General features: G+C 43.0%; 4 protein-coding genes and 1 pseudogene across 9 annotated transcripts; 4 read left to right on the top strand and 1 right to left on the bottom strand.

Annotated features, from left to right (window-relative positions):
* Positions 1–31391: 31391 nt before the first annotated feature.
* LOC136398142 (dual specificity mitogen-activated protein kinase kinase 1-like) lies at positions 31392–32989 on the top strand. Its single transcript, XM_066372540.1, is given in 4 exon segments — positions 31392–31430; positions 31904–32544; positions 32546–32889; positions 32892–32989. Coding segments are annotated over 4 exon segments (1122 nt in total).
* A 15326-nt stretch (positions 32990–48315) lies between these two features.
* On the top strand, positions 48316–58904 carry LOC136397200 (vascular non-inflammatory molecule 3-like). The gene is given in 8 exon segments (XM_066371767.1): positions 48316–48528; positions 48640–48770; positions 52932–53124; positions 54356–54647; positions 55939–56108; positions 56110–56313; positions 57433–57606; positions 58286–58904. Coding segments are annotated over 8 exon segments (1587 nt in total). The 3' UTR covers positions 58496–58904.
* A 14157-nt stretch (positions 58905–73061) lies between these two features.
* Positions 73062–105617, top strand: LOC136398799 (pantetheinase-like). Of its 3 annotated transcripts, XM_066373205.1 has the most exons (10): positions 76483–76615; positions 77299–77526; positions 79760–79890; positions 92613–92805; positions 93604–93895; positions 94361–94719; positions 101862–102032; positions 103760–103894; positions 104356–104412; positions 105408–105617. In XM_066373205.1, exons 2-9 carry the CDS (start codon positions 77314–77316, stop codon positions 104380–104382), a joined length of 1521 nt encoding a protein of 506 aa, XP_066229302.1. In that variant the 5' UTR covers positions 76483–76615; positions 77299–77313; the 3' UTR covers positions 104383–104412; positions 105408–105617. The 3 variants fall into 3 exon arrangements, with proteins under 3 accessions (XP_066229301.1, XP_066229302.1, XP_066229300.1); XM_066373204.1 differs by lacking the exons at positions 76483–76615; positions 104356–104412 and adding an exon at positions 73062–73376; XM_066373203.1 differs by lacking the exon at positions 104356–104412.
* On the top strand, positions 86522–86622 carry LOC136401996 (U6 spliceosomal RNA; annotated as a pseudogene).
* Positions 98181–122160, bottom strand: LOC136398801 (pantetheinase-like). 4 transcript variants are annotated; one of them, XM_066373207.1, is made up of 4 exons: positions 122028–122160; positions 121119–121346; positions 118533–118663; positions 98181–98452 (listed from the first exon to the last, which is right to left on the bottom strand). In XM_066373207.1, exons 1-4 carry the CDS (start codon positions 122058–122060, stop codon positions 98377–98379), a joined length of 468 nt encoding a protein of 155 aa, XP_066229304.1. In that variant the 5' UTR covers positions 122061–122160; the 3' UTR covers positions 98181–98376. The 4 variants fall into 4 exon arrangements, with proteins under 4 accessions (XP_066229304.1, XP_066229303.1, XP_066229306.1 ...); XM_066373206.1 differs by lacking the exon at positions 98181–98452 and adding an exon at positions 105876–107829; XM_066373209.1 differs by lacking the exon at positions 98181–98452 and adding an exon at positions 111580–111619.
* Positions 122161–144179: the final 22019 nt, after the last annotated feature.

The raw sequence follows: 144179 nt of genomic DNA, 5'->3' as shown, positions 1-144179 counted from the left end.
GCACCATCCAAACACCTTCTCAAGCGACTCACTGAAGGGGTGGAGTCAGTGAGCAGCAGAGCATGGCTGTAGTAAGTCCTGAGCCAAGGGGTGGGTCCTCACACAGCTGATCCTCCATGATGATTGCACTCAGTCTTTGCAACTGACTTGCCTGGAAATAAATCACTCCTATTGATGTTCCAACAGCAATTAAGGCCCAACTACAACAGGGAGGTGTACACAGCCCACATGGAGAGTGAAGGGTCACGGGAGGAATCAGGGGCAAGGTAGGGGTGCACCTGGAGTGCCCAGCTCCAGTGAGCAGGGAGGTTGTGCCCAGGGACTCTACAGGAAAGAGAAGAGAAAGAGCAGAAAATGGGAAATCCATTTGAAAAAATTATAAAAATTTCTTTGGCACAATACTTTTTAGATATAGATATTGGAGACCTGTTTTGAAATACATACTATATATAGCAAAAGAAAAAAAACACAATCCTATATTTTATAATTATATAGACAATATATACATAAATATATATATTATATATATTTATATATATTTACAATGATATATTGGTCTGTTTGGCTAACAGCATATAGCACAAGTGATGTCACTTCCAAGATTAGGTTATAGGAGGCTGCAGCTTCCATCTTAAGCTACCTCTCTCTATATCTATCTATCTATCTATCTATCTATCTATCTATCTATCTATCTATCTATCTATCCATCTATTGTGAAAAGGTGCTGAAGAATTGCAAAAATTGTTAACATTAGTATTTTAAAAGGAAGAGTCAGGCCCCCTTACCCCTCCTCTCTGAAAAAAAACCTCCCAGAGAAAGAGATTAAAGAGGCAAAAGTTAGTCAGTAACTAATCATAGTTCTCTGAAAGGACTGAGGCCACTACTTGTTAGACAGCAAAGAAGGTAAAACTTATATGAAAACTTCCTCTTCCTCATCCTTAAGAGCCTTTAGGGAACAATGTTTATATATCTTAACTTAAAATTCCTACACTGATTCTAACTCTTCCTCCCCTCCTGGAGTCCTGAGAGTGACTATACCTCTAGACAAAGGGATCACGAGCCCACTCCCCTTGCTTGAAAAACCTGCATTCTGTAACATTTTATACGCTTTCTAATAATCATCCCTTTTGAAATTCTTTGTATGTATAAAACTTGTAAACTAAAGCAAGTGGGAACTAGCTTATTAGGTTTCCTAATAAACTGGCCCCAACACTTTTAGCAAAGGTAATTTCATTTAGCTTCTCTCCCTATCCTAAGCTTACATTTCGTTGTAGTGACAGGGATGGGGGTAGACACTAGAAGATTTGGGAATGTCTTTGCTGGGTATGTAAAACATTTAGCACTACTGTGTTATCTTGTGGTCTTGATATGTGGGAATCCTGTTTCCTTTTAATAGATCCTATAGCTAAATGTTGTAAGCTTGTTAGTAGTATAATTGACTGTTGTATCATGCTCCTCTTCCTTACCCACCCCACCCAGTACTTGATTTTGTATAAAAGAAGGTTCAGAACTGTAAGAGGGCCTACATGATTTGGGACCATGCCCCAGGTAGCTAGCTAGCTGGCTAATAACTGCTCAAACTTCTTCTGTAACCTGTCTGGTGTCTCTATGTGACCTGCAGATTGCAGTACTTTATAACACTATCATCATCTATCATCTTTATATCTAACACTATGACCCTCTCCAGCTCTATCTCATCACTTCCTCTAGAAGACAGCTGCTTTTTTGCAAAAACTTTCAGGAAGGCTACGGAGAGGATCAAGTTGTAAGGAACAGAAGCCTTCAACCAGCTTGCAGCAAGGCACTGAGCCTGCCCACAACACTGAGAGAGCTTAGAATCAGAGTCTCCAGGCCTGGAGCCTTGAGATGACTGTAGTCCTGGTGTCAGGTGACTTACAGCTTGAAGAAAAATCTTAAGCCGGAAAACCCAGCTCAACTATCAGGGGCTGGCTTTCAGAAACTGGGTAATGTAGTGTTTGTGGTTTAAAGCTGTTAGATTTGGGAGTAATTTGTTATGTCACATTTGTCAATATTGAACCAAAAAGAAGCATTCCGTGTTGCTTGAAGCATTTAATATTTTACGTCGTAGCTAATACATTAGCATGTTGTATGCTTTAAATTAAAATTGTATGATGATATTGAGGCTTGCCATTGATGATTCCTGTTCCTCAATATATAAATAACTTTATTTTCTAATAGTCTTTTGGAAAACATCAGTCAATGTCACCCAAACGCCTAAGACAAATTTTATGTAAGTTTTTAGTGCATGAAACAGTATTTTTTAGGAAAAGTTTTAGCCACAAAAGTGTTTATTTCAAATGAGGCATGGCTGGCCTCATCTGGATCACTGCTGCAAGTGCCTTGATCTCTTTTGCAGAAAGTCGTGTCTTGTGCAGTGCAAGGTTGATATGAGGCTGTGGTACAGTTTAATAGATCTAAATCCCGTAATACAAATGTCATGCTGTTAATAGTAACACTATTTTCAACATTGAGTAGTCTTTTTTTTAAAAAAAAAAAATATATGTCTTATGCTATTTGAAATACATTATTTAGATGATATGCAGTGGTACTGCTGTGTATATTGTGACCCTTGGGCAATGCTATTTAAAAAAGTTAGACCCTTAACTCAAAGTCAACAGCTGACCCTAAACCCACTGTTTTAAGAAAGATATAAATAAGGAACTCTACACAGATCGTAAGGGACAGTACTCCCTCTGATTCACACTCAGAGCTGTCACCTGTACTTCAATTCATTACAGAACAAAAACAAAAACGAAATAGCATCAAGTCTCAAAAAAAAACAGTACTTAACTCAATTGCAAAATTGCTTGCATCACATTTTATTTCCTCAGTGGTTTTTGCACACACATATTTAATTTAACCAAATAATTCAAGCACAGTTTTATTGGTAGCATAACAGCAGCAGGTGTCAGCCTGGACCTCAGTTCAGTGATCTCAGTACTTGAATTCAGAGCCAACACTCACACAATAATAGAAAATTTATTTAAAAAGTCACAGAGGTAGAAGTGAGTTATAGAAGGAACGGGTTCAGAAAATAGGTTACAGGGACAAAAGAAGGACCTTAGAAGCGTAGGGCAAAGAGCGAGGCACCATTGGGTAGGGAAAGGCACAGACCAGCCATGCTGGGCCCCCCATCTTAAGAGTTTTCATCCCCTCTCTAAAGGCAGGGATCTTAGGGGAAGGGCCAAGGGAGAATCTCAATAGAGTATTCATCAGCTGGTCCAGGTGGGTCATTTCAGGGTTATGGTCTTCACCGATTGGTCAGTGCCAGTGCAGGGGGTCATTATTACTGCAGCTACTCTTGATCTCAACCATGGCCTCGCCCTGCCTAGCCTTGCTGCTTTTCTGGACCTAGAGCTGAGACCAGAACTGAGGTCTAGAAGTTATCTCTAGTTTGATCCAAGGTTTTCCTTCTAAGATTATTTGATGCAGGTCAGAACCTCATGTCCTGAGTGATTAATGCTAAAGTAAGTGGTCGTGGAAGGGCTTGAATGGGAGTTTCATGCTACCAGTCTGGCTTCTTATTCCTCCTCCAAGGGAGTCTACTGCATGACTAGCAATTAAAATTTTGGAGTGGGTGGCTCTAAACCACACAACCGGGGATATAAAAGGTCAGGGGGATTTAAACTGCATGACCAGTGGTATGCTAGGGGAGGAAATGTCACCCTGGGGCAAGGCCTTATTTTTCCAGTATTGCCTGAGAAAACCAGGGCGCTAGGCATCTAGGACGTTTTGTCCTGGTGACTTTCTGTACCTGGCCATTGTCCTTGCTCTGCCCATGCCTGTCTAACTGCCTGTCATAGTTTGATTTGGCTTTGGTTTAGGGTAATGCACTTGAGTAAGTAGATCTTTAGTTTCTAAAGAATTTAATGTCAGAGTTTAGTTTCTTTAAAAACTATCCACTTCACCTTAAAATTTCCTTGTGGTTCTGGAGGGAGTCAATAGGCTCTGGTTTTTACTTATTTGGCTTTCACTTGTCTTTTTTTCTGAAATGTTCTCTTCCAATTTCCCCAGTTACAGTTCACTATATTCTAAAACCACACCCTCAGCTTAGCTTTCTCTCAGTCTCACTATCCACTGTTTTTCACTGAGATAGCATTTATTGATTTCATATTGTGTTCTGCACTAGGTACTTGGACATTGGTCTATGTGGGGTTTTTTGCTATATTTGCCACTCTGTGACAACATTTGCCCTTGTGATATGACTTATTCCAGTAAACTCTGTGCTATATGCAGAAGCTTACTCTGCAAGTATTAGAGCCTTTATTTTCTACTTTTTCTTATCTGCATTCTGACCTATCCTCCTGACTCTGATCATTCATCTATATAGTGATTCCCAAAGCTATTCTTTGTGTTTTGACATCTTCCTTAAGTTCTATTCCCATTCTAACTCCATTCTGTTCATCTCCCCTGCATATTCTATAGAATATGTGTTACTGGTGGAAATGGAGGGCCATTCCCCAGGGCCAATGCTCCACCATCCGGCCCTGGGACCAGTGCTCAGCCACCCAGCCCCAGGGCAAACACTTCACCATCCAGCCCCAGGGCCAATGCTCCACCATTGGACCACAGGATCAGTGCTCAGCCACCCAGCCCCAGGGCAAACACTTCACCATCCAACCCCAGGGCCAATGCTCCACCCTCCGACCCCAGGATAAGTGCTCAGCCACCTGGACTTAGTATCAGTGCTCAGCCACCCAGCCCGAGGGAAAACACTTCACCATCCAATCCCAGGTCCAATGCTCCACCATCCGACCCCCGGATCATTGCTGAGCCACCCAGCCCCAGGGAAAACATTTCAACATCCAGCCCCAGGGCCAATGCTCCACACTCCGACCCCAGGATCAGTGCTCAGCCACCCAGCCCCAGGGCAAACACTTCACCATCCAATCCCAGGGCCAATGCTCCACCATCCAACCCCAGGATCAGTGCTCAGCCACCCAGCCCCAGGGCAAACACTTCACCATCCAATCCCAGGGCCAATGCTCCACCCTCCAACCCCAGAATCAGTGCTCAGCCTCCTGGACTTAGTATCAGTGCTCAGCCACCCAGTCCGAGGGAAAACACTTCACCATCCAATTCCAGGGCCAATGCTTCACCATCCGACCCCCGGAGAAGTGCTCAGCCACCCAGCCCGACGGAAAAAACTTCACCATCAAATCCCAGGGCAAATGCTCCACCATCCAACCCCCGGATCAGTGCTCAGCCACCCAGCCCCAGGGAAAACATTTCACCATCAAGCCCCAGGGCCAATGCTCCACCCTCCGACCCCAGGATCACTGCTCAGCCACCCAGCCCCAGGGCAAACACTTCACCTTCAAGCCCCAGGGCCAATGCTCCACCATCGGACCCCAGGATCAGTGCTCAGCCATCCAGCCCCAGGGCAAATACTTCACCATCCATTCCCAGGGCCAATGATCCACCCTCCGACCCCAGGATCAGTGCTCAGCCACCTGGACTTAGTATCAGTACTCAGCCACCCAGCCCGAGGGAAAACACTTCACCATCTAATCCTAGGGCCAATGCTCCATCATCCGACCCCCGCAGAAGTGCTCAGCCACCCAGCCCCAGGGAAAACACTTCACCATCCAACCCCAGGGCCAATGCTCCACCCTCCGACCCCAGGATCAGTGCTCAACCACCTGGACTTAGTATCAGTGCTCCGCCACCCAGCCCGAGGGAAAACACTTCACCATCCAATCCCAGGGCAAATGCTCCACCATCCGACCCCTGGATCAGTGCTAGCCACCTAGCCCGAGGGAAAACACTTCACCATCCAATCCCAGGGCCAATGCTTCACCATCCGACCCCCGGATCACTGCTCAGCCACCCAGCCCGAGGTTAAACACTTCACCATCCAATCCCAGGGCCAATGCTCCACCATCCGACCCCCGGATCAGTGCTCAGCCACCCAGCCCCAGGGAAAACACTTCACCATCCAATCCCAGGGCCAATGCTCCACAATCCGACCCCAGGATCAGTGCTCAGCCACTTGAAATTGGTATCAGTGCTCAGCGACCCAGCCCGAGGGAAACTATTTCACCTTCCAGCCCCAGGGCCAATGCTCCACCATCCGACCCCCGGATCAGTGCTCAGCCACCCAGCCCCAGAAAAAACATTTCACCATCCAACACCAGGGCCAATGCTCCACCCTCCGACCCCAGGATCAGTGCTCCGCCACCCAGCCCCAGGGCAAACACTTCACCATCCAAACCAAGGGCCAATGCTCCACTTTCCGACCCCAGGATCAGTGCTCAGCCACCTGGACTTAGTATCAGTGCTCAGCCACCCAGCGCGAGGGAAAAAACTTCACCATCAAATCCCAGGGCAAATGCTCCACCATCCAACCCCCGGATCAGTGCTCAGCCACCCAGCCCCAGGGAAAACACTTCACCTTCAAGCCCCAGGGACAATGCTCCACCATCGGACCCCAGGATCAGTGCTCAGCCACCCAGCCCCAGGGCAAATACTTCACCATCCAAACCCAGGGCCAATGCTCCACCCTCCGACCCCAGGATCAGTACTCAGCCACCTGGACTTAGTATCAGTGCTCAGCCACCCAGCCCGAGGGAAAACACTTCACCATTCAACCCCAGGGCCAATGCTCCACCCTCCGACCCCAGGATCAGTGCTCAGCCACCTGGACTTAGTATCAGTGCTCAGCCACCCAGCCCGAGGGAAAACACTTCACCATCCAATCCCAGGGCCAATGCTCCACCATCCGACCCCCGGATCAGTGCTCAGCCACCCAGCCCCAGGGAAAACATTTCACCATGCATCCCCAGGGCCAATGCTCCACCCTCAGACCCCAGGATCAGTGCTCAGACACCCAGCCCAAGGGCAAACACTTCACCATCCAGCCCCAGGGCCAATGCTCCACCATCGAACCCCAGGATCAGTGCTCAGCCACCCAGCCCCAGGGCAAACACTTTACCATCCAACCCCAGGGCCAATGCTCCACCCTCCGACCCCAGGATCAGTGCTCAGACACCCAGTCCCAGGGCAAACACTTCACCATCCAGCCCCAGGGCCAATGCTCCACCATCGGACCCCAGGATCAGTGCTCAGCCACCCAGCCCCAGGGCAAACACTTCACCATTCAACCCTAGGGCCAATGCTCCACCTTCCGACCCCAGGATCAGTGCTCAGCCACCCAGCCCCAGGGCAAACACTTCACCATCCAGCCCCAGGGCCAATGCTCCACCCTCCGACCCCAGGATCAGTGCTCAGCCACCCAGTCCCAGGGCAAACACTTCACCATTCAACCCTAGGGCCAATGCTCCACCATCCGACCCCGGACCAGTGCTCAGCCACCCAGCCCCAGGGCAAACACTTCACCATCCAGCCCCAGGGCCAATGCTCCACTATCCAACCCCAGGATCAGTGCTCAGCCACCTGTACTTGGTATCAGTGCTCAGCAACCCAGCCCGAGGGAAACCATTTCACCATCCAGCCCCAGGGCCAATGATCCACCATCGGACCCCAGGATCAGTGCTCAGCCACCCAGCCCCAGGGCAAACACTTCACCATCCAACCCCAGGGCCAATGCTCCACCCTCTGACCCCAGGATCAGTGCTCAGCCACCTGGACTTAGTATCAGTGCTCAGCCACCCAGCCCGAGGGAAAACACTTCACCATCCAATCCCAGGGCCAATGCTCCACCATCCGACCCCCGGATCAGTGCTAAGCCACCCAGCCCGAGGGAAAACACTTCACCATCCAATCCCAGGGCCAATGCTCCACCATCCGACCCCCGGATCAGTGCTCAGCCACCCAGCCCCAGGGAAAACATTTCACCATCCAGCCCCAGGGCCAATGCTCCACCCTCCGACCCCAGGATCAGTGCTCAGCCACCCAGCCCCAGGGCGAACACTTCACCATCCAACACCAGGGACAATGCTCCACCCTCCGACCCCAGGATCAGTTCTCAGCCACCTGGACTTAGTATCAGTGCTCAGCCTTCCAGCCCGAGGAAAAACACTTCACCATCCAATCCCAGGGCCAATGCTCTACTATCCAACCCCAGGATCAGTGCTTAGCCACCCAGCCCGAGAGAAAACACTTCACCATCCAATCCCAGGGCCAATGCTCCACCCTCCGACCCCAGGATCAGTGCTCAGCCACGTGGACTTAGTATCAGTGCTCAGCCACCCAGCCCGAGGGAAAACACTTCACCATCCAATCCCAGGGCCAATGCTCCACTATCCGACCCCAGGATCAGTGCTCAGCCACCTGGACTTAGTATCAGTGCTCAGCCACCCAGCCCGAGGGAAAACACTTCACCATCCAATCCCAGGGCCAATGCTCCACTATCCGACCCCCGGATCAGTGCTCAGCCACCCAGCCCAAGGGAAAACACTTCACCATCCAATCCCAGGACCATTGCTCCACCATCCGACCCCAGGATCAGTGCTCAGCCACCCAGCCCGAGGGAAAACACTTCACCATCCAATTCCAGGGCCAATGCTTCACCATCCGACCCCCGGAGAAGTGCTCAGCCACCCAGCCCGACGGAAAAAACTTCACCATCAAATCCCAGGGCAAATGATCCACCATCCAACCCCCGGATCAGTGCTCAGCCACCCAGCCCCAGGGAAAACATTTCACCATCAATCCCCAGGGCCAATGCTCCACCCTCCGACCCCAGGATCACTGCTCAGCCACCCAGCCCCAGGGCAAACACTTCACCTTCAAGCCCCAGGGCCAATGCTCCACCATCGGACCCCAGGATCAGTGCTCAGCCATCCAGCCCCAGGGCAAATACTTCACCATCCATTCCCAGGGCCAATGATCCACCCTCCGACCCCAGGATCAGTGCTCAGACACCTGGACTTAGTATCAGTGCTCAGCCACCCAGCCCGAGGGAAAACACTTCACCATTCAACCCCAGGGCCAATGCTCCACCCTCCGACCCCAGGATCAGTGCTCAGCCACCTGGACTTAGTATCAGTACTCAGCCACCCAGCCCGAGGGAAAACACTTCACCATCTAATCCTAGGGCCAATGCTCCATCATCCGACCCCCGCAGAAGTGCTCAGCCACCCAGCCCCAGGGAAAACACTTCACCATCCAACCCCAGGGCCAATGCTCCACCCTCCGACCCCAGGATCAGTGCTCAGCCACCTGGACTTAGTATCAGTGCTCCGCCACCCAGCCCGAGGGAAAACACTTCACCATCCAATCCCAGGGCAAATGCTCCACCATCCGACCCCTGGATCAGTGCTAGCCACCTAGCCCGAGGGAAAACACTTCACCATCCAATCCCAGGGCCAATGCTTCACCATCCGACCCCCGGATCAGTGCTCAGCCACCCAGCCCGAGGGAAAACACTTCACCATCCAATCCCAGGGCCAATGCTCCACCATCCGACCCCCGGATCAGTGCTCAGCCACCCAGCCCCAGGGAAAACACTTCACCATCCAATCCCAGGGCCAATGCTCCACTATCCGACCCCAGGATCAGTGCTCAGCCACCTGGACTTAGTATCAGTGCTCAGCCACCCAGCCCGAGGGAAAACACTTCACCATCCAATCCCAGGGCCAATGCTCCACTATCCGACCCCAGGATCAGTGCTCAGCCACCTGAAATTGGTATCAGTGCTCAGCAACCCAGCCCGAGGGAAACTATTTCACCTTCCAGCCCCAGGGCCAATGCTCCACCATCCGACCCCCGGATCAGTGCTCAGCCACCCAGCCCCAGGGAAAACATTTCACCATCCAACACCAGGGCCAATGCTCCACCCTCCGACCCCAGGATCAGTGCTCCGCCACCCAGCCCCAGGGCAAACACTTCACCATCCAAACCAAGGGCCAATGCTCCACTTTCCGACCCCAGGATCAGTGCTCAGCCACCTGGACTTAGTATCAGTGCTCAGCCACCCAGCCCGAGGGAAAAAACCTCACCATCAAATCCCAGGGCAAATGCTCCACCATCCAACCCCCGGATCAGTGCTCAGCCACCCAGCCCCAGGGAAAACATTTCACCATGCAACCCCAGGGCCAATGCTCCACCCTCCGACCCCAGGATCACTGCTCAGCCACCCAGCCCCAGGGCAAACACTTCACCTTTAAGCCCCAGGGCCAATGCTCCACCATCGGACCCCAGGATCAGTGCTCAGCCACCCAGCCCCAGGGCAAATACTTCACCATCCAAACCCAGGGCCAATGATCCACCCTCCGACCCCAGGATCAGTGCTCAGCCACCTGGACTTAGTATCAGTGCTCAGCCACCCAGCCCGAGGGAAAACACTTCACCATCCAATCCCAGGGCCAATGCTCCACCATCCGACCCGCGGATCAGTGCTAAGCCACCCAGCCCCAGGGAAAACATTTCACCATGCAACCCCAGGGCCAATGCTCCACCCTCAGACCCCAGGATCAGTGCTCAGACACCCAGCCCAAGGGCAAACACTTCACCATCCAGCCCCAGGGCCAATGCTCCACCATCGAACCCCAGGATCAGTGCTCAGCCACCCAGCCCCAGGGCAAACACTTTACCATCCAACCCCAGGGCCAATGCTCCACCCTCCGACCCCAGGATCAGTGCTCAACCACCTGGACTTAGTATCAGTGCTCAGCCACCCAGCCCCAGGGCAAACACTTCACCATCCAGCCCCAGGGCCAATGCTCCACCCTCCGACCCCAGGATCAGTGCTCAGCCACCCAGTCCCAGGGCAAACACTTCACCATCCAGCCCCAGGGCCAATGCTCCACCATCGGACCCCAGGATCAGTGCTCAGCCACCCAGCCCCAGGGCAAACACTTCACCATCCAGCCCCAGGGCCAATGCTCCACCCTCCGACCCCAGGATCAGTGCTCAGCCACCCAGCCCCAGGGCAAACACTTCACCATTCAACCCTAGGGCCAATGCTCCACCTTCCGACCCCAGGATCAGTGCTCAGCCACCCAGCCCCAGGGAAAACATTTCACCATCAAGCCCCAGGGCCAATGCTCCACCCTCCGACCCCAGGATCACTGCTCAGCCACCCAGCCCCAGGGCAAACACTTCACCTTCAAGCCCCAGGGCCAATGCTCCACCATCGGACCCCAGGATCAGTGCTCAGCCATCCAGCCCCAGGGCAAATACTTCACCATCCATTCCCAGGGCCAATGATCCACCCTCCGACCCCAGGATCAGTGCTCAGACACCTGGACTTAGTATCAGTGCTCAGCCACCCAGCCCGAGGGAAAACACTTCACCATTCAACCCCAGGGCCAATGCTCCACCCTCCGACCCCAGGATCAGTGCTCAGCCACCTGGACTTAGTATCAGTACTCAGCCACCCAGCCCGAGGGAAAACACTTCACCATCTAATCCTAGGGCCAATGCTCCATCATCCGACCCCCGCAGAAGTGCTCAGCCACCCAGCCCCAGGGAAAACACTTCACCATCCAACCCCAGGGCCAATGCTCCACCCTCCGACCCCAGGATCAGTGCTCAACCACCTGGACTTAGTATCAGTGCTCCGCCACCCAGCCCGAGGGAAAACACTTCACCATCCAATCCCAGGGCCAATGCTCCACCATCCGACCCCTGGATCAGTGCTAGCCACCTAGCCCGAGGGAAAACACTTCACCATCCAATCCCAGGGCCAATGCTTCACCATCCGACCCCCGGATCAGTGCTCAGCCACCCAGCCCGAGGTTAAACACTTCACCATCCAATCCCAGGGCCAATGCTCCACCATCCGACCCCCGGATCAGTGCTCAGCCACCCAGCCCCAGGGAAAATATTTCACCATCCAATCCCAGGGCCAATGCTCCACTATCCGACCCCAGGATCAGTGCTCAGCCACCTGGACTTAGTATCAGTGCTCAGCCACCCAGCCCGAGGGAAAACACTTCACCATCCAATCCCAGGGCCAATGCTCCACTATCCGACCCCAGGATCAGTGCTCAGCCACCTGAAATTGGTATCATTGCTCAGCGACCCAGCCCGAGGGAAACTATTTCACCTTCCAGCCCCAGGGCCAATGCTCCACCATCCGACCCCCGGATCAGTGCTCAGCCACCCAGCCCCAGGGAAAACATTTCACCATCCAACACCAGGGCCAATGCTCCACCCTCCGACCCCAGGATCAGTGCTCCGCCACCCAGCCCCAGGGCAAACACTTCACCATCCAAACCAAGGGCCAATGCTCCACTTTCCGACCCCAGGATCAGTGCTCAGCCACCTGGACTTAGTATCAGTGCTCAGCCACCCAGCCCGAGGGAAAAAACCTCACCATCAAATCCCAGGGCAAATGCTCCACCATCCAACCCCCGGATCAGTGCTCAGCCACCCAGCCCCAGGGAAAACATTTCACCATCCAGCCCCAGGGCCAATGCTCCACCCTCCGACCCCAGGATCACTGCTCAGCCACCCAGCCCCAGGGCAAACACTTCACCTTCAAGCCCCAGGGCCAATGCTCCACCCTCCGACCCCAGGATCAGTGCTCAGCCACCTGGACTTAGTATCAGTGCTCAGCCACCCAGCCCGAGGGAAAACACTTCACCATCCAATCCTAGGGCCAATGCTCCACCATCCGACCCCCGGAGAAGTGCTCAGCCACCCAGCCCGAGGGAAAACACTTCACCATCCAATCCCAGGGCCAATGCTCCACCCTCCGACCCCAGGATCAGTGCTCAGCCACCTGGACTTAGTATCAGTGCTCAGCCACCCAGCCCCAGGGCAAACACTTCACCATCCAGCCCCAGGGCCAATGCTCCACCCTCCGACCCCAGGATCAGTGCTCAGACACCCAGCCCCAGGGCAAACACTTCACCATTCAACCCTAGGGCCAATGCTCCACCTTCCGACCCCAGGATCAGTGCTCAGCCACCCAGCCCCAGGGCAAACACTTCACCATCCAGCCCCAGGGCCAATGCTCCACCATCGGACCCCAGGATCAGTGCTCAGCCACCCAGGCCCAGGGCAAACACTTCACCATCCAACCCCAGGGCCAATGCTCCACCCTCTGACCCCAGGATCAGTGCTCAGCCACCTGGACTTAGTATCAGTGCTCAGCCACCCAGCCCGAGGGAAAACACTTCACCATCCAATCCCAGGGCCAATGCTCCACCATCCGACCCCCGGATCAGTGCTCAGCCACCCAGCCCGAGGGAAAACACTTCACCATCCAATCCCAGGGCCAATGCTCCACCATCCGACCCCCGGATCAGTGCTTAGCCACCCAGCCCGAGGGAAAACACTTCACCATCCAATCCCAGGGCCAATGCTCCACCATCCGACCCCCGGATCAGTGCTCAGCCACCCAGCCCCAGGGAAAACATTTCACCATCCAGCCCCAGGGCCAATGCTCCACCCTCCGACCCCAGGATCAGTGCTCAGCCACCCAGCCCCAGGGCAAACACTTCACCATCCAACTCCAGGGCAATGCTCCACCCTCCGACCCCAGGATGAGTGCTCAGCCACCTGGACTTAGTATCAGTGCTCAGCCTTCCAGCCCGAGGGAAAACACTTCACCATCCAATCCCAGGGCCAATGCTCTACTATCCGACCCCAGGATCAGTGCTTAGCCACCCAGCCCGAGGGAAAACACTTCACCATCTAATCCTAGGGCCAATGCTCCACCATCCGACCCCCGGATCAGTGCTCAGCCACCCAGCCCCAGGGAAAACATTTCACCATGCAACCCCAGGGCCAATGCTCCACCCTCAGACCCCAGGATCAGTGCTCAGCCACCCAGCCCCAGGGCAAACACTTCACCATCCAGCCCCAGGGCCAATGCTCCACCCTCCGACCCCAGGATCAGTGCTCAGCCACCTGGACTTAGTATCAGTGCTCAGCCACCCAGCCCGAGGGAAAACACTTCACCATCCAATCCCAGGGCCAATGCTTCACCATCCGACCCCGGATCAGTGCTCAGCCACCCAGCCCGAGGGAAACACTTCACCATCCAATCCCAGGGCCAATGCTCCACCCTCCGACCCCAGGATCAGTGCTCAGCCACGTGGACTTAGTATCAGTGCTCAGCCACCCAGCCCGAGGGAAAACACTTCACCATCCAATCCCAGGGCCAATGCTCCACTATCCGACCCCAGGATCAGTGCTCAGCCACCTGGACTTAGTATCAGTGCTCAGCCACCCAGCCCAAGGGAAAGCACTTCACCATCCAATCCCAGGTTCAATGCTCCACCATCCGACCCCAGGATCAGTGCTCAGCCATCCAGCCCGAGGGAAAACACTTCACCATCCAATCCCAGGGCCAATGCTCCACCCTCCGACCCCCGGATCAGTGCTCAGCCATCCAGCCCCAGGGCAAACACTTCACCATCCAGCCCCAGGGCCAATGCTCCACCATCGGACCCCAGGATCAGTGCTCAGCCACCCAGCCTCAGGGCGAACACTTCACCTTCAAGCCCCAGGGCAATGCTCCACCCTCAGACCCCAGGATCAGTGCTCAGCCACCCAGCCCCAGGGCAAACACTTCACCATCCAGCCCCAGGGCCAATGCTCCACCATCCGACCCCAGGATCAGTGCTCAGCCACCTGGACTTAGTATCAGTGCTCAGCCACCCAGCCCGAGGGAAAACACTTCACCATCCAATCCCAGGGCCAATGCTTCACCATCCGACCCCGGATCAGTGCTCAGCCACCCAGCCCGAGGGCAAACACTTCACCATCCAACCCCAGGGCCAATGCTCCACCCTCCGACCCCAGGATCAGTGCTCAGCCACGTGGACTTAGTATCAGTGCTCAGCCACCTAGTCCTAGTTCCAGCCTTACCCCTCCCACAGCAGCGGGAGTAAAACCCCAGGAAGGACCTCTGAGATGCCTGATGGTGGGACCCCAGCCTCTCCTGGCCATTGCCAGGGCTGGCAGAGGGTAACAAGGTGAGTGTTAAGAGCATTTTTAAAATGCTTTTGTTAGAGGGAGGCCCCTAAAAAAAAAATGCTTTTCCTGTGTCCCAACCAATACAGAGTCATCAGTCAAAAAGAAGCAAGTCAAGCTTGCATGACAAACTTGTTGAGGCCAAGGCAAGATGCGGGTGAGGTCAGTATTTTAAATGTTGGAGTGGGAGGTGCTGTATTCAGAGGGGGACGGGGACCATCCATTCTGCGGGAGGAGAGCCAGAGGCCAGATGCCACCAGCTGCTGACTGCGGGTGAAAGCCGGGCCAGAAAAGCATGCCGTGTGTGCCAGGGAGAGGACGGGTCCTTCTTTTCTACCCTCTACATATTGTAAGATGCAGCAGGCAGGGCGGGGTTTCTTCTTATCACTGAATGACTTGGCTTCTATACTCTTTCTTCTCTGTGGACTTCTATTTGGCTTGGACGATTTGGATTTAGTTAGATTGATTGGACTTTACATACAGATTGTTTTAGATCTTATTCTTCTGTTTTTTTGTTTGTTTGGTTAAGTTGTTTCCATTGGCCCAAGTCACCATGTCTGATGCCTCTTTAGTTATAGTCACCCCTAGGTTCGGTGTGGGAAATTACCTGTTCATTAACACCCTGGGCACTGGGGGGGGGGGGGGGGGCGGTTCGCCACAGTATAGCTGGCCCCGCATGTTCCTACAGGCAGGTAATCGCAGTGAAAATTTTAGGTACAAGGTACACGCATTCAGGGAGGTTGCCTTCCTCAAGGTTTTAAACCATCCATGTAATGAAGCTACTAGAAGTGACTGTCGCCGACTCTGAATTGTTCATCATTACGAGGCATGTCAGCGGTGGGATGTGCTGGACCACAGAGGCCAGAGGACTGAGGCGAGGCGGAAGCGCGGCGCATCTTTGGGCAGCTAGTTTCAGAGCTCCAGTACCGTCACTGGCACGGCGTGATCCACAGGGACCCAAACCAGAGAACGTCCTGGTGATGGGGGGGCTGGATTCCCGACTTGTAGAGGAGACGAACCGCACCGGCTTCCAGGGGAGACGAACCGCATCGGCTTCCAGGGGAGACGAACCGCATTAGCTTCCAACACAGTGAGATACAGAAGGCGCTGAGCGAGCCCTACGATCACGTAATGGAGACAAATCTCCTGTTAGAGACCAGGAGCGGAAGGGGAAGGACTGCCCTGCCCCCAAAAGCACCTGCGCTTGCTGTCTTCCCATCATCCTTCCCTCAGCTCAGTCATGGGGCGGAGGGAGGTGGGCTCTGCCAGCACTCCGGGAGGAGGTGTGTCTGACTCTGGGTCCCGGTCCAACGCTCCAGCATCCGGCCCAACGTTCCTAACCGGCGATCCAGCATCCGGCCCAACGTCTGGGGCCAGCGTTCCACCATCTGACCACGTGGCCAGGGCCAGCGCTCCACCATCCAGCCCCGCCTCCTGGGCCAGCGCTCCACCATCCGGCCCCAGGACCATTGCTCAGCCGCCCAGCCCAGAGCCCATGGACACCAACTGCAGCCCAGCAGTGGGAGTAAAACCCCAGGAAGGGCCTCTGAGATGCGTGATGGTGGGACCCTAGCCTCTCCTGGCCACCGCCAGGTCTGGCAGAGAGTTATGAGGTGAGTGTTAAGAGCATTTTTTAAAATATTTTTGCTGCGTCCAACGATACAGTCATCAGTGAAAAGGAAGCAAGTCAAGCCTGCATGACAAACTTGTTGAGGGCAAGGCAAGATGCGGTGAGGTCAGTAATTTAAACGCTGGAGTGGGAGGTGCTGTACTCTGGGGGGTGGGGGGGACCATCCATCCTGCGGGAGGATAGCCAGAGGCCAGATGCCACCAGCTGCTGACTGCGGGTGAAAGCCGGGCTAGAAATGCACGCCATGTGTGCCAGGGAGAGGACGGGTCCTTCTTTTCCACCTCTACATATTGTAAGATGCAGCAGGCAGGGCGGGTTGTTTCTCATCACTTCATGTGAGTTAAGAACTGTGTGTGTGTTTTTCCCACCTGAATCCTTACCACACCAGTTCCCTGAGCATGAAGAAAAACAAATTAATACATTGTTTTCAAAGGGAAGACTTATCTGTCTCTGTGGGGCTGGTTCATTGGTTCTTACATCACTGATGAGCTGGTCTCTTGCCCTTCTCACTGAGGATCCTGAGGTGTTCCTTCTTTCATCTGTCCCCCTTCCCTGAGATGCCAACAGCATATGGCACAGACCTCTGTGTGACTCTCGTCACTTTGTGTTGTCATTACATGGTTCTCTTCCCTTTCTTGCTCCGATCTTCCATTCCTGAGCAATTTGGGGGCCGGGAGGTTTCTTATTCACATATGAGTATCTCTAGTCATTATCCCAGAGCCAGATCTGGGAAGGTGCTCAGAAAATGATGGACAGGTGAACAGTCAGCCTGGTGACAATATAGTGGGTTGTCCCAAATCAAGACACATTGGAATATATAAGGGGATATGAGTAATGACTATGCTGAGACAACAGCGTAAAGTTGGACTGGGATTTTACTGATCTGTATGGTCATCTTAGTGATCATTGTCAAGCCTTATGAACAAAATTGTGGACTCTAATTCTGGAGACCTTTTAGAACGCACTGGTATTCCATTTGCCTGAGTAGATTTAGACCAATAGTTCCCAATGCATTGGAGACATAATAGCATAGGAAATGTTTGAAACTAGCAGGGTCATCAAGATTAATATAGACTCACGCTTTCATAGTGTAATTCCCTTTTTAAATTCTATTTTACCATTTTTTAATTATTACGAAGAGAAACTCAGTTTGGTGCTAAGTTATGTTTAACTGCCTCACCCTTCTGCTGGTCTTCCTTCTAAAACAAAAAGTAAACAGAGCTCAGGATCAGGACCTACTAATAAGAAATGGTGTTTGGCTGGAATATGCTTTCCTTTTCTCCTTGCAAATTAATTTCATTTTTTATGTGGCATTGTATTATAAAATTTTATTTTTATTGCGTGAGCTGTCAGTATCACAGTAGATACAGTGTTGGACTGGGACACAAGGGACCCTGTTTCAAAACCCAACGTCGCCAGATTGAGCACGGACTCATCTGGTTTGAGCAAGGCTCACCAGCTTGAGCTAAGGTCACTGGCTTGAGCAAGGGGTCAATCGCTCTGCTGTAGCCCTCCCACCCCCATCAAGGCACATATGAGAAAGCAATCACTGAACAACTAAAGAGCTGCAACAAATAACTGATGCTTCTCCCTTCCTGTCTGTCTATCCATCACTCTGACTCGCTCACTGTCTCTGTCAAAAAAAAATTGTTTCTTATGAGATAATATTAATTTTTCCCAGCCAACTGCTTTTTAATGTTATTTTTTGTCTTTAGTTTTACTCTGATATGTTTGTGTTTTTGTTTTGACCAATTTGTATTTATCCTACTTGAGAATAGTGAGAATTCATAATATTATCTCTTAAGGCCTTATCTTAATTCTGGAAAATTCTCAAATATTTAGCCCCTTTTTTCTTTTCTTTCTGGGACTCCAGTGAATTTATATTAGATTTTCTTACCTGTATCTTAACTATCTCTTCCTCTTCTATGTATCTTTTTATTCCTTTGTCTCTCCACGCTTTCTTTTGGATATTTTCTTATACTACTCTCCTGATTCACTCATTCTCTCTTCAGTTGTGTCAAAAATTCTGTTAAATTCATTCACTGAGAACTTAATTGTGATTATTATATTTTCCAGGTCTAAAATTTCTATTTTTAATTTCCTATTCTGTGCCATGATTCTCAATCCTAATTCTTCTTTGTAAAGAATAGTTTTAAAAGTGTATTTCTGATTTAAATTTTTTCCTTCTCTGTTTTTTTTTTTAAGGATTTGGTCACATTGTTCTGTCTCCTTGAGCATCTACTTATTTTGACTAAATGCTTGATACTTTATTTAAAAATTAATAAAAGTAATTTGAGACCTAGATTTGTGCTGCTTTCATCCAAAGAAAATTCAAGTTTATTGCTGGCAGATGGCTTTCAGTGTTAGTGAATCCAAAAGGCTTCTTCCAGTAAAGGCTTCAATCCCTGTAAGGTCAATTTTATTCAACATCTCTTACTACTAAGATAATGTTCTTCTAGTTTCCTACACAATGCCCCAGGAGTTACCAGGTGCTCTGAACTTCAGTGGTACCTGAGCTTTTTTGTATCACTCTAGTTGTGAGAGGGTAGGAATATTCTCTCCAGCTTCGCAGCCTCCCGATCACCTGGAATCACAGGATGTCCCGATGCAAACACCATGAGCACCTTTCAAGGTTTCCAGCTTCTATCTGATCTTGGCTGCATAATTATTCCTTGCTTTATTAGCTCTTTAATAAATTATTTTGTGTTCAACTCTTCTAATCCTCATAGTGCAGTTGGTCCAAATTTCCGAACCTCTATTACCACAAGTTGAACTTCTCTTATATCACGTTCCTATCTCTTGAACACTAAAATGTAAAAGAGAACACCATTCCCCTTTCTCTGTGCCTTCTTTAAAGCTGCTCTACTGCATAGCTTCTCTTTATGGGCAGATCCCTTAGGGGAGGCTACAGCTATCTGCCCTCATCTTCGTTTTTCACTTATCTTTTAATTTTCCATTTCATCACAGTTCAGAAAATGCTATAACTGGAATCAGCAGGAACCACCAAATTCCCAAACCCAACAGACTCATGTTAACCCACAGCTTACTCTCTTTCACATTTAAAATTCTTAAACCCCCCAACCAGAAGATCAGTGTAGTTTTAATTTGTATCTGTTTTCATACTATTGAAGTTGAAATTTCCTCTATATTTTAAGCACTTTATTTTTTCATTATTTCTGTAAACTGTCTATGTTATTGTCCTTTTTTATGAGAGCTATTTTCATATTAAGAATTTTGTTGTTTTTTATATGAAATGCAAATTTTCAGTTTGTCATTTGTGTTTTGACATTTTTTTCATGCAAATGTTTTTCTTTTAATGCAGTAAAATGTGATAATATTTTGGAATTTTGATATTAGAAAAGTCAATTACGGGGTTTCTCATGATTATTTGTGCTAAGCCAGGCTTGGTGGTAAAAGGATTTTGGTCTCAGTGTTCTGTCTCCTGACATTTTTTTTATAGTTTCTTAAAGACTAAAACATAGTATATTTCTTCTCAGTTACCTTAGGTATTGAATCCCCTGGACTTCTGATGCCATTCTCACTAAAATCAGACATATAAAGGGCATTCTTTCCAACTTTATCCTTTATGGGACATAAGGATTCTTTTAGAATTGTTCCAGAATTCAGAGTTGTAGAGCAGGTCAGAACATGATAACTGTCTCATACCTTGCCATCCCATCGCTTGCCCTCTGAGTACTACTACCTCCAAAACAATCAAACTTCAGCCTGTTAGATGACCTTTGAACTAAGTGTATGTAATTCAGCTACTTTGTGCTAGAAAGAACCAGCAACCAGGAGATGTGGAATATTTTCATTCACAAACAAAAGATGATGCAGTCTAGAGTAAAGACAATGGGAATAATAATTTGGAAAATTTTCTTTTATATCCCTATGCTCTCATTTATAACATGATTTTGTTGAGCACTTTTATTTTCCTTAGCTTTCTAAAAGTATCTGTAATAAGAGGGTAAAAATTTCTGTCCCAGGAGGGTGGTTGTAGGTTTGGATTTTTTAAACTCTAAAATGAATTTCCTACCCTCACCCCCACCACCTTCTTTTTTTAACATTTGGCAAAATATTTTATATTCTATCTTTTCCAATGCCATTGAGGTATTGTATCTTATAAAGAAAAGAGTCTACATGTATAAAAGAGAACTGAAAATACACTGTGTCTGTAAAGTCATGGTGTACTTTGACTGGTCACAGGAAAGCAACAAAAGACGATATAAATGTGAAATCTGCACCAAATAAAAGGAAAACCCTCCCAGCTTCTGTAGGATATGTGGCACATGTGCACATGTGCAGATGATGATGTAACACCGTGTATACAGCGGAGCAACCCAGGCATGGCCATGCCAGTAGAGATTGGACGGTACAGAGGAAAGTTCAGTGTGTTCTGTGGCTTGCTAAATTTGAATCCATGACCAAAGTGCAACATGAATATCGGCGTGTTTATACTGAAGCGCCACCACATAGTAATAACAGAACTCGGTGGGATAAACAGTTGAAGGAAACCGGCAGTTTGGTGGAGAAACCCCGTTCTGGTAGGCCATCAGTCAGTGACGAGTCTGTAGAGGCTATACGGGATAGCTACCTAAGGAGCCCTAAAAAATCTGCGTGAGCCCACATCGAACTGCACTGAATAGGTATGAAACCGGGAGAGTTTTCCTTTTATTTGGTGCAGATTTCACATTTCGATCGTCTTTTGTTGCTTTCCTGTGACCGGTCAAAAGTGCACCATGACTTTATGGACACACTGTATAATAATGATACAGATACAAAATTATTATATATTGATAAATGGGTTGGAGAAATTGAATGCTTCAAATAACTCATAATGTACGAAGCTTGAGAACCATGAGGAAACAAACACTGGTTATATCTGGTATATAACTGAATCTGGGGAGTGCCCAAGTCATATGGTATTTACTTAACACAGGAAAGTTCAGGGTTAAGAAAACAGTCATTCTTTCAGTGGGAGGATAAGATACTGGAAGGAAGAAGAAATGATCAATTATTTACTAAAATTAGTGAAAGAGAAGAAATAATTGACAAGGCAGCACACAGGAGAAGTGACAATCTGGTTCTCTCTCCCTCTCTTTCCCCATTCTCTCCCTCTTCCCCTCCTGCAGCCAAATGGCTTGATTGGTTTGAGCATTGGCCTCAGGCAGTAAAGATAGCTTAGTTTATTCAAGCATTGGCCCCAAATAGTGGTTACCATGTGGATCCCTCTCGGGGTGCATGTGGCAGTCTGTCTCTCCATCTTCACTCCTCTCACTTAAACAATCAAACAAACAAACTTCATAGAGAATTCACAGCAGAAATACCATGTAACTCTCTGGTTAATGTTGTAAAGTGACCCGCAAGTTCCAAGGAGACACCAGAATACCAGAATTTGAGAGGAGTTTATTCAAATCAAGCTGCTGGGGCAAAACAAATACCAAATCAGCTGCCATGAGGAGCAAGAATCTCGAGTTTTTGTAAGCAAAAACCACAGCCTTTCAGAAGCTATCACATAGAAGAAAGAACTTGCAATTAACTTTACAGGTTACATGTCTGGGCTTAGTACATTCTGTGGTTTTCAGCTCAGTCTGCAAGTTTACATAGAAACCTAAATATTCCCAGTGGGGTTACAGAAAGTCAGGAGGGGAGGATTCCAGAAAGTCATACAGAATACAAGAAATGGCATTTACTTCTGCTAACAGTTTTTACAATTTCTGGGCACCTTGTCACATAATGAACCTCAAAACAAACACAACAAAGCTGGAGAAGGCACAAAGACACAACATTGAAAAGATAAAATATATCACTGAATGCAGATTAATAATTTAGGATCTTCCTTATGAAAAGATTAGGACTAAGCAACCATGGAGATAAATATCCTTAAAAACACTGATAAAATAAACATGTATTTCTCCAATTTATCCCAAAGTATTAGAACTATGCACTGTCTTGAACTTAAAAAAGTAATTTTAGGACAAATCTTTACATATTGGCTCAATATGAAAAGTATCTCCACTTAATCAGAAAATACACATTCACAAGAGTGTGGAATAATAAGTTAACAACCCAAAATTACTGTGCTGTGGTGGAGTTTCAGGAAAATTCTTAGAAATCATTTTTTTAAATGAAATTCTGTTAAAGTAAGAAAACACTGTAGAACGAATCTCTCAAACACTATGGAAACAAACTGTCTTTTTCAGTCTTTAAGTAAAATACACATTCAAGAGCTGTCTTTTTTTATTAATTTAATTATTTTATTTCATATAACATATAAATCATTTTTACAAAGGACTGCTCTGGATTTGTTAATGATTTCAATTCTAATCATTCCTATATATATATTTTTTGATTAAAAATTTTAATTTATTGAGTTGGCTAGTTTCAAGTGTCCCACTCAAGAGCTTGCTGACTTTTGAATAATTCATTTGCCAACTATTGTTATGTGACACATAGGTGTATCCATGACAGAGTACAAGTTGCCCTCAGTGTTGCCATGGACATGTAAGTTACCAGTTAACTGCCAACATTGCCAGAAAATTGGTAGAAAGACTATCTAATTTTATTGACTCATCAGTCCCCATGCCATGTACCTCAGTAAACAAGGGTCTAACTTTCAGATTTATAGGCTGAGCATTAGAGCCCACAAAATGTATTTGTTAAAAACTGACACAATTGTATTATTCAAATATATATTTGGCCAGGGAAGCAAAATGGTTGTTTCTCTTGTGTGCCCTAACCGGAATTGAACCCAGGATATCTACACGCCAGGCTGATGCTCTATGCATGAGTAGGCTGGCCAGGGCCTAGAAATCCTTTAGTATCAAAAAATTGTTCTAATTTACCCAAGATCTACAAGCAAGACCACTAATGTCTAGCTTCCCTGTGTTGTAGCAATTTCTTAAAGTTTTTCCTGTGGAATAACTAGCATTGGGATTGGCCTGTATCTATATTTGAATTTCAGCTACACATGAAGGATTGAGTACATTTCATTTCCACTGTTCTTTTCTGAAATTCTATAAAATGATAGTGAAACAATTTAGAGAGGTTCATAAGAATAAAGTGAACCACAGAAGGAATGACAGTGACCAGTTCTGGCAGCTGGAGGGAAGGTCAGAGCACAAGACAAGGTCCTTGTAGAGGAAAGGAGCAGCGAGCTGGCTTAGACCTCAGAACTCCAGACACTCTCACAAATGAAGAGGCATCACGGGGGTGCAATTGGGTTTGATACAGAAGGATCATTAAATACTTTAAGTAACTGTTAAAAAAATCACAGATTCTGTTCTCCGGCCCAACAGAGGATTTAAAGATTAAATCAAAGAAACTCTATAGGACCCCAGGCAAACTGAGCAACTGAAGGATTAAGTGAATGTCTCTACACTGAACAAGAAGATGCCTGGGGCCCTTCTCCCATTGGTCTCCAACAACATTAGCCAACACTGCATATCTTCCAGACAAGAGATTCAAGTGTTGTCTCTGAAGCAAGTGATTGGCACCATTGTATTTGGAGAAATGACCTACAATAATCACCAGAATGGCATCCCTCAAAGAGCCAGGTCAAAGAATCCTACAGTGAAGACCATCAGTCAGGAGCCTGTGTCTCTGTGACAAACATGCACACAAACTGGCACAGAGCTCCCGATCAGCTTTCCAGTGCCTCCTTCTCTAAAACACAATTAAAAACTCCTTTCAATTACTGTTTACAGTCAATATTATTTTGTGTTAGTTCCCAATGTACAGCATAGTGGTTAGACAATCAGATATTTTACAAAGTGATCCCCTAATATGTCCAGTATCCACCCTCTGCCTGACATAGTTATTAAACTCTTATTGACTCCATGTCCTCACTCTGAAGGTGTGAACAGATGAGTAAGGAGCGTCAGGCACTTCGGAAACACATCCGCTGGGATGCATATCAAAACCAAGCAGGAAGGCAGGAATAAATATCTTTTTATCCAGAGGTTTTGGAGTGTTTGCACAAATGTACATGAACCAGCCTCATCATCACTTTTCTCCACAGACATGGTTCTTTAAGTGACATGGAAGTTGACTTACATGGCCTATTCAAGGTCACCTGAGAAGTCCTTTGTGTAATCTGGAAATGGATATTCAAAGTGTAAAAATACCTCGTAGCCTCACTGCAGGTCCGAATTCACTGCATCCTTTGGCAAGTGCTGGAGGGAACGGTCATCTTCAATGCTCACAGAGAGGCTCTAATCAGCTGGCCGTCCCTCAGCCTCTGCAAGTGTGCACAGGCCTGCAAACCCAGGCTTCAGCCCTGCTCTTTCCTAGCGTATCTGCCCCAAAAGCTGAGTGAGGACAGAACGGGGATGTGTGTTAAGATTTCTTCTGAATTACTTTAATTAAAGAAATAGGTGGCTGTATTTTCTCTTCTTCTTCCAAACTCTTCTATTAATCCCAAGAACAAATATTTATTCAGGACTTACTGTGTTGCCACTCACTGTGCCAGACAATGGGAACACGATGTCATGAACTCATTGTTCCGCTGCATTGTGCCATTGATTGCTTCTCATACGTGCCCTGACTGGGCCTGAACCAGTGCCACAAAGTGAGAGCTGGCAACCTTGGGATGGACGATTCCAAGCTTGAACTGGCAACCAACCCCTCATTGGAACTGAATGATGTCCTTGGGCTGGAACAACTGTCCTCACTGCCCCACAGGCGAGGGCCAGACTTTTCACTTTTACTCATTTTATTTAACTTCTTGCATCTTAGATTTTATTTCTGATAAAGTCAGTATCAATCTTTACTATCCCACATAAACAGAAAGCTCTTTTGGCATCCTTTTATTTATTTTCTTCATTAAAAGGATCATGAGGTGCAAAAGGGAGAAAAACACTGTGGTTTATCCTGAGCCATGCTGGTCCATGATTGTCCCTGACCTCATGAGACATCGTTGTGATGGAATTACAAACTAACCTGTGTAAGACCCAGGCTGGACTGAGGATATTGTCTGTTATGGCCCAGGAAGCGTTACAGTGACCTGAGGTTTTAGACGTGGTTGTATTAAACTTTGGATTTCTATTGTGACTCGGACTATTCTCTTTGGACTTTGGTTTTTAGACTTTGACTTGGTTAAACTGGATTTTTGACTTGACTTCTATACTAGGACTATTCTCTTTGGACTCTGACTTGGCTTGGACAACTTGGATTCGACGTATGGATTGTTTTAGAACTTACCCCTTTGTGTTTTTATTTGTTTAGTTAAGTTGTATCCATTCTTTAGACCAAGTCACCATGGCTGATGACTCTTTAGTATAGTCACCCCTAGGTGGAAGAGGTGCAGCGTGGGAAATTACCCTGGCCACAGGGGCTTCGCCACTGTATAGCTGGCCCGGCATGTCCCTACAGGCATGTTTGTTGCAGGGAAAATTTGAGGTACAAGGTACTGCCCTCACGCATTCAGAGAGATTGACTTCCTCAAGGTTTTAAACTATCCATGTAATGAAGCTACTAGAAGTGACTGTCGCCGACTCTGAATTGTTCATCATTACGAGGCATGTCAGCGGCGGAATGTGCTGGACGACTTAGACGACAGAGGCCAGAGAACGGAGGCGGAAGCGCGGCGCATCTTTGGGCAGCTCATTTCAGCGCTCCAGTACCGTCACTGGCACGGTGTGATCCACAGGGACCCAAAACCAGAGAACGTCCTGGTGGATGAAGATGGGAAAGTGAAGGTAACAGACTTTGGGTTAGTGAGGGAGGTGAAAGGGGAAGAACTGACAGCTTACTGTGGGACTGTGTGCTACATGGCGCCCGAGATGCTGCTTGACCGAAGTGATGAGGGCCGGAAACTGGATGTCTGGATCCTCGGTGTTATATTGTACCAGATGGCGAGGGGACAGCTGCCATTTATAGGTGAAGATTTAAACAAAATGAAGAAAGAAATTATAACCAGGGAGTTAGCAATACCGACTTTCCTATCAGAGGAATGTGAAGCCTTGTTAAAAATTCAATCGCTCTCAACCCCAAAGATAGGTCAGCAGCCCTCCACGAGCTGGGTAAATACTCAAAAAGACTACATAAAGACATATGGTGATGTGCCCCCCGGGGGGGGGGGGTGGCCTGGATCCCCAACTTGTACAGGAGATGAACCGCATTGGCTTCCAGAGATGAACTACATTGGCTTCCATCGCGGTGAGATACAGAAGGCGCTGAGTGATTAGCCCTATGATCAGGTAATGGGGACATATCTCCTGCTAGAAACCAGGAGCGGAAGAGGAAGGACTGCCCTGCCCCCAAAAGCACCTGCGCTTGCTGTCTTCCCATCATCCTTCCCTCAGCTCAGTTATTGGGGGGAGGGGGGAGGGGGGAGTTGCATTCTGCTAGCACTCTAGGAGGGGGTGTGTCCACTCGTGTCCCAGTCCAGAGCTCCACCACCCGGCCCAGTGTCTGGGGCTGGGTCTCTACCCTTTGGCCCAGCGTCCTGGTACAGCACTCAACCATCCAGCCCCTGGACCAGCGCTCCACCATCCAGCCCCTGCACCAGCGCTCCACCATCCAGCCCCTGGACCAGCGCTCCACCATCCAGCCCCTGGAGCAGCACTCCACCATCCAGCCCCTGCACCAGCACTCAACCATCCAGCCCCTGGACCAGCGCTCCACCATCCAGCCCCTGGACCAGCACTCCACCGTCCAGCCCCTGCACCAGCGCTCCACCATCCAGCCCCTGGACCAGCGCTCCACCATCCAGCCCCTGCACCAGCGCTCCACCGTCCAGCCCCTGCACCAGCGCTCCACCGTCCAGCCCCTGGACCAGCGCTCCACCATCCAGCCCCTGGACCAGCGCTCCACCGTCCAGCCCCTGCACCAGCGCTCCACCATCCAGCCCCTGGACCAGCGCTCCACCATCCAGCCCCTGCACCAGCACTCCACCGTCCAGCCCCTGCACCAGCGCTCCACCGTCCAGCCCCTGCACCAGCACTCCACCATCCAGCCCCTGCACCAGCACTCCACCATCCAGCCCCTGCACCAGCGCTCCACCGTCCAGCCCCTGGACCAGCGCTCCACCGTCCAGCCCCTGGACCAGCCCTCCACCATCCAGCCCCTGGACCAGCGCTCCACCATCCAGCCCCTGGACCAGCACTCCACCGTCCAGCCCCTGCACCAGCGCTCCACCGTCCAGCCCCTGCACCAGCGCTCCACCGTCCAGCCCCTGCACCAGCGCTCCACCGTCCAGCCCCTGGACCAGCGCTCCACCGTCCAGCCCCTGGACCAGCGCTCCACCATCCAGCCCCTGGACCAGCGCTCCACCGTCCAGCCCCTGGACCAGCGCTCCACCGTCCAGCCCCTGCACCAGCGCTCCACCGTCCAGTCTCAGGACCAGTTCTCACTCACTGGGCCCCAGTTCCAGCGCTCAGCCTCTCTGTTTTATGGGGTCACAGAAAAAGCTTTTTAAAGAACACACATCTGGAGAAGATTAAGTTTTCACAATGAAATTTATTCAGGTTCAAATAGGAGGCTGGCTGCCCAATGGTTTCCAGTGTCTCATCTCTGTCTATCTGGCCAAGGAAAAAGTCTAGTCTTGTCTTCATTAAGCCCAGTATAAAGACGAAAGTCTAAATATTCTGTGCCATGGTTTATTTAGCCCATATCAAAGTTCAGTCCAGTCTAAGCACTGCTCAAATCCTGTACTCAGGAGACTGCACAGCTCCCTGGCCACAAGCAGCTGCCAGCCCATCACCTGAGAGCAAACAAGGTGAACGTGCATTCCAGGTGAGAGAAGGCAGAGAGAGAAGGGCCAGATCTCTGTTAGGCTTGAGTTTATATTTTTGTGTCAGGAAAAATTAACATTTTTTAATCCAACCAACCAGTTTCTTTAACATATTCCAGGCTTGCATTGGGTTCTCTCACTAACCAATCAGATTCTTCTAGTTTAGACTGACAGGCTTCTGTAGCCACCATCTTGGCTTCCACTGCTCATGTCTTAAAGACGAAGCATAGAAGCACTTCTCCTCATAGTCTGGGTATGGACTGGTTGTACCCTGGGGATATGGAGAAACCTGTTCTTCATCCCTCCAGGAGAGAGGAAGTATTCATCTCTTTAGTGGGGCAATCTCCTGGGAGTGGAGGTCTGGGATTGTAAATGCTATAGCTTCCTAGTAAATGGAATGCTATAGTTTCCTACTGAAGCAGGATTTCTAGTTCTATTAAACTTTAATGTTCCCAGTACCTTTATTTCCTTTCCCTATCAACATCTAGCTGCCTGCCAACCATTAACAAGAGAATAAATAGTTTAAGACAAAATGAAAAAGGAAGAATAAGTGTCATGGGGCTCAAAGATCTTCAGAAATACAAGTTGTTCTGCCTTCATTGCAAATTTACACCTTCATTCTCTCAGGAAGAAATGCCTAAATGATCAAGAGAATCAGGATTATTCTCAGAAGGTTTTATATTTATAGTTTCTTGAGGTGAATGTCTTTTATTTGTCTCTGCCAGACTTTTCCTCTCTCCTCTTTATTAAAGGGAATTCCTTACATGTAGTTGTGTTTGGAGGTCATTCCTCTTAGCTTCAGGGTGTGTGATAGATTGCCCAGGCTCTGCCAGTCACACTGGACCTAGAAAACAGTGGGCAGTGGTAGCGCCATAGAAAACAGTGTTCTGTGGAGGGAAATGGAAGAAGGAAAGCTACACTGGGCTCAAAGAGAGCCTTCCTAGTGCTTAGAAATAACTTAGAATAATAATACTGCCTTTTTGTGCCTGATATGATGGATAAAACAATATTTATTTGTCCTTTCTTTTACTGATGAATAGTGCGAACATGGTCCAGCCTGTTGCACAGAAATGTTGGGGGAGCCTGGTGCCGTGATGGTCCCAGGCACGTAGCTACATGGGTGTCCTATTCTGAGGATTTGGTTCATTGTCACTAGCTGGACAGTGTGTCACCTCAGAGGCTGAGCCGCAGCTCCACAGAGTCTTCTGGAAAGTTTCCCACTCTTAACACTCTCCTCTTCCCTTTGTTTTCCAGGAGTGGTCGCTGCTTTCTGTAGTTGCTGTGTATTACCTCAGTGTTCTTTTATCCTTCATTCATCAAACACCTGTTTAACCAAATTCTGTTATTAAAGTCTCTTAAAATAATCAGCATGGATTCTGTTTTTTTGGTTGCACATTGCCTAATACACTGGATAAAACAATATTTATTTGTCCTTTCTTTTACTGATGAATATGGCGAACACGGTCCAGCCTGATGCACGGAAATCTTGGGGGAGCCTGGTGCAGTGATGGTCCCAGACACGTAGTGATGAACCTTTCACCCAGCCATCGGTAAGAAAACAGCAGACCCATTGTCTGGCTTTCTCCAACCTGCCATGCTCTTCATTCTATGACAGCAGCTGAAACCATGAATTTTGGGTGCACCTCTATGAGAACACAGGCTTTATGGCCAGTCCTATACTTCCTCTTAGGGGTTCATGTTAGAAGTAACAGGAGGCTGGATTATAGTGGGTCTTGGGGGCATTACAAGAACTTGTCTTTTTATTCTGCATGAAGGAAGTGCCAGGGAAAGATTTTGAGTGGTAATGTAACACAATTAATTTTACATTTTAATAGGGTCCCTCTAAATGCCATTGTGCAAAAGTAGTAATGATACAAAAACCAAGTAGGAGGGTATTACAGTAATCCAGGCTAGGGATGATGCTGGCTTAGACCAGAGTTGAAGGCAAAAGGTCACCTGATTGAACATGTGTAGAGTGAAAGACAAAAATTACACTAAAAATAAGCCAGGGCTTTGGCATTAAAATATAAGCAAACAAACAAAAAAACTGGAAGATTAGACAAGCCATTAACAGATCTGAAAGACTGTAGAGTGTTGGGACAGGAAGGTCTAAAGTCCACTTTGTTGATACTGACTTGATGTGCCTTTATGTACCCAAGTGTGGATTTTGAGTAGACTGTTGTTGGATCCAGGAGTCCAGATTTCAGGAGAGAAGTCTAAGCTAGTGCTATTAATCTATTGTCACAGTCCAGCCATGAAAAGTCTATTATGGGGTCCTCAAATGGGAAAAGGTATGGAATTAAATAAATGATAGAAAATTAAAGATATATATATACAGATGGGTTCAGGAGGATGACACAGCAAACAGTCACTACTGTTCCTAAGCCGATGCAATGGCGGCCCCCAGAAGCACATCCGTCTTTATTCAGGGAATAAATGTGGGCAATTAGCAATTCAGTTGTTTCCAAGACAACTCAAAGACAACCCCCACCATATCATTTAGATCTAACTTTACAGCAATAAGAAACTAGCTTCCAGCCTCTTCCAGAGAACATGGGTGGGACAAGCAAAAATCAGGTATAGCTCTTTGTTAACTGGGCAGGTGAGATGGCTGGTTAGGCCCAGCACCTCTGTCCCCTGGATATCCAGATTGTAAAAACACCCTGTTTATATTTCAGTCCCCAACAATCTATGAGTCACAAATATGTAGATGATATTTAAAGCCATGAATGGATGAAATCACCGATGGAGTGAGCACAGATAGGAAAAGATTTACCATAGTTGGGCTTCAGGACCTACCAATGTTAAGAGTTTAGGGATGATAAGAAGGAACAAAGAAAATGAAAGCGTGCGCGCACACACACACACACACACACACACACATGCACACACACCAAAGCAAATACAACCACTAAGCAGGAAAGATGAAAACTAAGATATTGTGAGGGAAGAAAACACCCCAAGAATGAGATATGTAAAATGCTGTCAGGTTAAGTAAGGTGAGACTGAAAATTGACCAATGAATATAGTCATGTGGAGACCATGGTGACTTTTACAAGGTGGTGACATCATGGAGTCAAAACCCTGATTGGAAGAAAGCAATTAAGACAGAGAGTATACACAACCCTGTGGAAGAGTTTTGCTAAAAAACGGAGCAGACAAATGGGACGGAATATGGAAGAGTATGTCAAACCTAAAGAGATTTTTTTTAAGGTAGGAAATACAACAAGATATTTGTATGCTGATGGTAATAACGCAAAGGACAAAAATAAATTGATGATAAGGATTGGGAGAGAAGAATTTCTAGAATAATGTCTTTGGGGTCTAGTGTGCAAGGACAGAGGTTGGCCTTAGAGGTGCATGAGCAGTCATTATAGGGCAAGGAGGGGAGGCAGAGTTGATACATACAGACACTAGCAGGTGGGCTGATGCTTGGCAGAAACTGTTGAAGTTTCTATTCGGTTGAACAAATAGAGCTGGAGTTCAAGAGAGATGTTTGAGTTAAAGATGGAGACATAGTATTATCAGTTCATAGAAGGTAGTTGAAGGTATGAAGTGGAAGATCCACTACGAGGGGTCTGGGGAGAGACAGTAGATTGAGGAACAAACACCAATACAAACAATGTAGCTATTGACCACATTTAAGAAATCAGAGGAATTCCTGAGTGCTGGTGTGGAACACACAGACCAACCTGGAGGCTTTGCTGAAGAAGCATGAGGAGTTGGAGCTGGACAAGCAGCAGAGGAAGCGCCTTGAGGCCTTCCTTACCCAGAAGCAGAAGGTGGGGGAACTGAAGGATGATGATTTTGAGAAAATAAATGAGCTGGGTGCTGGCAATGATGGAGTGGTGTTCAAAGTCTCCCACAAGCCATCCAGGCTGGTTATGGCCAGAAAACTAATTCACTTGGAGATCAAACCTACAATCCAGAACCAGATCATAAGGGAGCTGCAGGTTCTACATGAGTGTAACTCCCCATACATTGTGGGTTTCTATGGTGCATTCTATAGGGATGGCGAGATCAGCATCTGCATGGAGCACATAGACAGGCGTTCCTTGGATCTAGTTCTGAAGAAAGCTGGAAGAATTCATGAACAAATTTTAGGAAAAGTTAGCATTGCTGTAATAAAAGGCCTGACATATCTGAGAGAGAAGCACAAGATCATGCATAGAGATGTCAAACCTTCCAACATCCTAGTGAACGCCCGTGGGGAAATCAAGCTCTGTGACTTTGGGGTCAGCAGACAGCTCATCGACTCCATGGTCAACTTCGTCGTGGGCATAAGGTCCTACATGTCGCCAGAAAGACTCCAGGGTTCTCATTACTCAGTGGAGCATGGGGCTCTCTCTGGTTGAGATGGCAGTTGGGAGGTATCCCATCCCTCCTCCAGATGCCAAGGAGCTGGAGCTGATGTCTGGGTGCCAGGTGGAGGGAGATATGGCTGAGACACCACCCAGGCCAAGGACCCCTGGAAGGCCCCTCAGCTCTTATGGAATGGACAGCCGACCTCCCATGGCAATTTTTGAGTTGTTGGATTACATAGTCAATGAGCCTCCTCCTAAACAGCCCAGCGGAGTATTCAGGATGGAATTTCAGGATTTTGTGAATAAATGCTTAATAAACAACTCTGCAGAGAGAGCAGATTTGAAGCAACTCATGGTTCATGCTTTTATCAGAGATCCGATGCTGAGGAAGTGGATTTTGCAGGCTGGCTCTGCTCCACCATCGGCCTTAACCAGCCCAGCACACAGACCCATGCGGCTGGTGTCTAAACGTATGGCATGCAGCAAAGAGCGAATCTCCGCCCAGTGGCATGTCACATTGCTTTCATGTCTCTTTCCCATGCCTCTGAGCAGACATGCTTTTCACCTATGTAAAAGGATGAAGAATACAGCATGTGCCAAAATTCTATTCGTGTCATTTTTAATATTACCATCTTTATTCTTTCTATCATTATTCCCCTAAGTGGATTGGCTTTGTGCTTGGGGCTATTTTTGTGTGTCGATGATCAAAACATGTGCAACTATATTACAGTGAATCTTTGGTGACTATGAGTAGTCATCTTACTGAAAATTGCACTGCTCTCCCTTCGCCATGATTGGCTGGTTGCCTATATTTTGAGTATACTTTGATACTTGGTACTTCATTCTTGCCAGGCATACCTTCTTTACCCAAGGAAGGAGCCAGTCTGTCTATTCCGATGATTTGTAGACTTCTGGTTGTATTTCTATATTTATTTTTAAATATACTGTGTGGGGTATTTAGTGGTATATCTCTCTTTAAGTTTGGATTAGTATTTCTAAATGGTGGAATTACTTTGAACGTTACCAGTGTATCATGGCATTAAAATGTATGAGATTTATCTTTCCCCAAATCCAAGTACTGATGCTATTGTAAACAGCAGTGTGTATAGTGCCTAAAAATTATATAAAAATCCTTTTAACCATTTTAATCCAATGTTTAACAAATCTAATCTCTTATTCTAATAAATATACTCTCAAGTTAAAAGAGAAATCAGAGAAGAGCCTGGCCTGTGGTGGCACAGTGAGTAGGGCATTGAATGAGAATGCGAAGGTCTCTAGTTTGAAACCCTAGGTTTGCTTCATCAAGGCACATATGACAAGCAATCAATGAATAACAAAATTGAAGCAACTATGAGTTGATAGTTCACACCCCCCACTCTCTCTGTAAAATCAATTAATAAAATATTTTTTAAAAAGAGAGAAAGAAATCAGAGAAGAGAATAGCAATAAGGATTAGAAAGGTAAGGGGGGACTTGAGTTGGACGGGCAGGAATTGGTGAGGAGTCATTACAGGATCAGAGGAGCAGTAAGCATATTTTAAAAAGAAGAGCTAATAACAGGAAAGATCAAATGGGACCAAGTGGAAGAAAGCTCTGATCCTCTGATTTGATTTGATATATACATGGGAAACATTTTATTTAAGAAGATCAATGGTTAAGGGAGCTTAATGCTTTACAGTATGGATTGAGGGTTAGCATGGGAGCAGCAGGATCGAGAGGCTGATGGAGAGCCTGGATCAGGACCTTGAGGATGGGGATGAAGGAGTTTTACAAAGGATATTGGAAATAAAGACTTGGAGGGCCAATGAAGTCTTTAAATTTTTATTCTTATGGTCCTTCTTCCCTTTAAAATGTGTCCCTTACATGTTTTAAAGCAGAATTGTGTTTATTTTAATACAAAACTTTAGATTCTGAATTTCCCACTCTCACCATAATTTTAAACAACCATTCATGTGCAAAAACCTTATTTGAATAATTTAAATCTACTATCCCTATTCCTTACACACATATGAGGCAAAAGCATTAGTAACTGCATTGGTAATAAAATACTTAATCCAAGATTCTACTGCTTTCAACATAACAAAAAGTTGGTACATTTCCTAGAATTAGGGACTGGGGGAGTAAAGGGGAATTCCTGTGTGTTTCTTTTTGATTCTATTCAGAAAGTCAGAAGATTTAAGACAAGAGTCAATTTCAACCTGAAGTATGAAAAGCAATCCATCTGTCTTACACAGTTTCAGTCTTGGCCTCAGATATTTTTTCTGAAGTGAGTTTGCTTCTGATGTGTATCATTTCAGAACGCAAGAACACATGCAAAGTTACTGGGATGCCTGGGAGAAGGAAGAGCTATTTAGTTAGTGGGGAGAGGTTACTGGAATCAAAGGGTTTTCAATTATTAATCAAACCACACAAAAAAACCAAAACACATTAATCTCTAAAACCTACACCGTTCTCTAAAAGATTAGAAAGGAGCGAGACTAAAAGACTGAGACAAAGAGAGGGAGAAAGAGAGAGGGAGAGACCCAGTAATAATGACTTTAGAATCAGAGACTTCAACCTTTAAATAGAGTTTTACATTTTAAATTATTGTATCTGGACAGCGAGGAAACAAACTCTTTGCCACACGATCAAGAAGTCAAATTCAGGAGTCTTTATTTTAAACCAGCGACCACAAGTAAAAATGAGTAGTAGCAAAAGCATACCTACTGTCAGTATAAATGTTGACCTTCTTTCCCTTGGCCTACCTTAACACCTGGGTGAGAGCAATAAGTTCTGTTGAGCAGAGGTCCTGTGGGGCAAGCCTTGGGTCCAGATGCCCTTATCAAGAGTCACTACAGCTGCTCCAGCATGTCGAACCCCATTCAAGACAAAACTTCTACCATCTGTGAATAGCTAGCTGTTCTACCCCAGCTAAGAGTTTATCAGTGAGGTCCGGCCTTGCAGTTTGAACAGAGCCTAGTACCTCAGAGCAATCATGGAAGGGGATGCAATTATCCTCGTCAGGCATCAGGCTTCCTGGGTGGATGGCCTGCGTCTGGACAAATTTAATGCGAGGCTGACCGATGAGCAGAGCCTGATACTGGGTCTAGCCATTTGGAGAGGTAAGCAATAGGCCTGCGCCATGGCCGTACCATCTTGGGTCTAGACCCCTTTCATGATTCCTTTGTTCTCATGAACAAAGAGCTGAAAAGGCTTTGTAACATCTGGTAAAGCCAGGGTGGGGGCCATAGTGAGGGCCTTTTTGAGCGTTTTGAAAGCTTCTTGTTTCTTATCTGTCCAAATTAATTATTGGGTTCCTGCTATGCAGGAGTACAAAGTCTTGTCTGTCTCTGCAACCTAGGGATCCACAACCTGCAGTATCCAACTGCTCCAAGAAATTCATGTACTTGCCCCATGATGGTGGGGGTTGGGATCCGAAGGATTACCTCTGTATGACTGGAAAAGAGAGTACTCTTTCCCGCCGCATTGTAGTAGCCTACATAGGTTACCTTGAAAGTGCAGAGTTGTGCCTTTTTAGCTGACACGCAGTACCCTAGAGTCTTCAGTGTTTGTAAAAGACCCTCAGTGGCTGTCCAGCAGCTTACCTCCATTTCTGCAGCTAGAAGAAAATCATCTACGTACTGTAGCAGTGTGCAGTCTAGATGTTCCTGGCAGAAGGCAAGCAGATCCTGATGCAGTGCCTCGTCAAAGAGGGTCAGTGAATTCTTGAAACACTGAGGTAATCTGTTCCAGGTTAGTTGTTCCACGATGCCTGCTTCTGTGTCACTCCACTCGAAGGCAAAGGTGGGCTGACTTACAGGGGCTAGAGGAATACTGAAGAAAGCATCCTTTAAATCTAAGACTGTGTAAAATTTCAAGTCTGGCGACAACAGGCTCAAGAGAGTATAGGGGTTAGGCAGAGCAGGGTGAATTGTTTCAACCTGCTTATTTACTTCCCATAAATCCTGGACTGGATGATAGTCCTTGGTAACTGGCTTCCTAACAGGCAGTAAAGGGATATTCCATTGGGACTGGCAAGGAACAAGAATACCAAGTTCTAACAGTCTCTTAATATGAATACTTGCTCCCATGAGAGCGGTCCAAGGGAGGCAGTGAGAACAGACTGAGAAGTTCTAGTGTCAGTGAGGAAGTCTACTGGGTAGCCCCCTACTTGTAAAGTTACCTTGGGCTCCTGGGGGCTAACAAGTATGGAGCCTGGGCCCCATCAGTCCTCCTTTAGATTAAGGAATCTTGAGGTCTGCTGTGACTTTCCTTTTATTTCTGGACAGTCTTTTCTTCAATGTCCTTCTTTACATTAAGCACACTGATTTCTGCTTAACTCAGGGTTTCCTCCTTTTTATTCTGGTGTTCTAAAACAGCTTCAACGACATTAGTCATTTTCTTAGTTTGTTTCTCCTTTAAGGTGCCTCTATTATTGTAAACTTTCTGAGCTATTTCTAATAGTTGGGAAATTACCATCCCGGGGAAGCCTTCTAATTTTTGTAGCTTCCTTCTAATATCTGGAGCTGACTGTGATACAAAGGCTAAGTTGACTGCCCTAGCATTTTCTGGCGCCTCTGAGTCTAGAAGTGTATAGACTCTGTAAGCTTCCTGTAACCTCTATAAGAAAGCTGTGGGGGTCTCCTGAGGACCCTGAATAACTCTGAAACCTTAGACAAATTTGTTGTGGTGAAACCGCAACAAACCGGAACAGGAGCCCAAAACTGATGCAATCAACTCGGGTTTTATTCACTGGCCAGTGGACTGCCCACCATGCCTCTCACAACGAACAAGGATGAGCTCGGGGGGGGGGGGGGAGAGGAGTATTTAAAGGTAAAGACCACAAAGTTACAGTTACTTCAGCATGTTTGTACAATATCTTTGCAAAAGCACACAAGCACACACTGTTCTAAGATAATAAACCGCCTTCTTGCAATATCTGCAGGGCTGATGCACAAGGAACACATTGTGCCTTTGCTAGCAGGATTAGATTTGCTGAGACTCATGACAATTTTCTACTTTAGCTGTAGCTATAAGTTAAATTCGGTCAGGGGTCCTCCCCAGCATGTTCTGGCATGCCAGTACAAAATTCATGAGTTTCTTAGTAGCTCTCCTGTTCCCTGCTAACAGAAACTGGTGAGAAGTATTCAAAGCTTCCCGTTCTGCTGTGGTGTTAGGAACCTACTTAGGCCAGGCAACGGGAAACACCTTCTCTAGGTGGTCTCAGTTATCCTCCTCAGACCCATTCATTCCTAACATAGCAGCTTTTCTCACCTCAGTTTTGATTCTTTCCCTTCCTTCGGAGTAAACAAGGTAAGGAGAAGCTGCTGACAATCGTCCCAAGTGGGATGATATGTGTACAATACAGATTCTAACAGTCCTGTTAGGGCGTGAGGCTTCTCCAAGAAAGGAGGATTCTGAGCCTTCTAATTATACAAGTCACTAAAGGAGAAAGGGACATACACAAGAAAAGGCTCTTTCTTTTCCCCTCCCTCTGCTGTTGGGACTTATCTCAATGGTAAGAGGGATTCTGCTTCCTTTTTCTTTTCTTGCCTCCTAATCTGCCTTGACAGTGGCTCTGGGCTCTCTGATGCAGGTGGATCTGATGGAGGAGGAGGGTATGGAGGAGGTCATTAAGATTCCTCCTCAACAGTCTGTAAGACAGGGACCTTCTTTCCTGATTTTGTGGCTGTTGCTAGTAAAACATGATGACCATACTTGATTATGCATCCTTTCAGCCAGGGAGGGGGATTTTCTACTAGAGTGCTCTACTGATCTATGTAGGGGAACTGGTCTGGGTGACCCCATCGCTGAGTTACTATATTCCATACAGCCCTGGCATCTCTAGGGTCTAAGGATCCCTGCAAGGACCATACTACCCCAAAAGAGGGCCACTCTATTTCACAAAGGGTTCAAAGTTTTCCCTTACTCAGTTTTACACTATAATCATCAGAAAATACAAGTTTGAAATTCTTAAATATACAGTCAAGAGGACTTTGACCCATACTTTGCCCTTCTCATGTTGTTACAAACAATATAGCACAAATGAGCTTCCTAAGATCATGAAAAGGATCAAGAACTGAGGTTTCTGCCAGTTTTCTATAATGTCTCCCTTTGGGTGTACCCTGGAGAACTAAAGGACAAAGAGTTTCATACAAAGTTTGATGTACAAGAAAATGGGATGCCCCATGAGGAGCCACAAACTAGACACTCAGGTACAGGCACCAGAGCTCCTCTTTCACACACTATTCACTCACGGGTTTTTAATGTAGAGACAGAATACCAAAGCATAAGCGAAGAACAAGATCTTTCCAGGAGAAAAATCAGAGAGGGATCCTTGAAAATAAAGGTCCTTCCTCTATCTAGTGAAGAATGCAGAAAGGAGATCCCGAAGAGGGACCAACCAGGAGATGTCCTCTAGGATAGCTTGTAAAAATAAATGAAAGCCACAAAATAAGCAGAGGGTAAACATATGAGAGAGCAAATCCAAATGTGTCCTAGGAAGCCTGAAGTGGGACTTAACTCAGTTCCTGCAAATGCCATAAACTCCAAATTACTCTCCATCAACATCTTGGCCCTGAAGAGTCTATTGTGTGAGTGCAGTCATGTCCGATCCTCAATCACAATAGTTTCAGACCGGCTAGCCACAGACAGGTTACGAATTGAGCAAATTGCAAATTTGCTGTATGTACCTCCAGAGGCTTCCCTGATGACTCCAAATAGGTGAATGGGCATGCTGGTTGTTTACAGCTGACTGTCAGTCAGACAAAAAAAGCTACTAGGGCCCTAGAATGTTTCAGGTGGTGCCTACCCTGCTGGGTTTCCATTCCTGGCAGTCAGACCGAGGAGGCCAGCAGCTGCATTTGAGTGACAAAGACAAATGTGTCCAGAGGACACAGATCTCACTGGGGCCTCCAAATATTGTATCTGGACAGCAAGGAAACAAACTCTTTGCCACATGATGAAGAAGTCAAATTAAGGAGTTTTAATTTTAAGCTGGAAACCACGATTAGACTCACATCCTAAAAAATTCATGGCCCTGAATGTACTCAGGGATTTGCTTTTAAAAGCAAGAAAAAGAAGCAAGGGACAGGAGTGAGCACCTAGCCAAAGCAGTTTTACAGAAATGAAACAGGTTTTCGTAAGCTATGGTTATCTTTGGAACAATCTAGGGAGTGACCATTCAGAGAAGCATTTTACAAAGAGCAGAAGGATTTGTTCGGTTATCTGACTGATCTTTTACAAAGTCTGTTGAGGTAACATCTTGCAAAATATGATCCTGAGGGCTTTACTAAACCTAGATATAGCTGGGAACCCTTCTATGTATGGGTTTATATAGTTCTTAGTTTTTTCTGATTTACTTATTTTACTCCTTACAATGTCATCAAGGTCCATTCATGTTATTGTAAATGATCCGATGTCATCATTTCTTATGGCTGAGTAGTATTCCATAGTGTATATTTACCAAAGCTTTTAATCCACTCGTCCTCTGACCAACACTTGGGTTGTTTTCAGATCTTTGCTATTGTGAACAATGCTGCCATAAACATGGGGGTACATTTCTCCTTTTGGAACAGTTCTATGGTGTTCTTAGGGTATATTCCTAAAAGTGGGATAGCTGAGTCAAAAGGCAGTTTGATTTTCAATTTTTTGAGGAATCTCCATACTGTTTTCCACAGTGGCTGCACCAGTCTGCATTCCCACCAGCAGTGCAGGAGGGTTCCCTTTTCTCCACATTCTCACCAGCACTTATTCTGTGTTGTTTTGTTGATGAGCACCATTCTGACTGGTGTGAGGTGATATCTCATTGTGGTTTTAATTTGCATTTCTCTAATGATGAGTGATGTTGAGCATTTTTTCATATGCCTACTGGCCATCTGTATGTCCTCTTTGGAGAAGTGTCTATTTATTTCTTTTGCCCATTTTTTGATTGGATTGTTTGTCTTCCTGGTGTTGACTTTTCCAAGTTCTTTATAAATTTTGGTTATTAACCCCTTATCAGACGTATTGTCAAATATATTCTCCCGTTGTGTTGTTTGTCTTTTTATTCTGTTTTTATTGTCTTTAGCTGTGCAAAAGATTTTTAGTTTGATATAGTCCCATTTGTCTATCCTGTCTTTTGTTTCACTTGCCCGTGGAGATAAATCAGCAAATATATCACTGTGAGAGATGTTGGAGAGCTTACTGCTTATGTTTTCTTCTAAGATGCTTATGGTTTCATGGCTTAAATTTAAGTATTTTATTCATTTTGAATTTATTTTTGTGAATGGTGTAAGTTGGTGGTCTAGTTTCATTTTTTTGCAGGTAGCTTTCCAATTTTTCCAACACCATTTATTAAAGAGGCTGCCTTTACTCCATTGTATGCCCTTCCCGCCTTTGTCAAATATCAGTTGTCCATAGAGCTGTGGTTTTATTTCTGGGTTCTCTGTTCTGTGCCATTGATCTATATGCCTGTTCTTATGCCAGTACCAGGCTGCTTTGAGTACAATGGCCTTGTAGTATAAGTTGATATCAGGAAGTGTGATACCTCTCACTTTATTCTTCTTTTTTAAGATTTCTGAGGCTATTCGTGTTCTTTTTTGGTTCCATATAAATTTTTGGAATACGTGATCTATATCTTTGAAGTATGTCATTGGTATTTTAATTGATATTGCATTGAATTTATAAATTGCTTTGGGTAATATAGACATTTTAATTTTGTTTATTCTTCCTAACCATGAGCACAGTATATGTTTCCACTTGTTTGTATCTTCCTTGATTTCTTTTATCAATGTTTTATAATTTTCTGAGTACAAATCTTTAGTCTCCTGGGTTAAATTTACTCCTAGGTACTTTATTATTTTGGTTGTAATAGTGAAGAGGATTGCCTCCTTAATTTCTCTTTCTGAATGTTCATTGTTGCTGTATAAAAATGCCTCTGATTTCTGAGTATTAATTTTGTATCCTGCCACCTTGTTGAATTCATTTATCAAGTCCAGTAGTTTTTTGACTAACACTTTCGGGTTTTCTATATACCATATCATATCATCTGCAAATAATAATAGTTTTACTTCTTCTTTTCCAACTTGAATGCATTTTATTTCTTCTTCTTGTCTGATTGCTGTGGCTAGGACTTCCAGGACTATGTTGAATAAGAGTGGTGAAAGGGGGCACCCCTGGCTTGTTTCTGATCTTAAGGGGATTCCTTTTAATTTTTGTGTATTGAGTATGATTTTGGCTGTGGGTTTGTCATAGATGGCTTTTATCATGTTGAGGTATGTTCCCTGTATTCCCACTTTGCTGAGAGTTTTGATAGGAATGGGTGCTGGATTTTATCAAATGCTTTTTCTGCATCTATTGAAATTATCATGTGGTTTTTCTCCTTCCTTTTGTTTATGTGATGAATCACATTGATTGATTTGCGAATATTGTACCAGCCTTGCCTCCCCAGAATAAATCCCACTTGATCATGGTGTATGATATTTTCCATATATTGTTGAATCCGGTTTGCTAATATTTTGTTGAGGATTTTAGCATCTATACTTATCAGAAATATTGGCCTATAATTTTCTTTCTTTGTGTTGTCTTTGCCTGATTTTGGAATTAGAATTATGCTTGCCTCATAAAAGGAGCTTGGAAGTCTTTCTTCCTCTTGAATTTTTTGAAATAGTTTGAGAAGATTAGGAGTTAGTTTTCTTTGAATATTTGGTAGAATTCACTTGTGAAGCCACCAGGCCTAGGAATTTTCTTTGTTCGGAGTTTTTTTATAACTGTTTCAATCTCATTTGGAGTAATTGGTCTGTTTAGGTTTTCTGATTCTTCCAGATTGATTTTTGAAAGATTGTGTGTTTCAAGGAATTTGTCCATTCATCTAGGTTGTCTAGTTTTTTGGCATACAGTTCTTCATAGTATTTTCTTACAATATTTTGTATTTCTGTTGTGTCAGTTGTTATTTCTCCACTCTCATTTCTAATTTTATTTATTTGAGTCCTCTCTTTTTTTTTCTTGGTGAGTCTAGTTAAAGGTTCATCAATCTTGTTTACCTTTTCAAAGAACCAGCTACTAGTTTTATTGATCCTCTGTATTGTTTCTTTAGTCTCTATGTCATTTATTTCCGCTCCGATCTTTTTTTATTTTCTTTTCATTTTTTCGAAGCTGGAAAAAGGGAGGCAGTCAGACAGACTCCAGCATGCGCCTGACTGGGATCCACCTGGCACGCCCACCAGGGGGCAATGCCCTGACCATCTGAGGCATAACTCTGCCCCAATCTGAGCTATTCTAGCACCTGAGGCAGAAGTCACAGAGCCATTCCCAGCGACCGGGCCATCCCTGCTCCAATGGAGCCTCGGCTGCAGGAGGGGAAGGAGAGGGGGAGGGGTGGAGAAGCAGATGGGCGCTTCTCCTGTGTGCCCTGGCTGGGAATCGAACCTGGGACTCCTGCACGCCAGGCCAATGCTCCACCGTTGAGCCAACCGGCCAGGGCCCTGCTCTGATCTTTATTATTTCCTTCCTTCTACTACATTTGGGCTTTAATTGTTCTTCTTTTTCTAGTTGCTTTAGATACAGGCTTAATATGTTTATTTGAGCTTTTTCTAGCTTCTTAAAGTGTGCCTGTAGTGCTGTCAACTTCCCTCTCAGTACTGTTTTTGCTGTGTCCCATAAATTTTGAGTTGTTGTATGCTCATTATCATTCATTTCTAGGAATTTTTTTATGTCTTATTTGATCTCATTCTTAATCCATTCATTATTTAACAACCTGCTATTTGGTCTCCATGTGTTTGAGAATTTTTGAGTTTTTCTGTTGTGGTTGATTTCTAGTTTCATGCCATTGTGATCAGAGAAAGTGCTTGATATGATTTCAATCTTCTTAAATTTGTTAAGAGCACTTTTGTGCCCTAACATGTGGTCTATCCTAGAGAATGTACCATGAGCACTTGAAAAGAATGTATATTCTGTTGCTTTAGGGTGAAAGGTTCTGAAGATATCTATTAAATCGAGTTGATCTAGTGTGTCCTTTAAGTCTGCTTTTCTTTGTTAATTTTCTTTCTTGAGGATCTATCTAGTAATGTTAGTGGGGTATTGAAATCCCCTACTGTTATAGTATTGCTATTGATCTTGCCTTTTATATCCATCAAAGTCTGCTTTATATATTTAGGTGCTCCTATATTAGGTGCGTAGATATTTATAATAGTTATATCTTCCTGTTGGATTGCTCCCTTTATCATTATGTAGTGGCCTTCTTTATCTATTACTATATCCTTTGTTTTAAAGCTCATTTTGTGTGATATAAGTATTGTTACCCCAGCTTTTTTTTCATTTCCATTTGCATGAAATATATTTTTTTTATCCTTTTACCTTCAGTCTATGTGCATCTTTTGTTTTAAGGTGTGTCTCTTGTAGACAGCATATGTATGGGTCCTGGTATCTTATCCATGCAGCTACCCTATGTCTTTTGATTGGATCATTAAATCCATTTACATTTAAGATTATTATTGATATGTAGTTGTTTATTGCCATTTAATTCTTTAAAGCTGTATTCCTCTCTTGCTATATTTTTTTCCCACTTTGATCTATTTACAAGAGGCCCCTTAACATTTTCTGCAGCATTGGTTTGGTTGTAATGAATTCCTTGAGGGTTTTTTTGTTTGTTTGTTTGGGAAGCTTTTTATTTCTCCTTCAATTTTAAATGATAGCCTTGCTGAATAAAGTAGTCTTGGTTGTAGGTTCTTGTTCTGCATTACTTTGAATATTTCTTGCCATTCCCTTCTGGCCTCAAGTGTGTCTGTTGAGAAGTCTAATGTTATCCTTATGGGGGCTCCTTTGTAGGTGATAGCCTTTTTTTCTCTAGCAGCTTTTAATATTTTCTCTTTATCATTTAGCTTTGGTATTTTAATTATTATGTGTCTTGGCGTAGATTTCTTTGGGTTTCTCTTTAATGGAGTTCTCTGTGCTTCTTGAACTTGTGAGAGTTTCTCCTGCATTAATTTAGGGGAGTTTTCAGCTATGATATGATTGAACAAAGTCTCTATCCCTTGGTTTTTCTCTTCTTCTTCAGAAACCCCTATGATGCGGATGTTATTTGTCTTCATGTTGTCACAGAGCTCTCTAAGAGTTTCCTCAGAGTTTTTGAGTCTCTTTTCTTTTTTCTTCTCTGCTTTCATGCCTTCATTCAACTTGTCCTTCAACTTGCTGATTCAATCCCCAGCTCCATCCACCCTGTTTTTCATTCCATCCATTGTGGTCTTCATTTCTGATATTGTATTTGTCATCTCTGACTGATTCTTTTTTACTATTTCAATATCCTTTTTTATACTTACTATTTCTTTACTTAGGTGTTTGTAATGACTATCCATTGTTGTTCTAAGATTCCTAAGCATCCTTGCAATCATTATTCTGAACTTTGCATCTGGAAGTTTGGTTATTTCCATATCACTTAATTCATTTTCTGGAGGTTTTTCTTGTGGTTTCATTTGGATTGCACTTCTCTGTCTTCTCATTATGACTGTGTGTTTGGGTGTTTTGTTTGTAAAGCTGGTTGAGTCTAGGCTTGGTGTTGTCTGCCTCCAGTTTTCTTTTTTTGTTGTTTTGTTTTTTTTTGTTTTTTTGCCTCCAGTTTTCAATTGTGTTATATATAAGTCTTCTTGGGTTGGCATCAGCTATTATTTGTAATCCACTTTTGGATTTGGGCCACTTTGAAATCTTGATTTGTTTGTTTTCTTAACAAGTGATAGTCTTGTCTACTGATCACAGCAGGGGGCTTATTTGAATCTGTATCCGGGAATGACATGGATGTAACCTGAGACTCTGAAGGCCTCTTCTACCAGTTATTCTCACTGGGGGCAGGGTCTTTCCTCAGCTTTAGTAGGGGGAGGTGTATCTCAGATCTCCATGGAGACTTGAGTTACTGTCCCTCCTCCCCACATCTTGTGCTGATTGGAGTTGGAGAGATGTCTGGAAATCTGTGACCCAGAAGCACTTTAGTCTTTTGTTTTGTGGAAGGAACAGCCCCTTCCCCGACTATGGCCGCCTCCAGCACTGGATGAGTCAGCTTCTCAGGTCGTCCCTTGCATTCCTGTGCCCCTCACCGTCTGTCTGTCTGTCTGTCTCTCTCTCCCCCCTTTCTTTTTGGAATAGAAGCTGGCTCTTTCAACACACCTGATTCCCTGGTCGCCAGGAGAGTGGCTGTGAGCAGTATTTTCTGCTCTTTTCCTTTAGCCTCACCCCCCCCCCCGTTCCTGTAAGCAGGGGAGATTCAGGTGCTCCCTACCAAGTTTGTTGTGGCTTCTTCTTTGCTCCTTGGTTTTTGAGATGTTTTTGTAGTCCAGAGTTGGTGTTTCACACTGATTGTTCATAAATTAGTTTGTAATTCAGTTCAGTGGTGTGAGCTGAGAGCCTATTCGTCTGCCTACTCTGCTGCCATCTTCAGGTCCCCTGGGAATTAGTGTTTTAAATATTCAGTATAAAAAAAATATTTATTATCCACCTTAGCTTTCTAAGGTTTCATTTATAGAGAACTTAACCTGGTCCAAAAATGTTAAATAAAAAACTCCCAAAATAAACAATTCATAAATTTTAAGTTGCATGCTATTTTGAGTAACATGATAAAATCTCACACTGTCTCTCTCTCTGTCTTTCTGGAGACATTATTAATCCCTTTGTCCAGCATGTGCATACTATATATATTCCTCACTCATTAGTTACTTAGTAGCCACATAACTTATCAGATCAACTGACAAGGTATTTCAGTGCTTGTGGTCTAGTAACAATTATTTTACCTAATAATAACCCCCAAAGTGCAAAAGTAGTGATGCTGTCAGATATGCTATGGAGAAGCCATGTTGTGCTTGTTATGTATTGTCAGAAAGCCAATAGTAGCTTGATGCTACATCATTCACCTCAATTTGTCTCATCACATAGGCATTTTATCATCTCATATCAGCATTAGAAGAAGAAAGGTGAGTGTAGTACAGTAAAATATTTAGAGAAAGAGAGAGAGACCACATTCATGTAACTTTTATTATAGTACAATAATCATTATAATTGTTCTATTTTATTATTAGTTATTATTGTAAACATTCTACTGTGCTTATCTAAAAATTACACTTTAGGCGTGCATGTATAAGAAAAAAAAACATAGCATACTTAGGAATTGTACTAACCACAGTTTTTAGACATTCACTGGAGGTCTTGGAACATGTCTCCCTGCATAAGGGGAACTACTGTAAACAAGAACTACTGACTCTTTTGGCATCTAAGCGACATAAAAGGAGCTATATTTCAGAGAAAATTCATCTGGTAGCTATATGTAAAATGAACAACTTTGGCTGTATGGGAAATAGGGAGATAAAAAGCAGACATCTGGCCCTAACTGCATATTTCAGTTGGTTAGAGCATTATCCTCATATACCAAGATTGCAGGTTAGTCCTCTGTTCAGGGCACAGACAAGAATCAACCAATGAATGCATAAATAAGTAGAACAACAAACTGATCTCTCTCTCTCCCTCTCCCATCCTCCCAAAATAAATAAGTATATAAAAATTTTAAAGCAGACATCTGTTTTAATATATAACACTACAAAGAAATGTTTAAAAGAAATTTTATGATGAATTGGGTATGGGAGCAGAGGAATAAGAAATGTCAGAAAGGCAGTTTAAATGAATAACAATTCTATCTAATATCTTTTAAATATTTAGCTTTTGGAGGCCTACGGACACCCCTTCCTGAAAATTAACTATTCGGTGATGTACTAGTACAAGTATTTAAGGAAGAGGGCTTCACTTGAAAAATGAGCAGATTTTATCAAGATGAAGAAATGGTATGAACCTGAGCCCAGCTCCAGAGTTTTCTGCTCATGAACTGCACAGCATCAGCTAGGGTCCAGAGAAGCCCCGAGACTCAGCCCAGGGGGCACTCACCGTCATTGACCATGTTATTATCTATCTACATTTTACACTGTGTTCAAATAAAGTTCCACTATTTCAGACTATTATGCAGTCTTTCCAAGAGAGGCTGGCAACTGTGGCTTCTGCTGACATTCTCTTATCGTGCAAAAATTCAGGGCCACTGATCAAGATCCAGTGAGCCTATTCATTAGCGTGTATATAACTGTTCTTCCTTGCCATTTTGCGAGCTCTATTAAAACTGGGACTTGCTTTGTACACTGTTCTGTTTGTCACAATAATGTACATAAGTTTTCAACATAACTGTTGTTATGATGTCAGCCTTCTACAATGGTCCAATATTGACTATATATATATATATATTAATATATATATTATTCATTTCAGAGAGAGAGAGAGGAAAGCAGAGAGAGAGAGAGAGAGAAATTTCAATTTGTTGTTTCACCCACTTACGCATTAATTGGTTTGTTGTTGTATGTGATCTGACTAGGTATCTATCTCCCTACTTTGGTGTATCTGCATGACAATCTAATCGAGTTACCAAGCTAGGGCCCAATGTTGGTCCTATTGATGGAAACACTGAACTACCAGGGAATTATATTCTATTAAAAGGAAAGAGTTCAATAGCCAGTGTGCTTTAGACTGGGTGAACTCATCCAGTTGGCTCCTTAATTCCTCCTTTAGAGTTTGATGGCCCTCTGAACAGTGTCAATAACGGCACTGTATGCTTGAGTCAATCCAATTATGCAATCCTGGCTGTCAGTTTTCTTGCACATCATCCTTTCACAATGATGTGAAATGAATTCTGTGCAGTTGTGTAATGTATTTGTCAGAAAATATACATAACTGGCAGCTGGTAAAGCTTTAACATGCAAGTTTCTCCAGTGATACAAAATATAAGCATCTGAGTTTATCAAAGGGTACTGAATCGCAGCTATGATCACATCACATTTTCCACATTATGTGGCTGTTTTTTCCCTCCTCTTCCTCAGTGTTGGTGCCCTGGACACTTTTATTGCTGCTGTGTATGAGCATGCTGTTATTATACCAAACGAAACTAAAATACCTGTTTCAAAAGAAGAAGCTCTGCTACAGATGAACAAGAATATAAATGCCTTTGAGGAAGCAGTTAAACAGGCAGCCACCCAGGTATTGCCCTTTTCATACTGGCTGGGATATTGTAAAGGAAATTTGAAACTTGATAAAGTGTGAGTGTTCAGAATTTATGAAAAACTTCTTTATTCCCACTTGTTTGGGTAGGGTGCCCATATTATTGTGACCCCAGAAGATGCAATTTACGGCTGGATCTTCACAAGGGACGCCATTTACCCTTATCTAGAGGATATTCCAGACCCAGAAGTGAACTGGACTCCGTGTAAAGACCCTCAGATGTAATGTCATTATCCTTTGACTTTTGAAGAAAACTTCATGATATTGTGAAATACCAATAGCAAATGCAGTAACTTGACTAGTATTCTTGCTTGACACATAGAAAATCTACGACGTTGTGCTTAGATACCTCTCATGCTTCATAATGTGTGCTATCTGGCATGTGATTCCTGTATGGTAAATGACTTGAGATGATAGTGATCCATTGTTTTTTTATTGTAGTTTTCTTTATTGAGTAATATAGTATGTATATGCATAGTTTTTAGAATAGCTGTGCTTAATTGAGTTTCAACAAAGTGAGAAATTTGTGGTATCTAAGACTTATGTTTCCAAATTTAAGTAAGTTGGTTCACCCGTGATCAGATGTCTCCTTTATAAGAATGGTAAAAAGATGAATGAGCTATGTTTTTAAAGAGCTTTGATATTGTTATCACTAGCCATGTATTTAGTATAATGAGTGGAAGCTTCATAAGACTTGAAAAAGTAAGTACTTTTTCTGAGACCACTTTCTACCGCTTCTTAGCTGAGTGATGTGAGGCGGAGAACATACACGTAGACACTTCTGCTTCTTTGTCTGTAAGACATGGATAAGATTTCCTCTCCTATTTCCCTTACAGAGTAGACAAGAGGGTCAAGTGAAGAAACACACATAGAATCTGTACACTTTTCCTGACCTGTGATGGCGCAGTGGATAAAACGTCGACCTGGAAACCTGAGGTCGCCGATTCAAAATAACCTGATGCTTCCTGCTCCTCCCCCTTCTCCCCCTTCTCTCTCTCTCTTTCTCTAAAAGTGAATAACTAAAATCTCAAAAAAAAAAAAGAATCTGTACACTTTTGTGCCCTCTCCAATGTTAGTTACCACTATTACATTTTCAACAGAAGGAACTGGATCTAAACTTCTTTGTTTTCTTGGCCTTTGTGAAATTGTACTTATTATTTATAGCTGTAGGTTAGGTATAACTTTCTTTTAAAAAACTGTATGAAATAGAAAGATTTATGAAATAGATTATTTTAGGCATATTTACTTTTTAAAATAGTGCATGCATAATTCATTGACACAACACTACCAATGCATTAAAAAGTAATTTAACTCATTAATATTAAATTTACATGCATCTGTTTGGAACTATATCTATTGCAGAAAAAGAGGAAGTTAAATAATTTTGACTATTGGAAATTGATAAGAATGCCAGAATGCTGCAATGTAGGAACTCAACTATGTGAGTCAAATCTCGCCCTGAGACCTTCACTTTTGGAAAAATATTCTCTGAGTGTTTTGAAGTCTGTGTTTACAGGCACCATGTAACCATGACTCAATGTTCACTTGACTTGGGGGCTTTTTCCAGAATAGGAAGGATTCATTATTCGCAGTCATTTAGGAGCCTTACACCAAAATACACCTATCTGCCTGAGCTGATAAAACTGACTTTCCCAAGAGAAAAATGTCTGGAAGCCTAATTAGTATCTAACAAATTATTTTTAAGTTTGGAAGATATGTGACTGATGAAACTTTAAAATTATTTTTTTTATTATTAATTGAATTTATTGGGATGACATTGATTCACAAAACCACACAGATTTCAAGGATCTGCACACTGCATCATGATGCGCCCAGGGCCTCAAGCAAAATCCCTTTCTGTCCTCAGTTTTGTTCCCTCTGCCCCCCTCCACCTGGCTCCTACCCCTCCTTTCACTCTGTCTGTAACCACACTTTTTAAAATAGTGCATGCATAATTCATTGAAATGACACTACCAATGCATTAAAAAGTAGTGCACACTATAACCAAACGTTAACCACACTGTAACCAAAAGCGTAACCACACTGTCTATGTGTTGTACATATGTGTTTTTGGCTAATCCCTTCACCTTTCATCCAGTCTTCTCTCCCCTGACAGTTATCTGTCTGTTCCCTGTGTCCATGCTTCTGTTTCTATTTTGTTCATCAGTTTATTTTGTTCATCAGATTTCCACATATAAGTGGGATTATATGGTATTTGTCCTTCTGCAAAAGGTAAGACTGCCTTAATTTTTACGGCCATGTGGTTTTCCATTGTGTAAATATTTCACAGCCTTTATCCACTCATCTACTGATGGGCACTTAGACAAGTTTTCAGCTCTCATTTATGAAAAGAAGAAGTATAGGCCCTGGCTGCCTGGCTCAGTGGTAGAGCGTCAGCCCAGTGTGTGGATGTCCTGGGTTTGATTTCTGGTCAGGGCACACAGGAGAGGTGCTCATCTGCTTCTCCATCCCTCTCTCCACATCCCCTCCTGTAGCCAGCCATGGACTGATTGGGGCAAGTTGACACTAGGCTCTGAGGATGCCTCAATAGCTTCTGTCTCAGGTGTTAAGAAGAGCTTGGTTGCTGCACAATGGAGCAAAGCATTGCACCTAGTAGACTTTCTAGGTAAATCCTGGTCAGGGTGCATGCAGGAGTCTCTTTGTCTCCCCTTCTCTCACTGAATAAAAAAGAAAAAAGAAAAAGAAAAAATACAGTATTTAATATAATGGTAATATTTATTTTTTAAAAATGTTCCCTAGTAATATATCAATATATCCCTAAAAGAGATAATAGAAGGACCATGGATCATTTACCTCATGTTTAAATACTGCCACTTTAGAATACTGACGTGTCTCATGCTTACTTGCACTTTCCTTATGAGGAGCTAATAGGAAATATTTAAGTGTCCTAATTATTTACCCAAGAAAAGAAAAATTAAACAAATTACATAATAATTACACAGGGAGCTAATAGGCAATATTAAAATACCCTAATTATTTACTCAAGAAAAGAAAAATTAAACAAATTACATAATATTTATTTAAAGTCCTAATGAACATAAATGTGGACAACATGCCTTATTTTTTCTGAAAATAAATGATCTAAAACAATAGTTATAAAGCTGTTCTTCCTATTCAAAGGTTAGCTCAGCGTTAATCGCGGAGGGGCTGAGGGACCCTGGGGACAGCCTGAATGAACGCTAAAGCAATGACGTCATCAGTTTCCCGGGCTGTCCTCTTGCAACTGCCAAATCCATAATGCCCATTATTTATTTATTGAATGCCTATTTGGTCCCAGGAATTGGACCTGGTACACTATGCACATGATCTCGTTCAATTTATGTAGGAGGGATAACTATTCCCATTTTAAATATGAGGATAGAAGGAGGCTTTAGGCTCATAACCGGTAATTAGCACGGCTGGAATTTAGCGCAGCCTCTTCCATTGAGCCGTGCTGGCCGGATTTCCTCTGAGCGCCTGAATGTCCCACAACATATTTACATTTTCCAGGGACTAGTGACGCTACTTCTCTGACAGGGTGTTCCAGATGATAAAAACAAATTGTGTCTTATTTTCTGCTGAAATCTCTCCACAACTTTCTTTCACCTTTGTTATATCCACATTATGTTAATATCCACTCTGTTAGTATCCACAGCTCATCTTCAAATTAGAGCCTTCCACATACTTGAAGTCAGCTATCATTCTGCCTATTTCATCATCTCAATCTTTTCCTATTTTCTAGTAAATATCCTAGATATTTAAAGCTAATGTGAATATGGCATTACTTTGAAAAGCAATTTTATAGTCTATTTATGTTAAAGTTTCCCCCAAGGACTCTCTCAGGTAGAATGGAAGCTATTATGTTGCATTGGCCGATGAAGAAACTGAGCCAGAAGAGTCAAGTGCATATTTTTTCCGTGTCTTTTTTTTTCTTATTTTCTTTAAAAAATATATATTTAGTAGATACTACTACATTTTTTTCTTTATAGAAGATGATTTATAGAGGGCCAATTATTTACTGGCTCCTAGTAAGACTATGGCTAGGCTATAGGGAAGGTCCTCTCCACTAGAAGAGACTGTTCAACTTCAAGCCCCTCGTTTGCCTTCCTGGGAATACTTTATAAGAGAAAGTGTGCTTCTCATCTTTCTCTTCCTCCTCCATTGCCTTTGCGCTTCTGTCTTTCACTGCAATCTGGAGTCTGACACAAAAAGTAGCTCAGCTTTCATAAAGATAAAGATTCCATTGCATGGGAGTTATAAAAGTCCTTTGTTGATTTAAATTTTTTCTGTTGTGTAATAAGTAACAGGCAAATAAAGTATCACTTAGAAAGTTCAGAAATCACCAAAATATAGGAGATTTAAAGCAACATCTATTGAATTAGGTTAGGCTATGCTCCAGTGCAAGAAAGACTCAGCTGCCTGGCCAGGGACAACGCTATCTACGTCGTGGCAAATATGGGGGATAAGAAGCCATGCAATGCCAGTGACCCCCAGTGTCCTCCTGATGGCCGTTACCAATACAACACTAATGTGGTGTTTGATTCCGAGGGTAGGTTGGTGGCACGCTACCATAAGGTGAGAATCATTCATGTCTTAGCTAAACTTGCTTCACTTCTTTCATTTGTTTGTGGGAAATATGTGTACTTGTCTGTTGGATGTCGGTGGGAGAACTTTTGCAATGGACACTTTTCTTAATGATTACATTTCAGTTGAAAAAGGATTTGACTTACTTTGGTTTCACATATGGAGTCTGAGTTTAAATCAGTCACAAAATAAGATATAGCAAAATATTAAAACAGTAATAATAGTGTCACAAAGTTTTTAATATTCTCTGAGAAAGGTGAAATGCTCTGTTTTATCCAGGACCTAATACCGGAGTTCGTTTTTAGAGCCAATTTAATAACATTTTGTATTAGCTTTAGATATTCATGACATTATAAACTTTTGCTTTTTGTTGCAATAATAATGAACTCCAACTGAAAGTGGATTAACCACTCTCTAAAAAAAAAATTGAATTTCCTTGCTTGTGTACCTGAAAAAGCAGAAATCATAGAAAGGGTAGGTCTCTTTTCAGAATTAGTCTGTGTCTCAGAGGCTCAAAAAATGTCATCTATCTTTCCAGCTCTCTTAGTCTTTGTTACATATTTGGTTTTTTCCTTTGGGTTAACCATCTTTTTAGAAGCTCCATGGCTGCTCAGCATGAATCCCACATTCTTACAGCAAGAAAACACAGAGGAAGAGTGTATTTTTTCAACTGAGAAATCCTGCAGAAACTTCACTGTGCCTTGACTCTGATTAGGCCACATGCCTTCCTTGAGCTGCTCCCTGCGGGATGAGGGACAGGCTGCTGCACGGGGAGGGTGCAGGAACACAGGGTGCTAACTTACATGAACCTAGAGGTATCATAGGGGGAGCAGGACAACATTCATTGTGTTAACATGCATCAGACTTTGCATGAGTAGTGCTGTTGGTATTTAAGGAGTATAGTGGGAAACACTCTGAAATTTGTCATATTCAAAATTCAACCTATGATTTTAGGACAGAAAGAATCACTTAATAAATATATTTACAGATGTAATCTCGTTGGTGGTTGATTGGTTGGTTGCAGAAAAATGGGTTTTTGATTTCTAATGTCACAGTGAGAAAACTCATAGACAGTGGTATACTTGGTAGAATTTAAACATATTTATGTGTGTGACAATTTTAAATGTGTACATAGTATGCATGAGAGAAACATTTTATGAATCCTGTAACCTCTGTTTGAGTTTTGTTACTGATTTTCTCCTTCTTTGCTTTTTGTTAACAGTACAATCTCTTTGCACTGGAAACTCGTTTTGATTTCCCCAAGGATCCAGAATTTGTGACTCTAAACACTCCTTTCGGGAAGTTCGGCATTTTCACTTGCTTTGACATTTTATTTTACAAGCCGGCTGTGATGCTGGTGGACAAGTTTCAAGTTGACAGCGTTCTCTTCCCCACAGCCTGGTATAACTTGCTGCCCTTCATCTCAGCTGTGCCCTTCCACTCGGCCTGGGCTAGGACCATGAGGGTCAACCTGCTTGCAGCGAATGGCCACAACACCAGCATGCATAGGACAGGTAACTCACACTTGTCATGAACCAAGTGGCAGTGGCAGTCTCAAGAAGTCTACATTGACTTTCAAGCCACATTTTCCTTTAATGATTATTTAATTAACTCTAAAGTCACAAAATTCATAATTACATAGGTTTCTGTACCAATATTCTTTAAATGGAACATTGTCTCTTTGAGTAAAGAAGGGTGTAAACATTATCATTGAAATTTTATCTGAGGGGGAAATTGGAGGTAAAAATAAGTCAAGCCACATAAGGAAAAAAAGCCAGATCTAAAGAACTTTACAGCCAACATCTATTAGTAATATTGAAATAAATCTTGTTGAGGTATCAAAATCACTTTAGACTTGACCAGGTTTTTAGAGTGCATTCTTTATACAGTGTGGAGCAAAAATAGGTTTATAATTGTTCACATGGATAACAATTAATAAATAATAATACAAGAATAAACTCTGTATTGCATACTAAAAACTGTAAACCTACTTTTGTCTCATGCTATAGTTTCTTCACTTAAGGTAATGCAGACTTCCCTCTTGACACCTTTCTTTTTTATTCTTTTTCTTTTTTTATATTTTTCCTGAAGTGAGAAGCAGGGTAGCAGACTCCCGCATGTGTCTGACTGGGATTCACCCAGCATGCCCACCAGGGGGCGATGCTCTGCCCATTTGGGGCATGGCACTGTTGCAACCAGAGCCATTCTAGTGCCTGAGGTGGAGGCCATGGAGCCAACCTCAGTGCCCAGGCCAACTTTGCTCCAATGGTGCCTTGGCTGTGAGAGGGAAAAAGAGAGAGAGAAAAGAGAGTGGGAAGGGTGGAGAAGCAGATAAGTGTTTCTCTTGTGTGCTCTGACCGGGAATCGAACCCAGGACTTTCACATGCCAGGCCGATGCTCTACCATTGAGCCAACCAGCCAGGGCTCCTCTTGACAGCTTTCTTATTCATTGATCCAGAGGAATCTCAAACAAATAAGTTAGATCAGGGAGGAGCTAAAATTATTCTTCGTGTATGGTGAATTTTCCAGTTTGTTTTTAAGTTGATTTATAAAAGGGGGGAAGTACCTTAAGTAAAAAAAAAAAAAAAAAAAAGGAAAGTCATTCAAGTCAAGTAATTTCAGTACAAGCAGAGCCAACAGACTCAAACTGGAACTTATGCCAACATAAAAGCCATCTCCTTACCTATCTTGAAATTTTTTTTGCTTCCATAACTTTTATATTTAATTTCTTATTGGAATGGTTTTATTAGTTTGTCACTATGCAAAATTTGAACCCAAGATTGTGTTTCTTTCTTTTGCTCATAGGGAGTGGAATCTACACACCTCAAGGAATCAAGGCGTATCACTATGACATGGAAACAGAGAGTGGCCAGCTGATGCTCTCAGAGTTGAAGGCCAGGCCTCGGAGTGAACCCACCTACCCTGCACCTGTTGACTGGAGTGCTTATGCCAAAAGTATCAAGCCATTTCTCATCTGAGCAGTCAGAGTTTTCAGAGATAATTACTTTTGACGAGTTCACCTTCATCGAGCTAAAGAGAAATGCAGGAAGTTACACAGTTTGCCAGAAAGACCTGTGTTGTCACTTAACTTACAAGATGTGTGAGAAGCGAACAGATGAGGTGTATGCACTAGGAGTTTTTAATGGACTGCACACTGTAGTTCGTCCATTTTATTTACAGGTAGAAATGCTTTAATTTGTTAGAATGGCTTCTTTATAAATTTTTCTTCTAGGCCACCATTGCATTTTTAAAAAAAGTGTATTAGATTCCGTTAATAGGAATAATGTTACATTTATCACTGAATTTCAGCCCCACCGCTGATAACACTTTATTTGTTCAGTCTTAGTAAGAACAGAATTAGTTCTCTTGGTTGCAAGGTAAAAACATAAGGCAGATTGATTAGTTCTCAACAAAGCGGGTTCAAGTTTTAAAAAGTGCAACTTCCATGCATTCTTTCTTCCTTTCTTTTTTTTTTTTTTTTTTTTTTTTTTGGTCAGGTTACTTTAGAGCAGTGTTTTTCAAAACTGTCAACTGTCAACTAGATCCCAGAGTGACAAATCCATTTTACATCATGACCCAGTGCAGTCAAGATGTGTGACTGAGTTACAAGAGATATTCAATCAAACAAACATTCATGATATAATAATTGCGTGCTGTGCCCTCCTATTTTTAATATTCTAGTTTATTTCATTTTGCTTAATTGAAAAATAGCCTGACGATGCAGGGGTGCAGTGGATAGAGCATCAGCCTGGGATGCAGAGAAACCAGGTTTGAAACCCCGAGGTTACTGGCTTGAGTGTCGATTTATCCAGCTTGAGCATGGGCTCACCAGCTTGAGCTGGCTTAACTGTGGGATCATAGATGTGACCCCATGGTCTCTTATTTGAGCCCAAAAGTTGCTGGCTTGAAGCCCAATGTTACTGGCTTGAGGCCAAGGTCGCTGGCTTGAGCAAGGGGTCACTGGCTCGGCTGGAGTCTCCTGGTCAAGGCACATATGAGAAAGCAATCAATGAACAACTAAGGAGCTGCAACAAAGAATTGATGTTTCTCATCTCTCTCCTTTCCTGTCTGTCTGTCCTTGTCTATCTGTCTCTCTCTCTTGTTAAAAGGGGGGGGGTAATTCTAACCCACTGACACTGAATTGATTTTAGAATTCACTAATAGGTTATGACTTACAATTCAAAAAACTCTGCTTAAGAGGCAACCTAATATACATTTCTCTATTCCTTGAAATTGTGTTTTTTGCTGAGAAAACATTTCCAAGATTTCTAACCACTTTTCCTTTCTTTGCCTACATAGATATGCACATTAGTGAAGTGTCGAACCACTGACCTGAGAACTTGTGGGAAGCCTATAGGGTCAGCTTCTACCAAGTTTGAAGAATTCTCCCTCAGTGGCACATTTGGAATGAGTTATGTTTTCCCACAGCTCATTCTCAGTGGGAGTCAGCTTGCCCCTGAAAGCTATTATGAGGTAGGAGGTTTTCAGGATAATGAATTTCTTTGAACAGATGAGGTAGACGGGCATAATGAAAAATATTTAAAATAATGAGTCAGTGTTGCAATGTTGTGGCTCATATTACCCTAGCAACACTTTAAAGACATGTGGAAGCTATGATATGGAAGACAAGTGTGGTTCTTGACTGCCTGTAAGGTGTAATGGAGAATTTGATGTTCATTTTTCTACATAAGTATGATTTTGAAATCCAAGGCCACTGTAACGTTATGGAGAAATTAAAATAGAAATATTGATTGCAGGTGGTGGCAGGCAACTAATGTTTTCCCTACTTGTATGGTATAGAATATCTAAGTTAAATAGATTAAATAAGGCATCCACAACTTATTTCATGGGTGTGTTATTTTAAGAAGTTATAATAATGATAGTAATACTGAATACTCTCTATAGTGCTTTAAGAGTTAACTCTTTTTTATACATATCTTTTTTAACCCCTGCACAATAGATTTATTTGCTGCATTTTCACCCAATGTCCCTTTGCTATTAGATCTTTGGATCTGAAACATGGGTCTTCTGACACCAAATTCTGTGTGCTTTTGACTATTTTATGCTGCTTTTAGAATGATATTGACAGAGAAGGCCTGTGGGCTGGAAACTGAGCTGTTCACAGGAGTTAATCCCTTGTTTCTTTGATCAGGTTTCGAGAGATGGACGTCTGAAGAGCAGAAGTGGAACTCCTTTGCCGATCTTAGCTATAACCCTGTATGGGAGAATGTATGAGAGGGACCCTCCGCGCTTAAGGCAGGGACCAGGGAAACACAATGCTCCTTTCATCCGCACCCTTTCAGATTTAGCCTCGCAAGGAGAGGGAGAAAAAACAAACAAGCAAACAAACAGAAACCTTTAGTGTCAATAGATGTGTGCACAAATTTTACATCTTTCTACTTGCTCTAGTACATACTCATGTATGGGAGCTTCACTGATCTTTTATGTAGATGCATCTGAGTCTGTGTAAGTATGCATATGTACAGTAGAACATATACTTAAATGGGAGGGGTCACCTAGAAAAATTCTTTTGTGGTAATTGCTCTAATGTATGCAAATGTTTTTCCCATTTGTAAATACATAGGGTGAATACTGAATATACAGGGGTTTGATCTCAGTCATTTAAGAGACAGAAAAGTAAAAAATAAGGGAATCTTTTAAGTAATTTGAACAACTTTTTAACTAACTAAAATTATTCAATTAACTCTTTATTCTACTCTAATGATGTATTTGCATGGAAATCTGATACTTAGAATGAAAGTAAAAAATAAATAATCTCCTTCAGACCATAGCAGTTTCCTTCTGAAATCATTCTATTCTAATACCTATCTAATTGGATTAAGTTTCCTCTAGACTCAGGGATCTATTGCAGACTGTGCTAGACTGAGAACTTCCATAGAAAGTGTCACCATGTCATTTCCCCCCTTGGTCTATAAGCCCTGGTTCCCGAGTCCTTTTTCTGGTTGGTCACCGTTGAACTCAAGAAAGAGACACACATGAGAACAGGGGACTCTTTGGGATACGTGGGACTGATTCAGGCTCATTCTGAGTTTGGAAACAGCCCTTTTTTCATAAAGAGGTGTGACAATTGCTTGCTTTCTTAGGGTTTTCCTAGGTGTTTATTTCCACTTAATTTAATTCACTCTGGTTCTAGGAAGCTGGAGAAGTTCTGGGCAGCAGGAAACGCCCTTGGTCTTTGTTTCTATCATTGTTAGGTCTTTCTCCAGGGACTGTGACACTAGAATCTTAGGATTGTCACTGTGCCCGTGACTTCCTCCTGATGGGCTCGTGCTGACTCCTTCAAGGCATCTTTCCTCTCTCTCCTAGACAGTTGTCTGGAGGCAGCATTAGTTCTGGTGACCTCACCTTCTTCACCACCCCTGATCCTCTGCACCTGGTGTGAGCTAGCCTCTGTCTCCTCTGTTTAGTAGAGGGAACTGCAGAATCACCGAATACAATGGGCATTCTCAGCGTCTACTCACCATAACTCATTGACACAGCTGCCCTTCTGAAAGTGGTTTTGCCCTTTCCCTTGTAATGTCCCACGTTTTCAATTTCTTTGCCTCTCTCCCCTCTCCCCTCAACTCTTATTTCATTTACCATGGTTTATGTTAAAAACGAAATTCCATTTAGCAAATCTGAAAATTAAATTGGTTTTATTAAATTATTCATGAATCTAGTAACAGAAGGGTGCTTTGAGTTATGCAAAATGGAAGTGATTTATAAGCAGAAATTAGGCAGGACAAGGAGGTTATTAGAAAATAAAGAAGGAAGGAAAGAAAGAAACAAACAAAGAGAGAGATAGAGAAAGAATGAAATAAAGAAAGAAAAGAAAGAAAGGAAGGAAAGGAAGGAAGGATGGAAAAGAAGGAAGGAAGGAATACAGCCAGACTATACTGTTTTAACCCAGAACTTCTTTTAGGATGAAGGGGATGCTAATCAGGAAATTTCCAATTAATCTTTAAAGGTCATACTGTTGGGTTAGGTAAACACTGCCATTAAGTTTTAGAGTTTGCACTGAGAGCAAATGACTCTATTTGGGGCCTGTTCTTTCTTTCTTTTAACACTTATAAATCAGGACATCTGCTAGACTCAGTCTTCACAGTTGTATCTTTTTAAAAATCTATGTTCTTTCTTTGAAAACTAAAGCCATTCTAACAGCTTCAACTGGTACTTCTGAGACACCAGAGTATATTGTACTGGTAAGCAAAAATAAATAAATAATAAATTTATGACTTAGTTTAGTCTGCATCAAAATGATTTGAGGTTATATTAAAAACAAAACAAAATAAAAATAATTTTGTTGAGTCCTATGACAAAAAATATATATTCTTATGTTGAGAATGAGAAACTTGCCTTTTTCTAAGATTTTCTGACTATTGTTACTGATGTAGTGTGGGTCAAATAAGTTTGCATATATGATGTATATGTTTGCTTGCTTATAGTTTGCACTGGGCGTGGGGGACAAGCTGTAAGCAGGCAGGGTCATTATAGCCTAAGGCTTAGTTTTAAGACTAAGCCATTCCCACCCTTTTAATACTAAGATCTTTTCAAAACTAAGCTTTTCCTCACACCCTTGACTGTTGCATGATGTGGGGTGGTGCACTCTCATGAGGAACCCCAATGTGCCTTAGATAAGTCACTTTGTGTCACAGACTTCCTTGTTTGTATATTGGATTAAAGGTTTTGATTTGTACACTATAACATGGGGCAGAGGAGCCCATGCTGGAGGAGAACAGAGAAAGGCCACATGGAGGAGAGGAGAGGCAGCCAAGATGGTGGAGTGCTGAAGAAAAAGCCAGTTCAGTTTGTGCAGAGTTTGTGCAGAGAGAAGGAGATGGGGAACAGAGGTAAATAAGGCTGGTGAGGTACAAACTTTTGATTCTAGGAAACTCGGATAAGTCAGTGGGTTTGGGAGCCCTGAATGGAAAGGGAAGTGTTTTCGCACTGTGTGTATTTCTTGCCCACCAGGTACAAGCTAGGATTAAAGCTAATGGCCCACCAGTTCTTGGATCCATTGTTTCATTACCGTCTGTCTGAATCAGATGTGAACCTGCATAGGCCAGGCGGCTGTGATGGTGGCCGTGGCTACTGGCTTTACAGGCAGATTAGTAGGAAGCTAGGAATGTTCCTTAGCAAGTGAAGTGGGGAAACAGACAGCTGAACAAACTGGTTGAGCAATTTACAGCTGGATAATAAACCCAAGGTCTTATCATTCCTAAATGTTGGGCAGATAAAACATATTATGCTCACTTTGTTAAAGATGGTGCTGCCCACATGGAGGCCGTCGCCCTGAGGGCTGTGGGCAGGCAGGATCCTTGTAGCCTGGGGCTTGGTTTTAGGACTAAGTCTTTCCCACTCTTTTTGATGTGGGGTGGTACAATCCAATTATGCCTCAGATAAGTGACTTTGTATCAGAGACTTCCTTATTTTGTATATTGGATTAAAGGTTTTCATTTCTACACTATAAAATGAGAGCAGAACAGGAGCTTGCTCGCTCTTGGTTCCTGAGATTAATATTAGAGGAGAGAGCAGAGAGAAGATCAGAGAAAGCCCACATGGAGGGGACCAGGAGAAGCAGCCAAGATGGTGGAGTGTTGAGTAAGAAGCCAGTTTGTGCAGAGTTTGTGCAGGGAGAAGGAAGGAGATGGGGAACAGAGGTGAATAAGTCTGGTGAGCTAGAAACCTTTGATTCTAGAAAACGCAGTAAGTCAGTAGCTTTGTGAACACTGAATGTGAGTGGGTTTTGGAGCCCTGTGTGTGTTTTTACTTGCCCGTTGGGTGCAAGCTAGGATTAAAGGTGATGTACCATCAGTTCTTGGCTCCGTTGTTTCTTTACCGACTGTCCGAATCAATGCGAACCTGCATGGGTTGGGAAGCTATGATGGTGGCCCTGGTTACTGGTTTTACACTAAACAAGGACACTCAGGAGCATCTAGTTACAAATTCCAGACCTTGTTGGGGCAGACCCACCTTCATCCCCTGATATTCTTTGAAGGTGTAAGTGACCAGAAAATGACCCTAGTCAATCTTTATGCTCATATTTGGTACACTGACATGTTAAAGAACTCAACTGGGAAGCTGGTGAAAATTCTGTTGAGACTCTCCCCTGAGACCTTCCCTGGGATATGTCAACATAAGAAACATGAAAACCTGTAAGAACTTTTTATGAGTTGATTTAAGCCAAACTGATGATGATTGCCAGGAGGTAAAATCTCAGTAGATTGAAAAAAAATGCTCCAGAGAATGAGAGTTTCACCACTTATTTTATACATTACAATCAAAGGGGAAGGCATAGGGGGTTACATGAAATCCATTGATGACACATTAGGGAGGCAGGAGAAGGTAAAGCAGGGAAATCTCTGGAATTGAAGAAAAAGTAAACTCTATAGAGACCCAGGCTTGTTTTACATAGGCAGGTATAGGGTAGTTAACAATTAACATGATAATGATGATGAGGGGATTTGTGGCCATTGTGCTAGAGGTTATGCCCTGAGGGGTCAGGAAAAGAAGATTATTTTTACATTTCAGAGGAATGTTATGTTACTGTTACATTTTTTTAATTGATTTTTTAAAATTTTTATTTATTTATTTATGTATTTATTTATTTTTACAGAGACAGAGAGAGAGTCAGAGTGAGGGATAGACAGGGACAGACAGACAGGAACGGAGAGATGAGAAGCATCAATCATTAGTTTTTCATTGAGCATTGCGACACCTTAATTGTTCATTGATTGCTTTCTCATATGTGCCTTGCCCATGGGCCTTCAGCAGACTGAGCAACCCCTTGCTTGGATCCAAGGTGGTGAATTTCTGCTCAAACCAGATGAGCCCATGCTCAAGCTGGCGACCTCGGGGTCTCAAACCTGGGTCTTCTGCATCCCTGTCTGATGCTCTATCCACTGCGCCACCACCTGGTCAGGCTACTCTTACATTTTTAAAGTATGTTATTGTTGGGCAGATAAAATGTATTATGCTCACTTTGTTAAAGTGGCGCTGCCCACGTGGAGGCCGTTGCCCAGGTGATATTAATGTGTGTCTCTGTGGGCAGGCAGAATCCTTGTAGCCTGGGGCTTGGTTTTGGAATTAAGCCTTTCCCACCCTTTTTGATGTGGGGTGGTACAATCCAATCATGCCTCAGAGAAGTGACTTTGTAGTAGAGACTTCCCTATTTTGTATATTGGATTAGAGGTTGTGAAGCTACACTATAAAATGGGGGCAGAACAGGAGCTTGCGCTCTTGGTTCCTGGGATGATTAGCATGAGAGAGCAGAGGGAGAAGAGCAGAGAGCAGAAAGAGGCCATGTGGCCAGGAGAAGCAGCCAAGATGGCAGAGTATTGAGTGAGAGGCCAGTTTATGCAGTTTGACGCTGGAGAAGGAAGGAGATGGAGAACAGAGGTGAATAAGTCTGGTGAGCTAGAAACCTTTGATTCTAGGAAACTCGGATAAGTCAGTGGCTTTGTGAGCACTGAATGTGAGTGGGTTTTGGAGCCCAGTGTGTGTTTTTACTTGCCCGCCGGGTGCAAGCTAGAATTAAAGAAAATGGCTGTAAAGCCAGTATCCATGGCCAGGGCCACCATCACAGCAGCCCGGCCCATGCAGGTTCGCATTGGGTTCGGACAGTCGGCAAAGAAACAATGGAGCCACAAACTGGTGGGCCATAGTCTTTAATCCCAGCTTGCACCCGGCGGGCAAGTAAAAACATACACTGGGCTCCAAAACCCACTCACATTCAGTGCTCACAAAGCCACTGACTTATCCGAGTTTCCTAGAATCAAAGGTTTCTAGCTCACCAGACTTATTCACCTCTGTTCCCCATCTCCTTCCTTCTCCAGCGTCAAACTGCACAAACTGGCCTCTCACTCAATACTCTGCCATCTTGGCTGCTTCTCCTGGCCACATGGCCTCTTTCTGCTCTCTGCTCTTCTCCCTCTGCTCTCTCATGCTAATCATCCCAGGAACCAAGAGTGCAAGCTCCCGCTCCGTCCCCATTTTATAGTGTAGAAATCCAAACCCTTAATCCAATATACAAAATAGGGAAGTCTCTAATACAAAGTCACTTCTCTGAGGCATGATTGGATTGTACCACCCCACATCAAAAAGGGTAAGAAAGGCTTAATCCCAAAACCAAGCCCCAGGCTACAAGGATTCTGCCTGCCTTTAGCCCACCCCAACACACATTAATATCACCTGGGCGACGGCCTCCTCGTGTTATCTTTAACAAAGTGAGCATAATATATTTTATCTGCCCAACAATGGCCCACCAGTTTTTGGCTCCGTTGTTTCTTTACCGACTGTCCGAATCCAATGAGGACCTGCATGGGCCAGGAGGCTGCTGTGATGGTGGCCCTGGCCTTAGATACGGGCTTTACATTTGGCGTAGTCTGTGGCAGGATTCGATACAGATCGGCAAGGAGCCTTTGAGCGGTGGAGTAGAGGACTGGCTAGTGTTAGGGTTCCCCATGGCTGTCCTTTTGGGGGCCGTAGTCTGGCTGACTTTTACAGCCATGTGTGAGGAAACTGAGAGCTCTGTGGAAGAGGCTGCCCGGGACCTGCAAACCGAGCAGTGGAAGGAGCTGGAGCAAACGCGGGAGAAACAGATGCTGACCCTGTAGCTGGAGGAAGCGCTGGAGGAGGAGGCCGACCAGGTTTGCGAGATTCGCCTGGAAATGGAGCAACTGCTGGAGGAGGATTCACAGGTTCGTGAGTTGCAGATTACCCTGGACATTGTGGAGAGCCAGCAGCGGCAGGAGGCCGGGGTTGAGGCTGAGGCTGAAACCTAGTCCGGAGCTGCAAGGTCTGCGGAGCAGAAGGCGGCAGCAGCCTGGGGCTTGAGCCCCCTGGCAGTGGAGCTGGTGTTTTCAGTTCCTCTTTGGAGGATGAGAATTGGGCTGGAGTTGTGTTGGGCAGATAAAATGTTTTATGCTCACTTTGTTAAAAATGGCATTGCCCACGTGAGGCCGTCGCCCAGGTGATATTAATGTGTGTTGAGAATCCTTGTAGCCTGGGGCTTGGTTTTGGGATTAAGCCTTTCCCACCCTTTTTGATGTGGGGTGGTACAATCCAATCATGCCTCAGAGAAGTGACTTTGTATTAGAGACTTCCCTATTTTGTATATTGGATTAAGAGTTTGGATTTCTACACTATAAAATGGGGATGGAGCGGGAGCTTGCTCTTGGTTCCTGGGATGATTAGCATGAGAGAGCAGAGGGAGCAGAGCAGAGAGCAGAAAGAGGCCATGTGGCCAGGAGAAGCAGCCAAGATGGCGGAGTGCTGAGTGAGATGCCAGTTTGTACAGAGTTTGTATCTGGGATAAGGAAGGAGATGGGGAACTGAGGAGAATAAGTCTGGTGAGCTAGAAACCTTTGATTCCAGGAAACTCGGATAAGTCAGTAGCTTTGTGAGCACTGAATGTGAGTGGGTTTTGGAGCCCAGTGTGTGTTTTTACTTGCCCGCCGGGTACAAGCTAGGATTAAAGGTGATGTCCCACCAGTTTTTGGCTCCATTGTTTCTTTACCAACTGTCCAAATCCAATGCGAACCTGCATGGGCCCGGCTGCTATGATGGTGGCCCTGGCCTTGGCCGCTGGCTTTACAAGTTGTGATTTGCAGTCTCCAGAAGATGGAAGCCCAGCTGGAAGGAGCACCTACTGTGGCCCTGGTAGGTCTGCAATTTGGGGACATAGGGCTGGACGCCATGTGCTCCTCTTTGGGACAGTGTAAGACCTGCCAGGATGGCAGGAATGAGGGGGGTGGCTGACGCCCCATGTGCTTGGACTGATTTCCTGGACTATGACCGGAGTGGGCATTGGCTCCTTTGTTGGATGGACTTACGGATTACAGATTTTGGACAATGTGAAATACCCTGATGGGGGTAGGGGTGGCTTTGCTTGAAGCACTCTCCTGCCCCGGGAAGCTTTTCCCGTAGGCTGAGGACATTTTGCACTTTGGGCAAAGTGCTCACAGACTGGTGAAGTGTACCTCTGTAATTGTTGAAATTGTATAATTTGTGATGTTGTAATTTGTGTAATGTCCTAATTTCCTTGCACAGGGATGCCGGTGGTATAGATTGTGGGTAGTAAAGTGAGCATAGGGGTGGATTGTTGGGCAGATAAAATGTATTATGCTCACTTTGTTAAAGTGGCACTGCCCACATCGAGGCCGTTGCCCAGGTGATATTAATGTGTGTCTCTGTGGGCAGGCAGAATCCTTGTAGCCTGGGGCTTGGTTTTGGGATTAAGCCTTTCCACTCTTTTTGATGTGGGGCGGTACAATACAATCATGCCTCAGAGAAGTGACTTTGTAGTAGAGACTTCCCTATTTTGTATATTGGATTAGAGGTTGTGAAGCTACACTATAAAATGGGGGCAGAACAGGAGCTTGCGCTCTTGGTTCCTGGGATGATTAGCATGAGAGAGCAGAGGGAGAAGAGCAGAGAGCAGAAAGAGGCCATGTGGCCAGGAGAAGCAGCTAAGATGGCGGAGTGCTGAGTGAGAGGCCAGTTTGTGCAGTTTGACACTGGAGAAGGAAGGAGATGGAGAACAGAGGTGAATAAGTCTGGTGAGCTAGAAACCTTTGATTCCAGGAAACTCGGATAAGTCAGTAGCTTTGTGAGCACTGAATATGAGTGGATTTTGGAGCCCAGTGTGTGTTTTTACTTGCCCGCCGGGTGCAAGCTAGGATTAAAGGTGATGTCCCACCAGTTTTTGGCTCCGTTGTTTCTTTACCGACTGTCCGAATCCAATGTGAACCTGCATGGCCCTGGCCCTGGCTTCTGGCTTTACAGTTATCAAGTATGTAATTATAGGTGCAAAAAGACCACAGACAGGCTCAGTGAAGGTAAATATCTGAGAAAGATACCACCCTAGTGTGGTAGACGGTTAGATAGACAAGAGCAGAGCAAGGACAATAGGCTAGGCACAGAGGTCTCCAGGGCAGAAAGCCCCAGTTGCCTAGTGTTGAGCAGACAGAATATATTACTCACTTTGCTAAAGATGGAGCTGCCCACGTGGAAGCCCGTCACCCAAGTGATAATATTAGTTGCCTTTCTTGCTTGGTGTAAGGCCAGGAGCCGCCATCGTGGCCATTCACATGCAGGTTCCCATTGGATTCGGGCAGACGATAAAGAAATGGCGGAGTCAGAGGATTGGGGGCCATCCTATTTATTGGTGTCTCACCAAGACGGGCAAACCACAAAAGAAGACAAGGGAAAAGCAGAAAACCAGCTCTTCCCATGAAGGGCCAGGGATCAGGGAAGCCCCTGCAATTGTGATAGCAGGAACTGTGTGTCCAAGCTCCTGGTCTGTCCCACTTTATAGTGTAGAAAACCAAAATCCCTTAATCCAATATACAAACAAGGAAGTCCCCGATACAAAGTCACTTATCCAAGGCATAAGTGGATTCCTCATGAGAGTGTACCACCCAGATCATACAATCAGTCAAGGGTGTGGGGAAAAGCTTAGTCCCAAAACCAAACCCCAGGCTACAACGACCTGGCCTGCTTATAGCCTGTCCCCCACACCCAATATAAGTCACAAGCGAGCAAACATATATATCATATTTACAAACTTATTTGACCAACACTTGGGATGGGCAAGATTAGGTTAATATGTGTTGGGGGAGGCCTTTTGCGCCAAAAGGTTTTAAAAGGAAGACAGATCACGTTGTTCCGCGGGAAGAGTGATTACATTCTAGGAGGAGCCCATGCTGGAGGAGAACAGAGAAAGGCCACGTGGAAGAGAGGAGAAGCAGCCAAGATGGCGGAGTGCTGAAGGAGAAGCCAGTTTGTGCAGTTTGTGCAAAGAGAAGGAGATAGAGAACAGAGGTGAATGAGGCTGGTGAGCTAGAAACCTTTGATTCCAGGAAGCTTGGATAAGTCAGTGGCTTTGGGAGCCCTGAATGGAAAGAGAAGTGTTTTCCCACGGTGTGTATTTCTTGCCCACTGGGTGCAAACTAGGATTAAAGCTAATGGCCCACCAGTTCTTGGCTCCATTGTTTCATTACATTCCGTCCAAATCAAATGCGAACCTGCATGGGCCAGGCGGCTATGATAGTGGCCTTGGCTACTGGCTTTACACCTAGTGATGGTGTAAAGCCAGCAGGCAGGGCCGGGGCCACTATCACAGCAGCCTTCTGGCCTATGCAGGTTTGCATTGGATTCGGACAGTCGGTAAAGAAACAGCGGAGCCAAAAACTGGTGGGCCATAGCCTTTAATCCTACCTTGCACCCGGCGGGCAAGTAAAAACATACACTGGGCTCCAAAACCCAGTCACACTCAGTGCTCACAAAGCCACTGACTTATCCGAGTTTCCTAGAATCAAAGGTTTCTAGCTCACCAACCTTATTCTCCTCAGTTCCCCATCTCCTTCCTCATCCCAGATACAAACTCTACACAAACTGGCATCTCACTCAGCACTCCGCCATCTTGGCTGCTTTTCCTGGCCTCCTCCACATGGCCTCCTCCTGCTGCTGGCTCTACTCTCTCCGCTCTCTCATGCTAACCTCAGGAACCAAGAGGCAAGTCCCGTTCTGCCTCCATTTTATAGTGTAGAAATCCAAACCCTTAATCCAATATACCTAATAGGGAAGTCTCTTAATACAAAGTCACTTCTCTGAGGCATGATAGGATTGTACCACCTTACACCAAAAAGGGTGGGAAAGGCTTAATCCCAAAACCAAGCCCCAGGCTACAAGGATTCTGCCTGCCTTTAGCCCACCCCAACACACATTAATATCACCTGGGCAACGGCCTCTTTAACAAAGTGAGCATAATACATTTTATCTGCCCAACAGATGGATAAAATGGCCACTCAACCACTATCTTTCTTAAGAACAATGCAAGCCTGAAGGAGCAAGAAGAACTTGCCTACTCAGTAATCCAGCTCAGACCTCCCTTGTAGCTGGATGCTGATAAGAAACAACTGGATTAGGGTGCAGACAATTTTGAGGAACTGTGGTGCCACTCCTAACCACAAACAGAAGTTATCTTGCAGCTGTCTTTGCCCAAGTCCCTTTGACAAATCCATATAATCCCTGTCCCATCCCTCCCTTGGGGCTGACACCCTTTGCTGGTCTCAGCCCACCTGCACCCAGAAGTTTTTAAAATAAATTTCCTTTTGGAACACATTAGCCTTCTGTTTTTGGTTTGGACCTTAGGTTCTTTCAGCTAGCAATTGGCAAACTGGGAAAACAGAACCTCAACCCCAGGTTGACCTTTCATCCCCTGGCATGTAGCAGGCGAGTGAACAGGAGGCCAGAGAACAGCCCTTAAGCTTTAAATTCCAAGAACAATGAGGTTTGACCTACATCAAATAGGACCAGGCCTCAGCTGCATTTCAGCACCAGGTCCAGAAAAGCAGCAAAACCAGACAAGCAACAATATGGCTGATCTCAGGACCAGCTGCTTTAACTAATGATGCCTGCTGACCAATCAGAGGAAGACACAACTCTAAAAGGACACACCTGATGTTGGGCAAATAAGTTTGTAAAATCTGTTTTTTTCTCATTTTGATCACTTTCATTGTTAAAAATGGCCGCTGCCCAGGTGAAAGGGCTAATTACCTTCCTGCTTGGAAGGGGCGTTGTCTTGCTAATGTTTACTGGAAGAGAGATTCTGCCCCCATCACTGAAAGGTGAGGGAGGATTTTTTTTTTTCTCTCCTCCCTGATCCCTTGCCCTCCATGGCCTTTCTTGTGGCTTGCCTGTCTTAGTGAGACACCAATAAACAGAATGGCTCACCATCCTGACTCTGCCATTTCTTTACCATCTGCCCAATATAGTCATCCATGGCGATAGCTCCCTTTTTGGAGCACATCTTTCATCTTTTTCAGCGATAAGCAAGAAGATCTTTGATTTGGACTTTGAGTGTTTTTGGCTTGAAATAAGCCAGAGTGGCACATCTTGGAGTGAGTCATTCTGAACCTCTATACTTACAATACAAACACTGTATCAAGTAGATTCATGCCAATAAAAAAATTGACACAGTGTTCTAGCCATTAAATATTAATATGGACCCAGAGAAGAAACATTCATTTGATATGAACCCCAAGAAAGAACTTATCTGCTGAGATGGACTTCTCATGTTCAACTGAGGGCCCAAATTTTATAAATCGTAAGAGCCCAGCAGTGATTTGCTGGCAGGGGTTCATCATATACCGTAAACCCAGAGGAAACGCAGACTGGATTCCCAGCTTCCCACATATGTTCCACTCATTTACCCAGTTCTAGCACCACTGCAGGGGAACCCTGGCTTCCCCGTTCCATCAGTGAAATGAGCCCTGCCCCATTCAGTCAGAACTGCACATTTTGATAATCTCATTTACATAAAGTAGATCTCACTGAGAACAGGAATTGGAACTTATAAAAGGAGGTCTCCCCTTTGTCTCAATTTATATTGCTACCTGAATCTGTGTCTCCCAGGCTGCAGCTTTTCTTTGTTCAAATAAATGATTTTTATTATCTATTACAATCTAAAATTAATTTCAATTTATGATATTTATGCATATATATTTAGTAACAATAAGGAGGCAGATTTCTAACTTTTAACATACATATAATTGTGACCAACTACAATTCTGACACAACTCTCACGTGTGGGTTTTTTCCTACACCAGCAAGTAATTCTCCAACACCAGCTGGGTGTCCTACAAGTCAACTCAATTTTGACACTATACACCTAGAGATAGCGTCAGATCCCACAGGATAAGAGTTCAGGCCCACAACTTCCCCCTTCTCCCCACTTCAGATGCCAATTTCAAGTCTTAAGTTGTCACCTGTCCTGTGACTGTCTATGGATCAGGTTCCAAAGACCCCATTCTTGGGTCTGATTAATTACTTGAAGAGCTCACAGAATTCAGAAACAGTGTACTCACTTGATCACCAATTCATTTATAAAAAGACATAACTTAGGCCCTGGCTGGGTAGCACAGTTGGTTGGAGCATCATTGGGATGCACCGAGATTCAGGTTCAATTCCTGGTCAGGGCATATCCAAGAATCAACTAATGAACACATAAAATAAGTGAAGCAACAAATTAATGTTTCTTTCTTCTCTCTCTCTAAAAATCAATAATAATAATAATAAGAAGAAGAAGAAGAAGAACTGCAACAGGAACAGCCAATAGAAGAGATGGGCAGGGCAAGGCTTGCAGAGGGGCACCATGGTTCCTTGCCTTCACTGAGTGCACTACCCTCCCAGCCTCTCCATGTGTTCAACAGCTAGAGGCTGTCGGAATGCTGTCTTTACACAGGCCTGGTTCAATAAATCACAGGTCATTGCGAGTTCAAGTCTATCTTCAGCCCTTCTCCCCAACTGGTAGGTCAGGGCAGGACTGAAGTTCCAACCCTCTCAGCACAGGTTTGCCCCCACTGGCAAAGCTCCATTCTTAGTTACTTTACAAAAGCTACTTAATTAACATAACAGACGACACCCTTATGAACCTCTTTGCTTATGAAATTCCAAGGCTTTTAGGAGCTTTGTGGGAGACGAGGACAAAAGGTTTCTTATTAAAAATCACAATATCATCTGACCTGTGGTGGTGCAGTGGATAAATTGTCAGCCTGGAATGCTGAGGTGGCTGGTTCAAAACCCTGGGCTTGCCCAGTCAAGGCACATTAAGAGAAATGAGTTGATGCTTCCCAGTCTTCCCTCCCTCTTTCTCTCTCTCTCCTCTCTCTGAAATCAATAAATTCAATCATTTTTAAAAAAAATCACAATATCACACATACATAAACATGGGTGTGCATACATATACATATACACACATGTATGCAGATGGCTCTTCAGAGTTCACCAGATGTCTTCAAATGCTTTTCTCGTTACATCCTCAAAATCACCTCACGGTGATCAGTATTTGCACTGACCTCCCTGTATCAGCTGGCTCAGCCAGATCAACTGCGGAGATGACTGGTAATGGAAATAAACTATCCAGGGTTGCAGATGGTGGGGGCAAGAATCACTCTACTTCCTTAGAAGCCACTTCTATTAGGTCTTTTGTGTACACTAAGCTAGGAGCTGGGGACCTGGAGAAGTGTAAGAGTCAGTGCACACCCGATTTTGTCCTGTTCTCCCCGCCTTTTGCCCCGTTTCTGATCCCCTCTACATGTTTTGGGCAAGACTCACTGATGAATGAGTGGGTTTTGAAGCCCAGTGTGTGTATTTCTTGCCCGCTGGGTGCAAGCTAGGATTAAAGGTAATGGCCCACCAGTTCGTGGCTCTGTTGTTTCATTTCCATCTCTCCGAATCCAATGAGAACCTTCATGTGCCGGGCGGCTGTGATGCTGGCTGTGGCAACTGGCTTTACATCTATCTTGTAATGAGCCAGTGCCCCTGGGCTGTGACCTTCACAGCTCTTCTCAGTCTTTTTCCTTTCCCCCTTAGTTGAGATAGGAAGGCCAGGAGGTTTAGAGTTGAGGTTTTTCTTTTCTCCAAATTTGTTAGGCTCTGGTTTAATAGTTTGCTTGAAGAGGAGCATTGATAAGGAGAGCAAAAGTTTCAGGGGCTTATTTCTCTTCCTTTTTTAGAAAATGTGAGTCTGAGTTGTTGTTTTTGTTTTCTTTTTTTTGTTTGTTTGTTGGGTTTTTGGAGGGGTTGTTTTATTTTGTTTGTGGTTTTTTTGTTTTTTGTTTTTTTGTCTCAGTTGTTTTCCCAGACAATCTTTTGGGGTTATTAGAGGTAAAACTCATAAAAGTGTGAAAGCCTTTCTAACACTGGAATTCCCCTTAATTCTGTCAAGTGTATCTACAGTGAACCTCTAGCAATTCATCAGTGACAGCTGAAGTGATCATATCAGCGAGAAAGGAAAAGGTGTTCCCTGGAAAGTAACCTCACAGGTGGCTCTGATCATAGATTCCTAACTAGGCAAGTCACGGTGATGAGTCACACCCTATAAAAAGGTTTCTTTAAGCAATGCCTGTCCATTGTTTCTGGGAGTCTAGGTTGCCATACCTTTGAAATGCCTCCTCTCCGACTGGGCTAGTACATGCCAAGTAGGCCACAAGAGAAACCACCCACAAGAGCACCTGATCTCATTAACTAACCTGAAATACCATCCTGCCTTGTTTCTCCCACTTTCATGTCATCTCCACAGACAAAAAGCTGCAGAACTGTCCTTCTCCACGGCACTTGAGATCTTGGTTCCTGGCAGCTGTCATCAGTTTGGCTCAAACTCATAACTATTCTCTACAGGTTTGGACATTGTTTATATCAGCGCCACTACTGGCTCCAACAGTGGACTTCTGCTCCCGGTAAGGCTGTCTCTCCAATTGTCAGGAAGAGGTTTGTGTGTGATCTCAATTTTCTGCCGCATCTAAGAAAAAGTACTGGTTTTCAGTTGTTGAGCCTTTTTCTTGTTGTGAACATGGGAGAGGTGATTTTCAAACTCTTTCTATGTCAGACTGGAACCAATAGGAGCTTCTTAGTTCATATTTTTTAATTAATTATGTCAAACAAGTTGTGGGTCAAATAAGTTTGCAAATATGATGTATATATTTGCTCACTTATAATTTGCATTGGGTGTGGGGGACAGGCTGTAAGCAGGCAGAGTCTATAGCCTAAGGCTTAGTTTTAAGACTAAGCCTTTCCCACCCTTTTAATACTAAGATAGTCTCAACACTAAGCTTTTCCCACATCCTTGACTTTTGCATAAAGTGGGGTGGTGCACTTTTATGAGGAATCCTATTATGCCTCAGATAAGTGACTTTGTATCAGAGACTTCCTTATTTGTATACTGGCTTAAAGGCTTTAATTTCTATACTATAAAATAAGGGAGGCCGGGGGGGCTCTCTCTCTTGGTTTCTGAAATTAGCATTGCAGAGTAGAAGTAGCCAAGATAGTGGAGTGCTGAAGGAGAAGCCAGTTTGTGCAGTTTTTGCAGAGAGAAGGAGATGGGGAACAGAGGTGAATAAGGCTGGTGAGGTAGAAACCTTTGATTCTAGGAATAGTCGGATAAGTCAGTGGCTTTGGGAGCCCTGAATGGAAAGGGTAGTGTTTTCCTACTGTGTGTATTTCTTGCCCGCTGGGTGCAAGCTAGGATTAAAGGTAATTGCTCATCAGTTCTTGGCTCCATTGTTTCATTACCATCTGTTCAAATCAACCTGAACCTGCATGGGCCAGTGGCTGTGGTGGTGGCTGCAGCTACTGGCTTTACACAAGTCATTTAATTAAACTCATTCAATTTTTAACTTTTATATCTGACCTTTCTTTTATTAAGTTTAATGTAACAATTGCATCTCATTGTGAACTTGTGGGTCCCCACGGGCTTGGGAAGGAAACACCAAAGGGCAGTCAGCAAGTAGAGGGAGCTGGTGTTTGCTGTAGACTCCGGAGGGCTGGGCAACCACAGCCTCTTTGTTATTTTGGCAGCCACAGAATTTATATAGTACTGAAGTAAAAAATATCAGACATACCTAGTAGCCAGTTGAACTATAAAAACACCATCCAAGGCAAAACCTAAAACAAAAACAGATGATCAACAATAGTTCTGTAAATATAAAAAATATTATACTTAATTTGCAACTGAAACAAACTTGCCCACTTATTCCATATCAAAATCTATAAGTTTCTTCTCTATTTTCTACTTTGCTCTTTTGAGTCTACCTCCATTTTTCTCTTTAGTTCTTAACTCTTGTTCTCCCTGTCTCTGTTTATACTTCCCTGTTAATCCTATGGTCTGCAGCCTCTAAAATGGTTCCCAAATTTTCTGCCTAAATCACGCCCTGTATAATCCCCGCCTGTCAAGTGTAGGCTGGGCATACTGATTTGCTTTCTTTTGTTTTGTTTTTTAACTTTTATTTATTTATTTATTTTGTGATAGAGACAGAGAGTCAGAGAGAGAGACAGACAGGAGGGAGAGAGATGAGAAGCACCAACTTCTCATTGCGGCTCCTTAGTTGTTCATTGTTGGGCAGATAAAATGTATTATGCTCACTTTGTTAAAGAGGCCGTTGCCCAGGTGATATTAATGTGTGTTGGGGTGGGCTAAAGGCAGGCAGAATCCTTGTAGCCTGGGGCTTGGTTTTGGGATTAAGCCTTTCCTACCCTTTTTGGTGTAAGGTGGTACAATCCTATCATGCCTCAGAGAAGTGACTTTGTATTAGAGACTTCCCTATTATGTATATTGGATTAAGGGTTTGGATTTCTACACTATAAAAGGGAGGCAGAACGGGACTCGGCCTCTTGGTTCCTGAGGTGTTAGCATGAGAGAGCGGAGAGAGTAGAGCCAGCAGCTAAAGGAGGCCACGTGGAGTAGGCCAGGAAAAGCAGCCAAGATGGCGGAGTGCTGAGTGAGATGCCAGTTTGTGTAGAGTTTGTATCTGGGAGAAGGAAGGAGATGGGGAACTGAGGAGAATAAGGTTAGTGAGCTAGAAACCTTTGATTCTAGGAAACTCGGATAATTCAGTGGCTTTGTGAGCACTGAGTGTGACTGGGTTTTGGAGCCCAGTGTGTATTTTTACTTGCCCGCCGGGTGCAAGGTAGGATTAAAGGCTATGGCCCATCAGCTTTTGGCTGCGCTGTTTCTTTACCGACTGTCCGAATCCAATGCGAACCTGCAAGGGCCGGGCTGCTCTGATGCTGGCCCTGGCCGTGGCTCCTGGCTTTACATTCATTGATTGCTTTCTCATATGTGCCTTGACTGGGGGGCCACAGCAGACCGAGTGACCCCCTGCTTGAGCCAGTGACCCTGGGCTCAAGCTTGTGAGCCTTGCTCAAACCAGATGAGCCCACACTCAAGCCGGCGAACTCGGGGTCTGGAACCCGGACCTTCCACATTTCAGCTCAATGCTCTATCTACTGTGCCACCTCCTGGTCAGGCCTGACTTGCTTTTAATGAATAGAATACAACAGAAGTGACTAGGTGACATTTCCCACATTGGATTAACTAACAGACTGTGGCCTGTGTTTTGGGTGGGTTCTTTTTCTCTCTGGCTCTGCAGCCAGAAATCATAATGTAAACTGCCTCATAGCAACACCTGAAGGTAGGAACTCATATCTCCAGGGGACAGCCAATTGGCTCCAGAGGCTTACCATCATCCACGTGAGTGAGTCTCTGGAGCTTAGAAGTGAATCCTCCCTCAGCCAGGCTTAGAGATAACTGCAGCCCAGGCCAACAGCCTGACTGCAGCCTGAGAAAGAGGCACCCAGCTAAGCTGCCCCTAGATTCCTGCCCAGGAAACACGAGATGATATGTGCTTGCTGTCCAAAGCCAGTCCATTTTGAAGTAACTCTTATATAGCAATGACCCTTTTGTATTCCTCTTGGTCCTGGCTACCCCATTTTGAGAAAACTAAAGTGAATAAAGTGTAGCATTTACATATTCATATGATGATAATAATTTCAGAATTGTAAATTTATTTATTCTTCAACTTGTTTACATATACTGCTATGCGCTGAAGTTCTAAAACAAGAATTCTAAGAATTCCTATGTTGAAGACCTAACCACCTGTACTTGAGAATATGACCTTATTTGGAAGTAGGAGAGTTTCAGGCAAAACTAGTTAAGATGAAGCAATTCTGGAATAGGCTGGACCCTAAATTCGATGACTGGAGTTTTATAAACGGACAATTTGAATTCAGACATCAATACAAGGCGCAGACAGCCATCTTCACAGTGAGAAGCCTGAATAATGAATCCTCTGCACAGCCCTTAGGAGTGCAGTACAGAATGTTGTGTAAAACTTGTCTACATTATGTCCAAGACGTAAAATCATAATGTTTTCTTTCTTTTTTTTTTGTTTTATTAAGTGAGAGGAGGGGAGGCAGAGACAGACTCACACTAGTGCCTGACCAAGATCCACCAGGCAAGTCCACCAGGGGGCGATGCTCTGCCCATCTGGAGCCTTGTTCTGTTGCTTGTTGCCCAGCAACTGAGCTTTTCTTTCTGCCTGAGGCAGAGAGCATGGAGCCAACCTCAGCCCCAGAGGAGGAGGAGGGGCAAAGGAGGGGGAGAAAAGCAGATAGTTGCTTCTCCTGTGTGCTCTGACCAGGAATTGAACCCAGCACATACACACGCCTGGCCCACGGTCTACCACTGTGCCAACCGGCCAGGGCTCCGTAATGTCTTCTTAAAGTTGAGAGTTGTAATTTGTTTTTAAAGTACAGAGTTCTGAGAACCACGTGATTTATTGCAGAATCTCTATAAATATCATGGCTTGTTCTGTTTTTCAACAGTCCTTGGACTTCAGCATGACTACTTCTCAGCTGCTGGCTTATGTGGCAATTTCAGTTTTCTGTGTTGTAAAAGTCAGCTCCCAGGACACCTTTATTGCAGCTGTTTACGAGCATGCGGTGATATTGCCTGATGCCACCTTAATATCGGTGCCCCGTGAAGAGGCGTTGGTATTAATGAACAGAAACCTGGATGTTTTGGAGGGAGCGATCACATCAGCAGCAAAACAGGTACCACCTCCTGAGTGTGCTGGCTTCTATGTATAGGATATGTGGGGTCCTAAGAGACAGGGTCACTCTGAGGGTCAATTACATATGTGTCAGAGTATGTAATTATGTATGTGTTAAGGTGCATGATGACGTATATGTGATGGTAGCCAAGAACTTTTATTTTACAGTCCAAGTCCTACCTCCTTCCCCAAATTATTGGAGGAAGGACACTATTAATTCCCTAATGGTGAGACAAAGGAAAGACAAAAACATCTGGCTTATTATTCAAGGGCAGAAGACCTTTGAGGAACTAGCTGTAAATTCAATAACTTTGCTGCACTTTTCTGCTACAGGTGGAGGGTAGAAGATAAATGGGTGGGAAGCCAGATGCTATTTTTAGAGTATTAGTGGCTTTGTTGAATTTTTGTTCTCTTAAGAATGTGCAGATTTCTTTAATGACCTCCAAACAAACTTAAGTTGCAAATTACTTAACAGTCTGTATTTATATATATATGTATATCGTGCTTCATTACAAGTATATGAAATTCATAATATTAATAAATATTTCTACAAGTAGATAGTACATAATACATATAAAATAGATTATATTTTATACTTCATACGTCACACCTCATTTTAATTGGAGATAAAAGTATATATGTCTGTGCCTTACCTGCGGTGACACAGTGGGTAAAGTGTCCACCTGGAATGCTGAGGTCACCCATTTGAAACCCCGGGCGTGCAAGGTCAGGGCACATATGAGAAACAACAACTACAAGTCCTGTTCCTTCCCCACCACCTTTCTCTCTCTCTCTCTCCTCTCTCTGAGATCAATAAAAATGTTTTAAGTATATGTTTTTTATTTAAATTTTTTTCAATTACAGTTTGAATTCAATATTATTTTGTCTTAGTTTCAGGTATACAGCATGGTGACTAGAAAATCATGTATTTTACAGAGTGGTCCCCATCATATTTTAAGTGCCAGCTGGACCCCATACATGTTATTACAATATTATTGACTCTGTTCCCTATGCTATAATTACATCTCCGAGGCTATACTGTAGCTACCAATTTGTAAAGTAAATATATTAGTGTATAGTAAGTCCTTAAGTTAAATGAAAATGAGGAGTTAAGTTTAAATGTGTGGTTTGAATGAATATGGTTTAAATAAGCTACCCATAAATCAGTTATAGACAAGGGATATGTGAAGTGTCATGTAAGTCAAAGATACATACATATAACATGTGTCTATTAATATACATTCTTGGAGATAGAAAAATTAGCTTTCAGGATATTGGACAAACCAGTATGTTCCAAATGTGTTAGGTTTGCTCCCTTGCACTTTGCCTGATTGGTGCATGAGCATGGGGCAGCACCATGTGTGTATAGTCTATGGAAGGCTGTGGGTACTTGCCTTCAGAGTGGCAGATTGCAAATTGCGGATTGCTGCTGTCATTGGGAAGGGCCATTGCTTGCAATTGTTTGCTGGAGAAGGTTTTTTTTTTTGTTCAGCCTGTTTTGCTTCTGGGGGCCTGTGAGTCTCAGGAGCCCTGAGAGTGAGTCCGGATAGTCCAGATAGAGAGGGTCGGGGCTTGGGAGCCCTGAGAGAGACGGAAGCAGTTTTCCTTGCCTGTTTGCTCGTCCGCCATTGCGAGACTCTAATAAATGAAATGGCACACCATTTTCCGGCTCCACAGTTCCTTCACTGTCTGCCCGAATCCAACATGAACCTGCATGGCCACAGCAACGGCCATCGGCCATACACAGGGTGACTCTTCCACCTGAAGGGGCCGTGCGAGCTCAGATTGTACCTCTAGGCTCTCTCCTCCAGTGATGCAGGAATCACATTTGCAGCAGATAAACCAGGGAAGACTGAAACAGAGGAAAAGTGAAACAGAGTTTGAATTGTAAACCAGTCCTACAAGCTCAGGCGCAACAATCGGTCAAAGTTCAGTGGGGGATTCGGGGAAGAGCTGAGTTGATAGTTAACAACTGAAATGGATGCCAAGCTTGTGAGCAGCCTGGAAAGCTGTTCATGTTAGAAAAACATTAAGAAGGATGATGTTAGGGTTGGAGAATGTAAACGGTTGGGCGTATAAAATACGTAATAAAAATATAGAAACCAAAGGAATAAGATTGAATGAAAAACAACCTGAATGGTTTTCCCTCAGCTACTCAGTTCCTCAGGTTCTTTTTCAGGGTTTGAGTGTAGACTTTCTTGGGAAATATTTCAATTAAACTACATTTTTAACAGGGTGCACATATTATTGTGACTCCAGAAGATGGTATTTATGGCTGGAAATTCAATAGGGAGTCTATCTACCCATACCTGGAGGATATCCCAGACCCTCAAGTGGACTGGATCCCTTGTAATCATCCCAACAGGTAAAAAAACGACAACAAATTGTGAAAAATTCCATCATGAACGTAAGTTTACTTTACGGGGAAAATTTTGTAGACAATCATTGCATAAGATCCACTAACAACTTCAAGTTTCAAGATAGTTTCAGTGCTGGGATGTAACATAGTAATCATCAAATTTATTGTGAATTTCCACAAAGGGACTAAATCTGGAGAGATGGTAGAGTAACTTGCTTAGTGTCACAGGATAGCTGGGTAATGGGAGAACCAGATCCAAACTCGAGTCTTCTGACATCTTACTAATGGACAGAAAAATTGTTTCCCTAATGGCTCTGTACTTTGAAAAATATATGAGTAAATAAAAAAATAGAGTCATGTCAGTTTAGAATTTAAAATTTTCCCTTCTCATTCATAAGATAGTTCATGAGGTTTATGTATGTGAAATCCTTAAAACTGAAGCTGATTGTCAACTTAGGAGGAGAGATAGCAGAACTGTGCAGGTGGTTTAAATCAAGTCTAATATAAAGAAACATGAAGTGTTATGAAAGCAGCACTATTACTTTTAATGTAAGCAGGCAATATCTGATGCATCTAAGAGATTAGTATCAGTTAACTCACTTCTTTCCAAATACTAAAATTGTAGGAATTCTTCTTATGGAATTGCTCTTAAAAACACAAAAACTAACTACTGTAACTTCTTATAGAGACTTTCTAATTTTACAAAGTTAAATATTATTTATCTTAATTATCTACTTTATTCATACTTCATTGTATCATAATCGTTTCTCATTTAGTCATTTCCCATGCTAGACTTTCTGTTTCTAAAAGGAGTACTCTGATATCACTCCCATTATGAATTGACTTCACTTGGTTCTTTTTTTTTTTAGACAGTTAAATTTAACGGGGTGACATTGGCCAACCAGAGTACATAGATTTAGAGAGAGCATCTTCCCATCATTTGGACAGTCGACTATGCTGTATACCAATCACCCAAAGTCAAATCATCCTCCGCCACCCTATATTTGTTTCTCTTCATGCCCCTCTACCTCCCCCATCCCCTCCCTCTCCTCGATTCCCCTCCTCCTAGTAACCATTGCACTCTTATCTATGTCCATGAGTCTCAATTTTGTGTCCCACCTAGGTATGGAATTATACAGTGTTTAGCTTTTTCTGATTTACTTATTTCACTCAGTATAATGTCATCAAGGTCCATCCATGTTGTCATAAATGATACTATGTCATCATTTATTATGGCTGAGTAGTATTTCATTGTATATATGTACCACATCTTCTTTATACAACACTCTATTGAAGGGCATTTTGGTTGTTTCCATGTCTTGGCCACTGTGAACAATACTGCTCCTTGCACAAAAATTAATTCAAAATGGATCAAAGACCTAAATATAAGATGTGAAACAATAAATTACATAGAAGAAAACATAGGTACTAAACTAATGGACCTTGGCCATAAAGAGCATTTTATAAATTTGACCCCAAAGGCAAGGGAAGTAAAGGCAAAGATAAATGAATGGGACTACATCAGACTAAGAAGCTTCTGCACAGCAAAAGAAACTGACAACAAAACAAACAGACAGCCAACTAATGGGAGATGATATTTTCAAACAATAGCTCAGATGAGGGCCTAATATCCAAAATATATAAAGAGCTCACAAAACAGCAAGAAACAAGCAAACAATCCAACAAAAAATGGGAAGAGGACATGAACAGACACTTCTTCCAAGAAGAAATACAAATGGCCAACAGATATATGAAAAAATGCTCATCTTCATTAGCTATTAGAGAAATGCAAATCAAAACTACAATGAGATGCCACCTCACACCTGTTAGATGAGCTATTATCAACAAGACAGGTAATATCAAGTGTTGGAGAGGCTGTGGAGAAAAAGGAACCCTCATTCACTGTTGGTGGGAATGTAAAGTAGTACAACCATTATGGAAGAAAGTGTAGTGGCATGTGACAAACATACATGTTTAAGTCATTCAAGGGTTTCATGGTGATATCTAGGGAAAGACTTAAAGAATATGAGGGAGTAGGTCATCTAGGTATCTTGAGAAAAAGTATTCAAGTCAAGGGAATTCAAATACTGAGATCATGTGGTCAGAGCAGTGTCTGGCTAGCATGTCAGGAACAGCAGCACGTTGGTGTGGCTGGAGTGATGTGAAGGAGGGAGAGAGGTGTAGGAGGTGGAAGCGGGTAATTAAGGAGGGCCCACTGCATAAGGATTTAAGGGTCATGATGGTAACTGCTATTTGAATATGAAGGTAGCTATTAAAGAGCTGCTTTGTTTTGTCTTGAAAGAGGTAGGGAGAGAGAGAGAGACAGGAAGCTCCTTTATGTGCCCTGACAGGGAATTGAACCAGCAACCTCCATGCTCTGGGTCGATGCTCCAGAGCTATCCCTTAAGGGATTAACTTTTATTGACTTTTTTTGTTGTTTTTTTGTTTTTTTTCAGATAGAGAGAGAAGGTGAGAGAAAGGAAAGGGGGAAAGGAAGAATTTGTTGTTCCACTCAGTTGTGCATTTTTTGATTGCTTCTTGTGTGTGCCCTGACTGGGTATCAAACCCACAACCTTGTTTTGGGACAATCCTCTTAATTGACTGAGCAATGACATGTTCTGACTTAAGTTTCACTAGGACCTCTTTGGCAGATAATATAGAGAATAGAGTACAGGGATGATTGCTGTGATTTAGTCTGAGAGATGATGGTGTTGAACCAAGATGGTGGAAGTGTGAGTACTGAGAAATGACCAGATTCTCAATAAAATCCAAAGGTAGCTCTGACTGATTTTGCTGAAAGATTAAATGTAGAATGTCAGAGAAAAAGAGGAGTTTAGGTTCATTATTTTTACATCCATACAATCAGATAGCGTGTCTCCTTGAATGTGACTGATATCCCCTGAGTCCATTGCTTTCTTTTCTGTCACCAACCTTTTTTGGTGCCTATATCACCGGTTAACCTGGGTGTTATAGGACCAGACCCTTATCATTTTCCTTTTAATTTTATTTATTTGACATTATACTTCACATGCTTCCAGAAGAATTTGAGATGTTTTTCTTTGTTTGTTTTGTTTTGTTTTTTGGCAAGTGAGAGAAACAGAGACAGACAGGAAGGGTAAGAGATGAGAAGCATCAACTCATTTTAGTTGTAGCTCCTTAGTTGTTCATTGATTGCTTCTCATAAGATTTGAGGTTTCTTCCTAAATCTTACATAATTAAAAAGTAGGACAATTAAGGTATAAAAACACACTGGAAGCCACCTGAATAAGGTAGAGGAAGTAGTTGTTACAAGGCGCTGTGGTAGTGGGCTGATAATTACAATTAAACACGCAGTTCAGTTCTGAGAGTTCCTGGAAGGCTTAAAGAGAGAAAGTTTGGCTCAAAAGTTTTCATTGTCTTGCAGAGGAAAGCTTACAGATTTCCTCAGAGCTAGCCTATGTCCAATAACTTAACTCAAAGATTAATTTATTTATTCAATATTTTTTCACTGACTTTTTCTTATGTACCAGGAATACCACCCTGTGAGTGTGTAGGAGTCTTTGAATAAAGGCCATCCTTTAGTTCAGTAATGTCTGCATCTATAATCAAGATGATCTGACTTAAAGATTAAAGAGTCCATCATTAGTTCCAAAAGTTAAAAAATAAAAAGCTTGCTTAATTAGCTAACTTGTATGAAAAAGCAGTTTGATATTTAGTTGTGTATTACTTGTACAGTTAGTTCCGGGTTTTGGGTGCATCCATGGTTTCTCTGGTAAGATGAAATGATTTGGAAGTGCCCTCGCCATATCTTACACTGGGTGTCGCCCACACTGTGCACTTGGACAGCTCTGCCCAGAATGTCCTTTCCTCGGATGCACACATACATACCAAGCATGGTGGGTTGTGTGGAAGAGTTGAGCAAGTATTTGTTGAATACTTACTTAATGTGCACTTATTATAAGTTAGTGAATGTTTTCTTCAGTAATTAATGATTATTGTTAGCTGGACCAGTGGGGCTGTAGTGGATAAAGCGTTGACCTGGAATGATGAGATTCCAGGTTCAAAACCCCAAAGTTGCCAGCATGACTGCAGGCTCATTCAGCTTGAGTGTGGGCTCACCAGCTTGATTGTGGGATCATCAGCATGACCCCATGGTCACTGGCTTGAGCCCAAGGTCACTGGCTTAAGCAAGGGGTCACTGGCTCTCCTGAAGCCACCTAGTCTAGGCACACATGGGAAGCAAACAATGAACACTAAAATTTCACAACTATAAGTTGATGCTTCTCATCTCTCTCTCTCTTTCTTATCTCTCTCTCTCTCTCTCTCAAACAATAATAATAATTATTATTATTGTTATACCTTGAGATTAAACACTTTGAGATAAGTCTTAGGAAATACATTTTAACTTGACTGTTTCACCTCTTTCTTCTGTTCCCAGTAGCACTAGGGCAGAGATCTCTGCAACATTAAGCATTTGGCAAATATTATAGATTAAATGACAAGCAGGCTGTCCTATGGTGGAGTAATAGATAGAGTGCCAAAACCCTGCGCTTGCCCAGTCAAGGCGCATACAACAAGGAACCAATGAACAGCTAGAGTGAAGCAACTATTTCTCGTCCTGCTCCCACCTTTTCTCTCTGTAAAATCAATAAATAAAATGTATTTAAAGAAAAAGAATAACAAGCAGATTTCAGAATCATATAAGCAAAATTCATTTTTATACTTTATTTACTTTGTAATCTTCACTAAAGTATTTTTCAAATTAATTGAAAGTATTGGGATATTTGGTTCACAACACAATATAGATTTCGAGTAGACAGTTTGACAAAACAGCATCTGCACACCACATTGTGCTCCCTCTGACCCCCAAAGAAGTCTCTTTGTTCTCACCTTCCTTCCGTTTTATTCCAAATCAAGACACAGGATTTAACAAAATATTTTTGGAAGCTTTTCTGGCGATAGTAAACAGTCTGAGAAATGTAGTTTAAATGAAACTATATTAGAATGTATGCTATACAGTATTTTCAAGATTAAAAGAGACAAAAGGCGCGCGCGCACATGCGCGCGCATGTGTGTGTGTGTGTGTGTGTGTGTGTGTGTGTGTGTGTATGATCAGAATTGTTTCAAAAATCCAAAACACCAGCCTTCTATTTCATGTACCTATTCTACCACTTCAGGTAACCTGGCAAGACTTGGGGTAAATATGATATGTTTCAAATGGTTCAATGTGTTGTATTTCTATCTGTGCATTTCAATACCACTGAAGCAAATGAGGGGAAAAAACTATCAAATGACCACTTTTATGTGTGTGTGTGTGTGTATTAAAATAATTTTTTACATGTGCTTTTCCATCTGTCCTGGTCTTTTACAAGGACATGGTTTGTAGATGATTGCTATCATTTTGTACCAATTTACACATTTAAAGGTCTTGATTTGATACTCAAAAGAAGCTTGCATTACTATGGTCAGCAGGTGGCACCACATCTTTATTCATACAACCGTTATCTCAGCTTTCTCAGCTGCTCTTCAACAATCTAGTATTATTACACTGCTCACAAATATTAGGGGATATTTCAAAATAAATATAAAGGAATGAAATATCCCCTAATTTTTGTGAGCAGTATATTTTAGTGTTGTGTCAATACAGAATAAATATGGCTAAATATTACACATTCTGAGGTCTCATTTTTCAAAACTTAATTTTAATTGCTTTCCTGGAACAACTACTGGTAATATGATAAAAATAAAGAAACCAAGCATTAATATTGATAAATGTTCCAGTATTCCCACCTTTCCATCCTGGTTGGCACTGTCCTAGCTCAACTCATGTTTCCTCTTATTTGACCTTATGAAACAGCTTGCTAATGATTTCACTACATTTTTCCTCTAAACTTTCTAGTACATGCTATACTGAGATATCATATTAATATATATATATTTTTGACAGAGAGAGGGATAGATAGGGACAGACATACCGGAAGGGAGAGAGATGAGAAGCATTAATTTTTCATTGTGGCACTTTAGTTGTTCATTGATTGCTCTCCCATATGTGCCTTGACCTGGGGCTACAGCAGACTGAGTAACCCCTTGCTCAAAGCCAGCGACCTTGGGTTCAAGCTGGTGAACTTTGCTCAAACCAAATGAACCTACCCTCAAGTTGGCAAACTCGGGGTCTCAAACTGGGTCCTCTGTGTCCCAGTCCAATGCTCTATCCACTGTACCACTGCCTGGTCAGGCTGTCCTATTAATCTTAAAGAAAATTTATTATCTTACTTCTGTCCTCAAAGCCTTATTAATGGTACCCCTTGTCTATTAAATTGGAACAGGTTTCTTGGGCTCTTGTGCCTAGCTCTATCTCTTATGACCCCAAGTGTATCTTTTTAATCCCCTTTGCTTATTTTTTCCCCTAAAGATTCACTAGTTTCCTAAGTAAGATTTATCTTTTCTTATCTCCAAGGATTTTTCCTTAATACTTTTTTTTTTATTGTGGTAATATACATGTAACATAAAATTTACCATCTTAGCCATATTTGAATGTACAGTCAAGTGGTATTAATTACATTAATAAGTCTGTGTAATCATTATCATCATCCTTCTCCTGAACTCTTTATCTGGCAAAACTCAACTTCTATACCCGTTAAGTAATAATTTCTCTTATGTTTGCTCAGGCAGCACATACTAATATAGAAATAATTCAGAAAAGATTAGCATGACTCCTGCAGAAGGATGATGTAAATTACTGAAACATCCCATATTTTTACTTATGAAAGAGGAGACATTACAACTGATAGAGAAATACAAAGGGTCATAAGAGACTCTTATGAAAAATTATATGTCAACAAATTAGACAGCTTAAAGAAATGGATAAATTTTTATAAAGAGACAACTTACCAAGACAAAATCATGAAGAAATAAAAAATCTGAACAGACCAATAATGAGTAAAGAGATTGAATCAGTAATCAAAACCCTCTCCAAACATTTAAAAAATAATTAATGCCACTCCATATCAAAATCTTACAAAAGTTGAAAGAACTAATTTTTTCAGGCTAGCATTATTCTGATACCAAATTCAAATAAGCATACCACAAGAAAAGAAATCTAATGGTCAATATCCTTGATGAATAAGAAGGAAACATTTTTAACAAAATACTAGCAAACCAAATTCAACAACGTATTCAAAGCTCCATGGACTATTTTTTTTAAACATTTTATTTATTGATTTTACAGAGAGAAGGGAGAAAGGGGAGTGCAATACAAGAAGTATCAACTTATAGTTGCTTCACTTTAGATGTTCACTGATTGCCTGCATACATGCCTTGACTGGGCAAGCCCAGGGTTTTGAACTGGCAACCTCAGCATTCCAGGTCCACGTTCTATCCACTATGTCACCATAGGCCAGGCTGATCACAGACTATTTAACATGGAGTTTATCCCTAGGATGCAATGGTCATTCAACATACACAATAAAAAATATATATCACATTAATAGAATGAAAGATAAAAATTGTATGATCACTTCAATATATGCAGAAAAACACTGAACAAAATTCAGCATCTTTTCATGATAAAAACTCCCAATGAAGTAGGTTAGAAGAAACATAACTCAGCATAATAAAGACTATATAAGACAAGCCCACAGTGAACATATACAACAGTGAAAGGCTGAAACATTTCATCCAAATCATGAACAAGATAGAGTGCCCACTCTCACAACTCCTATTTAACAGTTCTGAAATTGTTAGCCAAGCAAGAGAAAGAAATAAAAGCATCTGAATTGAAAAGAAAAAATAATGTTTCTGTTTGCTGATGAAATAATCTTGTAAAAAGAAAATCTTAGGCCCTGGTTAGTTGGTTAAGTGGTGGAGTGTTGGCCCTGTATGTGAATGTCCTGGGTTTAATTCCTGGTCAGAGCACACAGGAGAAGAGACCATCTGCTTCTCCAGTCTTTCCCCTTCTCTCTCTCTCTCTCTCTCTCTTTCTCTCTCTCTCTTCCCCTCTGCAGCCATGGCTGGATTGATTCGAGCAAGTTGGCCCCAGGCACTGCAGATGACCCGGTGGCCTTGCCTCAGGAACTAAAGCATTCTTGAGCAATGGAGCGTTAGCCCCAGATGGGTTGATCATTGCCCCCAAGTGGGCTTGCTGGATGCATCCTGCTCAGGGCACATGCAGAAGTCTGTCTCTCTGGCTCCTGTTCTCTCACTAAAAAAAAAAAAAAGAAAGAAAAGAAAAAAATAAAAAATCCTAAAAATTTCACCAGAAAACTGTTGGAAATAATAAATTCAGTAAAGTTTCAGTATACAAAATCAATACATGAAAATCAGTTGCATTTATATATACTAACAATGAATTAATTATATGAAACAGAAATAAAGGAAACAATCCCATTTATAAAGTATTAAACATTGCATAGTAATAAATTTAACCAAGAAAATGCAGTATCTTACAACAAAACCTATAAGACGTTGAGGAAAGAAATAGAAGAATACACAAATAAATGGAAAAATATCCTGTGTTCATGGATCAGAAGATCTGATATTGTGAATGTGTGCACACTACCCAAAACCAGTTATAGATTTAATTAAATCTTTATCAAAATTCCAATAGCATTCTTCACAGAAATAAAGAATAAGAATCCTAAAAACTTTAAAATAAAATTTTAAAGATTTTCTTTATTGATTTTAGAAAGAGGTGAGAGAGAGAAAGAGAAGGGAGAGGGGCAGGAAGCATCATCTTCTGATAGTTGCTTATCTTATATGCTTTGACTGGGCAAACAAGGCTTTCGAACTGGCGACCTCAGCATTCCAGATCAAAGCTTTGTCCACTCTGCCACCACAGGTCAGGCACAATAATTCTAAAATTTGTATAGTACCACAAAAGACTCCAAATAACCAAAACTATCTTAGGAAAAAACAAAGCAAGAGGCATCTCACCTTCTGATTTTAAACTCTATTTCAAAGCTCTGGTAAACTAAGCACTATGGTATTGACATCAAAATGGACACATAAATCAATAAAAGAATCAAAAAACTAGAAATAAACCCATCCATTAAAGTCAACTAATATTTGACTAGAGAGCCAGAAATACTCAACAGAGAAAGGATGGTCTCTTTAGGATATGATATTGGGAAAACTGGATATTTACATGCAAAAGAATGAAATTGGATTTTAGCTTTCACCATTCACAAAAATTAACGTAATATTGACTTAGGCATAAAACTAGAACCTGTTAAATTTCTAGGAGAAAAAATGGAAATAAAGCTCCTTGAAATTAGTTTTGACAAGGATTTTTTTTATATGACTCCCAAAGCATAAGCAAAAAAGCAAAAATCAATAAATGGAACTACATCAATCTAAAAAACTACAATAATACAAATGAAACGATAAACAAAGTAAACAGGCATCCTAGAGTAAGAGAACATATTTGTCAATTATATATCTGATAAGTGGGCAATATTCACATTATATAAGGAATTCATACAACTCAATAAGAAAGAAAATGTTTTTATTAAAAAAGGGACAAATGATCTCTATAGATATTTTACCAAAGAAAACATACAAATGGTCAACAGATATGTGAATAGATGCTCAACGTCAGTAATCATAGGAAAATATAATTGAATACCACATTGAAGTTTCACCCCGCACATGGTAGAATGGCTACTATCAAAAAGGCAGACGATAACAAAGCCTGGAAAAAAACAAGGAGAATAAGGAACCCTGTGGAAATTTATACTGGGGCAGCCACTATGGAGAACAATACAAAGTTTTCTCAAAAAATTAAAAATAGGACTTCCATGTGATTCAGCAATATCACTTCTGGGGGTTTTTTTTTGTTTGTTTGTTTTTTTACAGGGACAGAGAGAGAGTCAGGGAGAGGGATAGTCAGGGACAGACAGGAATAGAGAGAGATGAGAAGTATCAATCATCAGTTTTTCGTTGCGATACCTTAGTTGTTCATTGATTGCTTTCTCATATGTGCCTTGACTGCGGGCCTTCAGTAGACCAGGTAACCCCTTGCTCGAGCCAGTGACCTTGGGTCCAAGCTGGTGAGCTTTGATCAAACCAGATGAGCCCGCGCTCAAGCTGGCAACCTCAGGGTCTCGAACCCGGGTCCTCCGCATCCTAGTCTGACACTCTATCCACTGCACCACCGCCTGGTCAGGCTGGGTTTGTTTTTAAAGGAAGTTTCCAAGAGTATCTGTACTCCCATGTTCACTGCAGCGTTCTGCAGTGCCCTGTTCTTTGTATCATTATTTACAACAGCTTAAACAAAGCGGGATTCTAAGTGTCAATGAACCGATGAATGGGTGAAAACAATGCGGTATCCACAGAGACCCTCCCTTATGGTTTTGCTTTCTGTGGTTTCAGTCAGGTACCTCTGGTACCTGTGGGGTGAAAATATTAAATAAAAAGTCACTAAAATAAACCATTCATAAGCTTTAAATTGTGTGCTATTCTGAGTAAAGTGACCAAATCTGTCCTACTCTGTATGTGCATCACCCCCGTGTCCGGGGTGTCCACACTATACGTGATACCCACCCTTTGGTCGTTTGGTAGCCATCTCAGTTATCTGATCAGCTGTTCCCATAGCACAGCGCTAGTGTGCCAGTAGCACTTATTTTCCTTAACCCTTTCAGTACTGAGTTTTTTTCATGCTCGCTGACACCTGGGAGTGAATTTCTTTTTCAGAAAATGAAAATAGTTTCAGTTACAGTTTTAGTAACTTAAAATTATGTTTGCTTGATAACCAACTTATGAAAACAAGAAGAACATATATTTGCCTTTTTTTCTTTTTTTTTTTTTTTTGGTATTTTTCTGCAGTTGGAAATGGGGAGGCAGTCAGACAGACTCCCACATGAGCCTGACTGGGATCCGCCAGGCATGCCCACCAGGGGGCGATGCTCTGCCCATTTGGGCATTGCTCTGTTGCAACCAGAGCCATTCTAGCGCCTGAGGCAGAGGCCACAGAACCATCCTCAGTGCCCGGGCCAACTTTGCTCCAATGGAGCCTTGGCTGCGGGAGGGGAAGAGAGAGACAGAGAGGAAGGAGAGGGGGAGGGGTGGAGAAGCAGATGGGCGCTTCTCCTGTGTGCCCTGGCCGGGAATTGAACCCGGGACTCCTACATACCAGGCCGACGCTCTACCGCTGAACCAACCAGCCAGGGCCCATTTGGCTTTTTTTTTATGTTGTTTTACACACATACAATCATACTCTGGATGGTCTGGAGGCACAAGGACATATATGAATGTTCATACTGCTCTAAGGGTTAGTCATGGCCCCAAAGCACAAGAGTGGTGCCCTCAAAGTACTTGATGTACTTTATGATGCCGTAAAGTACATCCAGTAAGTGAAAAAGTAAAAGCTCTCATTTTAATAAAGAAAGGAAGAAGTCCTATGCTGAGGTTGCTAGGATCTATGGAGAAAATGAATATTCTACCCATAAAATTGTGAAGGGGGAGAAAGAAATTTGTGCTAGTTTTGCTGCTGCAGCTCAAACTGCATGAGTGATGTCCAACAAGTATGGCTTCTGATCTTTCTCTAGAATGCTTTCTGGTGGTTCATTTCTTCCTCTACATGGGCCATAATATTCCTGTGTATTTGCATGTCTGATGATTTTGTTAAGTGGACATTTGAATCACGCAATGTGAAAACTGGCAATCAAAATTTCTCCCTTCCCCAGGGTTTTGCGTTCTTGTTTGTTTTGATTGTTGTAGGATGTTTCTAGGTGGCCATCAGCTTGTGGTGTAACTTAAGGTCTTCTCAGGTTGTTTTTTAGCATGTGCCTTTCTCTGGGCACGTGCAGGGAACTTCCTAAGTTTTCTATGTATGTGATTGTTTTTTTTTTAGGTCCTTGTTCTTAAATGTCTGGTGCCCAAAAAGGGTTTGGGAGAAAAGACATTGCAAATCCTCTAGAAGTCACTTCAGGAAGAGGGAGATAGAATTGCAACAATGCGTGGAGGGTGCAACAATGGCTGCCTTTTCCTGAGTCTGCGTCTCCAAGATCAGAAGCAGTTATGAAGGATCAGAACACAGATTCCCAGTATTTGGAGGACAGGGGTTTATCGCTCACCCTGCTCTCACAAGCTGCCTATAAAGTGCTACAGGAATACCTGCATGGCTCCCTGCCACTGGGCTGGGATAGAGAGGGGTCATGGGTAATTACTGCTGAGCTAAGAGCTAAGATTGACAGAAATTAACTGCAAGTTACCTTTCAAGACTTCCCTTGGAAGTTTTAAGCCTTCAAATAAACTCCAGAGTTCCAAAATAGTTATGTCACACAAATTCTGTAAGTACAATTGTTATCTATGTGGAGGGATAGGTTACTGGTGCTTCCAATTCTGCCATCTTCTTAAAAGTCTTCTTCTAAGTTCCCTTTCCTTCATTCAAAATCTTTTCTGATAGGAATGAGTTCAGTGAACGACAAATGTGTGTATTGGCCCTGTAATATCTATAAGATGTGACATACATTATGTGATTGACACATTAATGAATATATGATTATAGATGATGATAAATGCTATGAGGAAAAAATTACATGCCTTGGAGTCTTACCCTAGAATAGTCTCCTACAATGAGATTTCCACAAGCATATACTTCCTCTGACATCCCTTTTTGTTTTATCTTTCTTTTCTATGTTTTTTAGAGCTTATTTTTTTGTGCATATTGCAATAGATTCAGGCTGCTGTTATTCTGAACTTTGTTAAAAGCTAAGCTTGATTTTTTTTTTCCTTTAAACAACACATTCCAGATTTGGTCACACTCCAGTGCAAGAAAGACTCAGCTGCCTGGCCAAGGACAACTCTATCTATGTCGTGGCAAATATTGGGGACAAGAAGCCATGCAATGCCAGTGATCCCCAGTGTCCCCCTGATGGCCGTTACCAATACAATACTAATGTGGTGTTTGACTCTCAAGGAAAACTGGTGGCACGCTACCATAAGGTAGAATATAATGCAAATAATTCAATTACTGAATATTTAGCAAAGTAAAATGGACAAGAGGGAAAAATCGTTTCCATAAAAATCCATGTTACCTGTATGCTGGTAATAAGAAGCTTACTTAAGAAGCTGAGTAGAGAGAAAGCACAGAAAGAAATGATTAATTATGTGAAGCTCCTGTGAAGAGGCTCAATAGGGTTCCTGTGCATTTAGGAACACAGGAGTGTGTTGCTGGAGTGTGTGGAATCAGTAAGACTTACCTACATTGAAATTCAATGTCATCTCTTCAACTTAGCCTTTTTAAAGACATGCTCTGGCAATGGGTCAAAGCCAGAGTTAAAAAACTCCTTACCAGATAGACTTGGTTTTGACAAAAAAAGGAGCAAAGAAAGTCCTTTATCCTCAGGAAATAGAGAAGTGTTTTTGGCAAATAGGGGTTATCTATTTTATTCCTATGTTTTGTAAGATTCAGACAGATCTGAACAAATAAAGATTCCTTTGTATATATATCTCTAAAATGTCAAGATTGAACCAAAGGCTCCTATTAGCTCTAGTAATCTCAGATTCTGTAGCACTCTTTTTCTGTGAAGCCAACGGTCAGAGATAAAATTACCACTGCTGAATTGATGTGAGTTTATACTTTTTCAGACAGAGTAATGTCCGAGACTACTTCTTTTTAATATTAATTTTTCTGTAATTTCTTGAGGTGACATTGTTTGCAAAACTGTACCAGTTTCGGTGCACAACTTGATCAGACATCATCTGTGATATTTCTACCCTTTCATCTTCTGTTTATTGCAGCAAAACCTTTTCATGAGTGAAGATCAATTCAATGTACCCAAGGAGCCGGAGGTTGTGACTTTCAACACCACTTTTGGAAGGTTTGGCATTATTACATGCTTTGATATACTCTTCCACGACCCTGCTGTTACTCTGGTGAAGGATTTCCATGTGGACACCATAGTGTTTCCCACAGCTTGGATGAATGTTTTGCCACATTTGTCAGCTATTGAATTCCATTCAGCTTGGGCAATGGGCATGGGAGTCAATTTTCTGGCATCCAATACACATCATCCCTCAAAGAAAATGACAGGTAATGTGTGATTGTTAAGATTTCCAGCCTTGATGTAGGGCAAAAAGCAAAACAAACAAACAAAAAACAACAACAAAAGAAAAAAATGATTAAGTAATACGTACTTTTTAAAATAATGTTTTTCAGCTTTTAACTTTCATATCTAGTTGGTGATATGCTATAGAATCAATCTTCATTTAAATTGTTTCAAGATTTATTTAGTTTTATTCAACTTGAATGAACTTCTATTTTCTTTTATTATTTTTTTAATTCACTTCTTCTTACGTGAAACTCTCCTTGGCTTCTTGGTGGTATGCTCTATTGAATTTATCACTTTTTTTTTCCTTAGCATATTTCACTAAAATTAATAAAATATATACCTTAGTGGGAGTAAAATGTTTATATGAATTTAAAATACTAATAACAACTACAAGATCCCTTTTCACTTTTCTATTTCAAATGTCATTTCCAAATGATCACTTCCAGGAAGTGGCATCTATGCACCCGACTCTCCAAGAGCATTTTATTACGATATGAAGACCAAAGAGGGAAAACTCCTTCTCTCACAGCTGGACTCCCACCCAAAGCACCTGGTGGTGAACTGGACTTCTCACGCCCGTGGTACAGAAGCACTCTCAGCTGGAAACCAGGAATTTAAGGGCACTGTCTTTTTTGATGGATTTACCTTTGTGGAGCTCAAAGGAGTCACAGGAAATTACACAGTTTGTCAGAAAGAGCTCTGTTGTCATCTAAGCTACAAGATGTCTGAGAAGAGATCAGATGAAATTTATGCGCTAGGGGCATTTGATGGACTACATACCGTTGAAGGGAGCTACCATTTACAGGTAACAAGTATTATGATGGCAGAGGAGATAACAGATAAAATACAAGACAACAGGTTAGGTAAATTTAAATTTTAGCTAAACAATGAATTGTTTTTATTATAAGAATGCCCCCCCCCATACACTGGGGAATATGTATACTAAAAATTTTGTTGTTTATCTGAAATTCAAATTTATATAGGCATCCTAAATTTTTATTTGTTAACTTGCATTCCTAAATGTCAGTTCAATTTTAAACTGGTTGGGAAAATGGAGCACATTTAATTTCCAGCACCAGTGCTTAAAATGATAATAATTGCATTACAGACAATTTTAGTAGATAATTAACATCTGATATTTCATGCCTGAAGAAATTTAGCCATTTACTCTATATGTTAACTAATGCCTATTTTGTTTCATAAAGAGCTTAACAATAAGTATGTCCTGGAGACATATAGAGGTGATCTCTAAGATGTATAGTAGAATAGTTTATTGTTGAAAAGATTCAGTTATCTAATATCTTTCAACATAAAGGAGGAACTGAAATAGACTTCTGAAATGGAACTCCTATGAAAAACCAGGTCTTGTTTCTTTCATTCTGTTCTTATCTTCTTTGCTCTGTCCTCTAATTTTATTTCACCCAGATTACTGCAATATCCTTCTAACAGAGTTTTCTGACAGTTTCAGCTTCATCCAGTCCCTTCCCTGCACTATCATTACAAAAATCACTAAAAGCCATTTCTGATTATTTTATTCTCTCTTTTTAAAAATATTTAAAAAATTAAATTTAACAGGGTGACATTGATTAATAAGGGTACATAGGTTTCAGCTCATTTTATTCTCTTGCATAATATTTCTCACTGTCTCCTCACTGGTAGATCAAATTCTTTCAGATAAAATACTTGAAATTTTTTGTGGGCTCTTGTCCTACTGAGACATTTCCCCTTCTCCAGTATGCCAGTGTCTGCAGGACTTCTAGGTGTCTACACAGTTGTTCCCTTTCTCTAGGACACCAGCCCTCCCCCTCCGCCCACTCATCATTCAAAGTGCTTTTCATGTGTGGTCTTTACTAAGAAGGCTGACCTGACACTTCTTTTAACACCACTCCCACCTCTCTAACTGGGTCAGGTACCTCTTTTATGACCCCCAGACATCCTATGCTAAACCTTATCAAAAAGAAGTCATGTCAAATTATGTACCTACTTTTTTTGAGACTGAAACCCCTGTAAATCTTGGAACTGCCTTCACTGTGTAAAATTTTGTTTGCTGTGTGATACACACTCTTCCAGTATCTGTTTGTTTTGACAAACAATTATCAAATGCCTACTATACACCAGGTATATATTCCAAGCTAGTGATATGAAGGTATGAATAAGTCTAGACTCTCCTCATGAGGAATCTAGTAAAGGAGAAAGACATGTGAACAGACAATTTCAGGACAGGTTGGCATGTGATGGAACATCAAATGTACCTTTTGCTGTAGGAATATTAAGGAACTGTACCCAGCCTAGTTTGGGGATCCAGGGAAGTTTCTGGCGACATGATGTATAAGCTTATGTTACTATCAGGGTTAGAAAGGGTGGGAGGGAACTCTAAGTGGAGTGGAGAACATAATCCAGGGTGTGGACATGGGAGAGAACAAGGTATGGAGGGAAGAGCATGCGTTTCGATGTTACTAAGGCGTAACGTAAGAAGTGGGCTCCGGTGGGAGAGGAGCCTAGAGGCAGGATCATATCTTGCAGGATCTCACCTGTCATTCTGAAGATTTGGACTTTATTGTGCCAGTGATATTCCTCCATTGGAAGGTGTTCAGCAAGGGGAGGAAGTGCTCACATCCACTTTGGAGTAGACCTTTTTGGCTGCACTGTGGATGATGGAACTAAGGACAAAAAGACTGCTTAGGTTATTAAAATAGTCTTATTAAGACCTGGACCAAGATTATGTGAGTAGGCATAAAAGTAGCCTATAAGATCAAAAGATATTTAGGAAATTGAACTTAGAAGCTAATTGATATGTTTAAAAAAAAAAACAGAACAGAAGGTTATATCAGGCTTCTGGCAAAAGTGACTGAGTGATTGGGATGCTCTGACAGAATGCATGGGGAGGGACAGACGGGGAGTAGTGGGAGATGCTCATCTGGTTTGGATGTCCTGGTTTTGGAGTCTTATGAAACATTTTGGAGTCTTATGAGCCATCCAGTAGACTGTTGAATATGTAGGTCTGATGTTTACAGGAGGTATTGGATTTAGAAATATTGTTTTGGGAATCAGTAGGTTAAAGATGTTGGTTAAACCTACAGGAGTGACTGGCATTTTAAAGCTGACTACATAGACAATAAAGAACAGTGGTGCAGAGGAGGAACTTTTGGAGTGCCAGTATTTGGGCAGAAAATGGACATAAAAGTAAGAACCTGTAAATATGATTGAATAATAAAAAAAACTTGAAAAGAAATCTCTCATGGACAAGAAGGAAGTAGAGAATCTTTAGAAAGAGAAAATCATGAAATGTATTAATGCAGTAAATTTACCATTAGTGACATGAATGAGTGCAATGTGGTGGAATTCCCTGAGCTCATAATGACACAGTGAAAGACAGATTATAACAGGTTAAAAATCTGAAAGGAAGTGAGGATATTCTAAGAATAAGTGACTTTTTTTTTTTAACACACTTGTCAGACATAGGAAAAAGAGAAATGAGACAGGAACAAGACAGGGACTCGTGGTCACATAAGCTGTTTTTGATTTTTGTTTCTTCAATAAATGAGTGAGCCTTGATCATCTTTATAGGACCAAAGAAAAGAGCAACAAAAAAGGATAAAATTGCAGAAGACATAAACACTCTTCATCAGTGTTCCAAGGTGCTGGAGAAAAGGAAAATAGTATCAAGAATACAAGTAGAAAATGTCCAACAATTGAAAAGTAGTTAAACCAATTATTATATAGAAAAATATTTATTGTGATATAAATTTTATCAAATGTTTTATGGCATATTGACATTAATTGCATTATGTGCGGAACATATATATGTTATCACATTGCCATATCAATTTCTAAAATTCAAAATTTACTACATATTTTTTAATTTTTGATATATTTTTAAATGTAAAACATTGGTTACAAAATCAGTGAACAATCTCTTGGTTCTTACTAGGTCATTTGAAAAATATTTATTGATTGATTTTTAGAAGAGAAGAAGGGAGAGAGAGAGAAAAAAAACCCATTGATTTGTTGTTCCACTCTTTTATACAATCATTGGTTGATTCTTGTATGTACCCTGACTGGGGATTGAACCAGCAACTTTTGTATACCAGGATGACACTCTGACCAACTGGCTACCCAGCCACAAACTCTCTCTCTCTCTTTTTTATTTTTTCTCCCGATCTTGTCCTGCCTTTCTGCCTTCACCAGAGTGTTAGCTCCACTGGAGAAGAGCTGTAGTGAGTCCATTCTTACTCTTGGGAGTGTCAGGTAAACAAAGCTCTTTGTTACTTTGCTGGTCAGCTGGTCAGTGGTACCAGGCAGAGTTTAAAATTTAAAATTCTAAACTTAGTAGTTTTTTCATATATAGGGTGACACTTTTACCCCAAACTGACTGAATGATCTAAGCATGTGGGTGATACTTACTTGCCTTTTGAAGCTGCAGAGTAGGATGATTGAACTGGCCTTTCTTTGGTTGACTCTCTCAGGTAAGTATCTTTAGAGAAGTTTTCTTGGGTTGGTCAGGATTTTCAAGCTCCAAAATTCTTCCAATTCTCTTCCTGAATAGGATTGCTTAATTTAACATATTACAATAAAATGTAAGATGACCAAATTAATTCAAAGTTCAGATAAACAAAAAATATATATCTTAAAATATTATTGTCTTTTGTGGTATTTGGGACATTCTTATCCTGAAAACAATTTTTAGTGTTTTTAATTTACCTGAGTATAATTTAACTGGAACTCCTGTTCCAAGTTTTTTCTGGCAACCTTACTCCTGAAGGGTAAGTGCCTTGCTGACAGCATTTAAGAGACAAGGGAGAGAACTGAGCTTGCAGAATGGAGTGGTGGGGAAGGGAAATGATCCCAACACTCAGCATAATTAGTTCATGTAACCCCCTTCAACTATGCCTTTTAACACCTCCATCTCAGCATCATCTGCTCCACCATCTTTGGCAATAAATGCCCCTTCTGTACTGGACTAGGGGAGCAGTAGTTGCCCATTATGGTTGGGACTCAGTGTCTAAGGTAGCCCTGACAACTTGCCACCAATTTTCTTTATTTTTGCCACCACAACATTGACATTTCCTGAGGTGCCTAGTGCTCCCAGAATAAAATCTTTGGAGTGTTCCGCAGTGTAATTAGGGTTGATTCTTGGCTTTCCTCACTTTTCTTTCTTAGATCTGCTAACTCAGTTGTAACTTTTGCATTAACATCCCAGCTTTCAAAACTGTGCCATAGTTTATCCTCCTGGATTCCTATCCTTGGAGATTTATGTCTTTTAAATAATATTAATGTTAGTTTTAGTAGGACTTCAAGGGAACAAAAAGAATCATTTAGCCCTGTCCAGTTGGCTCAGTGGTAGAATGTTGTCCCGGAGTGTGAAAGCCCTAGGTTTGATTCCCGACCAGGGCACACAGGAGAAGCATACATCTGCTTCTCCACACTTCCTCCTTTCCTTTCTCTCTATCTCTCTCTTTCCTCCCACAGCTAAGGCTTCATTGGAGCAAAGTTGGCCCAGGCACTGAAGATGGCTCCATGGCTTCTGCCTCAGGTGCTAGAATGGCTTCAGTGGCTCTGGTTGCAATGGAGCAATGGCCCAGATGGGCAGAACATCGCCCCCTAGTAGTCATGCCAGGTGGATCCTGGTTGGGCACATGCAGGAGTCTGTCACTTAAGGAAAAAAAAAAAGAATCATCTAATCATTCTACCTTTACCTGAAAGTTATTTCCCATCTTAGCACTTTTGCCCTAAGTGCTTGCTGAACAAATTCAAAAGCAGAAGGAGTTGACCAATTGAAGGCTGTTGCTTCAGTCAGGCAAGACAGGAAGATGGTTTGAAATAAGATTGGAAGGTGCCATACAGGTGGAGTTATAAGAACATAGATCTTATTTTAGGGATTTTTCCTCTGCATGGTAAGATGAGGCATACATTAGAATTTACATTCAAAAAGCTATGTGTTTCAGTGGAGTGTATTATAACTATATAGCATAGTGAAAACTGTTTCAGTCCTTGCTCAGATAAAAAGTAAATATAGAGATGATATATCATAGAATTGAACATGTGAAACCTATATAATTTTATTAACCAATGTCACTCCAATAAATTTAATAATTAAAAAATGTACACTTTTTGCCCTGGCCGGTTGGCTCAGCGGTAGAGCGTCGGCCTAGCATGCGGAGGACCCGGGTTCGATTCCCGGCCAGGGCACACAGGAGAAGCGCCCATTTGCTTCTCCACCCCTCCGCCGTGCTTTCCTCTCTGTCTCTCTCTTCCCCTCCCGCAGCCAAGGCTCCATTGGAGCAAAGATGGCCCCGGCGCTGGGGATGGGTCTGTGGCCTCTGCCTCAGGCGCTAGAGTGGCTCTGGTCGCAATATGGCGACGCCCAGGATGTGCAGAGCATCGCCCCCCTGGTGGGCGTGCCGGGTGGATCCCGGTCGGGCGCATGCGGGAGTCTGTCTGACTGTCTCTCCCTGTTTCCAGCTTCAGAAAAATGAAAAAAAAAAAAAAAAAAAGTACACTTTTTAATATTTATTTACTTTAGAGAGAGGAAGAACTGACAGAGAGAGAGAGAATCATTGATTTGTTGTCCCACTTATTTATACATTCATTGGTTGATTATTGTATGTGCTCTGACCAAGAATCAAACCCCAAACCTTGGTATATTGAGATGATGAGCTAACTAACTGAGCTTCCTGGCTGTTGGGCAGATAAAATATATTATGCTCACTTTGTTAAAGATGGTGCTGCGCCTGACCTGTGGTGGTGCAGTGGATAAAGCGTCGACCTGGAAATGCTGAGGTCGCTGGTTCAAAACCCTGGGCTTGCCTGGTCAAGGCACATATGGGAGTTGATGCTTCCAGTTCCTCCCTCTCTTCTCTCTCTCTGTCTCTCCTTTCTCTCTCTCTCTCTCTCTCTCTCTCTCTCTCTTCTCTGTAAAATGAATAAATAAATAAATAAAATTAATAAATAAATAAAAGATGGTGCTGCCCAAGTGGAGGCCGTCGCCCAGGTGATATTAATGTGTGTTGGGGGCGGGTTATGGGCAGGCAGAATCCTTGTAGCCTGGGGCTTGGTTTTGGGATTAAGCCTTTCCCAGCCATTTTGTTGTGGGGTGGTACAATCCCATCATGTCTCTGATAAGTGACTTTGTATTAGAGACTTTCCTATTTGGTATATTGGATTAAAGCTTTTGGATTTCTACACTATAAAATGGGGGCAGAACAGAAACTTGCGCTCTTGGTTCCTGAGATTATATTAGAGGAGAGAGCAGGGAGCAGGGAGCAGAGAAAGGCCATGTGGAGGAGGCGAGGAGAAGCAGCCAAGATGGTGGAGTGAGAAGCCAGTTTGTGCAGAGTTTGTGCAGAGTGAAGGAAGGAGATGGGGAACAGAGGTGAATAAGTCTGGTGAGCTAGAAACCTTTGATTCTAGGAAACTCGGATAAATCAGTAGCTTTGTGAGCACTGAATGTGAGCGGGTTTTGGAGCCCAGTGTGTGTTTTTACTTGCCCGCCGGGTGCAAGCTAGAATTAAAGATGATGGTCCACCAGCTTTTGGCTCTGCTGTTTCTTTGCCGACTGTCTGAATCCAGTGCGAACCTGCATGGGCCAGGCAGCTGTGATGGTGGCCGTGGCCACTGGCTTTACACTGGTGAAAGCAAAAAGTTCAACACTCTTGATTATTGCTAACTAGAGAAGAATGAAGGTGTCATTGTTTATGGCTGTAGACCAAAAATTTGACTGTTTCCTGATGAGGTTTAATCTATTTGACATTGAATTGCAGACAACACCAGAGTCTGAAGTCCTTTATTTTTGTTCCTAGTTGCATTAGCAATTTAGAAAAGAACTGGATTAAGCAATTGAGGGAAAAACATCATTTTATTAAACAAAGTGTATTAACACTATTCCATGGTCAGGAGTGTTTCCATTGGCTTTCCTAGCACTTAAATGGTCTGTGTCTCCTTTCCTAGATTTGTACTCTGTTGAAGTGTAAAACAACAAACCTACACACTTGTGGTGAGTCAGTAGAAACTGCTTCCACCAGGTTTGACATGTTCTCCCTCAGCGGCTCTTTTGGAACCCAGTATGTCTTTCCGGAGGTGCTGCTGAGTGGGATTCAGCTTGCACCTGGAGAATTTCAGGTAAGAACCTTTGCTTAATACTGCCTACTCATTTGATGTAAGAGGAAGCACTTTTGGAGTACAAAACCTACCCAAGTGCTTACAAATATCATAAAACTCTCCATTTGAAAAGGTCAAGTTGTTTTTAGGGCTCACAAAGGACACGGAGCAGGCTGCATCTCTCTCTTTTTTTTTTTTTGTATTTTTCTGAAGCTGGAAACGGGAGAGACAGTCAGACAGACTCCCGCATGCGCCTGACCGGGATCCACCCGGCACGCCCACCAGGGGCGACGCTCTGCCCACCAGGGGGCGATGCTCTGCCCCTCCGAGGCGTCGCTCTGACCAGAGCCACTCTAGCACCTGGGGCAGAGGCCAAGGAGCCATCCCCAGCACCCGGGCCTTCTTTGCTCCAATGGAGCCTTGGCTGCGGGAGGGGAAGAGAGAGACAGAGAGGAAGGGAAGGGGTGGTGGAGAAGCAGATGGGCGCTTCTCCTATGTGCCCTGGCCGGGAATCAAACCCGGGTCCCCCGCACGCCAGGCCGACGCTCTTCCGCTGAGCCAACCGGCCAGGGCAGGCTGCGTCTCTTATATGGAAAGCTTTACTATATTAATTAGTGTGTCCTTGAGAACAAAGAAAAATCCTATTGTGGGGAATATAGGAACAAGACTGAACTGTTTAAAGCCTGTCGAATCAAAGAAGAGTGTAAGAGTTTCCAGACTAGCCCCATCAGAATAAGCCCCTTGGCTCCCTGGACAGTGAGGGCCTAGGGAAGTTCAAAGGAATTGCTCTCATGCTGTGGGTGAAGGCCCTCGGTGACCACAGGAGAAGAGGAAAGACGGATAATCTGAAGAGAGGGGATTTGACAGTGGTGGTGTTGGCAAGAAAGCAAAAAGTTGTTCTGTTTGTGTTTTTGTTATTTGAGGCCAGATACAGTCTCTGCTGCCCAAGCACTCTGCCCCACTAGACTTTTCTACTGGCTTTTCCTGCAAGTCCTGCTCTTACTCCTCTTTCCTAGTGAAACAGCTACTGTGGGGAATTGGGGAAAATGGGCAGGCTGGGGAGCTGTGGTGATTGACAGGGATGGTGGAGACAGCTCAACAATGGGCAGGGGAGCTGTGGTGAGTGATTAACAGGGATGGTTGAGACAGCTCAACAATGGGCAGAGGAGCTGTGGTGAGTGATTGACAGGGATGGTTGAGACAGCTCAACAATGGGCAGAGGAGCTGTGGTGAGTGATTGACAGGGATGGTTGAGACAGCTCAACAATGGGCAGAGGAACTGTGATAAGTGATTGACAGGGATGGTTGAGACAGCTCAACAATGGGCAGAGGAACTGTGATAAGTGATTGACAGGGATGGTTGAGACAGCTCAACAATGGGCAGGGGAGCTGTGGTAAGTGATTGAAAGGGATGATAGAGACAGCTCAGTCTTCCCTTAGTCACTCCTGTCTGATCATTGGGAGATTCTTTATCTTGTCTGAGGGGACTAGATTTCTCTTTTAAATACTCCCAAATCTATTGTTTCATGTTTATTATCACATGGGATACTTCCTCGGATAAGTAAATGATAAGATACTGATTACAGACATTTCAATAATAAATGAATCAGTGCGAGTTCCATAGCCCCAACTTTTCCCCAACATTTCAAATGTTTCTGATAGAAAAGAATCTGACCACGAGTTTTATTGTTTCCTTAGCCATTTGTACTGAATTTTAGACCCAGTTGCCCCCTTTATGTTTTAATCAGGTGTCAAGTGATGGGCGCTTGTTTAGCCTGAAGCCGCTATCTGGACCTGTCTTAACAGTAACTCTGTTTGGAAGGATGTATGAGAAGGACCACACAACAAATGCTTCACCAGACCTCATCTCACAAACACTAAAAGTAATGCTCATAGTTATCACACCTATAGTATACTTATTAAGGCACAGAAATTTTGCACTTTAAGAAATGATGGTTGGTCTGATCAGATGGTGGTGCAGTAGATGGAGCGTTGGCTTAAGATGCTGAGGACCCAGGTTCAAAACCCCAAGGTTGCCAGCTTGAGCACAGGGTCACTTTCTCTGCTGTAGCTCCCCAGTCAAGGCACATATGAGAAAGCAATTAATGCACAACTAAGGAGCTGCAACAAAGAATTGATGCTTCTCATCTTTCTCCCTTCCTGTCTGGTCTGTCTGTCCCTGTCTGTCCCTCTCACTCTCCATCTCCCTCACTAAAAAAAGAAAAGAAAAGAAAAAGATAAAGAATGATGGTTGGGTGAGAAAAGAAAAATGGGTCTGGGCTTTTGCAATTAGTGGTTGCAGCTTCTATTATAACTGAATTACTGATATATTTTTTTTATTTAGAAACCCATCACACATCCAACAATATAAGCCAGATTAACAGTGACAACATTTTAAAAGGTAAAACCTGATAAATGAGAATAACAATTGTACCAACCTTTTAGAGTTTTTTTTTTTTTAGAGTAAGTGAACACATTTAAAGTGCTGTGACAAGGCCTTGGCTTATGGAAAGCACTCTATATGTGTTAGCTGTTACAGTGATATATAATATTGTCCCAGTAAGCCAATTGTGATGTGTTTATTGCTAAACTATATCACCTCTGACTGTTTCAAGTGTGTATATACTGCTCACTAACATTAGGGGATCAGAGAACATGCAGATACTCCAGTACTGTCAGCCTTTTGTACAGTGCATTTTCACCAATGAAATAAAAGTTGGTTTTGTATCTCATTTGCATAATCAAACAACTTTCTTTGACTTGTCATTTGCTTTTCTGATGTTCTTGTTTAATAAAAAAAAATCAAATGCTTCTTTTTTTTAATCACTTTATATTTATTTTAAAATATCCCCTGATTTTTGTGAGCAGTATATTTTCCAATGGTTCAGCCACCCTACATATTTCAGATACAGAAATCAATGAATGTCACATCATCTACTTGTCTTTGACCTGGTATCTAGCACTGGCAGCTGAGCTTACACCTAGAAACTGTGGAAGGCCTACATGTTCTCGTAATTATTGGTGATTTGCTGCGTGTTTAGAGCTCTGCTTGTCTTGTCAGTCTGTATGCATGTTAACTGAGTGGTGCTAAACCAGACATTGATCAAATCTGGCCTGCTACCTGTTTTTATGTGGCCTGTGAGCTATGAAACCTTTTTATGTTTCTATATGGTTGAAAGAGAAAATCGAAATATGATTAATATTTTGTGACACATGATAATTCTGTGAAATTCAAGGTTTATTCTGCATAACTACACTTTTATTGATTATAACTACATTTGTTTGTTTTGGTATCGTTGATGGTTGTTTCCAGGCTACAGCGGTAGAGTTGAGTAGTTGTGATGTGGACCATAGAGTCAGAAAAGCTAAAAATATTTGCTCCCTTGTTCTTTACAGGAAAAATTTGCTGCTTCTGCTCTAAAACATTAAACAACAATGGATTTTAGTGCTGAAAACCTGTAATACGAGTTAGTGGGAAATTGCCCTTGAGTGTCTTATCATTCTTCCACACAATGGAGAAATAAAATATTTTTATTTGCTTTGTATTATATTACCATCAGAAAATTGCGTGTTAAATAAACTAATACCCCAAACAAGTGAAAGTAATTTTTATAAGCATGGTTGGTATTTATTTATTGTAAGATACAACATCATAAAGCCTGGTATGTTCTAAAATTCTTGAGAGAAGTATTATTTTTATTTTCAGTTTTTTTCTGGAGATGAACTAAGAACTGCTCATCTGAATGTATTGCCTGATATTTTTCCTGTGACAAAAATACTAGATTGTCTTAGAATGGATTTTCTTAAAATTTAATACTATAAAAGGGTTTCTAATTCATTGCAGCAGTCAATTTCCTTTTACTTTTTCACTGGATTTGTTAAATGCATACATGTATATTGTATGATAGTTTTGATATATTTTAACTGTAATTTTAATTTTTTCTGCTTAAAACTTTTGTGATGCACATTTGATACAAACAAGACAATTCCAAGAAAGACCAATGCTCAAACACAGTTTTGAAATTTATCTTTTAATACCTTGATGAATGTGAATGGTCCAAGGAGCAATTTTGACACTCCTCATTTAAAAATTTTAATTTGTTATCAACCTCATGATGATGTAACACACACAGACACACATGCGCATGCCTATACACACAGGCATATTCACTGAGCCAGTTTCCAAGATGTCCCCCAATGATCCCTAAGTCCAGGCTCCATGGCAAGTCTCTTTGTTTAAATGTTCCGTTACTATGAGCCTTGTCACTTACAATAGGTCTGAATTTATTACCACTTGTATTTTAACACATATTTATAATTAAGTTCTGCTTAAAAGTAACAATTACTTTATTTGTTTTCTCTATTAGTTATGTACCTAAGTAATATATTTTAGTTTTCTTATGGGTTGAATTGTGTTGTCCCCTCCTTTCCTCATTTCTTAATGTTAAAATCCTTATTCTATACCTGAGAATGTAACTGCATTTGGAGACAGAGTCTTAAGGAGATTAAAAAGGTCATATTGAGTCAGCCCAAATCCAGTATGGCTTGTTATCAGAAGAGATAGGACAGCGACCACAGAGGGGAAATCATGTGAAGCCACAGAGGAAGATGGCCACCTACAAGCCAAGGAGAGAGGTTCTCAGAAGACATCAATGCTGCTGGTGCTTTGATCTTGAACTTCTAGCTATCAGAATCATAAGAAAGTAAATTTCTTTTGTTTAAGCCAGTCTATCGTACTTTATGATGTCAGCCCCAGCAAACTCATGCAAATTCCAGTCCTCCCTTCTTTTACACTGTAATCTGAAGCTTGGCCAAAGTGGTTACCTAGTAGAAATATCCAGCTCCCCAAGACTCAACTGAATACTAGGTACCATTAAAGAATCATAGCTGATGAGTTGACAAACCACCAGATCATTGAAGCTCCTCTGGAGGTAGAAGAACAGAGAGTCGTATGGGTTAAGTTCTGTATTTCATCTGGCATTGAATGTTCTCAGTAACAGCAGAGTCTCTTGATGTTTCACAGCTTAGTGAAACAAAGAACATCTATTAAGTCAAAACATCTCTCCACTGAGAGACAGACTATCCGTGTAGCCCTCATATCGACCTTGCACTGCACAAGACACAACTTTCTGCAAAAGAGATCAAGGCACTTGCAGCAGTGATCCAGATGAGGCCAGCCATGCCTCATTTGAAATAAACACTTTTGTGGCTAAAACTTTTCCTAAAAAATACTGTTTCATGCACTAAAAACTTACATAAAATTTGTCTTAGGCGTTTGGGTGACATTGACTGATGTTTTCAAAAAAACTTATAAAATAAAAAAGTTATTTATATATTGAGGAACAGGAATCATCAATGGCAAGCCTCAATATCATCATACAATTTTAATTTAAAGCATACAACATGCTAATGTATTAGTTACAGATGTAAAATATTAAATGCTTCAAGCAACACGGAATGCTTTTCGGTTCAATATTGACAAATGTGACATAACAAATTACTCCCAAATCTAACAGCTTAAAACCACAAACACTACATTACCCAGTTTCTGAAAGCCAGCCCCTGATAGTTGAGCTGGGTTTTCTGGCTTAAGATTTTTCTTCAAGCTGTAAGTCACCTGACACCAGGACTACAGTCATCTCAAGGCTCCAGGCCTGGAGACTCTGATTCTAAGCTCTCTCAGTGTTGTGGGCAGGCTCAGTGCCTTGCTGCAAGCTGGTTGAAGGCTTCTGTTCCTTACAACTTGATCCTCTCCATAGCCTTCCTGAAAGTTTTTGTAAAAAAGCAGCTGTCTTCTAGAGGAAGTAATGAGATAGAGCTGGAGAGGGTCATAGCGTTAGATATAAAGATGATAGATGATGATAGTGTTATAAAGTACTGCAATCTGCAGGTCACATAGAGACACCAGACAGGTTACAGAAGAAGTTTGAGCAGTTATTAGCCAGTTAGCTAGCTACCTGGGGCATGGTCCCAAATCATGTAGGCCCTCTTACAGTTCTGAACCTTCTTTTATACAAAATCAAGTACTGGGTGGGGTGGGTAAGGAAGAGGAGCATGATACAACAGTCAATTATACTACTAACAAGCTTACAACATTTAGCTATAGGATCATGAAAGGGAAAAAGGATTCCCACATATCAAGACCACAAGATAACACAGTAGTGCTAAATGTTTTACATACCCAGCAAAGACATTCCCAAATCTTCTAGTGTCTACCCCCATCCCTGTCGCTACAACGAAATGTAAGCTTAGGATAAGGAGAGAAGCTAAATGAAATTATCTTTGCTAAAAGTGTTGGGGCCAGTTTATTAGGAAACCTAATAAGCTAGTTCCCACTTGCTTTAGTTTAGAAGTTTTATACATACAAAGAATTTCAAAAGGGATGATTACTAGAAAGCGTATACAATGTTACAGAATGCAGGTTTTTCAAGCAAGGGGAGTGGGCTCGTGATCCCTTTGTCTAGAGGTATAGTCACTCTCAGGACTCCAGGAGGGGAGGAAGAGTTAGAATCAGTGTAGGAATTTTAAGTTAAGATATGTAAACATTGTTCCCTAAAGGCTCTTAAGGATGGGGAAGAGGAAGTTTTCAGATAAGTTTTACCTTCTTTGCTGTCTAGCAAGTAGTGGCCTCAGTCCTTCAGAAGAACTATGATTAGTTACTGACTAACTTTTGCCCCTTTAATCTCTTTCTCTGGGAGGTTTTTTTTCAGAGAGGAGGGGTAAGGGGGCCTGACTCTTCCTTTTAAAATACTAATGTTAACAATTTTTGCAATTCTTCAGCACCTTTTCACAATAGATAGATAGATAGATAGATAAATAGATAGATATAGAGGTAGCTTAAGATGGAAGTTGCAGCCTCCTATAACCTAATCTTGGAAGTGACATCACTTCTGCTATATGCTGTTAGTCAAACAGACCAATGTATCATTGTAAATATATATACATAATATATATGATTGTCTATATAATTGTAAAATATAGAATTTTTTTTTCTTTTGCTATTGTATATATAGTATGTATTTCAAAACAGGTCCCCAATATCTATATCTACAAAGTATCCTGACAAAGAAATTTTTATAATTTTTTCAAATGAATTTCCCATTTTCTGCTCTCTCTGTTCTCTTTCCTGTAGAGTCCCTGGGCACAACTTCCCTGCTCACTGGAGCTGGGCACTCCAGGTGCACGCCTACCTTGCCCCTGATTCCTCCCGTGACCCTTCACTCTCCATGTGGGCTGTGTACACCTCCCTGTTGTAGTTGGGCCTTAATTGCTGTTGGAACATCAATGGGAGTGATTTATTTCCAGGCAAGTCAGTTGCAAAGACTGAGTGCAATCATCATGGAGGATCAGCTGTGTGAGGACCCACCCCTTGGCTCAGGACTTACTTCAGCGGGGCTCTCCTGCTCACTGACTCCACCCCTTCAGTGAGTCACTTGAGAAGGTGTTTGGATGGTGCTTGGTCATCGTCTGAAGCTATCAAACTGGTGTGCTAGCACTGGGGCCTCCAAAAGGTGCACGCCAAGATCAGACACTGCCTGTGTTCTGCCTGAGGCTTCACAGCATGAGCTGCAAGGTGATCTGCAGATGGCTGCAACCTGTGCTGGGCAGGAAGGTGCGCAGGAGAGGTCAAGCTGCACATCAAGGTCGCTTGCTGCTAGTGTTGGGCCTGGAGCCACTTAGCAAGATGCACCCGGCTGGCCAAGGCCAGATACTGTTTGAAAGATTTTAAGAGTCTGAAACATGAGCCAATACAGACCATTCATAAGGAAAAGCCACTGGAAAGAGTTTGGATGGGCCTGCAAGTTGGGTGGGGCAGGGTCTCAGTGAATCACCAGGGTTGGTGAACAGTGACAGTGAGATGGATAGAGACTCGGGTATGGTGCCTGCCTGCTGGCCACGTGGAGGAAGGGTTCAGCAAGGGAGCAATGGCCGCGGCTAGCACTACTGTCTAGGAAAATGCTGCCTCTCCAGCTCTCATCCTGATCCCGACAGTTTCATTCCTATTCGCGTGTCCCTGGTACCTTTTGAGCTGCTGCCCCAGTGCTAGAGCTCACAGGGAGTGAGTCCCTCGGTGTTATTAAAGCCAGAAATTGATTGCATCCTTACCTTTTGCGTATTAAAACACTAATATGCCACATTCCTCATAGTCAATCTTGTAGCTTTAATAGCCACAGACTTGGGTAGAACGAAGGCTAAGGTAAAACATGATTAATATGAATATATCCTTGGAACAAAGATTGAACATCCTATCAGTTGACTTGGCATGGAGAATAAAAATTTTCTCTGAGACATTGGGAGAATCTTGTCACCATAAAAAGTGAGATATTTTTAGACTTAGGAGATAAATTTCAAAGGATCAATAAAAATGTGTCAACAGAAGAATAAACTTTTACTTAATCTTTCCATTTTTAAATCAGCTCCATATGGTGGTCCAGCCAGTGAAATATAACAAAAGTGCTTATCAGGATAAATAGCTATTTAGCCACCAAACCTTCTAGAAACTTTGAACTCTTGCCAAAGCAAGTAAGGCCCACCTGTTGGTATGGTGGTAGATTATCTGATAAGTAGTTAATGTTTGGGCAATGTGCTTTGTAGACATGTTGATTAGATAAACTTTGAATTTAGTTATGAAAATATGAGTATCACAAAATACTGTTTTAATAGATTATAATGTTGATTTAAATAAAATTGTGAACCAGCTAATTTTTATAATAAAATTCATCTTGTTCTAACAAAGACAATGAACTGAAAGTTTATTTGCTATCACAATATGAGTAAAAATTAATTGAAAAGCTTATCATTGTATGTATTCAATTCTAGCTGTAAAGATGGATTATAAAAGCATTGTAGCAAGAAATAAAACCTGATAGCCTGAAAAATTTCTCTAAATACATATATAATTTGATTTTAATTGAAATAAATATGTAAAGGTTCTTTTCAGAGTTTGTTAATAAAAATATAATTTTAGTGATTAAGACAATTATAAATACTAATTTTAAAATATTTTAAAATTACTATTAATATGTTATCTCATTTCCTTAGCTTGTAATTAATAATATTTCCTGGCCACCTATACATAAATGGATATTAAATCAAATTCTCTTTACATAGTTATCTCATTTTTTTCTATCCAGCAGTTTGGAAGGTCTGTGGGGAAAATCATTTATAAAGAAGGGAAACACTTCATTTTAACTTCTTTCCTCAAATTCTTGGTAGTCGTTAGGAGCTTGGGACTTTAGAGTAAGACAAATCTAGAATCAAACTCCCTTGCTACCCCTCAGTAGAAACGTAATAGCTAATTCTCAGTTTCTTTCTTTGTAAAGGAATGATAAAAATAGTATTTATTACTTAAGAGTCCTTATGTGAATAAACTAGAGATTTTATGGAATGCCTTCAACCCAGTGACTGGTTATAGTGTCAATAAAAGTTGTTTTTCCTCCCCATTCTCTCTTCCCTTCTTTCTCTTCTCCTCTTCCTTGTCTTCCTTCTTCATCTCTCTTTTTCCTCCTCCTCTTCCTCCTTATTATTTCTCTTTATTGTTATTGAAAGTAACTTAGCTTGAGCTGTGGTCACAGGAGAAGTCTATTCAGGTTCTGTTTTCAAGAGTCCTGAGAGGCAGGACAGAGTTCTGAGCAGCATTCCCTGGGAGATCCTCTGTTAAAAATCACTGCCCCAGTTGATCCCTGCCATCCCATCTCATGGGGGGAGGGGAGTGGTGAGAGGGATAAAGTTACTTCTTAACTGGGCCTCTCCATTCTAAGACACTGAGGAAGTGGGATCCAGTATAACCACCCACATCCTACAAAAGTTTGTGGAACGCTGCCCTCTGTAGGTTCTTGTGAATAGAATACCTGGGTCAGAGTTTCAAGTACAATTAGACATTCACACTCAAAGTGTAGTGTCTTAAGATAAATTCAGAAAGAGAAAATATCCTTTCTAAAATATATAAGCTGAATATCTCATTTCATTCTAGTCTTCTTTTTCTGGTAGCCAGAGAATAGTTATACAAAAGTTGTCTAAAGCTCTTCCCTGTAATATTCATGAAAATATCCAGAGTTGATGGCATCAGGATGATCTCATTTATCTGTCAACCTAGTCTCTGAAAGGAGTTATAGGAGATTTAGGAGGACCTGCTAAGATTTGGTCTGTCCCCAGAGCTCTGAACTAAACACAATTTTAAATTTACTTCATAGCCTTCATACTATTATTAGCTTCCATAACTATTATTGATTGAGTTTTTGAGTTCTAGGGATACATTAGGCCCTTTAGATATAAATACTCCAGATAGTAAGTACTCCAGATAGAATGTTCAGGTCTGACCTAAGCATCTTCATGGAGTGTTGTATATAGTCAGTCGACTCAGCATCTGTTGGATCCCAGGCCCATGGACAGCTTCTTGTCTTTTGCAATGTTAATAGTAAAAGGCATCATTGTCATGTTCTGCGCTGATCTACACTTTGCTAATCACAATGGTTACGTGTGCTGAACCATATTGTAGATTAAGCTTTTAAGGAAGAATATAATTTACTATTCTTTCTCATCAGGAAATGGATAGGCCCTGGCCAGTTGGCTCAGTGGTAGAGCATTGGCCCAGCATTTGGAAGTCCTGGGTTTGATTCCTGGTCAGGGCCCCCAGGAGAGATGACCATCTGTTTCTCCAATCCCCCTCCCCCTTCTCTCTCTCTCTCTTCCCCTCTCGCAGTCATGGTTTGAGCAAGTTGGTCCCAGATGTTGAGGATAGCTCCATGGCCTCGCTTCAGGCATTGAAATAGCTTAGTTGCTGAGCAAGAGAGCAGCAGCCCCCAGATGAGAAGAGCATCACCCTGTAGGGGGCTTGCCAGGTGGATCCTGGTCAGGGTGCATGCAGGAGTTAGTTTGTCTCTCTGCCTCCCTGCCTCTCACTTAAAAAAAGAAGGGAAGGAAGGAAGGAAGGAAGGAAGGAAGGAAGGAAGGAAGGAAGGAAGGAAGGAAGGAAGGAAGGAAGGAAGGAGGGAGGGAGGGAGGGAGGGAGGGAGGGAGGGAGGGAGGGAGGGAGGGAGGGAGGGAGGGAGGGGAGGGGAAGAAGGAAGGAAGGAAGGAAGGAAGGAAGGAAGGAAGGAAGGAAGGAAGGAAGGAAGGAAGGAAGGAAGGAAGGAAGGAAGGAAGAAACACTGGGGAACAAAATTTTTTTGCATCCACAAAAACACTTGTTCTTACCTAATGCAAGTGTGTTGATCTCAAATCTGACATTAGTTTTTCTCTATCAGCTACAAGTTTTTTGCAATTCAAGATTTTAGGTTTTTATCTTATTGTAAAATTTTCAACATTTAGTTTAACATAATGAAGTAGAATGTCTTGAGAATCATCTTTGTGAAAATATAATAATTTATATTTATATAATGCAGTAAATACACTAAAAGATATAATTGCATCAGAATTTGTCTACAATTTTGAAATAGAACATATTAAAATACTTATTTTAATCATAAAATTTGTGCAAAACTTATTTAAATTCTATTCAGGCAAAAATTTGCGTTCGTAGCTCTTGCGTTTGTGTACTTGTTGAGGACAATCTCGTTTGATGCTCCAGTAGTAGTTTACTCATCACTAACAGCTCCAAGATTTTCAGGAAACTTATCAAGTTGACTGTTTAGAAAGTGAATCTTAATGCTCATGTTACATCCAATGTCGTGGAAAGCTAACAGCATCCTTTGAACCAGAGGTTCAGAGTTTTCTGCTTTTCTGTTTCCAAGGAAGTTCTTTGTAACTGCTACAAAAGACCGCCATGCTGCTTTCTCCTCCTTATTCATCTTCCTGGCTAGTTCTTCGTCATGTATTAGGGTTGAATTTGAGGTCCATTGAATACACCTGCTTTTATCTTCTCGAAAGACAAGGCAGGAAAAGCAGAAATAATATGTTGAAAGCATTCACTTTCTCTATTCAAAACCTGGACAAACTGCTTCATTAAGGCAAGTTTAATGTGAACTGAGGAAAAAATGATCCTGTCTTGATTAACTACAAGTTCATTCACAATATTTTGCATCCCTACTTCCAGAGCCTCACGTTTTCAGCCACTCCTTCTGTGTGCAGTGTTTCTCCTGAGCTCGGCTGTCCCACAAACACAGAAAGCAAGGATACTTTGTGAAACCTCTCTGTTGTCCTAGCAGGAAATTTACCATTTTAAGATCCACACAAATGATCCAGTTATGCTCCTCATACATCAGAAAGTTGCAATTAGCACAAAAGGAACCATGAGAATTCCATATCAGTGCAATAGTTTGATTTAAAAATATGAGCTATTAATTTAATCATGGATTCAATAATTATTCAGCCAACAAATATGTGTTGAATATTTGTGGTTTGCAGGCACTATTTTACGTGGTGATGAGAGAGTAATGAACAAAGCAGGTAAGGTCTCTGGTTTCCTAGAACTCCAACACATGAGGCAATGTGCTTGCTTGCAAAGAAAACTCATCCACAAAAATGACAAGTATTTGTATCACTTAAGCACATAGTAAACTCATTTTCAAAAAGATGAATGACATTTTCTCTCTTTTTTTAATTCAGTGAGAAGAAGGGAGGCAGAGACAGACTCTCGCATACGCCCTGACCAGGATTCACCCATCAAGCACACTAGGGGGGCGATGCTCTGCCCATCTGGGGCCTTGCTCCATTGTTCAGTGCCAGAGGCAAGGGCCACAGAGCCATCCTCAGTGCCTGGGTCAATTGAGCCATGGCTGCAGGAGAAAAGAGAGAGAGATAGAGAGAAGCGAGAGGGGAAGTGGTGGAGAAGCAGATGGGCACTTTTTTTTTTTTTTGTATTTTTCCAAAGTTGGAAACTGGGAGGCAGTCAGACAGAATCCTGCATGCGCCTGACCGGGATCCACCCTGCATGCCCACCAGGGGGTGATGTTCTGCCCATCTTGGGGCGTCGCTCTGCCGCAATCGGAGCCATTCTAGCACCTGAGGAAGAGGCCACAGAGTCATCCTCAGCAGCCGGGCAAACTTTGCTCCAATGGAGCCTTGGCTGCAGGAGGGGAAGAGAGAGATAGAGAGGAAGGAGAGGGGGAGGGGTGGAGAAGCAGATGGGCGCTTCTCCTGTGTGCCCTGACTGGGAATTGAACCCAGGGCTCCTGCACGCCAGGCCGATGCTCTACCACTGAGCCAACCAGCCACGGCCACAGATGGGCACTTCTGTGTGCCCTGATTGGCAATCGAACTCAGGACATCCACACTCTTGGCCTATACTCTACCACTGAGCCAACCACCCAGGACCAAATGACAATTTCTATGTCCTGTTAATAAGAAGTGGACTTGGGTGTTGCTGTATTTCCCCATGTATAAGATGCACCCTTTTTCAAAAAATGTGGGGTCTAAAAACAGGGTCCATCTTACACAGTGGTTGTAGATTTTTTCTTGCACTTCCACTTCTTTGAGCTTGATGAGGAGTTGTACGAATTTTATGATAAGTAAAACTTGAGTTCAATAACTTTATGTAATAAATTTTTTTCAAATTTCGGGCCCCAAAATTAAGGTGCGTCTTATACATGGGAGTGTCTTATACTTGGGGAAATATGGTATTTCTAGAATCAACCTTAACATACAGGAATTTCTGAAACAGGGGTTATATTTGCCTAGGAAAAGGGCAACTTCACTTAGTAAACTCTAATTTTTGTGTAAATTTTATGCTTTTTGTTTTGTTTTTGCTACTGCAGTTTTTGTTAATGGCGATTTAGATCACAGGTGACCCCTTCTGTGGTATCAGTATTTCTCTTGTGGCGGTGTTACCCCGAAGCAGGAGAACGGGGTAACAGAGCTCAAGGGCTTCTTCTAGAAATACAGTTAACCCAGGCAGTTACTGCTACAAAAATGCTGTGTAAAAATGTTCCCCAAACTCAGTAGCTTAGGATGACAGCAACTTAGGCTCCTGACTCTGCAGGAGTCATTGCTCAGTCAATTAAGAGGTTTGTCCCAAAACAAGGTTGTGGGTTTGATACCCAGTCAGGGCACACACAGGAAGCAACCAAAAAATGCACAACTGAGTGGAACAACAAATTCTTCCTTTCCCCCTTTCCTTTCTCTCACCTTCTCTCTCTATCTGAAAAAACAAAAACAAAAAAAGTCAATAAAAGTTAATCCCTTAAGGGATAGCTCTGGAGCATCGACCCAGAGCATGGAGGTTGCTGGTTCAATTCCCTGTCAGGGCACATAAAGGAGCTTCCTGTCTCTCTCTCTCTCCCTACCTCTTTCAAGACAAAACAAAGCAGCTCTTTAATAGCTACCTTCATATTCAAATAGCAGTTACCATCATGACCCTTAAATCCTTATGCAGTGGGCCCTCCTTAATTACCCGCTTCCACCTCCTACACCTCTCTCCCTCCTTCACATCACTCCAGCCACACCAACGTGCTGCTGTTCCTGACATGCTAGCCAGACACTGCTCTGACCACATGATCTCAGTACTTGAATTCCCTTGGTCTTGAATACTTTTTCTCAAGATACCTAGATGACCTACTCCCTCATATTCTTTAAGTCTTTCCCTAGATATCACCATGAAACCCTTGAATGACTTAAACATGTATGTTTGTCACATGCCACTACACTTTCTTCCATAATGGTTGTACTACTTTACAGTCCCACCAACAGTGAATGAGGGTTCCTTTTTCTCCACAGCCTCTCCAACACTTGATATTACCTGTCTTGTTGATAATAACTAATCTAACAGACGTGAGGTGGCATCTCATTGTAGTTTTGATTTGCATTTCTCTAATAGCTAATGAAGATGAGCATTTTTTCATATATCTGTTGACCATTTGTATTTCTTCTTGGAAGAAGTGTCTGTTCATGTCCTCTTCCCATTTTTTTGTTGGACTGCTTGTTTCTAGCTGTTTTGTGAGTTCTTTGTATATTTTGGATATTAGGCCCTTATCTGAGCTATTGTTTGAAAATATCATCTCCCATTAGTTGGCTGTCTGTTTGTTTTGTTGTCAGTTTCTTTTGCTGTGCAGAAGCTTCTTAGTCTGATGTAGTCCCATTCATTTATCTTTGCCTTTACTTCCCTTGCCTTTGGGGTCAAATTCATAAAATGCTCTTTATGGCCAAGGTCCATTAGTTTAGTACCTATGTTTTCTTCTATGTAATTTATTGTTTCACATCTTATATTTAGGTCTTTGATCCATTTTGAATTAATTTTTGTGCAAGGAGCAGTATTGTTCACAGTGGCCAAGACATGGAAACAACCAAAATGCCCTTCAATAGAGTGTTGTATAAAGAAGATGTGGTACATATATACAATGAAATACTACTCAGCCATAATAAATGATGACATAGTATCATTTATGACAACATGGATGGACCTTGATGACATTATACTGAGTGAAATAAGTAAATCAGAAAAAGCTAAACACTGTATAATTCCATACCTAGGTGGGACACAAAATTGAGACTCATGGACATAGATAAGAGTGCAATGGTTACTAGGAGGAGGGGAATCGAGGAGAGGGAGGGGATGGGGGAGGTAGAGGGGCATGAAGAGAAACAAATATAGGGTGGCGGAGGATGATTTGACTTTGGGTGATTGGTATACAGCATAGTCAACTGTCCAAATGATGGGAAGATGCTCTCTCTAAATCTATGTACTCTGGTTGGCCAATGTCACCCCGTTAAATTTAACTGTCTAAAAAAAAAAAAGAACCAAGTGAAGTCAATTCATAATGGGAGTGATATCAGAGTACTCCTTTTAGAAACAGAAAGTCTAGCATGGAAAATGACTAAATGAGAAACAATTATGATACAATAAAGTATGAATAAAGTAGATAATTAAGATAAATAATATTTAACTTTGTAAAATCAGAAAGTCTCTATAAGAAGTTACAGTAGTTAGTTTTTGTGTTTTTAAGAGCAATTCCATAGGAAGAATTCTTACAATTTAATATTTGGAAAGAAGTGAGTTAACTGATACTAATCTCTTAGATGCATCAGATATTGCCTGCTTACATTAAAAGTAATAGTGCTGCTTTCATAACACTTCATGTTTCTTTATATTAGACTTGATTTAAACCACCTGCACAGTTCTGCTATCTCTCCTCCTAAGTTGACAATCAGCTTAAGTTTTAAGGATTTCACATACATAAACCTCATCAACTATCTTATGAATGAGAAGGGAAAATTTTAAATTCTATACTGACATGACTCCATTTTTTAATTAATTCATATATTTTTCAAAGTACAGAGCCATTAGGGAAAAACTTGTTCTGTCAACTTGTAAGATGTCAGAAGACTCGAGTTTGGATCTGGTTCTCCCATTACCCAGCTATCCTGTGACACTAAGCAAGTTACTCTACCATCTCTCCAGATTTAGTCCCTTTGTGGAAATTCACGATAAATTTGATGATTTCTATACTACTTTCCAACCCTAAAACTATCTTGAACCTTAAAGTTGTCAGTGGAACTTATGCAATGATTGTCTACAAAATTTTCCCAGTAAAGTAAGCTCATGTTCATAATTGAATTTTTCACGATTTGTTGTTGTTGTTTTTTTACCTGTTGGGATGATTACAAGGGATCCAGTCCACTTGAGGGTCTGGGATATCCTCCAGGTATGGGTAGATAGACTCCCTGTTGAATTTCCAGCCATAAACAACATCTTCTAGAGTCACAATAATATGTGCACCCTGTTAAAAATGTAGTTTAATTAAAATATTTCCCAAGAAAGTCTACACTCAAATCCTGAAAAAGAACCTGAGGAACTGAGTAGCTGAGGGAAAACCATTCAGGTTGTTTTTCATTCAATCTTATTCCTTTGGTTTCTATATTTTTATTACTTGTTTTATTCGCCCAACTGCTTACATTTTCCAACCCTAACATCATCCTTTCTTAATGTTTTTCTAACATGAACAGCTTTCCAGGCTGCTCACAAGCTTGGCATCCATTTCAGTTGTTAACTATCAACTCAGCTCTTCCCCGAATCCCCCACTGAACTTTGACCGATTGTTGCGCCTGAGCTTGTAGGACTGGTTTACAATTCAAACTCTGTTTCACATTTCCTCTGTTTCAGTCTTCCCTGGTTTATCCCCTGCAAATGTGATTCCTGCATCACTGGAGGAGAGAGCCTAGAGGTACAATCTGAGCTCACCCGGCCCCTTCAGGTGGAAGAGTCACCCTGTGAATGGCCGATGGCCGTTGCTGTGGCCATGCAGGTTCATGTTGGATTCGGGCAGACAGTGAAGGAACTGTGGAGCCGGAAAATGGTGTGCCATTTCATTTTTTAGAGTCTCGCAATGGTGACGAGCAAACAAGCAAGGAAAACTGCTTCCGTCTCTCTCAGGGCTCCCAAGCCCCGACCCTCTCTATCTGGACTATCCGGACTCACTCTCAGGGCTCCTGAGACTCACAAGCCCCCAGAAGCAAAACAGGCTGAACAAAAAAAAAAACCTTCTCCAGCAAACAATTGCAAGCAATGGCCCTTCCCAATGGCAGAGGCAATCCGCAATTTGCAATCTGCCACTCTGAGGGCAGTACCCACAGCCTTCCATAGACTATACACACATGGTGCTGCCCCGTGCTCATGCACCAATCAGGCAAAGTGCAAGGGAGCAAACCTAACACATTTGGAACATACTGGTTTGTCCAAAACCCTGAAAGCTAATTTTTCAATCTCCAAGAATGTACATTAATAGACACATGTTATATGTATGTATCCTTGACTTTCATGACAGTTCACATATCCCTTGTCTATAACTGATTTATGAGTATCTTATTTAAACCATATTCATTCAAACCACACATTTAAACTTAACTCTTCATTTTTATTTAACTTAAGGACTTACTATACACTAATATATTTACTTTACAAATTGGTAGCTACAGTATAGCCTCGGAGATGTAATTATAGCATAGGGAACAGAGTCAATAATATTGTAACAATATGTATGGGGTCCAGCTGGCACTTAAAATATGATGGGGACTTGTCTGACCTGTGGTGGCGCATTGGATAAAGCATCTACCTGGAAATGCTGAGGTCGCTGGTTCGAAACCCTGGGCTTGCCTGGTCAAGGCACATATGGGAGTTGATGCTTCCGGCTCCTCCCCCCCTTCTCTCTGTCTTTCTCTCCTCTCTCTCAGTCTCTCTCTCTCCTCTCTAAAAATGAATAAATAAAAAAAATGAAAAAAAAATATGATGGGGACCACTCTGTAAAGTACATGATTTTCTAGTCACCATGCTGTACACCTGAGACTAAGACAAAATAATATTGAATGCAAACTGTAATTGAAAAAAATTTAAATAAAAAACATATATACTTAAAACATTTTTATTGATCTTAGAGAGAGGAGAGAGAGAGAGAGAAAGGTGGTGGGGAAGGAGCGGGACTTGTAGTTGTTGCTTCTCATATGTGCCCTGACCCTGCAGGCCCAGGGTTTCAAACGGGCGACCTCAGCATTCCAGGTGGACACTTTACCCACTGTTTCACCACATGTAAGGCACAGACATACATACTTTTATCTCCAATTAAAATGAGGTGTGATGTATGAAGTATAAAATATAATCTATTTTATATGTATTATGTACTATCTACTTGTACAAATATTTATTAATATTATGAATTTCATATACTTGGAATGAAGCATGATATACATATATATATAAAATACAGACTGTTAAGTAATTTGCAACTTAAGTTTGTTTGGAGGTCATTAAAGAAATCTGCACATTCTTAAGAGAACAAAAATTCAACAAAGCCACTAATACTCTAAAAATAGCACCTGGCTTCCCACCCATTTATCTTCTACCCTCCACCTGTAGCAGAAAAGTGCAACAAAGTTGTTGAATTTACAGCTAGTTCCTCAAAGGTCTTCTGCCCTTGAATAATAAGCCAGATGTTTTTGTCTTTCTTTTGTCTCACCATTAGGGAATTAATAGTGTCCTTCCTTTAATAACTTGGGGAAGGAGGTAGGACTTGGACTGTAAAATAAAAGTTCTTGGCTACCATCACATATACGTCATCATGTACCTTAACACATACAAAATTACATACTCTGACACATATGTAATTGACCCTCAGAGTGACCCTGTCTCTTAGGACCCCACATATCCTATACATAGAAGCCAGCACACTCAGGAGGTGGTACCTGTTTTGCTGCTGATGTGATCGCTCCCTCCAAAACATCCAGGTTTCTGTTCATTAATACCAACGCCTCTTCACGGGGCACCGATATTAAGGTGGCATTGGGCAATATCACCGCATGCTCATAAACAGCTGCAATAAAGGTGTCCTGGGAGCTGACTTTTACAACACAGAAAACTGAAATTGCCACATAAGCCAGCAGCTGAGAAGTAGTCATGTTGAAGTCCAAGGACTGTTGAAAAACAGAACAAGCCATGATATTTATAGAGATTCTGCAATAAATCACGTGGTTCTCAGAACTCTGTACTTCAAAAACAAATTACAACTCTTAACTTAAAGAAGACATTACGGAGCCCTGGCCGGTTTGCACAGTGGTAGACTGTAGGCCAGGCATGTGTATGTGCTGGGTTCAATTCCTGGTCAGAGCACACAGGAGAAGCGACTATCTGCTTTTCTCCCCCTCCTTTGCCCCTCCTCCTCCTCTGGGGCTGAGGTTGGCTCCATGCTCTCTGCCTCAGGCAGAAAGAAAAGCTCAGTTGCTGAGCAACAAGCAACAGAACAAGGCTCCAGATGGGCAGAGCATCGCCCCCTGGTGGACTTGCCTGGTGGATCTAGGTCAGGCACTAGTAAGAGTCTGTCTCTACCTCCCCTCCTCTCACTTAATAAAAAAGAAAAAAGAAAGAAAGCATTATGATTTTACATCTTAGACATAATGTAGACAAGTTTTACAAAACATTCTGTACTGCACTCCTAAGGGCTGTGCAGAGGATTCATTATTCAGGCTTCTCACTGTGAAGATGGCTGTCTGCTCCTTGTATTGATGCCTGAATTCAAATTATCCGTTTATAAAACTCCAGTCATCGGATTTAGGGTCCAGCCTACTCCAGAATTGCTTCATCTTAACTAGTTTTACCTGAAACTCTCCTACTTCCAAATAAGGCCACATTCTCAAGTACACGTGGTTAGGTCTTCAACATAGGAATTCTTAGAATTCTTGTTTTAGAACTTCAGCGCATAGCAGTATATGTAAACAAGTTGAAGAATAAATAAATTTACAATTTTGAGATTATTATCATCATATGAATATGTAAATGCTACACTTTATTCACTTTAGTTTTCTCAAAATGGGGTAGCCAGGACCAAGAGGAATACAAAAGGGTCATTGCTATATAAAAGTTACTTCAAAATGTATTGGCTTTGGACAGCAAGCACATATCATCTTGTGTTTCCTGGGCAGGAATCCAGGGGCAGCTTAGCTAGGTGCCTCTTTCTCAGGCTGCAGTCAGGCTGTTGGCCTGGGCTGCAGTTATCTCTAAGCCTGGCTGAGGGAGGATTCACTTCTAAGCTCCAGAGACTCACTCACGTGGATGATGGTAAGCCTCTGGACCCAATTGGCTGTCCCCCTGGAGATATGAGTTCCTACCTTCAGGTGTTGCTATGAGGCAGTTCACATTATGATTTCTGGCTGCAGAGCCAGAGAGAAAAAGAACCCACCCAAAACACAGGCCACAGTCTGTTAGTTAATCCAATGTGGGAAATGTCACCTGGTCACTTCTGTTGTATTCTATTCATTAAAAGCAAGTCAGGCCTGACCAGGAGGTGGCACAGGAGATAGAGCATTGAACTGAGATGTGGAAGGACCGGGTTCCAGACCCCGAGGTCACCGGCTTGAGTGAGGGCTCATCTGGTTTGAGCAAGGCTCACAAGCTTGAGCCCAGGGTCACTGGCTCAAGCAGGGGGTCATTCGGTCTGCTGTTTCCCACCCCTCCTGGTCAAGGCACATATGAGAAAGCAATCAATGAACAACTAAGGAGCCGCAATGAGAAGTTGGTGCTTCTCATCTCTCTCCCTTCCTGTCTGTCTCTCTCTCTGACTCTCTGTCTCTGTCACAAAATAAATAAATAAATAAATAAATAAATAAATAAATAAATAAATAAATAAATAAAAGTTAAAAAAAAAAAAAAAGGAAAGCAAATCAGTATGCCCAGCCTACACTTGACAGGCGGGGATTACACAGGGCGTGAATGAGACAGCAAATTTGGGAACCATATTAGGGGCTGCAGACCATAGGATTAACAGGGAAGTATAAACAGAGACAGGGAGAACAAGAGTTAAGAACAAAAGATAAAAATGGAGGCAGATTGAAAAGAGCAAAGTAGAAAATAGCGAAGAAATTTATAGATTTTGATATGGAATAAGTGGGCAAATTTGTTTCAGTTGCAAATTAAGTATAATATTTTTTATATTTACAGGACTATTGTTGATCATCTGTTTTTGTTTTATATAGTTTTTACCTTAGATGGTGTTTTTATAGTTCAATTGGCTACTAGGTATGTCTGATATTTTTTACTTCAGTACTATATAAATTCTGTGGCTGCCAAAATAACAAAGAGGCTGTGGTTGCCCAGCCCTCCGGAGTCTACAGCAAACACCAGCTCCCTCTACTTGCTGACCGCCCTTTGGTGTTTCATTCCCAGGCACATAGGGACACACAAGTTCACTATGAGATGCAATTGTTACATTAAAGTTAATAAAAGGAAGGTCAGAAATAAAAGTTAAAACTTTAATGAGTTTAAATAAATGACTTGTATGAAGCCAGTAGCCACAGCCACCACCACAGCCGCCTGGCCCATGCAGGTTCAGCTTTGATTCGAACAGACAGTAATAGAACAATGGAGCCAAGAACTGATGAACAATTACCTTTAATCCTAGCTCGCACCCAGCGGGCGAGAAATACACACAGTAGGAAAACACTTCCCTTTCCATTCAGGGCTCCCAAAGCCACTGACTTATCCGAGTATTCCTAGAATCAAAGGTTTCTACCTCACCAGCCTTATTCACCTCTATTACCCATCTCCTTCTCTCTGCAAAAACTGGCTTCTCCTTCAGCAATCCACCATCTTGGCTGCTTCTCCTCTGCAATGCTAATTTCAGAAACCAAGAGAGAGAGCCCCCGGTCTCCCTTATTTTATAGTATAGAAATTAAAGCCTTTAAGCCAGTATACAAATAAGGAAGTCTCTGATACAAAGTCACTTATCTGAGGCATAATGGGATTCCTCATAAGAGTGCACCACCCCACTTCATGCAAAAGTCAAGGGGGTGGGAAAAGCTTAGTGTTGAGACTATCTTAGTATTAAAAGGGTGGGAAAGGCTTAAGTCTTAAAACTAAGCCTTAGGCTATAAAGACTCTGCCTGCTTACAGCCTGTCCCCCACACCCAATGCAAACTATAAGTGAGCAAACATATACATCATATTTGCAAACTTATTTGACCCACAACTTGTCTGACATAATTAATTTAAAAATATGAACTAAGAAGCTCCTATTGGTTCCAGTCTGACATAGGAAGAGTTTGAAAATCACCTCTCCCATGTTCACAACAAGAAAAAGGCTCAACAACTGAAAACCAGTACTTTTTCTTAGATGCGGCAGAAAATTGAGATCACACACAAACCTCTTCCTGAAAATTGGAGAGACAGCCCTCCCGGGAGCAGAAGTCCACTGTTGGAGCCAGTAGTGGCGCCGATATAAACGATGTCCAAACCTGCAGAGAATAGTTATGAGTTTGAGCCAAACTGATGACAGCTGCCAGGAACCAAGATCTCAAGTGCCGTGGAGAAGGACAGTTCTGCAGCTTTTTGTCTGTGGAGATGACGTGAAAGTGGGAGAAACAAGGCAGGATGGGATTTCAGGTTAGTTAACGAGATCGGTGCTCTTGTGGGTGGTTTCTCTCATGGCCTACTTGGCATGTACCAGCCCAGTCTGAGAAGAGGCATTTCAAAGGTATGGCAACCTAGACTCCCAGAAACAAAGGACAGGCATTGCTTAAAGAAACCTTTTTATAGGGTGTGACTCATAACCATGACTTGCCTAGTTAGGAATCTATGATCAGAGCCACCTGTGAGGTTACTTTCCAGGGAACACCTTTTCCTTTCTCGCTGATATGATCACTTCAGCTGTGTAAAGCCAGCAGCCCGGCCCATGCAGGTTCGTATTGGATTCGGACAGTCGGTAAAGAAACAGCGGAGCCAAAAACTGGTGGGCCATAGTCTTTAATTCTAGCTTGCACCCGGCGGGCAAGTAAAAACACACACTGGGCTCCAAAACCCAGTCACATTCAGTGCTCACAAAGCCACTGACTTATCCGAGTTTCCTAGAATCAAAGGTTTCTAGCTCACCAGCCTTATTCTCCTCAGTTCCCCATCTCCTTCCTTATCCCAGATACAAACTCTACACAAACTGGCATCTCACTCAGCACTCCGCCATCTTGGCTGCTTCTCCTGGCCTCCTCCACGTGGCCTTTTTCTGCTCTCCTCTGCTCTCTCTTTTAATGATGATCTCAGGAACCAAGAGCCCAAATTCCTGCTTCGTCCCCATTTTATAGTGTAGAAATCCAAACTCTTAATCCAATATACAAGATAGGGAAGTCTCTAATACAAAGTCATTTCTCTGAGGCATGATTGGATTGTACCACCCCACATCAAAAAGGGTAGGAAAGGCTTAATCCCAAAACCAAGCCCCAGGCTACAAGGATTCTGCCTGCCTTTAGCCCACCCCAACACACATTAATATCACCTGGGCAACGGCCTCCTCCTGTTATCTTTAACAAAGTGAGCATAATACATTTTATCTGCCCAATAAGCTGTCATTGTTGAATTGCTAGAGGCTCACTGTAGATACATTTGACAGTTAGAATTAAGGGGAATTCCAGTGTTAGAAAGGCTTTCACACTTTTGTGAGTTTTACCTCTAAGAACCCCAATAAATTCTCTGGAAAAACAACTGAGACAAAAAAAACACAAACACAATATAACAACCCCCCCACCCAAAATCAAACAAACAAACAAAAAAACTCAGACTCACATTTTCTAAAAAAGGAAGAGAAATAAGCCCCTGAAACTTTTGCTCTCCTTATCAATGCTCCTCTTCAAGCAAACTATTAAACCAGAGCCTAACAAATCTGGGGAAAAGAAAAACCTCAACTCTAAACCTCCTGGCCTTCCTATATCAACTAAGGGGGAAAGGAAAAAGAGTGAGAAGAGCTGTGAAGGTCACAGCCCAGGGGCACTGGCTCATTACAAGATAGATGTAAAGCCAGTTGCCGCAGCCGGCATCACAGCCGCCCGGCCCATGCAGGTTCTCATTGGATTCGTAGAGAGGGTAATGAAACAACAGAGCCAAGAACTGGTGGGCCATTACCTTTAATCCCAGCTTGCACCCGGTGGGCAAGTAAAAACACACACTGGGCTCCAAAACCCACTCCTTCAGCAGTGAGTCTCGCCCAAAACAGGTAGAGGGGACCAGAAACGCAGCAAAAGGCGGGGAGAACAGGACAAAATCGGGTGTGCACTGCCTCTTACACTTCTCCAGGTCCCCAGTTCCTAGCTTAGTGTACACAAAAGACCTAATAGAAGTGGCTTCTAAGAAAGTAGACCGATTCTTGCCCCCCCCCATCTGCAACCCTGGGTAGTTTATTTCCATTACCAGTCATCTCCACAGTTGATCTGGCTGAGCCAGCTGATACAGGGAGGTCAGTGCAAATACTGATCACCGTGAGGAGATTTTGAGGATGTAACGAGAAAAGCATTTGAAGACATCTGGTGACCTCTGAAGAGCCATCTGCATACATGTGTGTATATGTATATGTATGCACACCCATGTTTATGTATGTGTGATATTGTGATTTTTTTAAAAAAAAGATTGAATTTATTGATTTCAGAGAGAGGAGAGAGAAAGAGGGAGGGAAGACTGGGAAGCATCAACTCATTTCTCTTAATGTGCCTTGACTGGGCAAGCCCAGGGTTTTGAACCAGTGACCTCAGCATTCCAGGTTGACAATTTATCCACTGCACCACCACAGGTCAGATGATATTGTGATTTTTAATAAGAAACCTGAATTTTGTCTTTGTCTCCCACAAAGCTCTTAAAAGCCTTGGAATTTCATAAGCAAAGAGGTTCATAAGGGTGTCGTCTGTTATGTTAATTAAGTAGCTTTTGTAAAGTAACTAAGAATGGAGCTTTGCCAGTGGGGCCAAACCTGTGCTGAGAGGGTTGGAACTTCAGTCCTGCCCTGACCTACCAGTTGGGGAGAAGGGCTGAAGATAGACTTGAACTCGCAATGACCTGTGATTTATTGAACCAGGCCTGTGTAAAGACAGCATTCCGACAGCCTCTAGCTGTTGAACACATGGAGAGGCTGGGAGGGTAGTGCACTCAGTGAAGGCAAGGAACCCTGGTGCCCCTCTGCACGCCTTGCCCTGCCCATCTCTTCTATTGGCTGTTCCTGTTGCAGCTATTATTATTATTATTATTATTATTATTGATTTTTAGAGAGAGAGAAGATAGAAACATTAATTTGTTGCTTCACTTATTTTATGTGTTCATTAGTTGATTCTTGGATATGCCCTGACCACGAATTGAACCTGCAATCTCAGTGCATCCCAATGATGCTCCAACCCACTGAGCAACCCAGCCAGGGCCTAAGTTATGTCTTTTTATAATAAATTGGTGATCAAGTGAGTACAATGTTTCTGAATTCTGTGAGCTCTTCTAGTAATTAGTCAGACCCAAGAATGGGGTCTTTGGAACCTGATCTATAGACAGTCACAGGACAGGTGACAACTTAAGACTTGAAATTGGCATCTGAAGTGGGGAGAAGGGGGAAGTTGTGGGCCTGAGCTCTTATTCTTTGGGATCTGACGCTATCTCTAGGTGTATAGTGTCAAAATTGAGTTGACTTGTAGGAAACCCAGCTGGTGTTGGAGAATTACTTGCTGGTGTAGGAAAAAAACCCACACGTCAGAATTGGGTGTCAGAATTGTAGTTGGTCACAATTATATGTATGTTAAAAGTTAGAAATCTGCCTCCTTGTTGTTACTAAATATATATACATAAATATCATAAATCAAACTTAATTTTAGATTGTAATAGATAATAAAAATCATTTACTTGAGCAAAGAAAAACTGCAGCCTGGGAGACACAGATTCAGGTAGCAATATAAATTGAGACAAAGGGGAGGCCTCCTTTTATAAGTTCCAATTCCTGTTCTCAGTGAGATCCACTTTATGTAAATGAGATTATCAAAATGTGCAGTTCTGACTGAATGGGGCAGGGCTCATTTCACTGATGGAACGGGGAAGCCAGGGTTCCCCTGCAGTGGTGCTAGAACTGGGTAAATGAGTGGAACATATGTGGGAAGCTGGGAATCCAGGCTGCGTTTCCTCTGGGTTTACGGTATATGATGAACCCCTGCCAGCAAATCACTGCTGGGCTCTTACGATTTATAAAATTTGGGCCCTCAGTTGAACATGAGAAGTCCATCTCAGCAGATAAGTTCTTTCTTGGGGTTCATATCAAATGAATGTTTCTTCTCTGGGGTCTTCATATTAATATTTAATGGCTAGAACACTGTGTCAATTTTTTTATTGGCATGAATATACTTGATATAGTGTTTGTATCGTAAGTATAGAGGTTCAGAATGACTCACTCCAAGATGTGCCACTCTGGCTTATTTCAAGCCAAAAACATTCAAAGTCCAAATCAAAGATCTTCTTGCTTATCGCTGAAAAAGATGAAAGGATAGCTCCAAAAAGGGAGCTATCGCCATAGATGACTATATTTTAACATGAACTAGGTGCAATTGACAGGGTAGAATCTAGCAAGGCCCATTTAATCGAAGTCCTCTTTGTGACCCATTGTTTCAAGATGGCTCGATATACTAAACAATAACTCTTTTTATCTCCTGGTCAACTGTAGTATTTCTCCTTCCTTAGTTCAGAATGACAAATATACCTATTTTTGCTTCATATCTTTGGTATTTTCAGGTCTTATGTGAATTTCTCACGTGCATGTATTAAAACTTTATTTTCTCCTGTTGTTCTTCTGTATGTCATCTAAATTATTTGACCAGTGTAAGGCATAGAAACCTCATTTCTTGAACATGACCCTTTCTCCCTTCTGTCTGTCCTCTCATTTTCTTAATCATTAAGACCTTAGGACATTAGATTCTGGTCACCATCAAACTGTCCTAAGAACAAAAAGCATCAGGTCTATTGACCATAGAAACTGAGTTTCAGTCAAGTTAAAGAGAACATCTTGACTTCAGTTGTGTCTCAGCCCCAAGCCCATGAAAGCTAACTGACCCTATAGATTACACACCCACGAATACAGACAGAGTAGTGCCCTGGTTGACATCAGGATGTGGTACAATGATCAGCTAATCCCTCCCCTGGCCCCAACCCAAAGTAGAGACTACACCCCAGCTCCTTTGGTCACAATGACTAATGATTTCCCCCCTCTATCACCCATCCGCTGGAAACCATTGAGAAACCAGGTCTTAGAGCATGATTTTATCAGTGACTCTGAGCTTGGTGCTATTTCCTCAACTAATAAACTCTTATTATTCTTGGCTTCAAACTCTTATTCCCATTCCCATTTGATAGGGCTTTCATGCTCAGCAGGCAAATGAACCCCTTTGGTCTGGTAATGGTCTGCCTAGGGCCAGCTGGTGGTGTGTAGGTTTTTGTTTGTTTGTTTGTTTTTGTATTTTTCTGAAGTTGGAAACGGAGGCAGTCAGACAGACTCCTGCCTGTGCCCGACAAGGATCCACCCGGCATGCCCACCAGGGGGCGACGCTCTGCCCATCTGGGGCATTGCTCCATTGCAACCAGAGTCATTCCAGCACCTGAGGCAGAGGCCATAGAGCCATCCCCAGCACCTGGGGCAACCTTGCTCTGATGGAGCCTTTGCTATGGAGGGGAAGAGAGAGACAGAGAGGAAGGAGAGCGGGAGGGGTGGAGAAGCAGATGGGCGCTTCTCCTCTGTACCCTGGCCGGGAATCGAACCCGGGACTCCTGCACACCAGGCTGACGCTCTACCCTGAGCCACTCGGCCAGGGCTGTGTAGGGTTTTTTGTTTGTTTGTTTTTTGTTTGTTTTTTTAAATGTCAAAGTTTTTTTTTTTAATTTTTATTTATTTATTTATTCATTTTAGAGAGGAGAGAGAGAGAGATAGGGGGGAGGAGCTAGAAGCATCAACTCCCATATGTGCCTTGACCAGGCAAGCCCAGGGTTTTGAACCGGCGACCTCAGCATTTCCAGGTCGACCCTTTATCCACTGCACCCCCACAGATCAGGCTGTGTAGGGTTTTGACTTCATACAGGAAGACTTCATATACGAGTTCAGGTGATTTGGAATGTATATTTATTAAAGCTGGACACAGTGAAAGAAGAAAGGGCTTAGGATGGAAGAAGTGACAGGAAAAAGTTTAGATGGGGCTGCTTCATCTCACTGAGAAGTAAAAGTACAGTGTTAGAAGTGAGCCAAGGTGGGTGTTGGGCAGATAAAATGTATTATGCTCACTTTGGTAAAGATGACGCTGCCCACGAAGAGGTCGTCGCCCAGGTGATATTAATGTGTGTTGGGGGTGGGCTAAAGGCAGGCAGAATCCTTGTAGCCTGGGGCTTGGTTTTGGGATTAAGCCTTTCCCACACATATTGGTGTGGGGTGGTACAATCCATTCATGCCTCAGAGAAGTGACTTTGTATTAGAGACTTCCCTATTTTGTGTTGTTGGTCAAATAAGTTTGTAAATGTGATATATATGTTTGCTCGCTTGTGACTTATATTGGGTGTGGGGGACAGGCTATAAGCAGGCCAGGTCATTGTAGCCTGGGGTTTGGTTTTGGGACTAAGCTTTTCCCCACACCCTTGACTGATTGTATGATCTGGGTGGTGCACTCTCGTGAGGAATCCAATTATGCCTTGGATGGGTGACTTTGTATCGGAGACTTCCTTGTTTGTATATTGGATTAAGGGATTTTGGTTTTCTACACTATAAAGTGGGACAGACCAGGAGCTTGGACACACAGTTCCTGCTATCACAATTGCAGGGGCTTCCCTGATCCCTTGCCCTTCATGGGAAGAGCTGGTTTTCTGCTTTTCCCTTGTCTTCTTTTGTGGTTTGCCTGTCTTGGTGAGACACCAATAAATAGGATGGCCCCCCGTCCTCTGACTCCGCCATTTCTTTATCGTCTGCCCGAATCCAATGGGAACCTGCATGTGAATGGCCACGATGGCGGCTCCTGGCCTTACAACTGGCGTAGTTTCCGGCAGGATTCAGAGATTGGTATGGAGCCACCACCCTTGATGGGTGGGATAGAGTACTGGTTGCTGCTCTGGCTCCCCATGGCTGTCCTTTTAGGGGCCATGGGCTACATGTTTTTTACTCAAGAGGAAACTGCCCGAGGTCAAAAGCTTCAGCATGAATTGCAAATAGAACGGCAGAAAAGGCTGGAATTGGAGCGAGCACTGGAGAGGGAATTACGGGTTCGCGAGTTGCAGTTTACCCTGGAAGTTGAACGTGTTCACCGGCAGTTGTTGGAGAAACAACTGCGGATTCAAGAGCTCGAGTCTCAGCTTCTGGCCAAAAGCCAGCAGCCACAGGAGCCTAAACGGTCACCAAAGGAGCAGCAGCATCCGTGCCGGTGGATTGGCTTTGAGTCAGCGGGAGCAGGCGCTTGCAACTCCTCTTCTGAGGATGAGAAGGCTCAGGCTGAAGCTGCCATACGCACACTGAGAGCCCGACCAGTTGTCGCCAAGAAGGTAAAAACCCAGCAACAAAGAGTCCCTCAGGGGCAGCCACAGCCTCCTGCCCAGGTAATGGAACACTCTGTGGTCCGGCCCTATACCCAGGCAGAGCTGATGGAGTTGGGGGCACAATTTAGGCAGAAACCTACTGAATCCCTGGTAGCCTGGTTACTACGATTATGGGATATAGGGGTGGATGGCATCATGCTCTCCGGAACAGAGATGGAGAAATTGGCCGCCATTACCACACACTCTTCCTTGAGGCAGCGTCTTCAGAACTGCCATGGCAACCCAGGAGACCATACCCTATTAGAATGGGTGATGGCTGCCATTCGTATGGTCTGGCAGAATGCTGGAGAACTGCCGGGGGCAATGAGTCGGTGGCAGTGCTACAGTGAGTTAGTAAAGGTCCTTCGAGAACTAGGTATGAAGAATGCTGTTTTCAACCCTGGGTCTCGTGGGCCAGACGAGGAAGTGTTTACGGCCAAAATGAGGGAATTTGTCCTTGCTAGCGCCCCGTCAGCCCTTTTTGGGTCACTTGTGGCTATCTTGGGCCCCTATGTGGGGCAGCCCATCAATGCAGTTACACAGATGGTAGCAGATTTGGGAGAGCTGGAGGCCGCTCGGGATCATAAAGCAGTGAGGGCTGCTGCCTATGTTTCCCCCCCAACTAACAAGGGAAACGGGCCTGTAAAGGTTACCTGAACACAGATGTGGGTAGACTTGATTGCGGCTGGAGCAGATAAGGGGAAATTGGATGGCCAGTCTAATAAAATTCTTTTGGAGCTTTGGCGGCAGCTTAAACCAGAACAGAAGTTCCAGCCACTGAGAAGAAAGGCCCCAGCAGCTACCAATAAAACGTTTGGTGAGCACACAGCTCGGTTACAAGATTATATGATAGAGACGGCCGAGGGAGAGGGGAACTCCCAAGACCCACTGTACCAGTTTGAATAGGAAAAAGGCCGAGGGACCCGTCTAACGGGGATGGGCGGGGACCGGAGGCCACATGTGGAACTGGCTATCCACTGGTCCCCTTCCAATGTACAACAGGTGTTGGCCTTGGTGGATACAGGTGCAGAATGTTCCCTTCTCTATGGAAACCCAGAGCCGTTTGCTGGGACCCCAGTGGCTATTGACGGTTATGGGGGCCAAACTGTTCAAGTGAAGCCAATAACTATTCCATTGGGGATAGGGAGACTGCCTCCTAAGCCATATAAGGTGTATGTATCTCCTATTCCTGAATATATTTTGGGGGTAGATGTCTTGCAAGGACTGTGGTTGGAAACTACAGCTGGGGAGTTCCGGCTGCGGATCAGGGTTGTGAAGGCAGTATTGCGGGGACACGCATCACATTCCCCTTTGCAATTACCCGTCCCTCGGCATGTGACTAACACCAAGCAGTACCGCCTGCCAGGTGGTTATGAAGAAGTCACAGGGACAATCCTTGAACTAGAAAAGGTGGGGATCATCCGGCCAGCACACAGTCCTTACAACTCCCCAGCATGGCCTGTGCGCAAAGCAGATGGAACCTGGAGAATGACAGTAGATTACAGGGAACTTAATAAAGTTGTTCCCCCTTTGCACGCTGCTGTTCCTTCGATAGCTAACATGATGGATCGGCTAAGCCATGAGTTGGGGACATACCACTTTGTGGCAGACTTGGCCAATGCTTTTTTCTCTATTGATATAGCCGCAGAGAGTCAAGACCAATTTGCCTTCAGTTGGGAAGGGAGACAATGGACCTTTACAGTGTTACCCCAGGGCTATTTGCATAGCCCCACCTTGTGCCATGGGCTGGTGGCTGCTGACCTGGCTAAATGGAAACAGCCAGAGGTAGTCCACATGTACCATTATATTGATGATATTATGCTAACTAGTGATTCTCTTTCAGAATTGGAGCAAGCAGTCCCTACCCTGCTATCCCATTTGAAAGCATGTGGCTGGGCAGTTAACGAGAACAAATTACAAGGACCTGGGTTATCTGTTAAATTCTTGGGAGTTGTCTGGTCGGGTAAGACAAAAGTTATCCCTGACGCAGTTATAGATAAGATTCAAGCCTACCCCGTGCCCACTACGGTAAAACAGTTACAGGAATTCTTAGGTTTGTTGGGGTATTGGCGAGCATTTATACTGCATTTGGCTCAGTTACTACGCCCCTTGTACAACCTTATTCGAAAGGGGGTTCGCTGGGATTGGACTGAGCAGGCGCAAGGTTCATTTGCAGCTGCTAAGAGAGCTGTCAAGGTGGCACAGGCCTTGAATGTGTTTGATCCTGCCAGGCCCTGTGAGCTGGATGTTCATGTAACCTCGGAGGGGTTTGGATGGGGCTTGTGGCAGCGGACAGAGCGCCTACGGCAACCTATTGGATTTTGGTCCCAATTGTGGAAAGGTGCTGAAGTTCGTTACTCATTAGTAGAGAAGCAGCTGGCAGCTGTGTATGCTGCCCTCCTGGCAACTGAGAGTATTACAACCACAACACCAGTTACAGTCAAAACAACATACCCTATAGCTGGATGGGTGAGAGATTGGGCAACTAAACCACGTAATGGTATGGCCCAAATGTCTACCCTGGCCAAGTGGGGTGCCTATCTGCAACAACACTGTGCTCTTAGCACCAGCCCATTGAGGGCAGAACTGCAGGAAGTCTTGGGTCCAGTCACCTATGCGACCTTAGAGTCAGGTGCAACTGGGGCTCAGGAGGCAGAACCTGAGGTCAGTCCCTACCAGGAGGGGCGGGTGCCCATCCCTGAAGATGCCTGGTATACTTATGGTTCCAGCAGGGGCCAACCTGCCAAATGGACGGCTATTGCCTTCCATCCAGCCACTGAGACTATTTGGATGGACACGGGTACAGGCCAAAGCAGCCAATGGGCAGAATTAAGAGCTGTTTGGCTAGTTGCCCATAATGAACCTACACCTCTGGTGATCTGTACTGACAGCTGGGCTATCTATCGTGGACTGACCCTTTGGATTGCTACTTGGCACATTAACCAGTGGATGGTAATGCACCGTCCATTATGGGGTCAGGCCATGTGGCAGGACTTATGGGAAATAGGACACCAGAAGCAGGTGACAGTATATCATGTCACAGGGCATGCCCCTCTAGCCCATCCTGGGAATAATGAGGCAGATACGTTGGCAAGGGTGCAATGGTTGGAGACTGCACCTGCAGGTGATGTGGCACAGTGGCTCCACCGGCGCCTGCTCCATGCAGGACAGAAAACTATGTGGGCTACGGTTAAGGCTTGGAACTTGCCTGTGTCCTATGCAGAGGTACTTGCAGCCTGTGAGCAATGTGCAGTATGTTCCAAGGAACACCCTCGGAGACCACTGGTGTCACCTGGACAGATCCAGAGGGGTCATGTCCCACTGACACGATGGCAGATAGACATCATTGGACCCTTACCAAAGTCAGAAGGGTACCAGTATGCAGTCACTTGTGTAGATACTGCCACCGGGCTGCTTGCTGCTTATCCCGCTCGTAACCCTGACCAGAGGGCAGTCATACAGGCTCTGGACCACCTGAGTGCTGCATACAGGCGACCGCTGGTCCTTGAAAGTGACAATGGTACCCACTTCACTGGTTCAACGGTGAGGCAATGGGCTCAAAAGCTGGGGGTGGACTGGAAGTACCATGTTCCCTACCACCCCCAGGCTGCTGGTATCATTGAGCGTTATAATGGACTCTTAAAGCAGGGACTGCGACAGGAGGGGGGCACCGGCTCTCTTACTGGATGGACACGCCGCTTATGGACAGTACTTCGGATTTTGAATGAGCGACCTTGACGGGGAAGCCCAGCTCCAGTAGAGGCCCTCCTGCATCGGACAGCTGCCCCTATTCAGTTGCAGATACGCACCAAGGACATTTTACTCAAGCCAGGTTTCGGACAGCAGGGCAACGTACTCTTGCCTGCTCCAACAGCCCTTCTTAAAGGACAACGGCTTCAATGGACTTGGCCCTGGACTGTACAGGCCCCCCATCTGAGATGGGTGGCCTTGTTGGCACCATGGGGAAAGGGGTTAGAGGTGGACCTCCAGTTAACTCCTTGGGCAACCAGCACCTGGCCACCTAAGGTAGAAGTGTATTATCCCTTGAGTGCTCAAGGGGACAGCATTTTGAAGGGCACCTTTGTAATTTCTTTATGGCCAATAATGAGTTCCCCTATTTTACTACACATAGAACCAGCAGATGCTGGTGTATTGGCCAATAAGGTTTGGTATGCCCGCTCAGGGCGGCCTCTGGTGCCAGCTACGGTGCTGTCTGCAGACAAAACTCTGGCCTGTATTCTGCCAGAGGGAAAAGATTTGCCTCTCTTGGTGCCACTGACAGCTCTCTCATTTCACCCATAGTTTTTGATCTGTTAATCCTATTGCTGTAGTTGGTACTATTTCTGTTTATGCAATGTATCCTACTCCTTGCACAGTGACCATCATGGAAGATGCCTGTGGTTTAGATTGTAAAGCGAGCAAAAGGGGTGGAATGTTGGTCAAATAAGTTTGTAAATGTGATATATATGTTTGCTCGCTTGTGACTTATATTGGGTGTGGGGGACAGGCTATAAGCAGGCCAGGTCGTTGTAGCCTGGGGTTTGGTTTTGGGACTAAGCTTTTCCCCACACCCTTGAATGATTGTATTATCTGGGTGGTGCACTCTCATGAGGAATCCAATTATGCCTTGGATGGGTGACTTTGTATCGGAGACTTCCTTGTTTGTATATTGGATTAAGGGATTTTGGTTTTCTACACTATAAAGTGGGACAGACCGGGAGCTTGGACACACAGTTCCTGCTATCACAATTGCAGGGGCTTCCCTGATCCCTGGCCCTTCATGGGAAGAGCTGGTTTTCTGCTTTTCCCTTGTCTTCTTTTGTGGTTTGCCTGTCTTGGTGAGACACCAATATATAGGATGGCCCCCAATCCTCTGACTCCGCCATTTCTTTATCGTCTGCCCGAATCCAATGGGAACCTGCATGTGAATGGCCACGATGGCGGCTCCTGGCCTTACATGTGTATTGGATTAAAGGTTTGGATTTCTACACTATAAAATAGGGGCAGAACGGGAGCTTGCTCTCTTGGTTCCTGGGATGATTAGCATGAGAGAGCAGAGGGAGCAGAGCAGAGAGCAGCGGAAAGAGGCCATGTGGCCAGGAGAAGCAGCCAAGATGGCGGAGTGCTGAGTGAGATGCCAGTTTGTGTAGAGTTTGTGTAGAGAGAAGGAAGGAGATGGGGAACTGAGGAGAATAAGGCTGGTGAGCTAGAAACCTTTGATTCTAGGAAACTTGGATAAGTCAGTAGTTTTGTGAGCACTGAATGTGAGTGGGTTTTGGAGCCCAGTGTATGTTTTTACTTGCCCGCCGGGTGCAAGCTACGATTAAAGACTATGGCCCACCAGTTTGTGGCTCCGTTGTTTCTTTACTGACTGTCCAAATCCAATGCGAACCTGCATGGGCCAGGCTGCTCTGATGGTGGACTTGGCTGCTGGCTTTACAGTGGGGATGCTATTGGCTCACTGCAAAGTCAGAGAGAAGGCAGCTTGGGAGACAGGTTCAGGGATTTTGCTTCCCATTTGTCCTCTGGTTACAGGTCCCATGAGGGCCCCCAGAGTTTGAAGAGAAAATATAGGCTGAGGAGAAGGGCACAGTCACGCTCCAAGGAGGGCGTGAGCACATTATTTGTTTCAAGCGTCTTTTTCTGTGTTCTGCCAGCTAGAATCTGTGGGAAAAAAGGGGCCACAAAGGCCTGCACAGCAAGCTTACAAACTCAAAGATCTAAAGTTACCCACAAAGGGTGAACTGAAATGAAAACTTTCCAAATAAAAGCAGTTCATGGGCTCTGGCCAGTTGGCTCAGTGGTAGAGCATCGGCCTGGCGTGCAGAGGTCCCGGGTTCAATTCCCAGCCAGGGCACACAGGAGAGGCGCCCATCTGCCTCTCCACCCCTCCCCCTCTCCTTCCTCTCTGTCTCTCTCTTCCCCTCCTGCAGTCGAGGCTCCATTGGAGCAAAGATGGCCGAGGCGCTGGGGAGGGCTCCTTGGCCTCTGCCCCAGGCGCTAGAGTGGCTCTGGTCACCACAGAGCGACGCCCCGGAGGGGCAGAGCATCGCCCCCTGGTGGGCGTGCCGGGTGGATCCCGGTCGGGCGCATGCGGGAGTCTGTCTGACTGTCTCTCCCGGTTTCCAGCTTCAGGAAAAAAAAAAAAAAAAAAGCAGTTCATGATAGGTAGTCACATCCTAGTGTTACCAGGGGAGACCTTGCTTCTTATCTTCTTGAGAAAAGGAATTCAATCAAGAGAAAAGTGTAGCCAGTAAAGGAAGAGCAAGCTCCTGTTCTGCCCCTATTTTATAGTATAGAAATCCAAACCTTTAATCCAATATACAAAATAGGGAAGTCTCTAATACAAAGTCACTTTCTGAGGCATTGTAAAGCCAGGAGCCACCATCGCGGCCATTCACATGCAGGTTCGCATTGGATTCGGACAGTCGGCAAAGAAACAGCGGAGCCAAAAACTGATGGGCCATAGTCTTTAATCCTAGCTTGCACCCGGCGGGCAAGTAAAAAATACACACTGGGCTCCAAAACCCAGTCACATTCAGTGCTCACAAAGCCACTGACTTATCCGAGTTTCCTAGAATCAAAGGTTTCTAGCTCACCAGACTTATTCTCCTCTGTTCCCCATCTCCGTCCTTATCCCAAATACAAACTCTACACAAACTGGCATCTCACTCAGCACTTCACCATCTTGGCTGCTTCTCCTGGCCTCCTCCACGTGGCCTTTCTCTGCTCTCCTCTGCTCTCTCTTCTAATGATAATCTCAAGAACCAAGCGGGCAAGTTCCCGTTCTACCCCTATTTTATAGTGTAGCTTCACAACCTCTAATCCAATATACAAAATAGGGAAGTCTCTAATACAAAGTCACTTCTCTGAGGCATGATAGGATTGTACCACCTTACACCAAAAAGGGTAGGAAAGGCTTAATCCCAAAACCAAGCCCCAGGCTACAAGGATTCTGCCTGCCTTTAGCCCACGCCAACACACATTAATATCACCTGGGCAACGGCCTCTTTAAAAAAGTGAGCATAATACATATTATCTGCCCAACAGGCATGATAGGATTGTACCAACCCACATCAAAAATGGGTGGGAAAGGCTTAATCCCAAAACCAAGCCCCAGACTACAAGGATTCTGCCTGCCTTTAGCCCACCCCCAACACACATAAATATCACCTGGGCAAAGGCCTCCTCCTGGGCAGCGCTATTTTTAACAAAGTGAGCATAATATATTTTATCTGCCCAACAATGATATCTCTTCCTTTTAAAACCTTTTGGCGCAAAACCCTCCCCCAACACATATTAATCTAATCTCGCCCATCCCAAGCAAGAAGGGCAACTAATATTATCACTTGGGCAACAGGCTTCCACGTGGTCAGCGCCATCTTTAACAAAGTGAGAGAATATATTGTCTGCTCAACACTAGGCAACTGGGGCTTTCTGCCCTGGAGACCTCTGTGCCTAGCCTATTGTCCTTGCTCTGCTCTTGTCTGTCTAACCTTCTCCCACACTAGGGTGGTATCTTTCTCAGATATTTACCTTCACTGAGCCTGTCTGTGGTCTTTTTGCACCCATAATTACATACTTGATAACATACTTTAGAAATGTAAGAGTAACATTCCTTTGAAATGTAAAAATAATCTTCTTTTCCTGACCCCTCAGGGCATAACCTCTAGCACAATGGCCACAAATCCCCTCATCATCATCATGTTAATTGTTAACTACCCTATACCTGCCTATGTAAAACAAGCCTGGGTCTCTATAGAGTTTACTTTTTCTTCAATTCCAGAGATTTCCCTGCTTTACCTTCTCCTGCCTCCCTAATGTGTCATCAATGGATTTCATGTAACCCCCTATGCCTTCCCCTTTGATTGTAATGTATAAAGTAAGTGGTGAAACTGTGATTCTCTGGAGCATTTTTTTCAATCTACTGAGATTTTACCTCCTGGCAATCATCATCAGTTTGGCTTAAATCAACTCATACAAAATTCTTACAGGTTTGCATGTTTCTTATGTTGACATATCCCAGGGAAGGTCTCAGGGGAGAGTCTCAACAGAATATTCACCAGCTTCCCAGTTGAGTTCTTTAATATGTCAGTGTAAAGCCAGAAGCCACGGCCACTATCACAGCAGCCCGGCCCATGCAGGTTCGCATTGGATTCGGACAGTCGGTAAAGAAACAGCGGAGCCAAAAACTGATGGGCCATAGTCTTTAATTCTAGCTTGCACCCAGCGGGCAAGTAAAAATACACACTGGGCTCCAAAACCCACTCACATTCAGTGCCTACAAAGCTACTGACTTATCCGAGTTTCCTAGAATCAAAGGTTTCTAGCTCATCAGCCTTATTCTCCTCAGTTCCCCATCTCCTTCCTTATCCCAGATACAAACCCTACACAAACTGGCATCTCACTCAGCACTCCGCCATCTTGGCTGCTTCTCCTGGCCACATGGCCTCTTTCCGCTGCTCTCTGCTCTGCTCCCTCTGCTCTCTCATGCTAATCATCCCAGGAACCAAGAGAGCAAACTCTTGTTCTGCCCCCATTTTATAGTGTAGATTCAAACCCTTTAATCCAATATACAAAATAGGGAAGTCTCTAATACAAAGTCACTTCTCTGAGGCATGATTGGATTGTACCACCCCACATCAAAAAGGGTGGGAAAGGCTTAATCCCAAAACCAAGCCCCAGACTACAACGATTTTGCCTGCCCCCAACACACATTAATATCACCTGGGCAACGGCCTCCACGTGGGCAGCGTTATCTTTTACAAAGTGAGCATAATATATTTTATCTGCCCAACAGTCAGTGTACCAAATATGAGCACAAAGATTGACTAGGGTCATTTTGTGGTCACTTTCACCTTCATAGATAATCAGGGTATGAAGGTGGGTCTGCCCCAACAAGGTCTGGAATTTGTAACTACATGCTCCTAAGTGTCCTTGTTTAGGAACGATAAGACCTTGGGTTTATTATCCAGCTGTAAATTGCTCAACCAGTTTATTCAGCTGTCTGTTTCCCCACTTCACTTGCTAAGAAACTTTCCTAGCTTCCTACTAATCTGCCTGTAAAGCCAGTAGCCACGGCCACCATCACAGCCGCCTGGCCTATGCAGGTTCACATCTGATTCAGACAGACGGTAATGAAACAATGGATCCAAGAACTGGTGGGCCATTAGCTTTAATCCTAGCTTGTACCTGGTGGGCAAGAAATACACACAGTGGGAAAACACTTCCCTTTCCACTCAGGGCTCCCAAACCAACTGACTTATCCGAGTTTCCTAGAATCAAAGGTTTGTACCTCACCAGCCTTATTTACCTCTGTTCCCCATCTCCTTCTCTCTGCACAAACTGAACTGGCTTATCCTTCAGCACTCCACCGTCTTGACTGCTTCTCCTCTCCTCCATGTGGCTTTTCTCTGTCCTCTTGCAGCATGGGCCCCTCTGCCCCATGTTATAGTGTAGAAATCAAAACCTTTAATCCAATATACAAACAAGGAAGTCTCTGACTCAAAGTCACTTATCTGCGGCATAACGGAATTCCTCATGAGAATGCACCACCCCACATCATGCAACAGTCAAGGGTGTGAGTAAAAGCTTAGTTTTGAAAAGATCTTAGTATTAAAAGGGTGGGAATGGCTTAGTCTTAAAAATAAGCCTTAGGCTATAATGACCCTGCCTGCTTACAGCCTGTTCCACACGCCCAATGCAAACTATAAGCGAGCAAACAAATACATCATATTTGCAAACTTATTTGACCCACACTGCCTCAGTAACAATAGTCAGAAAATCTTAGACAAAGGCAAGTTTCTCATTCCCAACATAAGAATATATATTTTTTTGTCATAGGACTTGTAAAGCCAGAAGCCACGGCCACTATCATCAGAGCAGCCTAGCCCATGCAGGTTCACATAGGATTCGGACAGTCAGTAAAGAAACAATGGAGCCAAAAACTGGTGGGCCATAGTCTTTAATTCTAGCTTGCACCCAGCGGGCAAGTAAAAACATACACTGGGCTCCAAAACCCACTCATATTCAGTGCTCACAAAGCCACTGACTTATCCGAGTTTCCTAGAATCAAAGGTTTCTAGCTCATCAGCCTTATTCTCCTCAGTTCCCCATCTCCTTCCTTATCCCAGATACAAACTCTGCACAAACTGGCTTCTCACTCAGCACTCCGCCATCTTGGCTGCTTCTCCTGGCCACATGGCCTCTTTCTGCTCTCTACTCTGCTCCCTCTGCTCTCTCATGCTAATCATCCCAGGAACCAAGAGAGCAAGCTCCCGCTCCATCCCCATTTTATAGTGTAGAAATCCAAACCCTTAATCCAATATACAAAATAGGGAAGTCTCTAATACAAAGTCACTTCTCTGAGGCATGATTGGATTGTACCACCCCACATCAAAATGGGTGGGAAAGGCTTAATCCCAAAAAGCAAGCCCCAGGCTACAGGGATTCTGCCTGCCCACAGAGACACACATTAATATCACCTGGGCAACGGACTCCACGTGGGCAGCGCCACTTTACCAAAGTGAGCATAATACAGTTTATCTGCCCAACAGAACTCAATAAAATTATTTTTATTTTGTTGTTTTGTTTTTAATATAACCTCAAATCATTTTGATGCAGACTAAACTAAGTCATAAATTTATTATTTATTTATTTTTGCCTACCAGTACAATATACTCTGGTGCCTCAGAATTACCAGTTGAAGCTGTTAGAATCGCTTAATTTTCGAAGAAAGAACATAGATTTTTAAAAGATACAACTGTGAAGACTGAGTCTAGAAGATGTCCTGATTTATAAGTGTTAAAAGAAAGAAAGAACAGGCCCCAAATAGATTCATTTGCCCTCAGTGCAACAACTAAAACTTAATGGCAGTGTTTACCTAACCCAACAGTATGACCTTTAAAGATTAATTGGAAATTTCCTGATTAGCACCCTCTTCATCCTAAAAGAAGCGCTGGGTTAAAACAGTATAGTCTGGCTGTATTCTTTCCTTCCTTCCTTCTTTTCCTTCCTTTCCTTCCTTTCTTTCTTTATTTCATTCTTTCTCTTTCTCTCTCTTTGTTTCTTTCTTTCTTTCCTTCCTTCTTTATTTTCTAATAACCTCCTTGCCCTGCCTAATTTCTGCTTATAAATCACTTCCATTTTGCATAACTCAAAGCACCCTTCTGTTACTAGATTCATGAATAATTTAATAAAACCAATTTAATTTTCAGATTTGCTAAATGGAATTTTGTTTTTAACATAAACCACGGTAAATGAAATAAGAGTTGAGGGGAGAGGGGAGAGAGGCAAAAGAGGGCAAAGAAATTGAAAACGTGGGACATTACAAGGGAAAGGGCAAAACCACTTTCAGAAGGGCAGCTGTGTCAATGAGTTATGGTGAGTAGACGCTGAGAATGCCCATTGTATTCGGTGATTCTGCAGTTCCCTCTACTAAACAGAGGAGACAGAGGCTAGCTCACACCAGGTGCAGAGGATCAGGGGTGGTGAAGAAGGTGAGGTCACCAGAACTAATGCTGCCTCCAGACAACTGTCTAGGAGAGAGAGGAAAGATGCCTTGAAGGAGTCAGCACGAGCCCATCAGGAGGAAGTCACGGGCACAGTGACAATCCTAAGATTCTAGTGTCACAGTCCCTGGAAAAAGACCTAACAATGATAGAAACAAAGACCAAGGGCATTTACTGCTGCCCAGAATTTCTCCAGCTTCCTAGAACCAGAGTGAATTAAATTAAGTGGAAATAAACACCTAGGAAAACCCTAAGAAAGCAAGCAATTGTCACACCTCTTTATGAAAAAAGGGCTGTTTCCAAACTCAGAATGAGCCTGAATCAGTCCCACGTATCCCAAAGAGTCCCCTGTTCTCATGTGTGTCTCTTTCTTGAGTTCAACGGTGACCAACCAGAAAAAGGACTCGGGAACCAGGGCTTATAGACCAAGGGGGGAAATGACATGGTGACACTTTCTATGGAAGTTCTCAGTCTAGCACAGTCTGCAACAGATCCCTGAGTCTAGAGGAAACTTAATCCAATTAGATAGATTTTAGGATAGAATGATTTCAGAAGGAAACTGCTATAGTCTGAAGGAGATTATTTATTTTTTACTTTCATTCTAAGTATCAAATTTGCATGCAAATACATCATTAGAGTAGAATAAAGAGTTAATTGAATAATTTTAGTTAGTTAAAAAGTTGTTCAAATTACTTAAAAGATGCCCTTATTTTTTACTTTCCTGTATGAGATCAAAACCCCTGTATATTCAGTATTCACCCTATGTATTTACAAATGGGAAAAACATTTGCATACATTAGAGCAATTACCACAGAAGAATTTTTCTAGGTGACCCCTCCCATTTAAGTATATGTTCTACTGTACATATGCATACTTACACAGACTCAGATGCATCTACATGAAAGATCAGTGAGGCTCCCA

Source organism: Saccopteryx leptura, chromosome 3 (assembly GCF_036850995.1).
Source record: "Saccopteryx leptura isolate mSacLep1 chromosome 3, mSacLep1_pri_phased_curated, whole genome shotgun sequence".
In the NCBI taxonomy this organism is placed as follows: Eukaryota; Metazoa; Chordata; class Mammalia; order Chiroptera; family Emballonuridae; genus Saccopteryx; species Saccopteryx leptura.
This window is presented reverse-complemented; position numbering and strand designations above follow the sequence as displayed.

What these genes read in the sequence shown, in the direction of transcription:
- LOC136398799 (XM_066373204.1), top strand. Translation starts at nt 77,314, where the DNA reads ATGACTACTTCTCAGCTGCTGGCTTATGTGGCAATTTCAGTTTTCTGT. An exon ending in CCTTGTAATCATCCCAACAG is followed by an intron (nt 79,891 to 92,612) that starts GTAAAAAAACGA and finishes AACACATTCCAG; the next exon opens with ATTTGGTCACACTCCAGTGC. An exon ending in TTGCACCTGGAGAATTTCAG is followed by an intron (nt 102,033 to 103,759) that starts GTAAGAACCTTT and finishes TGTTTTAATCAG; the next exon opens with GTGTCAAGTGATGGGCGCTT.
- LOC136398801 (XM_066373206.1), bottom strand. Translation starts at nt 122,060, where the DNA reads ATGTGGCCTTATTTGGAAGTAGGAGAGTTTCAG. An exon ending in TGGAAGTAGGAGAGTTTCAG is followed by an intron (nt 121,347 to 122,027) that starts GTAAAACTAGTT and finishes GTTTTTCAACAG; the next exon opens with TCCTTGGACTTCAACATGAC. An exon ending in CCTTGTAATCATCCCAACAG is followed by an intron (nt 107,830 to 118,532) that starts GTAAAAAAACAA and finishes GACCCTCTCCAG; the next exon opens with CTCTATCTCATTACTTCCTC.